At 42.9% G+C, this 144,179-nt stretch overlaps 2 protein-coding genes and 1 pseudogene across 7 annotated transcripts; 2 read left to right on the forward strand and 1 right to left on the reverse strand.

Annotated features, from left to right (window-relative positions):
- The first annotated feature begins 20,607 nt into the window (after window positions 1–20,607).
- Window positions 20,608–101,229, forward strand: FAF2 (Fas associated factor family member 2). Of its 2 annotated transcripts, none has more exons than XM_049874373.1 (11): window positions 20,608–20,714; window positions 70,607–70,675; window positions 83,738–83,872; window positions 85,385–85,461; window positions 87,988–88,126; window positions 89,862–89,947; window positions 90,044–90,135; window positions 91,517–91,694; window positions 93,307–93,478; window positions 93,972–94,115; window positions 98,177–101,229. In XM_049874373.1, exons 1-11 carry the CDS (start codon window positions 20,652–20,654, stop codon window positions 98,357–98,359), a joined length of 1,338 nt encoding a protein of 445 aa, XP_049730330.1. In that variant the 5' UTR covers window positions 20,608–20,651; the 3' UTR covers window positions 98,360–101,229. The 2 variants fall into 2 exon arrangements, with proteins under 2 accessions (XP_049730330.1, XP_049730331.1); XM_049874374.1 differs by having other exon boundaries at window positions 20,622–21,461.
- Window positions 59,373–62,619, forward strand: LOC126070312 (ferritin heavy chain-like; annotated as a pseudogene).
- A 19,206-nt stretch (window positions 101,230–120,435) lies between the features above and the next one.
- RNF44 (ring finger protein 44) lies at window positions 120,436–137,721 on the reverse strand. 5 transcript variants are annotated; one of them, XM_049874378.1, is made up of 11 exons: window positions 137,253–137,721; window positions 125,659–125,809; window positions 125,290–125,479; window positions 124,720–124,887; window positions 124,246–124,419; window positions 123,984–124,145; window positions 123,763–123,887; window positions 123,479–123,566; window positions 123,277–123,398; window positions 123,070–123,169; window positions 120,436–122,846 (listed from the first exon to the last, which is right to left on the reverse strand). In XM_049874378.1, exons 2-11 carry the CDS (start codon window positions 125,763–125,765, stop codon window positions 122,784–122,786), a joined length of 1,299 nt encoding a protein of 432 aa, XP_049730335.1. In that variant the 5' UTR covers window positions 125,766–125,809; window positions 137,253–137,721; the 3' UTR covers window positions 120,436–122,783. The 5 variants fall into 5 exon arrangements, with proteins under 5 accessions (XP_049730335.1, XP_049730334.1, XP_049730333.1 ...); XM_049874377.1 differs by lacking the exon at window positions 137,253–137,721 and adding an exon at window positions 137,016–137,216; XM_049874376.1 differs by lacking the exon at window positions 137,253–137,721 and adding an exon at window positions 130,771–137,216.
- Window positions 137,722–144,179: the final 6,458 nt, after the last annotated feature.

The following is a 144,179-nucleotide window of genomic DNA, read 5'->3' on the forward strand; positions in this document are numbered from 1 at the left end:
TAACAAGAGAGGGGAGGGAAAGAGAGCAGAAATAACTACCTGGGTAGTAGACACAGTGTTAACTTTGGTGAAAGAAAGACAACACACAATATAGGGGAAGTCAGCCCAACATCTGCTGCAGAAGACCTCTTTAAAGTGATCAAAATCAAGGATGTCACTTTGAGTACTAAGGTGCTTCTTACCAAAGCCATGATATTTTCAATCACTTCATGTGCATGTGAAAGCTGGACAATGAATAGGGAAGACCGATGCCTTTGAATTATGGTGTTGGCAAATAATATTGAAGAAATTGAAGATTTTTATCAGCTTCTGCAGTCTGAAATTGATCGAACGTGCAATCAGGATGCATTGATAATTACTTGTGATTGGAATGCAAAAGCTGGAAACAAAGGATTGGTAGTTGGAAAATATGACCCTTGGTGATAGAAACAATGCCAGAGATCAAATGATAGAATTTTGCAAGACCAATGACTTCTTCATTGCAAGTACCTTTTCTCACCAACATAAACGGTGTCTATACACATGGACCTTGCCAGATGGAACACACAGGAATCAAATCGACTACATCTGTAGAAAGAGACGATGGAAAAGCTCAATATCATCAGTCAGAACAAGGCCAGGGCCCACTGTGGAACAGACCATCAATTGCTCATATGCAAGTTCAAGCTGAAACTGAAGAAAATCAGAGCAGTCCACGAGAGCCAAAATACGACCTTGAGTATATCCCACCTAAATTTAAAGACCATCTCGAGAATAGATTTCACATGTTGAACATTAATGACTGAAGACTAGAAGAGTTGTGGAACGACATCAAGGACATCAACCATGAAGAAAGCAAGAGGTCATTGAAAAGACAGGAAAGAAAGAAAAGACCAAGATGGATGTCAGAAGAGACTCTGAAATGCGCTTGCGGACATCAAGCAGCTAAAGCAAAAAGAAGAAATGATGAGTAAAAAAACTGAACAGAAGAGTTCAGGGGGCAGCTAGAGAAGACAAAGTAAAGTATTATAATGATGCGCAAAGAGCTGGAGATAGAAAACCAAAAGGGAAGAACACGCTCAGCGTTTCTCAAGCTGAAAGAACTATAGAAAAAATTCAAGTCTCGAGTTGCAACAGTGAAGGATTCTATGGGGAAAATATTAAACTACTCAGGAAGCATCAAAAGAAGATGGAAGGAATACCCAGAGTCATTATACCAAAAAGAATAGTCAATGCTCAAACATTTCAAGAGGTAGCATATGATCAGGAACTGATGCTACTGAAGGAAGAAGTCCAAGCTGCACTGAAGGCATTGGCAAAAAACAAGACTCCAGGAATTGACAGAATATCAACTGAGATGTTTCAATAAATGGATGCAGGGAGGCGGGGCCAAGATGGCTGACTAGGTAGAAGCTACCTCAGATCCCTCTTGCAACAAAGACTTGGAAAAACAAGTGAATCAATTACATACATGACAATCTACGAACCCTGACCATCAAACACAGATCTAAAGAATTGACCTGAGTGACAGAGACTGAGAAGGAGCAACCACGGGGAAGCAACAACTGTTTTTGGAGTCTGGAGCCAGCGTCCCAGTCAGAAAACCTTGGCACCGGACTTTGGACTGGATGCACGGGGGCTGAGCACGGCACCCTGAGACGGCGCAAACACGAGACGCAGCCCTAGCCCCCAGAAGTGACCTCAGGGGAAGCCCAGCCAGTGCACGCAGGCAGCACAGCGACCCTGCTGACAGGAGGAGAAGTCACCAGGAGGCAGCGACTGGTTTTGGAGCTTGGAGTGCGGCGTCCCAGCCGGGGAACCTTGGCGCTGGGCTTTGGACTGGGAGCGGAGGAACTGACCACCACTTCTGAGACAGCACAAGCACAGGATGCGGGCCTGACCCTCGGGGGCAATCTTGACCAAGCCAACGTACACAGGCTACACACCCCTTGGGAATCTCAGATAAAACAGTCATCTCCAAGCAAGATAAGTAACTTTGTCTATATTCCTGGGTGCTACTCTCTCCTATCTATCTGATCCCTCCCCTCCCTGCCCCAGGAGGCTTCATTAACACTGGAATTTCCTGAGCCAGAGAATGAAGTGCTCTGCAGTTTTTTTTTTTTTTTTGTCTTTTCCTAGCCCATTCCCCTGGCCTGAAAGAAGCAGCTACAAAAAACCCAGGGACCAAAAATCCTTCCCTGACTTCCCAAAATTGGACTAAAAGTACAGAACCAACTCCAGCCAAGCTTATGAGATCCACAGTCTTGGGCTTTCATCCCTATAGGAAACGAGGTGGCTATTATAATGCAAAGGCTATTCTGATAGGGATCTGACTGTAATTGTTTTAGTGGATTACTGGAAAGACAAGTTTCCCAGGTCTGATATCTCTGCGTATTAAACAGAGCCCTCACTGACCCACAACGGGGAACTGAGGGCTGAAGCTCCCCCCAGACCACCTGGCCTCCTGCATAGGGATCTGAGGATGTTGACATCAACCAATCTGTAGAGGTACATGCATTGGGTGCCTAAGGTACAGGTGCAGAGCCCACCCACCAAAGTGCTTTAGGAATAGAGACACACCTACCTCACTGGCACTTGGGGGAAGCCTGTCAGCATCCTGCCTGGAGTGTGACCCCTTGCTGCTACTAGAATCTGGTGCACACAACTATCACCACTACTCCTCTAGGTGGATAGGTGACAGTCTGCACCACACACTTCGTGACCCAAAATCAGATTCTACTCAAGAATAGTGAATGGACTCTTAGGCTTATATATCTGGTAACAGCCCAAACCAGCTGGTAATAGGACATAAGTGATTCAAGGGCTACAACAATAAAGACAGCACAATCTAGTAGCCCATCTACGTATATTGAAAGAAAACAAAACAAGATAAGACTCAGTGAGCAAATATAAAATAAATCATTACAATATCTTATAGATGGCTCGGAGACAGCAGTTGATATCAAACCACATAAAGAAGCAGACCATGACTGCTTCTACAAGTCCGCAAATTAAGGAATCAAAATCTTTCCCAAATGAAGACACAATCCTGGAATTGCCAGGTGCAGAATATAAAAAACCAATTTACAGAATGCTTCAAGACATCAGGGATGACCTCAAAAATGAAATAAGGCAATCTACAGAAAAAGCCAAGGAACACACTGATAAAGCAGTTGAAGAAATCAAAAAGATTATTCAAGAACATAGTGGAAAAATTAATAAGGTGCAAGAATCCATAAAGAGACAGCATTCAGAAATCCAAAAGATTAACAGTAAAATTACAGGATTAGACAACTCAATAGGAAGCCAGAGGAGCAGAATCGAGGAATTGGAATGCAGAGTGGGGGAGTTGGAGGATAAGGCAATTGACACCAATATAGTTGAAGAAAAATCAAATAAAAGAATTAAAAAAAATGAAGAAACCCTAAGAATCATGTGGGACTCTATCAAGAAGAATAATTTGCATTTGATTGGAGTTCTAGAACAGGGAGGGATAACATAAAATACAGAGAGAATAGTTGAAGATATGTTGGCAGAAAACTTCCCTGTCATCGTGAAAGGTGAAAGGATATTTTCCAAGATGCTCATCGAACCCCACATAAGATTGATCCGAAAAGAAAATCACCAAGACATATTATCATCAAACTTGCCAAAAACAAAGATAAAGAGAAATTTTGAAAGCAGCCAGGGATAAAAGAAAGGTCTCCTACAAAGGAGAATCAATAAGTTCAGACTATTCAGCAGAAACCATGCAGTCAAGAAGGCAATGGGATGACCTATATAGAGAACTGAAGGAGAAAAACTGCCAGCCAAGGATCATATATCCAGCAAAACCCTCTCTCAAATATGAAGGTGAAATTAAAACATTTACAGATAAACACAAGCTTAGAAAATTTGCAAAAACCAAACCAAAGCTACAAGCAATACTAAAGGAAATTGGTCAGAAAATCAATAATATCGGATACCAACACAACACAAGGTCACAGAACAGAACATCCTGATATCAACTCAAATAGGGAAATCACAAAAACAAATTAAGATTACTTTTAAAAAGAAAAAAATGCTCAAAACAGGGAATCATTGAAGTCAATATGTAAAAGATCACAATAATCAAAAAGAGGGACTAATTACAGGAGGCACGGAACTGCCATATGGAGAGGAAAACAAGGCTATATAGGACAATACAAGTTAGATTTTTAGTTAGAAAAACAGGGGTAGATATTAAGGTAACCACAAAGAGGTATAACAATTCCATAACTAAAAATAAAAACCAAGAAAAACATAACGACTCAGCAAACATAAATTCAACTACTATGAAAATGAGGAAGACACAATTTACAAAGAAAAACATCTCAGCACAAAAAAGGAAGTGGAAAAATGAAATTCTCAACAATACACACAAAAAGGCATCAAAATGACAGCACTAAACACATACTTATCTATAATTACGCTGAACGTAAATGGACTAAATGCACCAATAAAGAGACAGAGAGTCTCAGACTGGATAAAGAAACACGATCCGTCTATATGCTGCCTACAAGAGACACACCTTAGACTTAGAGACACAAACAAACTAAAACTCAAAGGATGGAAAAAAATATATCAAGCAAAAAGAGCAGGAGTAGCAATATTAATTTCTGACAAAATAGACTTTAAAGTTAAATCCACCACAAAGAATAAAGAAGGACACTACATGATGATTAAAGGGACAATTGACCAGGAAGATATAACCATAATAAATATTTATGCACCCAATGACAGGGCTGCAAGATACATAAAACCAACTTTAACAGAACTAAAAAGTGAGATAGACACCTCCACAATTATAGTAGGAGACTTCAACACACCAATTTTGGTGAAGGACAGGACTTCCAATAAGAAGCTCAATAGAGACACAGAAGACCTAATTGCTATAGTCAACCACCTTGACGTCATAGACCTATACAGAACACTCCACCCAACAGCTGCAAAGTATACTTTTTTTTCTAGCACACATGGAACATTCTCTAGAATAGACCACATATGGGGTCATAAAACAAACCTTTGCAGAATCCAAAACATCGAAATATTACAAAGCATCTTTTCAAACCACAAGGCCATAAAAGTGGAAATAAATAACAGAAAAATTAGGGAAAAGAAATCAAATACTTTGAAAGTGAACAATACCCTGCTGAAAAAAAACTGGGTTATAGAAGACATTAAGGACGGAATAAAGAAATTCATAGAATGCAACGAGAATGAAAACACTTCCTATCAAAACCTCTGGGACACAGCAAAAGCAGGGCTCAGAGGTCAATTTATATCGATAAATGCACACATACATAAAGAAGAAAGCCAAAATCAGAGAACAGTCCCTACAACTTGAACAAATAGAAAGTGAGCAACAAAAGAATCCATCAGGCACCAGAAGAAAACAAATAATAAAAATTAGAGCTGAACTAAATGAATTAGAGAACAGAAAAACAATTGAAAGAATTAACAAAGCCAAAAGCTGGTTCTCTGAAAAAATTAACAAAATTGATAAACCATTGGCCAGACTGACTAAAGAAATACAGGAAAGGAAACAAATAAACCGAATAAGAAACGAGATGGGCCACATCACAACAGACCCAACTGAAATTAAAAGAATCATATCAGATTATTACGAAAAATTGTACTCTAACAAATTTGCAAACCTAGAAGAAATGGATGAATTCCTAGAAAACCCCTACCTACCTAAACTAACACAATGAGAAGTAGAACAACTAAATAGACCCATAACAAAAAAAGAAATTGAAATGGTAATCAAAAAACTCCCAACAAAAAAAAGCCCTGGCCCGGATGGCTTCACTGCAGAGTTCTACCAAACTTTCAGAGAAGAGTTAACACCACTACTACTAAAGATATTTCAAAGCATAGAAAATGATGGAATACTACCTAACTCATTCTATGAAGCCACCATATCCCTGATACCAAAACCAGGTAAAGACACCACAAAAAAAGAAAATTACAGACCTATATCCCTCATGAACACAGACGGAAAAATCTTCAACAAAATTTTAGCCAATAGGATTCAACAACATATCAAAAAAATAATCCACCACGACCAAGTAGGATTTATACCAGGTATGTAAGGTTGGTTTAATACTAGAAAAACCATTAATGCAATCCACCATATAAATAAAACAAAAGACAAAAACCACATGATCTTATCAATTGATGCAGAAAAGGCATTTGACAAAGTCCAACACCCATTCATGATAAAAACTCTCAGCAAAATAGGAATTAAAGGAAAATTCCTCAACATAATAAAGGGCATCTATATATACAAAGCCAACAGCCAACATCACTCTAAGTGTAAAGGACCTGAAAGCATTTTTCTTGAGCACGGGAACTAGACAAGGATGCCCTTTATCACTGCTCTTATTCAACATTGTGCTAGAGGTCCTAGCCAGAGCAATTAGCCTAGACAAAGAAATAAAGGGCATTGGGATTGGCAAGGAGGAAGTAAAATTATCTCTATTTGCAGATGACATAATCTTATACACAGAAAACCCTCAGGAATCCTCCAGAAAACTACTGAAACTAATAGGAGAGTTTGGCAGAGTCTCAGGTTGTAAGATAAACATACAAAAATCACTTGGATTCCTCTACATCAACAAAAAGAACATCGAAGCGGAAATCACCAAATCAATACCATTCACAGTAGCCCCCAAGAAGATAAAATACTTAGGAATAAATCTTACCAAAGATGTAAAAGACCTATACAAAGAAAACTACAAAGTACTACTTCAAGAAACTAAAAAGGACCTACTTAAGTGGAAAAACATACCTTGCTCATGGATAGGAAGACTTAACATAGTAAAAATATCTATTCTACCAAAAGCCATCTATACATACAATGTACTTCCGATCCAAATTCCATTGACATTTTTTGATGTGATAGAGAAACAAATCACCAACTTCATATGGAAAGGAACAAAGCCCTGGATAAGTAAGGCATTACTGAAAAAGAAGAAGAAAGTGGGAGGCCTCACTCTACCTGATTTTAGAACCTATTATACAGCCACAGTAGTCAAAACAGCCTGGTATTGGTACAACAACAGGCACATAGACCAATGGAACAGAATTGAGAACCCAGATATAAATCCATCCACATATGAGCAGCTGATATTTGACAAAGGCCCAGTGTTAGTTAATTGGGGAAAAGATAGTCTTTTTAACAAATAGTGCTGGCATAACTGGATATCCATTTGCAAAAAAATGAAACAGGACCCATACCTCACACTATGCACAAAAACTAACTCCAAGTGGATCAAAGACCTAAACATAAAGACTAAAACAATAAAGACCATGGACGAAAAAATAGGGACAACGTTAGGAGCCCTAATTCAAGGCATAAACAGAATACAAAACATTACCAAAAATGACGAAGAGAAACCAGATAACTGGGAGCTCCTAAAAATCAAACACCTATGCTCATCTAAAGACTTCACCAAAAGAGTAAAAAGACCACCTACAGACTGGGAAAGAATTTTCAGCTATGACATCTCCGACCAGCGCCTGATCTCTAAAATCTACATGATTCTGTCAAAACTCAACCACAAAAAGACAAACAACCCAATCAAGAAGTGGGCAAAGGATACGAACACACATTTCACTAAAGAAGATATTCAGGCAGCCAACAGATACATGAGAAAATGCTCTGGATCATTAGCCATTAGAGAAATGCAAATTAAAACTACGATGAGATTCCATCTCACACCAACAAGGCTGGCATTAATCCAAAAAACACAAAATAATAAATGTTGGAGAGGCTGCGGAGAGATTGGAACTCTTATACACTGCTGGTGGGAATGTAAAATGGTACAACCACTTTGGAAATCTATCTGGCGTTATCTTAACCAGTTAGAAATAGAACTGCCGTACAACCCAGAAATCCCACTCCTCGGAATATACCCTAGAGATACAAGAGCCTTCACACAAACAGATATATGCACACCCATGTTTATTGCAGCTCTGTTTACAATAGCAAAAAGCTGGAAGCAACCAAGGTGTCCGTCAACAGATGAATGGGTAAATAAATTGTGGTATATTCACACAATGGAATACTATGCATCAATAAAGAACAGTGACGAATCTGTGAAACATTTCATTAACATGGAGGAACCTGGAAGGCATTATGCTGAGTGAAATTAGTCAGAGGCAAAAGGACAAATATTGTATAAGACCACTATTATAAGATCTTGAGAAATAGTAAAAAATGAGAAGAACACATACTTTTGTGGTTACGAAGGGGGGAGGGAGGAAGGGAGAGGGTTTTTTATTGATTAATCAGTAGATAAGAACTGCTTTGGGTGAAGGGAAAGACAACACTCAATACATGGAAGGTCAGCTCAATTGGACTGGACCAAAAGCAAAGAAGTTTCCAGGATAAAATGAATGCTTCAAAGGTCAGCGGAGCAGGGGCGGGGGTCTGGGGAACATGGTTTGAGGGGACTTCTAAGTCAATCGGCAAAATAATTCTATTATGAAAACATTCTGCATCCTACTTTGAAATGTGGCGTCTGGGGTCTTAAATGCTAACAAGCGGCCATCTAAGATGCATCAATTAGTCTCAACCCACCTGGAGCAAAGGAAAATGAAGAACACCAAGGTCACACGACAACTAAGAGCCCAAGAGACAGAAAGGGCCACATGAACCAGAGACCAACATCATCCTGAGACCAGAAGAACTAGTTGGTGCCCGGCCACAATCAATGACTGCCCTGACAGGGAGCACAACAGAGAACTCCTGAGGGAACAGGAGATCAGTGGGATGCAGACCCCAAATTCCCATAAAAAGACCATACGTGATGGTCTGACTGAGACTAGAGGAATCCCGGCGGCAATGCTCCCAGACCTTCTGTTGGCACAGGACAGGAACCATCCCCGAAGACAACTCATCAGACATGAAAGGGACTGGTCAGCGGGTGGGAGAGAGATGCTGATGAAGAGTGAGCTAATTAAATCAGGTGGACACTTGAGAGTGTGTTGGCAACTCTTGTCTGGAGGGGGGATGGGAGGATAGAGAGAGTTGGAAGCTGGCAAAATTGTCACGAAAGGAGAGACTGAAAGGGCTGACTCAATAGGGGGAGAGCAAGTGGGAGTAGGGAGTAAGACGTATGTAAACTTATATGTGACAGACTGATTGGATTTGTAAACGTTCACTTGAAGCTTAATAAAAGTGAGTTAAAAAAAAAAAAAAAGGCAAACAACCCAATCAAAAAGTGGGCAAAGGATATGAACACGCACTTCACTAAAGAAGATATTCAGGCAGCTAACAGATATGTGAGAAAATGCTCTCGATCATTACCCATTAGAGAAATGCAAATTAAAACTACGATGAGATTCCAACTCGCTGCAACAAGGCTGGCATTAATCCAAAAAACACAAAATAATAAATATCGGAGAGGCTGCGGAGAGATTGGAACTCTTATACACTGCTGGTGGGAATGTAAAATGATACAACCACTTTGGAAATCTATCTGGCGTTTTCTTAAAAAGTTAGAAATAGAACTACCATACAACCCAGAAATTCCACTCCTTGGAATATACCCGAGAGAAATAAGAGCCTTTACACGAACAGATATATGCACACCCATGTTTATTGCAGCTCTGTTTACAATAGCTAAAAGCTGGAAGCAACCAAGGTGTCCATCAACAGATGAATGGGTAAATAAATTATGGTATATTCACACAATGGAATACTACGCATGGATAAAGAACGGTGACGAAACTGTGAAACATTTCATAACATGGAGGAACCTGGAAGGCATTACACTGAGTGAAATCAGTCAGATAAAAAAGGACAAAAATTGTATAAGACCACTATTATAAGATCTTGAGAAATAGTAGAAACTGAGAAGAACACATTCTTTTGTGGTTACGAGCGGGGGAGGGAGGGTGGGAGAGGGTTATTTATTGATTAGTTAGTAGATAAGAACTACTTTAGGTGAAGGGAAGGACAATACTCAATACGTGGAAGGTCAGCTCAAATGGACTGGACCAAAAGCAAAGAAGTTTCCGGGATAAACTGAATGCTTCGAAGGTCAGCGGAGCAAGTGCGGGGGTTTGGGGACTGTGGCTTAAGGGGACTTCTAAGTCAATTGGCAAAATAATTCTATTATGAAAATATCCTGCATCCCACTTTGAGTGTGGCGTCTGGGGTCTTAAATGCTAACAAGCGGCCATCTAAGATGCATCAATTGGTCTCAACCCACCTGGATCAAAGGAGAATGAAGAACACCAAGGTCACACGATAACTAAGAGCCCAAGAGACAGAACGGGCCACATGAACCAGAGACTTACATCATCCTGAGACCAGAAGAACTAGGTGGTGCCCGTCCACAACCGATGAGTGCCCTGACAGGGCGCACAACAGAGAACCCCTGAGGGAGACGGGGACAGTGGGGTGCAGACCCCAGATTCTCATAAAAAGACCAGACTTAATGGTCTGACTGAGACTAGAAGAATCCCGGCGGTCATGGTCCCCAAACCTTCTGTTGGCCCAGGACAGGAACCATTCCCGATGTCAACTCATCAGACATGGAAGGGACTGGACAATGGGTTGGAGAAAGATGCTGATGAAGAGTGAGCTACTTGTATTAGGTGGACACTTGAGACTGCATTGGCATCTTCTCTCTGGAGGGGAGATCGGAGGGTAGAGAGGGTTAAAAAGAGAGGGTTAGAACCTGGCAAAATGGTCATGAAAGGAGAGACTGGAAGGAGGGAGCAGGCTGACTCATTAGGGGGAGAGTAAGTGGTAGTACGGAGTAAGGTGTATATAAGCTTATATGTGACAGACTGACTTGATTTGTAAACTTTCACTTAAAGCACAATAAAAATTATTAAAAAAAATAATAAACGGATGCAGTGCTGGAAGTGCTCACCCATCTATGCCAAGAAATACAGAAAACAGCTTTCTGGCCAACTGACTGGAAGAGATTCATATTGATGCCTATTCCCAAGAAAGGTGATCCAACCAGATGTTAAAATTATCAAACAATATCATTAATATCACATGCAAGCAAAATTCTGCTAAAGATCATTCAAAAATGGCTGCAGCAGTACATTGACAGGGAACTGCCAGAAATTCAGGCTGGTTTCAGAAAAGGACATGGAAACAGGGATATCATGGCTGATGTCAGATGGATCCTGGCTGAAAGCAGAGAATACCAGAAGGATGTTTACCTGTGTTTTATTGACTATGCAAAGGCATCCAACTGTGTGGATCATAACAAATGATGGATAACATTGCAAAGACTGGGAATTCCGGAACATATAATTGTGCTCATCCACCACCTGTACATAGATCAAGAGGCAGTTTTTCGGACCGAACAAGGGGATACTCAATGGTTTAAAGTCAGGAAAGGTATGCAGCAGGGTTGTATCCTTTCACCATACGTATTCAATTTGTATGCTGAGCAAATAATCTGAGAAGCTGGACTATATGGAGAATAACAGGGCACCAGGATTGGAGGAAGGCTCATTAACAACCTGCGTTATGCAGATGACACAATCTTGCTTGCTGAAAGTGAAGAGGACTTGAAGCACTTACTAATGAAGATGAAAGACTACAGCCTTCGGTATGGATTGCACCTCAACATAAAGAAAACAAAAATCCTCACAACTGGACCAATAAGCAACATCATGATAAATGGAGAAAAGATTGAAGTTGTTAAGGATTTCATTTTACTTGGATCCATGATCAACAGCCATGGAAGCAGCAGTCAAGAAATCAGAGGATGCAGAGGGCTGGGCCAAGATTGCAGAATAGTCAGATGCTTCCAGTGATCCCTCTTACAACAAAGACCCGTAAAAATAAGTGAAACGATTTTGTTTATGACAAGCTAGGAGCCCTGAATATCAAAGGCAAAGTTAGAAAATGAACTGAGTGGCGGGGCGGGGGCGGGGGGAGAGTTGGTTCCGAATCAGAGAGGAGTTACTGGACCTGAATCCCTGGGATCCCTCAGGCGGCATTCCCAGGAGCAGCTGTGGCAGGCTGGTAGTAGTGTTCAACAGCAGTTTCCTCAGGGAGAAGCAGCCAGCCACACAGCCTACTCACAGCTCCGGACCCAGAGAAGAACAGTGCTCTTGGGAAAAGCTAAGTACTTGCGTATATTTTACCCCACTCCCCGCCCCCAAGCTGGCTTCAGTGGCTGTTGATTTCCCTGGGCCTGAGATAGGCCGATTTGAGCACCCTAAGGAATGCTCCTGGACTTGGAGAAGGAATAAATTCACAACAGGGGAAAAAGATAATTTGCCAGTTCCACTAACCTGAGGAGCTCAGGGCAGAAGTAGCTCCTGTCCAGGCATAAACAGTCTGTGGACTTTGAATAACTTTCCCCCCGCATGGACCTGTCTGGGGCTATTTCAGGAGAATAGGCCCTTGCTGGCAGACTGAAACTGTTTGAGCTATGCGGTGGAGAGGTGGGTATTTGATATTTGACACCATTTTGCCTATTAAACAGGGTCCTCACCTACCCACATCAGGGGCCCAAGGACTGGCAGCTCCACTTAGGTCACACAGCCACCTGCGACAGTGTCCAAGTACGACTGGTACCTTTCAGTCCTTATAACCAAAAGCATTGGGTGCCCATGATCCATCTGCAGAACCCAACCACCTGTATGCTTTAGGGAACAAGGATGTGCTTTCCTTAGAGATACACGATGGTTCTTAGCCCCCTGCCTTGTTCAGAGCATGACCCCCTGCTGCAACCAGATACTGGTACCTGCACCAAACACCCCTGCCCCTCTAAGACTGTAGGAAAGAGCCTGTACCACACACTTGATGGCCAGCTACCTGGACATCTGAGCTGAATCCACACAAGAAAAGTGAATGGACTCATAACCTCATATACCTGATAACAGTTCTAGCCATCTGGAGACAGGACGTGAGAGCTCCAAAGGCAAAAATAATCAAGTTAGCTCACTCATGCAACCCATTTGGGCATATCAAAACAAAACAAAGCAAGAAGCTAGGATACAGTAAGCAAACATAAAATAAACTAATGCAATAACTTATAGATGGCTCAGAGACAACAGTCAATATCAAATCACATAAAGAAACAGACAATGATTGCATCAACAAGGTCTGAAAACAGAGAATAAAAGGATCTTCTGGATGAAGGTGCCCTCCTGGAATTACCAGATGCAGAAATCAAAAGATTAATATACAGAACTCTTCAAGACATCAGGAAGGAGATCACGCATATGCAGAACAAGCCAAGGAACACACAGATATAACAGTTGAAGAAATTAAAAAGGTTACTGAAGAACATAATGAAAAATTAATAAGCTGCAAGAATCCATAGAGAGACAGCAATCAGAAATTCAGAAGACTAACAATAAAATTACAGAATTAGACAACTCAATAGAAAGTCAGAAGAGCAGAACTGAGTAAGTGGAAGGCAGAATTGGCGGCTTTGAAGATAAAGCAGTTGGCACCAATATATTGGAAGAAAAATCAGATAAAAGAATTTTAAAAAATGAAGAAAATTTAAGAATCATGTCAGACTCTAGCAAGAGAAATAACCTACGAGTGACTGGAGTACCAGAACAGGGAGGGATAACAGAAAATACAGAGAGAATTGTTGGTAGAAAACTTCCCTGATATCATGACAGATGAGAAGATATCAATCCAAGATGCTCATCGAACTCCACATAAGGTAGATTTTAAAAGAAAGTCACCAAGATATATTATAATCAAACTTGCTAAAACCAAAGATAAAGAGAGAATTTTAAGAGCAGCTAGGGATAAACAAAAAGTCACCTAGAAAGGACAGTCAATAAGAATAAGCTTGGACTACGCAGCAGAAACCATGCAGGCAAGAAGGCAACTGGATGACTTATATAAAGCATTGAAGGAAAAAAATTGCCAGCCAAGAATCATATATCCAGCAAAACTGTCTCTCAAATATGAAGGCGAAATTAAGACATTTCCAGAGAAACAGAAGCTTAGGGATTTCATAGAAACCAAACCAAAACTACAAGAAATACTAAAGGGAGTTCTTTGGTTAGAAAATCAACAATATCAGGTATCAATCCAAGACTAGACCACTGGACAGAGGAATGAGATGTTAACTCAGACAGGGAAATTACAAAAATAAATCAAGATTAAAAAAATGCTCAAAACAGGGAAACAGTGATGTCATTATGTAAAAGAAGACAAGGTTATAATAATGAAGAAGGACTAAGAAATAAAGTCATAGATCTTTCATATGGAGAGGAACAAAAGGCAATATAAAAAAATAAAAGTTAGGTTTAAAAAAAAATTTTTTTTTTAAACTTAGAAAAATAGGAGTAAATATTAAGGTAACCACAAAGGAGACTAACTATGCTACTCATCAAAATAAAATGCAAGAAAAAAATAGAGACTCAGCAGAAACAAAATCAACAACAACGAATAAGATGAAAAGACAATAGTAAACTACTCAGCTCATAAAGTTAAGTGGGAAAAAGAAACTGTCAACAACACACAAAAAAAGACATCAAAACGACAGCACTAAACTCACAACTATCCAAAATTACGCTGAATGGTAATGGACTAAATGCACTGATAAAGAGACAGAGAGTGGCAGATGGATTAAAAAAAAAAACCATGATCCATCTATATGCTGCCTAGAAGAGACACACCTTAGACTTAGAAACACAAACAAACTAAAACTCAAAGGATAGGAAAAAAATATATCAAGCAAACAACAATCAAAAAATAGCAGGAGTGGCAATATTAATTTCTGACAAAATAGACTTTAAAGTTAAATCCACCAGAAAGGATAAGGAAGGACACTATATAATGATTAAAGGGACAATATTTATACCAGGAGGATATAACCATATTAAATATTTATGCTCCCAATGAAAGGCCTGTAAGATACATAAAACAAACTCTAACAACATTGAAAAGTGAGATAGACAGCTCCACAATTACAGAAGGAGACTTCAACACACCACTTTCAGTGAAGGACAGGACATCCAGAAAGAAGCTCAATAAAGACACAGAAGATCTAAATGCTGTAATCAACCAATTCAAACTTATCACATATACAGAACACTCCACCCAACAGCAGCCAAGTATACTTTCTTTTCTAGTGCACATGGAACATTCTCTAGAATAGACCACATATTAGGTCAAAAACAAGCGTTAGCAGAATCCAGAACATTGAAATATTACAAAGCAACTTCTCTGAACATAAGGCCATAAAAGTAGAAATCAATAACAGAAAAAGCAGGGAAAATAATTCAAACACTTGGAAACTGAATAACACCCTGCTCAAAAAACACTGGGTTATAGAAGACACTGAGGATGGAATAAAGAAATTTATAGCATCCACTGAGAATGAAAACACTTCCTATCAGCAACTTTGGGACACAGTGAAAGCAGTGCTCTGAGGTCAAATTATATCAATAAATGCCCACATGCAAAAAGAAAAAAGGGCCCAAATCAAAGAATTATCCCTACAACTTGAACAAATAGAGAACAACAAAAGAAAACTTCAGGCACTAGAAGAAAACAAATAATAAAACTTAGAGCAGAATTAAATGAAATAGAGGACAGAAAAACAATTTAAAGAGTTAACAGGACCAAAAGCTGGTTCTTTGAAAAAATAAACAAAATTGATAAACCATTGGCCAAAGTGACAAAAGAAAAACAGGAAAGGAAGCAAAGAACCCGAATAAGAAATGAGATGGGCGATATTACAACAGACCTAACTGAAATTAAACGAATCAGATTACTACGAAAAACTGTACTCTAACAAATTTCAAAATCTAGAAGAAATGGATGAATTCCTGGAAACACACTACCTACCTAAACTAACACAAACAGAGATAGAATAATTACTAGACCCATAACAAAAGAAGAGTTTGAAAAGGTAATCAAAAAACTCCCAACAAAAAAAAAAAAAAAAGCCCTGGCTCAGACGACTTAACTAGAGAGTTCTACCAAACTTTCAGAGAAGAATTAACACCGCTACTACTAAAGGTATTTCAGAACATAGAAAAGGACGGAATACTCCCAAACTCATTCTATGAACCCAGCATATCCCTGATACCAAAACCAGGTAAAGACACCACAAAAAGAGAAAATTACAGACCTATATCCCTCATGAACTTAGATGCAAATATCCTCACCAAAATTCTAGCCAATAGAATTCAACAACATATCACGAAAATAATTCACTATGACCAACAGAGATTCATACCAGGTATACAGGAATGGTTCAACATTAGAAAAACAATTAATGTAATCCATCATATAAATAAAAGACAAGAATCACATGATTTTGTCAACTGATACAGAAAAGGCATTTGACAAAGTTCAACACCCATTCATGATAAAAACTCTCAGCAAAATAGGAATAGAAGGAAAATTCCTCAACATAATAAAGGGCATCTATACAAAGCCAATAGCCAACATCATCCTAAATGGAGAGAGCCTGAAAGCATTCCCCTTGAGACTGGGAACGAGACAAGGATGCCCTTTATCACTGCTCTTATTCAACATTGTGCTGGAGGTCCTAGCCAGAGCAATTATGCTAGATAAAGAAATAAAGGGCATCCAGATTGGCAAGGAAGAAGTAAAAGTATCTCTATTTGCAGATGACATGATCTTATACACAGAAAACCCTAAGGAATCCTCAAGAAAACTACTGAAACTAAGAGAAGAGTTCAGCAGAGTATCAGGATACAAGATAAAAATACAAAAATCAGTTGGATTCCTCTACACCAACAAAAAGAACATTGAAGAGGAAATCACCAAATCAATACCATTTACAGTAGCCCCCAAGAAGATACTTAGGAATAAATCTTACCAAAGATGTAAAAGACCTATACATAGAAAAGTACAAGACACTACTGCAAGAAACCAAAAGAGAACTACATAAGTGGAAAAACATACCTTGCTCATGGATAGGAAGACTTAACACTGTAAAAACATCTATCCTACCAAAAGCAATCTATAGATTTAATGCAATTCCGACCCAAATTCCAACGACATTCTTCAATGAGATGGAGAAACAAATCACCAACTTCATAAGGAAGGGAAAGAGGCCCCGGATAAGTAAAGCCTTACTGAAAAAGAAGAACAAAGTGGGAGGCCTTACTTTACCTGGTTTTAGAACCTATTATACTGCCACAGTAGTCAAAACAGCCTGGTACTGGTACAACAACAGAAACACAGACCAATGGAACAGAATTGAGAATCTATCCACATATGAGCAGCTTGGCCCAAAGTCAGTTAAATGGGGAAAAGACAATTTTTTTAATGAATGGTGCTGGCCTAACTGGATATCCATCTGCAAAAAAAAAAAAAAAAGAAAGAAACAAGACCCATACCTCACACCATGCACAAAAACTAACTTCAAATGGATCAAAGACCTAAATATAAAATGTAAAACGATAAAGATCACAGGAAAAAAAATATGGACAATGCTAGGAGCCCTAATACATGGCATAATCAGTATACAAAACATTACTAACAATGCAGAAGAGAAACCAGATAACTGGGAGCTCTTAAAAATTAAACACCTATGCTCATCCAAAGACTTCACCAAAAAAGTAAAAAGATTACCTACAGGCTCGGAGAAAGTTTTTAGCTATGACATTTCCCATCAGTGTCTGATCTCTAAAATCTACATGATACTGCAAAAACTCAACTACAAAAAGACAAATAACAATTAAAAAGTGGGCAAAGGATAGGAACAGACACTTCACTAAAGAAGACATTCAGGTAGCTAACAAATACATGAGGAAATGCTCACAATCATTAGCCATTAGAGAAATGCAAATCAAAACTACAATGAGATTCCATCTCACTCCAACAATGCTGGCATTAATCCAAAAAACAGAAAATAATAAACATTGAAGAGGTTGTGGAGAGATTGGAACACCTCTACACTGCTGGTGGGAATGTAAAATGGTACAACCACTTTGGAAATCGATTTGGCACTTCCTTATAAAGCTAGAAATAGAACTACTATACGATCCAGCAATCCCACTCCTTGGAACATATCCTAGAGAAATAAGAACCTCTACACGGACAGATATGCACATCCATGTTCATTGCAGCACTGTTTACAATAGCAAAAAGATGGAAGCAACCAAGGTGCCCATCAATGGATGAAAAATGGGTAAATATATTAGAGTATATATTTACACAATGGAACATTATGCATCAGTAAAGAACAATGATGAATCTGTGAAATGTTTCATAACATGGAGGAATCTGGAAGTCATCATGCTGAGTGAAATTAGTCAGCTGCAAATAAACAAATATTGCATAAGACCACTATTATAAGATCTCAAGAAATAGTTTAAACAATGAAGAGAATACTCTTTGATGTACAGGAGTGGGGAGGGAGGGAGGGAGGCAGAGGGGTTTTCACTAATTAGATAGTAAACCCATTGCCGTCGAGTCAATTCCGACTCATAGCGACCCTATAGGACAGAGTAGAATAAGAACTATTTTCGGTGAAGGGAAAGACAACACACAATACAGGAGAGGTCAGGAGAACTGGACTAAACCAAAAGCAAAGAAGGTTCCTGAATAAACTGAATGCTTCAAAGGCCAGCGTAGCGGGGGTGGGTGGGGGTTTGGGGACCATGGTTTCAGGGGACATCTAAGTCAATTGGCATAATAAAATCTATTAAGAAAACATTCGGCACCCCACTTTCGAGAGTGGCATCTGGAGTCTTAAACTCTAGCAAGCTGCCACCTAAGATGCATCAATTGGTCTCAACCCACCTGGAGCAAAGGAGAATGAAGAACACCAAAGACACAAGGTAATTATGAGCCCAAGAGGCAGAAAGGGCCACATAAAACAGAGACTACATTAGCCTGAGACCAGAACTAGATGGTGCCTGACTACAACCGATGACTGTCCTGACAGGGAACACAACAGAGAACCCCTGAGGGAGCAGGAGAGCAGTGGGATGCAGTCCCCAAATTCTCGTCAAAAGACCAGACTTAATGGTCTGACTGAGACTAGAATGACCCTGGAGGTCATGGTCCCCAGACCTTCTCTTAGCTCAAGGCGGGAACCATTCCCAAAGCCAATTCTTTAGACAGGGATTAGACTGGGCTATGGGATAGACAATGATACTGGTGAACAGTGAGCTTTTTGGATCAAGTAGACAGATGCTACTATGTTGGCATCCCCTCTCTAAAGGGGAGATGAGAGCATAGAAGAGGTCAGAAGCTGGCTGAATGGACATGAAAACAGAGAGTGGAGGGAAGGTGTGTGCTGTCTCATTAGGCGGAGAGCAGTTAGGAGTATGTAGCAAGGTGTTTATAAATTTTTGTATGACTGCCCGACTTGATTTGTAAACTTTCACTTAAAGCACAAAAAAAATTAAAAAAAAAAAAAAGAATTCAAAAGATGCATTGCATTGGGAAAATCTGCTGTAAAGGACCTTTTTAAAGTGTTCAAAAGCAAAGATGTCACCTTGAAGACTAAGGTGCACCTAACCCACGCCATAGTATTTTCAATCGTATCATATGCATGTGAAAGCTGGACAATGAATAGGGAAGACCAAAGAAGAATTGATGCCTTTGAATTGTGGTGTTGGCAAAGAATATTGAATATACCATGGAGTGCCAGAAGAACGAACAAATCTGTCTTGGAAGAAGTACAACCAGAATGTTCCTTAGAAGTAAGGATGGTGAGACTGCTCTTAGATACTTTGGACATGTTGTCAGGAGAGATCAGTCCCCAGAGATGGACCTCATGCTTGGCAAAGTACAGGGTCAACGAGGTGGACTGACACAGTGGCTGCAACAACGGGATCAAACATAATGATTTTAAGGGTGGCGCAGGACCAGGCAGTGTTTCGTTCTGTTGTGCATAGGGTCGCTATGAGTCAGAACCCACTCAAGGACACCTAACAACTACAACATATTCAGTAGTATACTATATTCTGGCATAGTATATATGCCAGAAGAACAAACAAATGTGTCTTGAAAGAAATACAGCAAGACTGGTTCTTGGAAGCTAGGACGTCAAGACTCATATACTTTGGACATGTTATGAGGAAGGACCAGTCCCTGCAGAAAGACATCAGGCTCGGTAAGAGAGGGTCAGTGAAAAACAGGAAGACTCTCAACAAGAGGGCTACAACAGTGGGCTCGCACATAGCAACGACCTTGAGGATGGCGAAAAACTGGGCAGTGTTTCGTTCTGTTGTCTTTAGGGTCACTATGAGTTGGAACCGACTAGACCGCCCCACGATTTTCCCGAGTTCTTTATGATCTCGGGGATTACGGGAGAATGGGTAGGCCGCAGCTGAAACCGGCCGAGTCACATTCGGGAATTCCCGGAGCTCCTCGAGGCACATTCGGGGGTCTCTCGGCTCTTGCCGATCTATGCAGGAGTCTTAGGTCTTTGGCCCATCCTTTGGTCGCGTACGTCATAGGGACGATTTATAAAAGACGATCCCTCGGCAATTTCCGGAAGTGTTCGGAATCGGCCCGGGAGTGGAGCCCTCTGGCGGCGGGAACTGTCACTCACCACTTCCATCTGGGCTACGGAGAGTCTTCCAACACGCGCAGACGCAGTTGCACACCGGCGGCCGTTCAGACCGGATGTGGTTGCCACTGAGGTCAGTTCCGGCGGGTGACGGTGCGGACGGGTCAGAAGCGTACAGGCGGCGGCAAAATGGCGGCGCCTGAGGAGCGGGATCTAACCCAGGAGCAGACAGAGAAGCTGCTACAGTTTCAGGTAGCAGCGAGCACTCCGTGCGGCAGGTGCCGCCTCGAAATGGGGGGTGGGCCTCTAGAGGAACCCAGAATTCTCTTCAGATTGGGCCCGCCATCCTTCTCAGACCAGCGGGTGTCTCCCTCCCCCCAGACGCCAACTGCCCCGCTTCTCCGGCCCCCGAGCCTGTGTTTGTCGCCGGCCGTTCAGCCATCGCTGCGGCCAGATCCGCCTCTCTCCTGCCCTTTTATCCTCAAAGGATCAGCTTCCCTGATTTTCTTCAGCGGCGCCAGTTCTCAGCCATCCTTCCCAGCGCGGTTACCGGTCGGACCCTCTCAGCCCAACGATTCCTCTGTAGATCCGCCCGAGACGCTTGGTCTCCACCGCAGAGTTGGCTTCAGTTCTGGTCTTTGAAAGCGTCCTACCGGCAGCCCATGTCATTTCCACAAACATTTATCGAGGGGCTCTTGGGTGCCTGGTCCTATCTTGTGAGCTCTGGTGGGGGTGGGGACCCCTAAAGACAGGCCTGGCCCCCGCCCTAGATGTGTGGGAGGACACCACGTAAGGAGACAGTGTAACATTCTAAGTTATCATCAGTGGCTTCTGACTGAGTTCATTATGCGGGGCTTATTCCTGGACTACCTGTGTTCGACTGGGCTTGAGGAGGGTGGTAACTTGCAGGGGATCTACCTCATTGGAGTGGATGTTAAGAACATATGGCACTGGGCACTTACCTTAGAGCTGTGGAATCTGGTTGAAGGAGGTTACTAGGTGGGTAGCCTTTGCTGTTTGTTTTACTGATGGTTACCAGTCTCCTTACCTCTAAAATGCATATCTTAAAAATGTGTTTATCTCCTGAGGATATTGTGGAAATCAAATGAGTTATGGATGTCAGAGGGCTTTGTAAACTGAAAAATGCATGCAAACATTATTGCTACTGTTAATCATAGCATAGAATTAATTTCCTAATATAGTTCCTAATATAAAATGTGCTGAATATTCACTTATTGAGCAATATTTATCAAGAATCTTAGTGCTCAGGCACTGCTAGGTAGAATTCCATTTATTGAGTATTGACGATAACTATAAGTACTTAAACATTTTGCATACCTTAGCTCAGTAGGGCAGCTGTATGACGTTGGTACTGTTACAGTCTCTATTTTACCGAAAAGAGATCTCAGGCCTAGGAGGTAACATGCTTAGATACACGACTAGTAAATGGTGGTGCCAGATTCAGAGCCAGGTCCATCTTTGCAGAATCTTTCCTGGGCTCTTGACTTTGTACTGTAAAACCTATATAGGTATCACTCTACAGCAGAGAGAGTAGAATGCAAATGATATGATATTAAGTCTTTGTGCATGTGTGTGAGTGGGTGTGCAAGTTCTCACTTTTCTCCAGCGTCCCTGAGTAGATTTCATTATAATTAATTTTGAAGGTTTTTTTTTTCCTCTTAAATCTAGCAATGGGGTATAGAGAGAAAGATACTATCATAGAAGTTGTTGTTAGCAGCGTTCAAGTCGGTCCCTGACCCATGGTAACCCCATGTATAACAGAACAACATGATGCGTGGTCCTGCGCCATCCCCATGATTAGTTGGACATTGGACCCTTGGGATCCACAGGGTTTTCACTGGCTGATTTTTCAGAAGTAGATCACCAGGACTTTGTTCCTAGCACATTTTTAGTCTGGAAACTCTGCTGAAACATGTTCAGCATCATGCAAGCCTCCACTGACAGATGGGCGGTGACTGTGCTTGGGATGCATTGGCTGAGAATCAAACCCAAGTTTCCTGCATGGAAGGCAGGAATTCTACCACTGAACCACCACAGCACTGCCCCCACTGTCATAGAAGTAGTTAACATTTAATTGGAGTTTTGATAGAGAGGAGCCTTGGTGGTTCGGCTGTTAACCAGAAGGTTGGTGGTTTGAACCCACCAGCCGCTCCACGGAAGAAAGATGTGGCAGTCTGCTTCTGTAAAGATTTACAGCTTTGGAAATGCTATGGGACAGTAGTGCTATGCCCTATAGGGTCGCTATGAGTCAGAATGGACTCAATGGCAATGGATTTGGAAACAGTTTTTAAGTGGAGAAATTGATAGAGAAAATTAGAGTCAAAGAACGCATAAACATTGGACAATCAGCTTCCACTTCCTGGTAGATCACTAATACCAGTGTCCGTTTAGCTTTGGCAGACCATTATACCCCTTACAGCTCTTCATGCTAAGCCTCCATGTTATTTATTGTTTATGTGTAATGAGATGATGTGAGTTGTAAATCATGATGTGCTTTCTCGTGGATTGGAAGAACATGAGTATGTGGTCGCATTTCTGTGGTCGCATTTCTGAGGTATAGGAACCTCCATTTTGTCGTCAGTGGAAATCCAGATCAGTAAGAGAGGTGGGTAGCAGGTTAAAGTTGCATTGAGATTACTTTATGAACTGGATTTAATGAGCCAAATGCATTTCATATTTATGTATGTGTTCATTGGTGCAGTGGTTAAGCACTCAGCTGCTAACCAAAAGGTCAGCAGTTTGAATCCACTAGCTGCTCCTTGGGAACCTTTTGGGGCAATTCTGGTCTGTCCTGTAGGGTCGCTATGAGTTGGAATCAACTCAACAGCAACGAGTTTGGCTTTTTGGTTTGTGTTCTTTAAGCGATCTCCAAGTCAGATTCATCATCCAGATTACCATTAAACATTCTTTGAAATTTACTAGGTGTCAAGAATTACCAGATAGTTGATATACTTTGACTCTTTTAACTTAATAGCACTGTAAAAAGTTAACCCCTGCTAATTTTATTCATAAGGAAACTGAAGTTCTGAGAGGTGAAAAAATTTGCTCATGTAGCAAGTAGCAAAGATTTAGAAATCAGTATATACAAATAAGTATTCTGCGAGATATTAGTGCTCCTGGTGTCATATGGTATGAAAAAAGTGCTGTGAGAGTAATTACAGGAGGAGAGAAGAAGGATGGCTTAGTAGTTACCATTTATTATCTACTATGTTCTAGGCATGATGCTAGATAATTTATAACCATTGTGTTTAAATCCTCTCCATAGCCCTGTAAAGAACAGTAGGTTATATGCTTGGCTTCCAGGTGAGGAAACAGATCTATAGAAATATTTGCTGAAGGTCTTTAAGCTCTTAAGTAGTCAAGGTGGAATTAGAATTCTAGTGGGTCTGGATCTGGACTTCATAGCCAGACTCTTGTTACTTTAAAGAATGAGTGCAGTTTCAACAAGTGGTGGGCAGGAGGATGTCCAAAGCTGAGTAAACACACAAGGTATGGAGAGGGTAAAATGTGGAGTGTAAATGTTTTGATGGGTTTAGAGAATTGGGTGTGGAAAATAAGACTGAAAAGGTAAGTTAGAGCCAGATTTTAGAAGCCTTTCAAAGCTATGCACAATGGTTTAGATTTTAATCTGTAGGCGTGGAGAGCCATCTGAGGTTTTTTTCAGCTAGGTTGTGACATAACTCTAGGTTTCAGATTTGCTTCATTAACAATGTGGAGTATGGAGTATGTGTTTGGAATCTCCACAGAGGTCAGTACGGGAACAGGCTGACACTTGGCCAGGAGCTGGTTCTCAGTATGTTGCCTCATTTAATGTATTGTAATTAGTGAAAGTAAAATATTTTAAGATATCTCAGGTTTTCTCTGTTTTGCTTTTGTGTGTGTGAGTGTGCGTGTGAGACACAGGAGTTGATTGGACCTCCTTGGGACATATTTATTGTGCCTCCCAGTCCACTGATGTCTTCTAAGATTTTTCTCTAGTTATCCTTTTATGCTGTTTATTTTGGAACCAGTTGAGTATGAATAAGTAATGCAGCAAGAAGAGGAACATGGATTTTAAGAGCTACTGCGGGTATATGGAAGGTTACTTACTGATCCAGTTGGCTCCAGAATAAATTTGCCCATCCATTTTCCCAAATTTTACTATGTAACAGACTGACTTAACCATACCTGTTGCTGAGGAGTTGATTCTGACTCATAACGACCCTATAGGACAGAGTAGAACTACCTGTTGGGTTTACAAGGAGTAGCTGGTGGATTCGAACTGCCAACCTTTTGGTTATCAGCCAAACACTTAACCACTACACTACCAGGGCCCCTCACAGACTCTCTTAGTGCCCTGGTTTACTGCCTCTGGATTGCTGTTTGAGCACCTGAAGAAGGATGACCTGGGCAGAGAGAGAAGGGACTAAAGGAGCTTTGTGTGACTATTTGAAGAAAAAACAATCCCTTTTCTGCTTGTACAAGAGTAAGAACTTCTTTACTTTTCAGTGGATATCAGGGTATGAGCCTTGTTCTCTTAAATTATAGGAATTTAAGCCTGAACTCTGGGCTGTAGAATGAAGTTTACAACTAAGTTTGAAATTTTCCCTTTTGGCTCCATCTGACTTTTTATTACCTAAAAAGGTGGAGGGTGGCAGAGAGGGAATACATGGTGCTTTTTGTTCGTGTGTTTTTTAAAAACAAAATCAGAGTGTTCTGCAGTTTTTGCCAGGAAATTTGGTATTGCGGAGAAAACATGAGGTTTGAAACTCCAGGCAAACGTGAATTAGCCTTCTAACCTAAGTTCTGGTGAGTTATGAGTGAGACGTTAGGCACCTGCTCACTTTTTTGTGCTTCTTCCCTAATCTATAAAATCAGAGTTTAAAAAAAACCCGTTACCTTCGAGTCGATTCCAACTCATAGTAACCCTATAGGACAGGGTAGAAATGGCCCATAGAGTTTCCAAGGAGCGCTTGGTGGATTCAAACTGCCAGCCTTTTGGCCAGCAGCCGTAGCACTTAACCACTACACCACCAGGGTTTCATTATATAATCAGAGTATCATTATATAATTCACAGCATTCTTTTTTTTTCTGAGAAATCTACCAAGTAATGCATGCTACATGCAGTTCTATAAAAAAGTAGTTAAATCTTATTCCCCTCATCCTAATTCCAGGTTTGTTGTATATCCTTGTATGCTTCTTTCTTCTGCATATACAGACATACAAGCACTTAATGTAGATGTTCTCTTAACCTAACCTTCATTTAACTGAGTAGTTGGAAAAGATGCTGTCTGTTCCCCAAGGTCTACTCTGTAATGTCCCCAGATATTTCTGTTCCCACCAGTTGAGTCATACTCTTGATAAGAGTCGGTTGTGTTTGCTTTCAAACTGGTGTGTGTTGTTTATATTTTGTCATATAAATTTAATTAAATATTACGTAAATGAATAAAATACTAGTGCAAAAAGGTTTTATCTGAAAACTAAATGCTCTGGGAAGGTCCTGTAGGGGCAAGTTGCATTAAAAATTGCTATTCAGTTGCTGTGAGCAAGATAAGTATAAATGCCTTTGGGAAAAATTCAGATACAGAATTTTTGGTACTCGTTGTTTGGCAAGTATTTGGGGTTTTACTCAAAGAAATTGAATGAGTATCTTATGAACGTGGTTTATGGTAGAAGGATTTCAAGGAATGCCAGAATGCCAGTGGACCCATTCCCAAAAGAAAAGGCTAGGCTTTCATCAAAAGATTGTTGCACAAATGCGTATGTTTTATGTTGAAATGAAATGTAATGCATTTTCTTCTTTACTTTAAGTGACTTTTAAGTTAATTGATCAATTATGGGTCCCATTCTTATTGAATAAGAGGTCTTCTGCTGTCTTTGTCTTGTACAGATAGGATCATATTATACTTAAAGTCAACATAGTCTGACTGATTGGAATAAGGCTATCTGCATTTGAATCCTGGCTTTTCCAGTTACTGACTTTGTGACTTTAGGCAAATTACTTAAACCTCTCTGTGCCTTAGTTCCTTCATCTATAAAATGGGACTAATAATATTTTTTCACAGGGTTGTTTTGATGATTAAATATTAATATCTCTGTTTCATCAAAGAGGATATCCAGCAAGCACATGAAAAGATGCTGAATATTATTAGCCGTTAAACCCTTTTGCCGTTGAGTCGATTCCAACTCATAGTGACCATATAGGACAGAGTAGAACTGCCTCATTGGGTTTCTAAGACTGTAATCTTTATGGAAGCAGACTACCACATCTTTCTTCCGCAGAGCAGCTGGTAGAGTCGAACTGCCCACAGTTAGCAGCCAAGCTATTAAACACTGTGCCGCCAGGGTTTCCGTTAGCCATTCCAAAACCCAAACCCATTGCTGTCAAGTCAGTTCGAATTTAAAATCTTTATGGAAGCAGACTGCTGCATCCTTCTTCCTTGGAGCAGGTGGTGGGCTCAAACTGACTTTTTGGTTATCAGCTGAGCACTTTTAACCACTGTGCCACCCGGCTCCATTAGCCGTTAAACCAAAAAAAAAAAAAACATTGCCATCAAGTCAATTCCAACTCATAGCACCCCTATAGGACAGAGTAGCACTGCCCCATAGGGTTTCCAAGGAGCGGTTGGTAGACTTGGGCCACTGAGCTTTTGGTTAGCAGCTATAGCTCTTAACCACTGTGCCACCAGGGCTCCCCATTAGCCATGAGGGAGATGCAAATCAAAATCGCAACGCGATAACACCTCATCCCCTTTAGAATGACAGTGATCAAAAATAACAAAAAACAACAGGTGTTGGCGGGGTTGTGGACAAACTGCGACCCTCATCCGTTGTTGGTGGGAACATAAAAGGGTGCAGCCACTGTGAAGAACAATATGGCAGTTCTTCAAAGAGTAAAACATAAAACTACCATATGACCCAGCAGTCCCTAGGTATATATCCTGAGAAGTCAAAGCAGGAGTGCATACAGAAACCTGTACACCAATGTTCATTGCAGCAGTAGCCAAAAGGTAGAAACGACCTGAATGTCCATTAACAGATAAATGGATAAACAAAATTTGGTATGTACATACGCACATACTTAGCCATGAAGGCAGATGAAGTCCTAATGCACGCCACAACATGAATGAACCTAGAAAACACTGCTGAGCGACATTCATCAGTGGCAAAAGGACAAATGTTGTATGAGCTCACTTATATGAAATCAGCAAATATATAAAAATCAAAGATGATTAGTGGTTACCAGAGGTAGGAGGGAGGGGGAAAGGAGTTTTGCTTTGGAGGCATCGAGTTTATGTTAATGGTGGTGGAATGATTTGGAAACGGATAGTGATAAAGGTTGCACATCATGAAGAAAGTAATCAATGTCACCGAATCATACATGTGGAAGTTGTTGAATTGGTGAAGGTTTAGTTGTGTATATTTTTGCCACACACAAAAAAAAATGTTGCTATAGCTAAAGCACTGGCAAATATTAAGCACTTGAATGTTAAGCATTATTATTTCTAGTTTTTTAAATGATGATGGACAATCAGGTGGTTTTAAGTTTTTTGGTATTATTATACAAATAGTATTACAGGTAATATCCTTGTACATAAAGGTTTATTCCATTCTCAGTCAGCTCTTGTTTATTCAACACCTACTATGTGCTAGTTAAACTTCTAGGCCCAGGATACAGCAGTACATTAAACATAATTCTTACCCTTGTGAAGCTCACATTCTAGTGGAAGGAGACATGGGAGAGTCAAAATAAGTAAGTGAAATATATGGTAAATGTTGATAAATGCTATGGAGAAAAATAAATATGGAATGTGTGGAGGAAGAGGGATTCATTTTAAATAATATTAAATTAAATAGGATTATCAAGAGAAGGCCTCACTGAGAAAGTGTCATTTGGGTGAAAACCTATAGGAAATAAGGAAGCAAATCATGTGGCTATCTGGGGGAAGAGGCATGCAAAAGTCGAGGCATAGTTAAGTGTGACCTAGTCCAGGAATGGCAAGGAGACCAGTGTCCCTAGAATCAAGAGGAAAGAGGAAAGCAGTAGGAGATAGAAGTGAAGGTAGATAGAAGACCTGGTAGACCATTAAGGATTTTTATATATATATATACTTTAGTTGAAGGCTTACAGAGCAAATTCATTTCTCATTAAAGAATCCACATACTGTTTTGTGACATTGGTTGCCAGCCCCATGACATGTCGTCACTCTCGTCTTCTCTGACTTGGGTTCTCTTTTACCAGCTTTCCTGTCCCCTCCTGCCTTCTTGTCCTTGCCCCTGAGCTGGTGTGTCCCTTTAGTCTCATTTTGTTTTATGGGCCTGTCTGATCTTTGGCTGAAGGGTGAACCTCAGGAGTGACTTCAGTATTGGGTTAAAAGGGTGTCTGGGGACCATGCTCTTGGGGTTTCTCCAGTCTCTTGCAGACTAGTAAGTCTAGTCTTTTTTTGTGAGTTAGAATTTTGCTGTACATTTTCCTCCAGCTCTGTCTGGGGCCACCTTCTATTGTAATCCCTGTCAGAGCAGTCAGTGGTAGTAGCCGGGCACCATCTAGTTTTGCTGGACTCAGTCTGATGGAGGCTGTGGTAGTTGTGGTCCATTAGCCCTTTGGACTAATCTTTCCCTTATATCTTTGGTTTTCTTCATTCTTTCTTGCTCCAGACAGGGTGAGACCAGCAGAGTGTCTTAGATGACCACTCACAAGATATTAAGACCCCAGACGCTACTCACCAAAGTAGGATGTAGAACATTTTCTTTCTTTTTTTTTGAAGGATGATGCTTGTCTTTATTAAGAAGCAGGAAGAAATGACATTGGGAAGAGCACTCGGGTGGCAGAATCATCTGTGAAACAAAACACAGGATCTGAAACAAACATGCCCACTGCCCCCACCCCCAAGCTATGTGGAAGGTGGTCACAATTCTGTCAACAATCCTGGCCTGGCATGCTTCCCTTCCTTCCCTTGGCCTTCAGGGTACTAGGAGATCCCTGCCATCAATCTTCCTTACCACCCCAACCCTGGACGGCTCCTGTCTAGTCTTACTCCCCTCCCTCAGGACCGCCCCTTTCTCAGCCTGTGTGATTGTGCCCCAGGACTCCCCTTTTTCTCACTGGTCATATTTCCCTTAGAACATTTCTTTATAAACTGTTAAGTCAGTTGAGCTAGATGTCCCTCGAGAAGACCATTAAGGATTTTTGGTGTTAACTCTGAGGTAAGGAGGGTAGCCATGGGAGGATTTTGAGTACAGTAACGGCATGATTTGATTCATGATTTAATAGGACCACTCTGGCTGTTTTGAAGATAGCCTGAAAGGAGATAAAAGAGGAAGTAGGGAAATCAAGTCGGAGTCCCTGGGTGGGTTAAGCACACAACTCTTAACCAAAAGGCTGGCAGGTAAGATCTACCCAGAGGTGCCTTGGAAGAAAGGCTTGGTGTTTGTTTCTGAAAGAGCATAGCCATTGAAAAACCTAGAGTACAGCTCTACTCTGAAACATGTAGGGTTGCCTTGAGTCGGAATCAGCTCTGTGATAACTGGTTTCGTTTGATTTTGTTAGGGAAACCAGTTACAGTTTTTTTGGCTTTGTAAAGTTAATTTTTAATTTACATGCAAAGAAATGCACTCTTTCTGGTGCTTAGGTCTGTGGTTTCTGACAAACGGAAAGAGTCACGTAACCATCACTAGAAGCAGGGTACAGAGTAGTTCCACCCATGCCCCAAATTTCCTCCAGCTGCCTTTTGTGGTCCTGCCGCTCTGTTCTCTGTCTCTACACTTTGGCCTTTTCCCAGAATGTCAGAGAAATGAAACACTGCTGTGTGTTACCTTTTGAATCTGGCTTTTTTCACATAGTACAGTATGTTTGAGATCCATCTCTGCTGCTGCCTGTATCAATAGTCCATTCCGTTTGTTACTGAGTCGTATTCCGTTTTATGGATGCACCACAGCTTGCTTATCCCAGTGGAGGACATTTTGGTTGTTTTTAGGTTTTGGCAATTACAAATAAAGCTGTTGTAAACGTTCACGCACAGAGTTTTCTGTGGACATAGGTTTTCATTCTGTTGGACAAGTCCTAGGAGTAGCTTGTTGGATTGTATAGTAAGCATATGATTAACTTGATCAGGAACTGCCAAACTGTTCCCCAATGTGGTTGTCCTGTTTTGCATCCCTACCAACAATGCATGAGAGTTCTGCTTCTGTCTTCATGCCAGCACTTGATATTATCAATTTAAAAAAAATTTAGTCATTTTAATAAGTGTATACTGGTATCTCACTGTGGTTTTGATTGGCATTTTCTTTTAATTTTTTTTGTGTGTGCTTTAAGTGAAAGTTTACAAATCAAGTCAGTCTCACATACAAAAATTTATATACACCTTGCTATATACTCCTAGTTGCTCTGCCCCTAATGAGAGAGCACACTCAGGAGGTTTTTGCAGTGATTTAGGACCAGGCCGAAGGAGGTGGTAATAGTTGAATTTTAGCTATATTTTTAAGGTAAGGGGCCCTGGTGGTGCAGTGGTTAAGAGCTACAGCTACTAACCAAAAGGTTGGCAGTTTGAATCCATCAGCCACTCCTTGGAAACCCCATAGGGCAGTTCTACTCTGTCCTGTAGGGTTGTTATTAGTTAGAATCTACTTGAAGGCAACAGGTTTCAAGGTAAAGTGGTTGGATTTTCTGAGGGATTGTACGTAGGATGAGAGGGAAAGGGAGAGATTAAGGATATCTTTAAAATATTTGACCTAAGGACTGGTGGAAGAGTCATTAACTGAGAGGAGGAAAACTGGTAGGAGGAGCACTATTGAGTGTGTGGGTGAGATCAAGAGCTCGGTTTTGGTCATGTGAAGTTTGAGATTTCTATTAGGTATCCAGGTGAAGCTGTTAAGTAGGCAATTGGACATACGAGTCTAGAGTGTAGGAGAATACTATGACTCCAACTCATGACAACCCCATGTGTGTAGAGTAGAACTGTTCCATAAGGCTTTCAAGGCTGTGACCTGGCACCTCTGGGTCAGTTCGAACCAACAGCCTTTGGCTACTGTCAAGCACTTAGCCATTTACACTATTAGGAAGCAAGTATAGGTTTAAAAAAAAAGAATAAGATCAGAGGGCTAAGCCTTGGGCACTTCAGTGTTTAGCTTTCTGAGGATGTAATGAGGGGAGAAGAGTAGTAGGTGAGATAGGAAGAAGTGTCCTAGAAGCCAGTTGAGGTAACTTGAGGAATGAGAACAGACCTTTGGATTTGTGTTGTAGAGGTCATTGGTGACCTTAAATAGAAATTTCCTTGGAACGTTGGGAGTGAAATCTTGATTGGAATGAGTTTAAGAGGAAATGAGAGAAATTGGGGATCTCAGCAGGTTTTGCTATAAAAAGGAAGAAATTGGGCAGAAGCTGGACAGGGGATGAGGGTTTTTTTTTTTTTTTTTTGAAATCTCAACATGTTTGTATGCTGATGAGGAAGATACATTAGAGAGAAAACTTTATGCAGAGGAAGGAGAATTGCTATTTCGATATCCTTAAGTAGATGGGAGGAGATGGACCAAGCACACAAGAGGAGGAGTTGGCCTTTGCTGTCAGCACGGATACCTTTGTTCGTAGTAAAAGGAGGGAGTCCCTGGGTGGTGCACAGTATTTACACATTCAGCTGCTGACGGAAAAGTTAGAGGTTCAGAACCACCCAGACGCACCTCGAAAGACTGGCCTGGTGATCTACTGAAAAATCAATCACTGAAAACCTTATGGAGCACAGTTCTACTCTGGCACACACAGGGTTGCTGTGAGTCGGAGTCAGCTTGACAGCAACTGGAACTGGAATAAAAGAAAAGATAGACTATATGGGCACAAATGTAGGTAGGTAGGTTGATGCATTGGTTGGGGCGTGTAATTATTTTATTTTCTCTGTGGAATCCTTTGAAGCACGAAAGTTTTTAATTTTGAAGTCCGGTTTATCTTTTTTCTTTTGTTGCCCTATGCTTTGGGTGTCATATTTACAAAACCATGGCCTAATTCAAGGTAACAAAGATTTATGCCTATGTTTTTTGTTAAGAGTTTTATGATTTTAGCTCTTATTTAGGTTTGTGATGCATTTTTTTTTTTTTTTTAACTCCCCATCCACTAATCTTTTCTTGTCTCAATGAATTTGCCTATTTTGGATAATTCATATGAGTGGGATCATATAATATTTGTCTTTTTGTGTCTGGCTTATTTCACTTAATAATGTCTTCAAGATTTATCGACATGGTGGCATGTATTAGTACTTTATTTTTCTTTATAGTTGAATAATTGTATATATATGCCAGGTTCCTGGGTGGTGCAAATGGTTTGCTCTAGGCTACCAACTGAGAAGTTGGAGGTTTGAACCCACCCAGTGGTGCCACAGAAGGGAAGCCTGACCATCTGCTTCTGTAAAGATTACAGCCAAGAAAAGCCTATGGAGCTATTTTCTCTTCTAACATGTGGGATCACCATGAGTTGGAACTGACTTGATTGTGATGGGCTTGGGGTTTTTTTTGGTTTTGTTTTTGGTGTATATATATACCATATTTTGCTTATCCATCTATTGATGGACACTTGGGATAGTCACCTTTTTGCTATGTGAATGATGCTGCAGTGAACATTGGTGTTCATGTGTCTCTTTGAGTTCCTACTTTAGAGTCTCTTGGATATGTACTTAGGAGAGGAATTGCTGGGTCTTATGGAGCCCTGGTGGCACAGTGTTTAAAAGTGCTTGGCTGCTAACCGAAAGGTTAGTGGTTTGAACCCACCACCGGCTCCGTGGGAGAAAGATGTGGCAGTCTATTTCCACAAAGACTACACCCTTGAAAACCCTGTGGGGCAGTTCTGCTCTGTCCTATAGGGTCACTATGAGTTGGAATCGACCTGACAGCAGTGGTATGGTAGTTCTGTGTTGGCGAAGAATATTGAATATACCATGGACTGCCAGAAGAAAGAACAAATCTGTCTTGGAGGAAGTACAGCCAGAATGTTCCTTAGAAGCTGGAATGGCGAGATTTCATCTCGTTTACTTTGGACATGTTATCAGGAGGGAACAGTTCCTCCTGATAATGTGTCATGGCAGAGGGGCCAGTGAGAAAGAAGACGACTCTCAATAAGATGTATTGACACAGTGGCTACAGCAGTGGGATCAAATAGCAACGATTGTGAGGATGCCATAGGACTGGGCAACAGTTCGTTGTGTTACACGTAAGGTTACTGTGAGTCGGAACTGACTTGATGGCACCTAACAACAATATGTTTAACTTTTTGAAGAACCACCAAGCTGTTTTCCATAGCAGCTGCAGCATTTCACATGTGTACCAGCAGTGCTTGAGGGTCCCGGTTTCTCCACTTCCTTGCCAGTGCTTGTTATTTTTCGTTTTTTTTTTTTTTTTTTAGTAACAGCTGTCCTGGTGCGTGTGAATTAGTATCTCATTATGGTTTTGATTTGAGCATCTTGGCCATTTGTGTACCTTTGGAGAAATGTCTGTTGAAGTCCTTTGCCCATTTTTTAATTAGGTTGTCTTTTTGTTGTTAAGTTTTAAGGGCTCTTTATATATTCTGAATATTAAGTCTTGATATATGGCTTCCAAATGTTTTCTCCCATTTTGTAGGTTATCTTTTTACTTTCTTGATAATGTCCTATGATGCACGTTTTAAGTTTTGATGAAGTCTTGTTTATGTGTTTTTCCTCTTGCTGCTTGTACCTTTGGTGTCATAGCTAAGAATCCATTTCCTAAAAGAAAGTCCTGAAAACCACTGTTCTCTTCTAAGAGTTTTATGGTTTTATCTCTTATGTTTAGGTCACTAATCCATGTTGAGTTACTTTTTTGTAAATGTTGTGAGATATGGGTCCAGCTTCATTCTTTTGCGTGTGAAAATCCAGTTGTCACAGCGCCATATGTTGAAGAGATTATTCTTTTTCCATTGAGTGGTCTCAGAAAATTGACTTAAGGATTTCTGGATTCTCAATTCAGTTCCATTGATGTGTGTGTGTTTGTATGTATGCCAGTATCACACTGCTTTGATTTTTTTTTTTTTTGAACATTTTATTGTGGTTTGGCTGAAAACAATATTTTGATTATTACAGCTTATAATAAAATTTCAAATTAGGAATGTGAGTTCTCCAACTTTGTTATTCTTTTTCAAAACTGTTTTGTCTATTCTGGGTCTCTTGCATTTCTAAATGAATTTTAGGATCACCTTGTCAATTTCTGCAAAAAAAAAAAAAAGCATTCAGTTTTGTTTTTTTTTTTTTTTTGATAGGAATTGCTGCTGAATCTGTAGATCAGTTTGGGGAGTATTGCTATCTTAATATTAAGTCTTCCAGTCCATCAACTTGGGATGTCTTTCCATTTGTTTAGGTCTTCTTTAATTTCTTCCAGTGATGTTTTATAGTTTTCAGCATGTAAGTATTGTTAAATTTAGTCATAAACGTTTTGTTATTTTTAACTTTTAAAAAAATTTTTTTCTTGTTGAGAATATACACAGCGAAACATACACCAATTCAGCAGTTTCTACATGGTACCATTTAGTGACATTGATTATATTCTTTGAATTGCGCAATCATTCTCACCCTCTTTTTCTGAGTTGTTCCTCCCCCATTAATATAAACTCACTGCTCCCTAAGATTCCTTTCTAATCTTTGGAGTTGCTGTTGTCAATTTGATCCCGTATAGATAGTTCTTAAAAGAATATAATGCGCAAGGCAGACATTTTTTACTAGTTAAGCTAAACTATTGTTTGGTTTCAGAAGACTTCAGGGGATGTTTTTGGTTTAAGGTTTAAAGATTATCTCAGAGCGATAGTTTCAAGGGTTCATCCAGCCTCCACGGCTCCAGAAAGTGTAGAGTCCATGAGAATTTGGAGTTCTGTTCTACATTCCTCCCCCCCACCCCAGCCTTTTGATCAAGATTCTTTGGTAGAATCTTTGATCAAAATGCTTAGTAATGGTAGCCAGGCACCATCCAGTTTTTCTGGTCTCATGGCAAAGGAGACAGCTGTTCATGGAGGCTATTTTATTGTTTTTGATGTGTGTGAATTGAATTGTTTTCTTAATTTTATTTTTGGATTCTTGCTAGTGAATAAAATACGATTACATTTTGTATGTTCATCTTATATCTTGCAATCTTCCTGATCTTATTTATTCTAATCGTTTTTTGGTGGATTCTTTAGGACTTTCTGTATACAAGATCTTGTGTGCCTGCAAATACAGATAGTTTTACTTCTTCCTTTCAAATCTGGATGCCTTCTATTTCTTTTCCTACCTAATTGCTTTAGTACACTGTTGAATAGAAATGGCAAGAGCAGACATCCTTGTCTTGTTCCTAATCTTAGGGGGAAAGCATTTAGTCTTTCACCATTAAGTACGATGTTAGCTGTGGGTTTTTTTTTTTTTTAACTTTTATTGAGCTTCAAGTGAACGTTTACAAATCAAATCAAACTGTCACATATAAGTTTATATACACCTTACTCCGTACTCCCACTTGCTCTCCCCCTAATGAGTCAGCCCTTCCAGTCTCTCCTTTCGTGACAGTTTTGCCAGCTTCCAACTCTCTCTATCCTCCCATCCCCCCTCCAGACAGGAGATGCCAACACACTCTCAAGTGTCCACCTGATACAAATAGCTCACTCTTCATCAGGATCTCTCTCCTACTCACTGTCCAGTCCCTTTCATGTCTGATGAGTTGTCTTCAGAAATGGTTCCTGTCCTGTGCCAACAGAAGGTTTGGGGACCATGACTGCCGGGATTCCTCTAGTCACAGTCAGACCCTTAAGTATGGTCTTTTTATGAGAATTTGGGGTCTGCATCCCACTGATCTCCTGCTCCCTCAGGGGTTCTCTATTCTGCTCCCTGTCAGGGCAGTCATCGCTTGTGGCCGGGCACCAACTAGTTCTTCTGGTCTCAGGATGATGTAGGTCTCTGGTTCATGTGGCCCTTTCTGTCTCTTGGGCTCTTAGTTGTCGTGTGACCTTGGTGTTCTTCATTCTCCTTTGCTCCAGGTGGGTTGAGACCAATTGATGCATCTTAGATGGCCGCTTGTTAGCATTTAAGACCCCAGACGCCACACTTCAAAGTGGGATGCAGAATGTTTTCATAACAGAATTATTTTGCCAATTGACTTAGAAGTCCCCTTAAAGCATGGTTCCCAAACCCCCGCCCTTGCTCCGCTGACCTTTGAAGCATTCATTTTATCCTGGAAACTTCTTTGCTTTTGGTCCAGTCCAATTGAGCTGACCTTCCATGTATTGAGTGTTGTCCTTCCCTTCGCCTAAAGCAGTTCTTATCTACTAATTAATCAGTAAAAAACCCTCTCCCTCCCTCCCTCCCTCCCCCCCTCGTAACCACAAAAATATGTGTTCTTCTCAGTTTATACTATTTCTCAAGATCTTACAATAGTGGTCTTATACAATATTTGTCCTTTTGCCTCTGACTGATTTCGCTCAGCATAATGCCTTCCAGGTTCCTCCATGTTATGAAATGTTTCACAGATTCGTCACTGTTCTTTATCGATGCGTAGTATTCCATTGTGTGAATACACCACAATTTATTTACCCATTCATCCGTTGATGGACACCTTGGTTGCTTCCAGCTTTTAGCTATTGTAAACAGAGCTGCAATAAACATGGGTGTGCATATATCTGTTTGTGTGAAGGCTCTTGTTTCTCTAGGGTATATTCCGAGGAGTGGGATTTCTGGGTTGTATGGTAGTTCTATTTCTAACTGTTTAAGATAACGCCAGATAGATTTCCAAAGTGCTCGTACCATTTTACATTCCCACCAGCAGTGTATAAGAGTTCCAGTCTCTCCACAGCCTCTCCAACATTTATTATTTTGTGTTTCTTGGATGAATGCCAGCCTTGTTGGAGTGAGATGGAATCTCATCGTAGTTTTAATTTGCATTTCTCTAATGGCTAATGATCCAGAGCATTTTCTCATGTGTCTGTTAGCTGCCTGAATATCTTCTTTAGTGAAGTGTGTGTTCATATCCTTTGCCCACTTCTTGATTGGGTTGTTTGTCTTTTTGTGGTTGAGTTTTAACAGAATCATGTAGATTTTAGAGATCAGGCGCTGGTCGGAGATGTCATAGCTGAAAATTCTTTCCCAGTCTGTAGGTGGTCTTTTTATTCTTTTGGTGAAGTCTTTAGATGAGCATAGGTGCTTGATTTTTAGGAGCTCCCAGTTATCTGGTTTCTCTTCGTCATTTTTGGTAATGTTTTGTATTCTGTTTATGCCTTGTATTAGGGCTCCTAGGGTTGTCCCTATTTTTTCTTCGATGATCTTTATCATTTTAGTCTTTATGTTTAGGTCTTTGATCCACTTGGAGTTAGTTTTTGTGCATGGTGTGAGGTATGGGTCCTGTTTCATTTTTTTGCAAATGGATATCCAGTTGTGCCAGCACCATTTGTTAAAAAGACTTATCTTTTCCCCAATTAACTGACACTGGGCCTTTGTCAAATATCAGCTGCTCATATACGGTTGGATTTATATCTGGGTTCTCGATTCTGTTCCACTGGTCTATGTGCCTGTTGTTGTACCAATACCAGGCTGTTTTGACTACTGTGGCTGTATAATAGGTTCTGAAATCAGGTAGAGTGAGGCCTCCCACTTTCTTCTTCTTTTTCAGTAGTGCTTTGCATATCCGAGGCTTCTTTCCCTTCCATATGAAGGTGGTGATTTGTTTCTCTATCACCTTAAAAAATGACATTGGAATTTGGATCGGAAGTGCATTGTATGTATAGATGGCTTTTGGTAGAATAGACATTTTTACTATGTTAAGTCTTCCTATCCATGAGCAAGGTATGTTTTTCCACTTAAGTATGTCCTTTTGAATTTCTTGTAGTAGAGCTTTGTAGTTTTCTTTGTATAGGTCTTATACATCCTTGGTAAGATTTATTCCTAAGTATTTTATCTTCTTGGGGGCTACTGTGAATGGTATTGATTTGGTGATTTCCTCTTTGATGTTCTTATTTGTTGATGTAGAGGAGGCCAAGTGATTTTTGTATGTTTATCCTATAACCTGAGACTCTGCCAAACTCTTCTATTAGTTTCAGTAGTTTTCTGGAGGATTCCTTAGGATTTTCTGTGTATAAGATCATGTCATCTGCAAATAGAGATAATTTTACTTCCTGTTTGCCAATCCCGATGCCCTTTATTTCTTTGTCTAGCCTAATTGCCCTGGCTAGGACTTCCAGCACGATGTTGAATAAGAGCGGTGATAAAGGGCATCCTTGTCTGGTTCCCGTTCTCAAGGGAAATGCTTTCAGGTTCTCTCCATTTAGAGTGATGTTGACTGTTGGCTTTGCATAGATGCCCTTTATTATGTTGAGGAATTTTCCTTCAATTCCTATTTTGGTGAGAGTTTTTATCATAAAGGGCGTTGGACTTTGTCAAATGCCTTTTCTGCATCAATTGATAAGATCATGTGGTTTTTGTCTTTTGTTTCATTTATGTGATGGATTACATTAATGGTTTTTCTGATAGTAAACCAGCCTTGCATACCTGGTATAAATCCCACTTGATCGTGGTGAATTATTTTTTTGATATGTTGTTGAATTCTATTGGCTAGAATTTTGTTGAGGATTTTTGCATCAATGTTCATGAGGGATATCGGTCTGTAATTTTCTTTTTTTGTAATGTCTTTACCTGGTTTTGGTATCAGGGAGATGGTGGCTTCATAGAATGAGTTGGGTAGTATTCCGTCATTTTCTGTGCTTTGAAATACCTTTAGTAGTAGTGGTGTTAACTCTTCTCTGAAAGTTTGGTAGAACTCTGCAGTGAAGCCGTCCAGGCCAGGGCTTTTTTTTGTTGGAAGTTTTTTGATTACCGTTTCAATCTCTTTTTTTGTTATGGGTCTATTTAGTTGTTCTACTTCTGAATGTGTTAGTTTAGGTAGGTAGTGTTTTTCCAGGAATTCATCCATTTCTTCTAGGTTTGGAAATTTGTTAGAGTACAATTTTTCGTAATAATCTGATATGATTCTTTTAATTTCAGTTGGGTCTGTTGTGATGTGGCCCATCTCGTTTCTTATTCGGGTTATTTGTTTCCTTTCCTGTATTTCTTTAGTCAGTCTAGCCAATGGTTTATCAATTTTGTTAATTTTTTCAAAGAACGAGCTTTTGGCTTTGTTAATTCTTTCGATTGTTTTTCTGTTCTCTAATTCATTTACTTCAGCTCTAATTTTTATTATTTGTTTTCTTCTGGTGTCTGATGGATTCTTTTGTTGCTCAGTTTCTATTTGTTCAAGTTGTAGGGACAGTTCTCTGATTTTGGCTCTTTCTTCTTTTTGTATGTGTGCATTTATCGATATAAATTGGCCTCTGAGCCCTGCTTTTGCTGTGTCCCAGAGGTTTTGATAGGAAGTGTTTTCATTCTCGTTGCATTCTGTGAATTTCCTTATTCCCTCCTTGATGTCTTCTATCACCCAGTCTTTTTTCAGGAGGGTATTGTTCAGTTTCCAAGTATTTGATTTCTTTTCCCTAGTTTTTCTGTTATTTTTTTTTATTGCCTTGTGGTCTGAGAAGATGCTTTGTAATATTTCGATGTTTTGGATTCTGCAAAGGTTTGTTTTATGACCTAATATGTGGTCTATTCTAGAGAATGTTCCATGTGCGCTAGAAAAAAAAGTATACTTTGCAGCAGTTGGGTGAAGAGTTCTGTATAAGTCAATGAGATCAAGTTGGGTGATTGTTGTAATTAGGTCTTCCGTGTCTCTATTGAGCTTCTTACTGGATGTCCTGTCCTTCTCCGAAAGTGGTGTGTTGAAGTCTCCTACTATAATTGTGGAGGTGTCTATCTCACTTTTCAGTTCTGTTAAAATTTGATTTATGTATCTTGCAGCCCTGTCATTGGGTGCATATATATTTAATATGGTTATGTCTTCCTGATCAATTGTCCCTTTTATCATTATGTAGTGTCCTTCTTTATCCTTTGTGGTGGATTTAAGTCTAAAGTCTATTTTGTCGGAAATTAATATTGCTACTCCTTTTTTGCTTGTTGTTTGCTTGATACATTTTTTTCCATCCTTTGAGTTTTAGTTTGTTTGTGTCTCTAAGTCTGAGGTGTGTCTCTTGTAGGCAGCATATAGACGGATCGTGTTTCTTTATCCAGTCCGTGACTCTCTGTCTCTTTATTGGTGCATTTAGTCCATTTACATTCAGCGTAGTTATAGATAAATAAGTGTTCAGTGTTGTCATTTTGATGCCTTTTTATGTGTGTTGACAATTTCATTTTTCCACATACTTTTTTGTGCTGAGATGTTTTTCTTAGTAAATTGTGAGATCCTCATTTTCGTAGTGTTTGACTTTGTTTGTTGAGTTGTTACGTTTTTCATGGCTTTTATCTTGAGTTATGGAGTTGTTATACCTCTTTGTGGTTACCTTAATATTTACCCCTATTTTTCTAAGTAAAAACCTAACTTGTATTGTTCTATATCGCCTTGTATCACTCTCCATATGGCAGTTCTATGCCACCTGTATTTAGTCCCTCTTTTTGATTATTGTGATCTTTTACATACTGACTTCAGTGATTCCCTGTTATGAGCATTTTTTTTTTTTTTTTTTTAGTAATCTTAATTTGTTTTTCTGATTTCCCTATTTGAGTTGATATCAGGATGTTCTGTTTTGTGACCTTGTGTTGTGCTGGTATCTGATATTATTGGTTTTCTGACCAAACAATATCCTTTAGTATTTCTTGTAGCTTTGGTTTGGTTTTTGCAAATTCTCTAAAGTTGTGTTTATCTGTAAATATCTTAATTTCGCCTTCATATTTCAAAGAGAGTTTTGCTGGATATATGATCCTTGGCTGGCAGTTTTTCTCCTTCAGTGCTCTGTATGTGTCGTCCCATTGCCTTCTTGCCGGCATGGTTTCTGCTGAGTAGTCTGAACTTATTCTTGTTGATTCTCCCTTGAAGGTGACCTTTCTTTTCTCCCTGGCTGCTTTTAAAATTTTCTCTTTATCTTTGGTGTTGGCAAGTTTGATGATAATATGTCTTCGTGTATTTCTTTTTGGATCAATCTTAAATGGGGTTCGATGAGCATCTTGGATAGATATCCTTTCGTCTTTCGTGATGTCAGGGAAGTTTTCTGTTAGGAGATCTTCAACTATTTTCTCTGTGTTTTCTGTCCTCCCTCCCTGTTCTGGGACTCCAATCACCCGCAAGTTATCCTTCTTGATAGAGTCCCACATGATTCTTAGGGTTTCTTCATTTTTTTTAATTCTTTTATCTGTTTTTTTTCCAGCTATGTTGGTGTTAATTCCCTGGTCCTCCAGATGTCCCAGTCTGCATTCTAATTGCTCGAGTCTGCTCCTCTGACTTCCTATTGCGTTGTCTAATTCTGTAATTTTATTGTTAATCTTTTGGATGCTGTGGGTTTTTTGTAGATGCCCTTTATCAGGTTACGGAGGTTCCATTATATTTCTCGATTAAGTGTTTTTATCATGAAAGGGTGTTTGGGTTCCCAAAAAGTTTAGACAACACTTGTAAAGCACCTGATAAGTAGTAGAGCTGTATCTAAAATGAGGCAGTATTGGAGAATGTTCAGTTATACACACAGTGACGTTCTATTGTATTTGCCTTTATTTTGCCAAGGAACATTTATTAGAGACTACAATCGAAAGTTTGTACAAAAGTATTGTTGCCCTTTTTTTTCTGGGGGGATCTGGGAGTTAAGAAACACTAAGTAACCTGAAATTTACTTCAAGGAGTGGAAGTCCTTTTCAAAAAAGATATATAAAAGATTTTGCGTGTAAAAAACTAACTCAAAATGGATCAAAGACCTAAATATAAACTCTAAAATGATAAAGATCATGGAAGAAAAAATAGGGACAATGTTAAAAGCCCTAATACAGGGCATAAAAAGAATACAAACCATGACTAACAATGCCATAACTAACAACACCAGAAGACAAACTAAGTAAGTGGGAGCTCCTAAAAATCAAACATGTATGCTCATCAAAAGACTTCACCAAAAGAGTAAAAAGACAACCTACAGACTCAAAAAAGATTTTTGTAAGATTTCTGGCTGCACCAAATCCTGTCAGGGTCTAATCTCTAAAATCTATAAGATACTGCAAAACCTCAACAACAAAAAGACAAATAACCCAATTTAAAAAATGGGCAAAGGATATGAACAGACACTTCACCAAAGAAGACATTCAGGCAGCTAACAGATACATGAGGAAATGCTCTCGATCATTAACCATTAGAGAAATGCAAATCAGAACTACAGTGAGATGCCATCTCACCCCAACAAAGCTAGCATTCCTCCAAAAAACAAAATAATAAATGTTAGAGAGGTTGTGGAGAGACTGGACCACTTATACACTGCTGGTGGGAATGTAAAATGGTACAAACACTTTGGAAATCAACTTGGCGCTTTCTTAAAAAGCTAGAAATAGAACTACCATATGATCCAGCAATCCCACTCCTTTGAATATATCCTAGAGAAATATGAGCCATCACACAAACAGATACATGCACACCCATGTTCATTGCAGCACTGTTCACAATAGGAAAAAGATGGAAACAACCTAGGTGCCCATCAGCGGATGAATGGATAAAGAAATTACAGTATATTCACAATGCGATACTACGTGATGATACAGAACGATAATGCATCCACAAAGCATCTTCATAACGTGGATGAATCTGGAAGGCATTCTACTGAGTGAAATTAGTCAGTCACAAAAGGACAAATATTGTATGAGACCGCTATTATAAGAACTCAAGAAAATGGTTAAACACAGAAGAAGATGTTCTTTGATGGTTACGAGGGTGGGGAGGGTGGGAGAGGGATATTCACTAACCAGGTAATAGACAAGAATTATCTTAGGTGAAGGGAAGGGCAACACACAATACAGCGGAAGTCAGCACAACTGGACTAAACCAAAAAGGAAGAAGTTTCCTGAATACAACCAAATACTTTGAGAGACAGAGTAGCAGGGGTGGGGGTTTGGGGGCTATGTTTTCAGGGAACATCTAGGTCAATTGGCATAACAAAGTTTATTAAGAAAATGTTCTGCGTCCCACTTTGGTGAGTGGCATCTGGGGTCTTAAAAGCTAGTGAGTGGTCATCTAAGATGCATCAGTTGGTCCCAACTCAACTGGAGCAAAAGAGAATGAAGAACACTAAAGACACAAGGAAAATACGAACCCAAGAGACAAAAAGGGCCACAGAAACCAGAGACTCCATCAGCCTGAGACCAGAAGAACTAGATGGTGCCTGGCTACCACCAATGACCGCCCTGATGGAACACAACAGAGAGTCCCTGACGGAGCAGAAGAAAAATGGGGTGCAGAACTCATTCTAGTAAAAAGACCAGACTTATTGGTCTGACTGAGACTGGAGGGACCCTGGAAGACATGGCCCCTGGACTCTCTGTTATCTCAAAAGTAAAACCATTCCTGAAGCAAACTCTTGAGACAAAGATTAGACTGGACTATAAGACATAAAATAATACTCGTGAAGAATGTTCTTAGCTCAAGTAGAAGATACATGAGACTAAACGGGCAGCTCCAGTCCAGAGGCAAGATGAGAAGGCAGAAAGGGACAGGAGCTGGTTGAATGGAAACGGGAAATCCGGGGTGGAAAGGAGTGTGATGTCACATTATAGGAAGAGCAACTGGGGTCACATAACAAGGTGTGTATAAATTTTTGTTATGAGAAACTAACTTGAACTGTAAACTTGCACTTAAAACACAATTCTTTAAAAAAAGATTTTGCATGTAGAATACTTGTCTGATATTCATACATACCAAAATTAAACCTGTGATTTGAGAATTAAAAGTGTTGATTATAAACTTTGTGGAGTTTATCGTTTAAAAATTAAAATTTCCAACAAGCTTAAGTCAATACATTATGTTTTATTAGCTTTTATTTAGCCTTTTCACATCCATTATCTTCTTAGTGTCTTATAGGTAACTCTGAGGCTGTTTTGGCACCCCATTTATTAGGTGAGGAAACAGCTCTAGGATAGGTGTAATTGTGGGCAACAAGAGCATAAACTTTGGAGTCAAAGACCCCCAGGTTCAAATTCCTGGCTCTACAATTTGCCTTGCGTTTGGCAGTGGGGATGTTAGTTCGTTCTCTAAGCCTCAAATTTTTTTTCTATAAAAATGAAAATATATTACTTATATCAAAGGGCTATTAGAATTAGATAGCATATTTTAAACTGCTCTGCATAGTGCCTGGCGTATAATAATTACTCAGTAAATGTAAGTTACTGTTGGTGTAGAATCTAGATCTTCTTACTGTTGGTGTAGTTGTCTTCTGCCCCAAATATAACATGTTGTTGTTGTTGTTCGGTGCTGTCAAGTCGGTTCCAACTCATAGTGACCTTGTGTACAACAGAACGAAACACTGGTCCTTGTGCCATCCTCACAGTCGTCGTTTATGTTTGAGCCCATTGTTGTTGCCACCGTGTCAGCCATCTGGTCAAGGTTCTCCCTACTTTTTGCTAGCCCTGCACCTCATGATGTCATTCTCCAGGGCCTGATTGCTCCTGGTAACATGTCCAAAGTATGTGAGGCGTAGCCACACCATCCCTGATTCTGAGGAGTATTCTGGCTGCACTTCTTCCAAAACAGACTTGTTTGTTCTTTTGGCAGTCCATGGTATGTTCATTGTTCTTCACCAACTCCACAGTTCAAACACGTCAACTCTTCTTCGGTCTTTGTATTCATCGTCCAGCTTTCGCATGCCTATGAGGCGACTGAAAATACCATGGCTTGGGTCAGGCCCTCCTTTGTCTCCAAGGTGACATCTTTGCTTTTTGAACACTTTAAAGAGGTCTTTTACAGCAGGTTTGCCCAATGCAGTGTGTCTTTTGATTTCTTGACTGCTGCTTCCATGGGTGTTGATTGTGGATCCAAGTAAAATTAAATCCTTGACAGCTTCAATCTTTTCTCCATTTGTCATGATGTTCCTTATTGGTCCATTTGTGAGGATTTTTGTTTTCTTAATATTGAGGTGTAGGGGCGGAGCCAAGATGGCGGACTAGGCAGACGCTACCTCGGATCCCTCTTACAACAAAGACACGGAAAAACAAGTGAATCGATCACATACATAACAATCTACGAACCCTGAACAACTAACACAGACTTAGAGACGGAGAACGAACTAATACGGGGAAGCAGCGATTGTTTCCAGAGCCTGGAGCCAGCGTACCAGTCAGGTACGGCACAAGCACAGAGAGCTGCTCCACACCCCTGAACTAACCCCGGGAGGGGGACCAGCCGGTTCCGTGGGCGACGTGGGACGCAGCCGGTAGGAGAAGTCCTCGGGAGGCAGTGACTGGTCTTGGAGCAGGAAGAGCAGCGTCCCAGCCAGGGAACCGTCCCGCCGGGATATGGACTGGACGCAGCGGATTTTCTGGAAAAACTAGTTTCCCAGTGATGGCTCGGAGACAACAATCCATATCAAACCACTTAAAGAAGCAGACCATGACAGCTTCTCCAACCCCCCAAACAAAAGAATCAAAATCTTTCCCAAATGAAGATACAATCCTGGAATTATCAGATACAGAATATAAAAAACTAATTTACAGAATGCTTAAAGATATCACAAATGAAATTAGGATAACTGCAGAAAAAGCCAAGGAACACACTGATAAAACTGTTGAAGAACTCAAAAAGATTATTCAAGAACATAGTGGAAAAATTAATAAGTTGCAAGAATCCATAGAGAGACAACATGTAGAAATCCAAAAGATTAACAATAAAATTATAGAATTAGACAACGCAATAGGAAGTCAGAGGAGCAGACTCGAGCAATTAGAATGCAGACTGGGACATCTGGAGGACCAGGGAATCAACACCAACATAGCTGAAAAAAAATCAGATAAAAGAATTAAAAAAAATGAAGAAACCCTAAGAATTATGTGGGACTCTATCAAGAAGGATAACCTGCGGGTGATTGGAGTCCCAGAACAGGGAGGGGGGACAGAAAACGCAGAGAAAATAGTTGAAGAACTCCTGACAGAAAACTTCCCTGACATCATGAAAGACGAAAGGATATCTATCCAAGATGCTCATCGAACCCCATTTAAGATTGATCCAAAAAGAAAAACACCAAGACATATTGTCATCAAACTCACCAAAACCAAAGAGAAACAGAAAATTTTAAAAGCAGCCAGGGAGAAAAGAAAGGTTTCCTTCAAGGGAGAATCAATAAGAATAAGTTCAGACTACTCAGCAGAAACCATGCAGGCAAGAAGGGAATGGGACGACATATACAGAACACTGAAGGAGAAAAACTGCCAGCCAAGGATCATATATCCAGCAAAACTCTCTCTGAAATATGAAGGCGAAATTAAGATATTTACAGACAAACACAAGTTTAGAGAATTTGCAAAAACCAAACCAAAGCTACAAGAAATACTAAAGGATATTGTTTGGTCAGAGAACCCATAATATCAGATATCAGCACAACACAAGGTCACAAAACAGAACGTCCTGATATCAACTCAAACAGGGAAATCACAAAAACAAATTAAGATTAATTAAAAAAAAAAGTACACATAACAGGGAATCATGGAAGTCAATAGGTAAAAGATCACAATAATCAAAAAGAGGGATTAAATACAGGAGGCATAGAACTGCCATATGGAGAGTGATACAAGGCGATATAGAACAATACAAGTTAGGTTTTTACTTAGAAAAATAGGGGTAAATAATAAGGTAACCACAAAAAGGTATGAAAACTCTATAACTCAAGATAAAAGCCAAGAAAAACGTAACGATTCAACTAACATAAAGTCAAACACTATGAAAATGAGGATCTCACAATTCACTAAGAAAAACGCCTCAGCACAAAAAAGTATGTGGAAAAATGAAATTGTCAACAACACACATAAAAAGGCATCAAAATGACAGCACTAAAAACTTATTTATCTATAATTACCCTGAATGTAAATGGACTAAATGCACCAATAAAGAGACAGAGAGTCACAGACTGGATAAAGAAACACGATCCATCTATATGCTGCCTACAAGAGACACACCTTAGACTTAGAGACACAAACAAACTAAAACTCAAAGGATGGAAAAAAGTATATCAAGCAAACAATAAGCAAAAAAGAAGAGGAGTAGCAATATTAATTTCTGACAAAATAGACTTTAGACTTAAATCCACCACAAAGGATAAAGAAGGACACTACATAATGATAAAAGGGACAATTGATCAGGAAGACATAACCATATTAAATATATATGCACCCAATGACAGGGCTGCAAGATACATAAATCAAATTTTAACAGAATTGAAAAGTGAGATAGATACCTCCACAATTATAGTAGGAGACTTCAACACACCACTTTCAGAGAAGGACAGGACATCCAGTAAGAAGCTCAATAGAGACACGGAAGATCTAATTTCAACAATCAACCAACTTGACCTCATTGACTTATACAGAACTCTCCACCCAACTGCTGCAAAATATACTTTTTTTTCTAGCGCACATGGAACATTCTCTAGAATAGACCACATATTAGGTCATAAAACAAACCTTTGCAGAGTCCAAAACATCGAAATATTACAAAGCATCTTCTCAGACCACAAGGCAATAAAACTAGAGATCAATAACAGAAAAACTAGGGAAAAGAAATCAAATACTTGGAAACTGAACAATACCCTCCTGAAAAAAGACTGGGTGATAGAAGACATCAAGGAGGGGATAAGGAAATTCATAGAAAGCAACGAGAATGAAAACACTTCCTATCAAAACCTCTGGGACACAGCAAAAGCACTGCTCAGAGGCCAATTTATATCGATAAATGCACACATACAAAAAGAAGAAAGAGCCAAAATCAGAGAACTGTCCCAACAAGTTGAACAAATAGAAACTGAGCAACAAAAGAATCCATCAGGCTCCGGAAGAAAACAAATAATAAAAATTAGAGCTGAAGTAAATGAATTAGAGAACAGAAAAACAATTGAAAGAATTAACAAAGCCAAAAGCTGGTGTTTTGAAAAAATTAACAAAATTGATAAACCATTGGCTAGACTGACTAAAGAAATACAGGAAAGGAAACAAATAACCCGAATAAGAAACGAGAAGGACCACATCACAACAGAACCAAATGAAATTAAAAGAATCATTTCAGATTATTATGAAAAACTGTACTCTAACAAATTTCCAAACCTAGAAGAAATGGATGAATTCCTGGAAAAACACTACCTACCTAAACTAACACATTCAGAAGTAGAACAACTAAATAGACCCATAACAAAAAAAGATTGAAACGGTAATCAAAAAACTCCCAAAAAAAAAAAGCCCTGGCCCGGACAGCTTCACTGCAGAGTTCTACCAAACTTTCAGAGAAGAGTTAACACCACTACTTCTGAAGGTATTCCAAAGTATAGAAAATGACGGAATACTACCCAACTCATTCTATGAAGCCACCATCTCCCTGATACCAAAACCAGGTAAAGACATTACAAAAAAAGAAAATTATAGACCTATATCCCTCATGAACATTGATGCAAAAATCCTCAACAAAATTCTAGCCAATAGAATCCAACAACACATCAAAAAAATAATTCACCCTGATCAAGTGGGATTTATACCAGGTATGCAAGGCTGGTTTAATATCAGAAAAACCATTAATGTAATCCATCACATAAATAAAACAAAAGACAAAAACCACATGATCTTATCAATTGATGCAGAAAAGGCATTTGACAAAGTCCAACACCCATTTATGATAAAAACTCTTACCAAAATAGGAATTGAAGGAAAATTCCTCAACATAATAAAGGGCATCTATGCAAAGCCAACAGCCAGTATCACTCTAAATGGAGAGAACCTGAAAGCATTTCCCTTGAGAACGGGAACCAGACAAGGATGCCCGTTATCACCGCTCTTATTCAACATCGTGCTAGAAGTCCTAGCCAGGGGAATTAGGCTAGACAAAGAAATAAAAGGTATCCGGATTGGCAAGGAAGAAGTAAAGTTATCACTATTTGCAGATGACATGATTATATACACAGAAAACCCTAAGGAATCCTGCAGAAAACTACTGAAACTAATAGAAGAGTTTGGCAGAGTCTCAGGTTATAAAATATACATACAAAAATCACTTGGATTCCTCTACATCAACAAAAAGAACATCAAAGAGGAAATCACCAAATCAATACCATTCACAGTAGCCCCCAAGAAGATAAGATACTTAGGAATAAATCTTACCAAGGATGTAAAAGACCTATACAAAGAAAACTACAAAGCTCTACTACAAGAAATTCAAAAGGACATACTTAAGTGGAAAAACATACCCTGCTCATGGATAGGAAGACTTAACATAGTAAAAATGTCTATTCTACCAAAAGCCATCTGTACATACAATGCACTTCCGATCCAAATTCCAATGTCATATTTTAAGGGGATAGAGAAACAAATCACCAATTTCATATGGAAGGGAAAGAAGCCCCGGATAAGCAAAGCACTACTGAAAAAGAAGAAGAAAGTGGGAGGCCTCACTTGACCTGACTTCAGAACCTATTATACAGCCACAGTAGTCAAAACAGCCTGGTACTGGTACAACAACAGGCACATAGACCAATGGAACAGAATTGAGAACCCAGACATAGATCCATCCACGTATGAGCAGCTGATATTTGACAAAGGACCAGTGTCAATTAATTGGGGAAAAGATAGCCTTTTTAACAAATGGTGCTGGCATAACTGGATATCCATTTGCAAAAAAATGAAACAGGACCCATACCTCACACCATGCACAAAAACTACAAGTGGATCAAAGACCTAAACATAAAGACTAAAACGATAAAGATCGTGGAAGAAAAAATTGGGACAACCCTGGGAGCCCTAATACAAGGTATAAAGAGAATACAAAACATTATCAAAAATGATGAAGAGAAACCCAATAACTGGGAGCTCCTAAAAATCGAACACCTATGCTCATCTAAAGACTTCTTCAAAAGAGTAAAAAGACCACCTACAGATTGGGAAAGAATTTTCAGCTATGACATCTCCGACCAGCGCCTGATCTCTAAAATCTACATGATTCTGTCAAAACTCAACCACAAAAAGACAAACAACCCAATCAAGAAGTGGGCAAAGGATATGAACACACATTTCACTAAAGAAGATATTCAGGCAGCCAAGAAATACATGAGAAAATGCTCTCGATCATTAGCCATTAAAGAAATGCAAATTAAAACTACGATGAGATTCTATCTCACACCAGCAAGGCTGGCATTAATCCAAAAAACAGAAAATAATAAATGTTGGAGAGGCTGTGGAGAGATTGGAACTCTCATACACTGCTGGTGGGAATGTAAAATGGTACAACCACTTTGGAAATCTATCTGGCGTTATCTTAAACAGTTAGAAATAGAACTACCATACAACCCAGAAATCCCACTCCTGGGAATATACCCTAGAGATACAAGAGCCTTCATACAAACAGATATATGCACACCCATGTTTATTGCAGCTCTGTTTACAATAGCAAAAAGTTGGAAGCAACCAAGGTGTCCATCAACGGATGAATGGGTAAATTGTGGTATATTCACACAATGGAATACTATGCATCAATAAAGAACAGTGAGGAATCTCTGAAACATTTCATAACATGGAGGAACCTGGAAGGCATTATGCTGAGTGAAATTAGTCAGAGGCAAAAGGACAAATATTGTATAAGACCACTGTTATAAAATCTTGAGAAATAGTAAACCTGAGAAGAACACACACTTTTGTGATTACGAAGGGGGGAGGGAGGGAGGGTGGGAGAGGGTTTTTTAGTGATTAATCAGTAGATAAGAACTGCTTTAGGTGAAGGGAAAGACAACACTCAATACATGGAAGGTCAGCTCAATTGGACTGGACCAAAAGCAAAGAAGTTTCCGGGATAAAATGAATGCTTCAAAGGTCAGCGGAGCAAGCGCGGGGGTCTGGGGAATATGGTTTGCGGGGACTTCTAAGTCAATTGGCAAAATAATTCTATTATGAAATCATTCTACATCCCACTTTGAAATGTGGCGTCTGGGGTCTTAAATGCTAACAAGCGGCCATCTAAGATGCATCAATTGGTCTCAACCCACCTGGAGCAAAGGAAAATGAAGAACACCAAGGCCACACGACAACTAAGAGCCCAAGAGACAGAAAGGGCCCCATGAACCAGAGACCTACATCATCCTGAGACCATAAGAACTAGTTGGTGCCCGGCCACAATCGATGACTGCTCTGACAGGGAGCACAGCAGAGGACCCCTGAGGGAGCAGGAGATCAGTGGGATACAGACCCCAAATTCTCATAAAAAGACCAAACTTAATGGTCTGACTGAGACTAGAGGAATCCCGGCGGCCACGGTCCCCAGACCTTCTGTTGGCACAGGACAGGAACCATCCCCAAAGACAACTCATCAGACATGAAAGGGACTGGTCAGCGGGTGGGAGAGAGACGCTGATGAAGAGTGAGCTAATTATATCAGGTGGACACTTGAGATTGTGTTGGCAAGTCTTGTCTGGAGGGGGGATGGGAGGATAGAGAGAGAGGGAAGCCGGCAAAATTGTCAAGAAAGGAGAGACTGAAAGGGCTGACTCAAGAAGGGGAGAGCAGGTGGGAGTAGGGAGTGAGATGTATGTAAACTTATATGTGACAGACTGATTGGATTTGTAAACGTTCACTTGAAGCTTAATAAAAGTTATAAAAGAAAAAAAAATATTGAGGTGTAATCCATACTGAAGGCTGTGGTCTTCGATCTCTTCAATAAGAGTTCCAAGTCCTCTTCACTTCCAGCAAGCAAGGTTGTGTCATCTGCATATTGGAGATTGTTAATGAGTCTTCTTCCAATCCCAGTGCCCAATTCTTCTTCATATACTCCAGCTTCTCAGATGATACCGTCCGCATACAGATTGAGTAAGTATGGTGAGAGGATACAACCCTGACACACACCTTTCCTGACTTTAAACCATACAGCATCCCCTTGTTCTGTTTGAACGAGTGCCTCTTGATCTCTGTACAGGTTCCTCATGAGCACAATTAAGTGTTCTGGAATTTCTGTTCTTCACAGTGTTACCCATGATTTGTTATGATCCACACAGCCGAATGCCTTTGCATAGTCAGTAAAACACAGGTAAACATCTTTCTGGTATTCTCTGCTTTCAGTCAGGATCCATCTGACATCAGCAATGGTATCCCTGGTTCCGGCTTGAACTTCTGGCAGTTCCCTGCTGATATAATGCTACAGCGACTTCTGAATGATCTGCAGCAAAATTTTAGTTACGTGTGATATTATATTGTTCAATAATTTCTGCATTCGATTGGATCACCTTTCTTGGGAATAGGAATATATATGGATCTCTTTCAATCGGTTGGCCAGGTAGCGGTCTTCCAGCATTGCATCCATTTCTGAAACATCTCAATTGGTATTCTGACAGTTCCTGGAGCCTTGTTTTTCACCAGTACCTTCAGTGTAACTTGTACTTCTTCTTTCAATACCAGTGATTCCCTCTTATATGCTACCTCCTGAAATGGTTGAACGTCGACCAATTCTTTTTGGCATAGTGACTGTATTCTTTCCATCTTCTTTTACTTTTTCCTGTGTCGTTTAATATTTTTCCCATAAAATCCTTCAGTATTGCAACTCAAGGCTTGAATTTTTTTCAGTTCTTTCAGCTTGAGAAATGCCGAGCGTGTTCTTCCCTTTTGGTTTTCTACCTCCAGGTCTTTGCACACGTCATTATAATACTCTACCTTGTCTTTTCGAGCGGCCCTTTGAAATCTTCTATTCAGCTCGTTTACTTCATCATTTCTTCCTTTCACTTTAGCTACTTAGTGTTCAAGAGCAAGTTTCAGAGTCTCTTTGGGCATCCGTATTGGTCTTTTCTTTCTTCCCTATCTTTTTAACGACCTATTGCTTTCTTCACATATGATGTCATTCCACAGCTCGTCTGGTTGTCAGTCATTAGTGTTCAACGCGTCAAATCTATTCTTGAGATGGTCTCTGAATTCCAGTGGGATATGCTCAAGGTCGTACTTTGGCTGTCATGGACTTGTTCTAATTTTCTTCAGTTTCACCTTGAACTTGCACATGAACAATTGATGGTCTCTTCCGCAACCAGCCCCTGGCCTTCTTCTGACTGATGATATTGAGCTTTTCCTTCATCTCTTTCCACAAATGTAGTTGATTTGATTCCTGCGTATCCCATCTGGTGAGGTCCAGGCAATAGTCACTGTTTATATTGGTGAAAAAAGAAGTTGTCGGTCTTGCAAAATTCTGTCACGTCATTTCCCGCATCATTTTTATCACCAAGGCCATATTTTCCAACTACCAATCTTTCTTTGTCTCCAACTTTTGCGTTCCAATCATGAGTAATTATTAATGCATCCTGATTACATGTTTGATCAATTTCAGACTGTAGAAGTTGGTAAAAGTCTTCAGTTCTTCATCTTTGGCCTTAGTGGTTGGTATGTAAACTTGAATAATAGTCATATTAACTGGTCGTCCTTGTAGGCATATGGATATTATCCTATCACTGACAGCATTGTACTTCAGGATAGATCTTGAAATATTCTTCTTGACTATGAATGCAGCACCATTCCTCTTCAGTTTGTCATTCCTGGCCTAGCAGACCACATGATTATCTGATTGGAATTGGCCAGTACCAGTCCATTTCAGCTCTCTGATGCCTAGGATATCGATGTTTATGTGTTCCATTTCGTTTTTGACAATTTCCAATTACCCTAGATTCATACTTCGTACATTCCACATTCCAATTATTAATGGATGTTTACAGCTGCTGTTTCTCATTTTGAGTCATGCCATATCAGCAGTCAGAGGTCCTGAAAGCTTGACTCCACCTAGGTCATGAAGGTCGACTCTACTTTGAGGAGGCAGCTCTTCCCCATTTGTATTTTGAGTGCCTTCTAGCCTGAGTGGTTCATCTTCCGGCAGTATTATGAGACAGTGTTCTGCTGCTATTCATAAGGTTTTTACTCGCTAATTCTTTTCAGAAGTAGACCGCCGGGCCCTTCTTCTTAGTGTGTCTTAGTCGGGAAGCTCAGCTGAAACCTGACCATCATGGGTGACCCTGCTGGTATTTGAAAACCAGTGACATAGTGTCCAGCATCACAGGAACACACAAGCCCCCACAGTATGACAAACTGACAGGCGTGAGGGGAAATATGGTACCTCTAAAATCTGTACATTTTGAGCAGTGGTAATTGAGTGGATCCTTAAGCATTTCATTTGAAATAAAAAATTTTATTCGGTATTTCTTTATTGAAAGGTGCTGTTGAATTTTTTTTTTTTTTTAATCATTCTGTTTTTTGATTCGATGGTAAGCTCCATGAAGGCAGAAATTTTCTTATTCATTAAGAAACTCCGGCATCAGTCTTGGTGCCAATTACATAGCTCAGTAGATTTTTGTCGGATGAATAGATTGGCTTAATTTCTTAGAATAAGATTGTAAAGGAGGCACAGGGAAGTCAAATGTGTTTTAACATAGGAACAAATATAAAACAAACATGTTTTAATTGTGACTAAGGTTCTTACCCAGGGCATCATGCCCATCATAACATTTTAGTCAGCGTTAAATGATATGCTTATGCTCAGCCAGTATAATATTACATTTATTATTAGAGTCAAATACTACAATAATAGTGGATCACCTGAAATCTTAATATTTTATTTGGAAGTAATATCCAAGTAAAGTCCATAAATTGTACTCAGTTGTGACTCTTGAATCTTTTTTAATCCATTGCTTCCTTCTGACTTTCCCTCCTTGTAATTCATTTGTTGAAGAAATGGGTTATTTATGTTACAGTTGCCCACAGATAGGATTTCGCAGATTGCATCCTGAAGGTGATATGTACTGTGTTCCTCTGTCCCTTTATGTTTCCTGGTAAGTTGATAGTTAGACATACAGGATTGATCTGATTCCTTTTGTTGTTGTTGTTGGGGGATAGGGGGAGCAAGAATGCTTCATGTGTGGTGTTTTGTATTTCTTTCAGCCATTCAGTTGCCATGGATTCAGTTCTGACTTACAGCAACCCTGTATGTGTCAGAGTAGAACTGTATTTCACAGGGTTTCAATGGCCGATTTTTTAGAAGTAGATCACCAGGCCTTTCTTCTGAGGTGCCTATGGGTAGAGTTGAACCTCCAACCCTTTGGTTAGCAGCCAGATACGTTAACTGCATCACGCACGTACTCCTCAGCTTTATTAGGCATTGCAAAATGATGATGTTCTAATTCTGTCATTCTTTATATTCTTTCAGAAGTAGATGTCTGGGGTGGGTATTGATGAAGATGTGTTTAATTTTGAGGGCTAGATGAAGATCACTTCACGTACTTAAGAACTCTAGTTGCTATTTCTCCAATACTTTTGCTTACAGTCAGTATCAAAAAAAAGTAGTAAAGTAATACAATTCAAGATTTGATGTTAAATGCTTCAAGGTGTGCCTGTTTAAGCTACCATTTTAGAGAGTGCCACAAGTGATAAATAGCAGAAATCACTATGAGCCCTGAAGTGCCTGTTGGCTTTGAATTTCCCCACCAAGGAATTTTGAAATTTTTCTCACAGTCCTAGAATGTATTTAGAAGAGAAAAATCTTTCATGCTAAATTCCGGAGTTTTGTTTTGTTTTGTTTTTTTAACGTTTATAAGTTCACGTTGGGTTTAAAGAAATAAAAGCCAAAGAAAAATCCACTCCCCTGAATTAACCCCCTTCTCTATCTTCATTGTTACTACCCTAGTTTACACTTCACTTCTCCTTAGGATTCTCTCAATAGCCTTTAATACTGGTGCCCCTGATTTCAATAAAGCCTTACCACTTTTTCCAGAATAATTTTTCTAACAAATTTTCTAACAAAAATTTAATCATTGCTTACAGCAGCATGAAATCTTTGTTTGCCCTTCATAATCTGACCCCTACTTGACAGTCCAACCTCATAATTCTACCTTCTCAATTTCTAGTCCAGCGATGCTTTTTAGTTCCCTTAACACGCCATTCACTCTTAAGTTTCCATACATGCTTTTCCCTTTCCTTGAAATACCTGTGTCCACTAGTTTTCAGCTGAGAACCTTGATATCAGAACTTTGTTATCCTCCCTGAGTCTCCTGAAAGCCTTAAGGGTTTGTTTACTACTGGTATATGGAGCCCGTGTGGCACAGTGGTTAATATGGCAGCTAACCAAAAGGTCGGCAGTTCAAATCCACACAGCCGCTCCTTGGTAAACTTACGGGGCAGTTCTACTCAGTCCTGTAGGGTAGCTATGAGTTGGAATTGACTTGACAGCAATGAGTTTAGTTTTTGGTTTGATACATGGTTATTATATGGTTATTGTCATAATAATAATAGTCATTTATCAAAAACTTCTTGTTTTCTAACATGTATTAACCAACTAATAATGGAAAACATGGCAGCATAGGCAAGAACCTGGACTTTGAAGGGAGTCACTTCTAGGTTTCAGTCTCAGCTCCACCACTTATCATTTGGATATTCTTAGATAAGGTACATAAGGATCCTCTTGGATCCTTGGCTATCTCAGTGGTGAAAATAAAGGTTTTAGTACTTACATCATTTAAAAAAAAAAAATCAAAACCAAACCCATTGCCATAGAGTTGATCCCAACTCATAGTGACACTGTAGGACAGAGTAGAACTGTCCCATAGGGTTTCCAAGTCTGTAAATCTTTATGGAAGCAGACTGCCACATCGTTCTCCTGCAGAGTAGCTGGTGGTTCAAACTGCTGACTTTTCAGTTAGCAGCTGAGCACTTAACCACTGTGCTACCAGAGCTCACTTATAGTGCCAGGGCCCTGGCGGCACAGTGGTTAAGCATTTAACTACTAACCAAAAGGTTGGCAGTTCAGATCAACCAGCTGCTCCTTGGAAACCCTATGGAGCTGTTCTGCTGTCCTCTGTAGGGTCGCTATGAGCCAGAATTGACTTTGATGGCAAAAGGTTTCGTGTTTTTTTGTTTGTTTGTTATATAGTTAGTAAAGGGAGCTGCTGGTATTTAATTTTAGAGGCTAGTAATTAAATGTGAATAATAAAGATCAGTATAAGAGTTACAGTTACAGACCAGAGCCTAACAGTGCTCACTTAACTTACTAAAAGGACTCCAACTTCAATTTCTCTTGCCACTACCAGAGGGGGGCACAATGCCTTTTGCATAAAGCAAAGCCATCTCTGTGGTGAAAGGGGAGAACAAAGTTCCTCTGGTTTTTGTCAGGTTTCTGTCTGGGAATAACTGAAAATAAAACTTAAATATGCATCCTCAATTAATAAACTAGAGCCACCAAGCTAAGTAGACTGTAGAGAGTACTTAGACCTCAACTGAGATTTCATACCAACCCCCTGAAGTATTTTATTAATACAAATAGATGACCTATGGAAAGAGAAACACTTCTTAGGGAAACAAAATGATTACACCCAATTACCCAATCCTTAATCTGGTTAAATACTACACCAGCTATTGTTTGAATCATATTTAAGCAAGAAATAGACCAGTGATCACAATATTTTAGAAGTGGGGTGCCAAGTGGTTGACTTCCTCTTGTCTTCTGACTTGAGTGAGGAGGAAGTTAGACCAAGGCTGGAGTAGAAAAGGGGTACAGGGTAGTTCACACACTTTCCCCCCATCTTCCCTACCATTTTACTTCTTAGAGATTGACTGGGGTCCAGGGTATTTTTTACCCCAAAGGTAGATACTTTTCCCACTAATGTTGTCAGCCAGTCATACTCTGATTTAAATGGTTGTAACCAAATACCCATTACCCATTGCCTTCAACTCAATTCCAACCCCTAGCAACCCGATAGCGCAGTGTAGAATGCCCCATAGGGTTTTCAAGGCCATAATCTTTATGGAGCAGCTGGTTCAAACTCACAGTAGAAGGTCCCTGTTAGAGTTGGGGGGGGGGGGTTGGTGACGGGGAGGATGTACATCAGAAATTCAGAATCATACAAAAGACCGGAGTTATTGGTCTGAGAGAGACTGGAGGACCCCTGAGCCTGAGACTATGGCCCTTAGATACCCTTCAAACCTGGAACTGAAGCCATTCCTTGAGATCACATTTCAGCCAAATAATAGATCTATAAAATAGTTAACACCCATGAGGAAAGTTCTATTTAGAACAGTCATCTGTATGAGACCGAAAGGGCAACATCTGCCCAAAAGCAAAGATGAGAAGGCAAGATGGGGCAGGAAAACTGGACGAATGGAAAAGAAGAACCCAGAGTGGTAACAGAGAGAGTGCTAACACGTTGCAGGAATTGCAACAAATGACAATTGACCACATCAGTTTGTGTATAAACTATTGAATGGAAAACTAATTTGCTCTGTAAACCTTCATCTAAAGCACAGTTAAAAAAAAGTTAGAAACTGTTCAGTTCTAAAAATAATAATTTGGAAGGAGTTGAAACCTGTGACGGAGGTTATTAAGTCTAACATTCTGTCTACTTCTCTGTTTCGCCTCTCTTCCAGAAGTGCTGATAGCCAAACATTATGTTCTTGTCAGGGAAGAATTGGTAGCAAGGCTAATGGAGTGTCTCTAGCCAAAACTGCAATATTTCTTTCTGAACAAAGCTGGCATTGCAAAACTTATGTTGACACTGAAATAGGAATGAAAATTGACTTGAGACATACTTAGCTTTTGACTCACATTGAAACTAGCCCTATCCAGTGTACATCGGAATAGTCCTTTTGAAATATATTTTGGCAGTATGTATCAAGAACTTTAAAAATATGCATATTCCTTGACTTAGAATTCTAACTGGATCCTAAGGGGAAAATCCTAAATATAGGGAAAGCTTGTAAACAAAAATGTTCATCAAGCACTATTTTAAAAACAGTAGTGAAAAATTGGAAGGAATTATAACACACACACACACACACATACATATATATATATATATATAAATTGTTGTAGCCAATTGGAATATCATGTAACCATTAAGATGACTAATGTATAAGCGAATGCTTGATATAATCAGTAAGAGTGTTCAACTTTGTACACATCTAGGAGATAGAAGTCCTACGGAGAAGAGAAAATAGAGAATGTTCCCCAAATCTGCCTGTCTGCAGTAATGTGGGAAGGTGGGCTGGCAGTGGGAAGGGTGGGGTAGAGAGGGAGAGGTTGGTTCCCAAGCCAGGAGTGAAAATACCAGAAGAGTCCTACAAAGGTAAAAACAAAAACCACAGATGAATGGATTCTAGAAAGGAGAAGCAAAGCCTATTGACTAGTTTCTCCTATAATTAAAAAAAAAAAGCGGGGGCAGGGGGGTGTTGAATCAAAACCCTAAACCCTTTGCCTGGAAGGTGGGGAACTGGAAGGAAATATACTAATATGTCAAAGAGTTGTATTAATAGTGGTTGGGACCGTAAGGAACCCCCACATCCCCTGTCTTCCTCTAGCATTTAAATTTTCTTTAACATGCAATAGGTTTAAAAAAATACAAAACTGAGAGAAAACCTGGGTAGGCAACCCTGTCTGGGTTGTGGATGCAACTGTTTTCAGACAGTTGATGCCAAGTGAGTTCAGGGTCCTTGTTCATTTGACCTTTGGATAGATCACTAGAAGCCATTCTGCTGTCTAGCATTGAGGACAGGCAGTCCATTCCCACGCAATACATTTAGTATTGTGACATAATAAGGGTATTCATCTTTGCATTCATCTTTGTTTGGCAGTGTTTTTCCACTTTCCCCCGTTTTTAAGTATTTTCCTCTTAGTGTAAATAAATTTTTCTTAGAAAGATAAGCAAAATTTTTCCAGCAGCTTTCCTCATTCTTAATAAATGACACTGTTGTCGCATTTGCGCAAGCATATGAGTCCACCTGAATATTTCTTTTCCTCTCTCCCACGTACTTAATATATTCATCCAGTCCTTTTGGTTTTACCTTCAAAATATATCCCAAATTTGCCCACTTCTTTTCCTCTGCACTGCTACCATCCAGTTCTAAGCCACCATGCTCTTCCCCTTGAATTTTTATGTCTCCCAGAAGGGTCTTGCTGTCTTCTGTGCCCTATGCTCTTTACAATTAATGCTTCCCACAGCAGCCAGATGATTTTTATAAAAAATGCACATATGATCATGTCACTCCCCTCCTTAAAGCAAACTAAACCTGTCGCAATCAAGTCGATTCTGACTCATAGGGACCTATAGGACGGAGTAGAACTGCCCCATAGGGTTTCCAAGGAGCAGCTGGTGGATTCAAACTACACACTTTGGTTAGCAGCTGAACTCTTAACCACTGCGCCACCAGGGCTCCAAAAACAAACCACTGAATCTAGAATTAAGATTCTAGATTGATTCTCAAGTCTAGCCGCACATTAGAGTCACCTGGAAGCTTCTCCCCATCCCCAATAAATAAATAAATTTACTGACTAAATTGCACTGGGAGGGATCAGGGCATCTGTAGTTTTGTTGTTGTTGTTGTTGTTTGTCTTAAGCCCCCTCAAGTGCTTCGACTGTGCGGCAAAGGCTGAGAAACACTGCCCTAGCTGAGTGATTTTCCCATGCCTACATCTCTGACCTTATCTGCCAACTTGCCAAGCTTGTTCTCTCTTAGAGGCAGGGCTTCCAACTGGTTCAGTAATTGCCAGCATAATTGGCAGCCTATGCATTACATAGCAACTAAATCTGTTGTTCGTTGGATTTTGGCCCCAGTAGGAAACAAACAGCAGTACCCTGCTCAAAGATGGTGGCTGGCTGCACTGCTTTGAATGTGTGTGGCTCTTCACAATCCTGCCAGTAATCCAGTCTCCAGCATCAGCCTCCTGAAATTGTCAGGATCCATGCAGGAGACTGGATTTTTGGTTGGATTTTTAGCAGGACTGTGGAGAGCAACACACATTCAAAGTGGTACAGTCGGCCGCCATCTTTGAGCAGGGCACCAAACAACAAACCACTAAACCAAAAAAAAAAAACAAACCCACTCCCATCGAATCAATTTCGACTCATAGTGGCCCTATAGGACAGAGTAGAGCTGCCCATGGTGGGTTTGAACTGCCAGCCTTTTGCTTAGCAGCCATAGCACTTAACCAGTACACCACCAGAGTTTCCAACAAACTGCTACTGGGGTCAAAATCCAACGGGCAGAGACGTTCTTCGGAGAGTCACCGTGGTCTTCTGCTTCACTACCTGGCACTCACCAACCTTCCCCCAGCCAGCTGCTCCCAGCCAGCCTTCTGCCACCTCCTCACAGCAGCACCCTCCGACGCCCCACAGCCCCCTGCCACTGCTCCAGCACCACGCACCCACCACAGCCTTTCCTCAATGACCGCATCCCCCTTGCAGGTGCACCAGAACTACAGTCAGGACTCAGAGGCCGCCATCAACTGCCAGATCAGCGTGGAGCTCTAATACCTCCTACATCTACCTGTCCATGTCTTACTACTCTAAAAGCGATGATGTGGCTTTGAAGAATTTTGCCATATATTATCTTCACTAATCTCACGAGGAGAGGGAACATGCTGAGAAACTGATGAAGCTGCAGAACCAACGAGGTGGCCAAATCTTGCTTCAGGATATCTAAAAAACAGACTGTGATGACTGGGAGACCGTGATGACCGAAGGCAGTGGAGTGTGCATTGCACTTGGAAAAAAGCATGAATCAGTCACTACCGGAACTGCACAAACTGGCCACTGACAAGAAGAACCCCTATTTGTGTGACTTCATTGAAACTCATTACCTAAATGAGCAGGTGAAATCATCCCAAAGAGTCGGATGACTGCATAACCAACTTGGAAGCCCTAGAATCTGGCCTGGCAGAGTATCTGCTTAACAAGCACACCCTGGAAAGCAGTGATGCAGAGACCTGGGCTTGAGCCTGGCAGCCCTGTAGCCACAGGGTGACTTCTCTGGTCACCAGGACAACACATGCATGTTGGGTTTACCTTTCCCTTTCCTATAAATTGTACCAAAATAATCACTGAAGTTCTTTCATTTGTTCCGTTCCTTCAAATAAAGTAATTTGGTACCTGAGGGGAAAAAGATCCAACAGGCAACAGCTTTGATTGCTGTGCAGTGCATATGGTGCCTTTGCTTACATTGGCAATTATTAAACTGTTCCAAACCGGTTCGAAGCCCTGCTCAGAAGTTTCATCCCAAGTTGGTTAATTTTTTTTTTCCTTTTAATTTTAGAATAGATTTAGATTTACAGAAAACTTAAAAAAATAGTACAGAGAATTCCCATATACCCAGTACTCCGTGTAACATCTTGCATTATTAGTATGGTACATTTGTCACAATTAATGAACCAATATTGATATATTATTATTAAATAAAGTTTATGCATTATTCCGATTTCCTTAGTTTTTCAGGCTCTCATCCAGAGTATGACGTGACATTTAGTACTTGTGTCTTTTTAGACTTCCTTGACTATTTCTCAGAAAAACAAAGTTTTTGATGATCTTGGCAACTTTGTAGAGTACTGGTCAAATATTTGATAGAATGTCCCTCAACTGGGATTTATCTGATGTTTTTCTTATGATTATACTGGGGTTATGAGTTTTGGGAAGTAAGACCACAGAGGTAAATGTTACTCTTTTTCCCCTTCTCCATACTGTACTCTTGGGAAGGAAGTCACTGCTGCCCATACTCGCAGAGTGGAGAGTTATGCTCCACCTCCTTGATGAAGTATCTACGTGAATTATTTGGAGTACTTCTGCACGAGAGATTTGTCTGTCCTCCTCCTTTGATTGTTCAATTATGTGTTTTTTTATATTAGTATATTGGATTCATGGATATTTATTTTGTACTTAGGGTATAATCTATTACTGCTTTTTTTTTTTTTAACTGTACTTCAGGTGAAGGTTTACAGAGCAAACAATTTTCCCATTAAACAATTAGTGCACATATTGTTTTGCGACATTGGTTGCCAACCCCATGACAGGCCAACCCTCTCCCCTTCTCAACCAGGGGTTTCCAGTTACCAACTTTCCTGTCTGTTCCTTGCCCCTGAGCTGGTGTGCCCATTTAGTCTCATTTTGTTTTTTAGGCCTGTCTAATCTTTGGCTGAAGGGTGAACCTCAGGAGTGACTTCATTACTGAGCTTTAAGGGTGTCTGGGGGCTATACTCTTGGAGTTTCTCTAGTCTCTGTCAGACCAGTAAGTCTGGTCTTTTATTTTTTGGTAAGTTAGAATTTTGTTCTACATTTTTCTCCAGCTGTGTCCAGGACCCTCTATATATTGTGATCCCTACCAGGGCAGTCTGTAGTGGTAGCTGGGCACCATTGAGTTGTGTTGGACTCAGTCTGGTGGAGGGTGTGGTAGTTATGGTCCGTTAGTCCTTTAGACTAATCTATCCATTGTGTCTATAGTTTTCTTCTTCCTCCCTTGTTCCATACAGGGTGAGACCAGTGGAGTATCTTAGATGGCCACTCACAAGCTATTAAGACCCCAGACGCTACTCACCAAAGTAGAATGTAGAACGTTTTCTTTACGAACTACATTATGCCAGTTGAGCTAGGTGTTCCCTGAGACCATGGTCCCCAGAGCCCTCAGCCCAGTAATTTGGTCCCTCAGGGAGTTTGGATGTGTCTATCAAGCTACCATGACCTTGCCTTGGACAAGTCGTTTTGGCTTCCCCAGTAGCGTGTACTGTCTTACCCTTCACCAAAGTTACCGCTTATGTGGTACATTACTACTTTATTTTGTTGCTCAGATTGTTCCAGATTTGGTCACTGGGAGTTCTTTTCAGTTCGTTCCTGCTGTGTCCCTTTGACATACCCCCATCATTATAAGGATTTTTGTTTTGTTTTGAGCACTTCTTTACTTTTTGACACTACAAGATGCTCTGAGCTCTTCTTGTATATTTTCTGCCCTGGTACTAGAACCAGCCATTTCTCCAAGGAGTCCTGGTTTCTTTATTGGAGAATGGCATTAGAAACCAAGATGGACACTAGATATGCTTGCTACTGAGATGTTGTTGCTTCTAGGCCTTCTCAGCTGACAGCAAGGATTCATATGTATGTGTACTAACCTAAATACTTCTATATATAACCATCCATATCTTTATTAAATGAAACACGAGTTGATACTGATGTCTCCCAACTCTAGTCCATTACTACACGGATCATTCTAACCTCCGTGGTTATCTTTAACCTTCCACTCCAACAGTGAGAAACCTGGCTCACACCATCCTCCTTCCATGCTAATTGTTCATTTCCAGTATACTTGTATAGTGGTTTCAGAACTGTTAACAGGTACTCCAGTGGAAAACAGCTTTATTAACTAGAGGACAGTACTTACGTGCAGTTCTTTTTGCCTTTAGTCTTACAGACTCCACTCATTTCCAAAATTTCTTAGGTCAGCACCTTCTCCCCCACTCCCTCCAGTGAGGTTGTTTCATTCATTTGTGATACAATTAGTCTGTGTTCCATCCTAGGATCTTCTGACCTCCTAAATGATTTTTTAAATTTACATACATAAGGTTCACTCTGCTCTAAAGTGCTTGGGTTTTGACAAATGCTTAGTGTCACATCTCCATCATCTCAGTTTTTGCATTTGTTGTCCTGCTTGGAATACCCTTCCCACAGATTTTCTCATGGCTGGCCCTCATCTTTCTTTCATTCAGATCTCTGCTGAAGATCCTTAGAGAGGTCTTCCTTGAACACTCAGTGTAATGGAATCCTCACACCTAAAATTGTGTTCATTTGTTTACTTCACTGGGGAGGGTATTATTTTGGTCAGTCTCCCTATACTAGGATACAGACTTAATGAGAGCAACAGGGACTATATCTGTGTCCTGGATACCTAGAATACCAGGTCAGTGAATGTATACAAATAATCCTGTTCTAGCATTGCTTACTCCTAGCTCATGGCTTTAATGTCAATTAAAGTGTTTAAAAGCAGGCTTATCCAGTTGGGCTTTCAGTTTACACTACTTGACTATTAACAAAACAGTTTTGCTTGCAGAAAGGAACCTTGACGATAGAGTCGTTAAAGTGCTTGGGTGCCAGCCAAAAAGCAGGCGATTCGAACTCACACGCCGCTCCGTGGAGGAAAGATGTAGCAGTCTGCTTCCGTAAAGATTTAAGCCTAGGAAACCCTATGGGGCTGTTCTTCTCTGAACTACAGGGTCACCATGAGTCAAAATCAACTTGAAGGCAGTCGGTTTGCTTGCAAATTAAGTATTTCAGTATATCAAAGATGCGCAATTACTCTGTTTTCTTCTACAATGTTATGACCCTTTTTATTTTATTTTATTTTATTGTACTTCAGATGAACGTTTACAGAACAAACTAGTTTTCTCGTTAAACAGTACACATATTGTTTTATGACCTTGGTTAACAACCCCTCAACATGTTAACACTGCCCCTTCTCATCCTTGGGTTCCCTATTACCAGCTTTCCTGTTCTCTCCTGCCTTCTGTTTCTTGCCCCTGGACTGCTGTGCCCCTTTAGTCTTATTTTGTTTTATGGACCTGTCCAATCTTTGGCTGAGGGGTGAATCTCAGGAGTGACTTTGTTACTGAGCTGAAAGGGTGTCTGGGGGCCATACTCCCAGGGTTTCTCTAGTCTCTGTCAGGCTGACAAGTCTGGTCTTTCTTTTTGAGTATGACGCTTTTTAAAAGGTTATTTTTAATAGACTTACAGTATCTGTTCCTACTTATTATACATTAATACTATGGACCTCCCAACCTGGCTGTACGTTAGAATCAGCTGAGGAGCTTTAAAAAAAAATACTGATTCCTGGGTTCAATCCCTGACTTACTATTCTCCAGGGATATTCTACAAATTTGCTTTTTTAGCAGCCAGCCTGGCATCTAATCAGAAAACAAAACAAAACCCATTGCCGTCGAGTAGATTCCAACAGAATCCAGCAGAATCTATAGAGTAGAACTGCCCCATTGAGCTTCCAGGGAGTGCCTGGTGGATTCGAACTGCGAACCTTTTGGTTAGCAGCCATAGCACTTAACCACTACACCACCAGGTTTCCAGGGCATCTTGTGAGAACTTTTGGAATTTAAAAACTTCATTAATGTATGATGAGATTTTGTGTTAATGTCTAGACGATTTCTGCTTATAGCTCTGATTCGTAACACACAAAAATACCCACTGCTGTCGAGTCGATTCTGACTCATAGCGACCCAGTAGGACAGAGGAGAACTGCCCCATAGGGTTAATTGCCCCATAGGGTTTCCAAGGAGTGCCTGGTGCCACTACACCACCAGGGTTTCCCTGATTAGTAAAGATGATACACAAAGATCTTTTTAACTTGGACTAAATTTTTCTACAAATATTTAAACCCTTACTATGTGCTAGATGATCATAGACGCTTCTCTCAAGGAGCGTATAGCCTTTGAGTGGGCAGTAAAATGAATATAAACAATCATAATAGAAAGTAGGAAATAAAAGCGTATGTTGTCTTATGCCATTGAGTCGATTCTGATTCATAGAGACCCTGTAGGATAGAGTACAACTGCCCCATAGAGTTTTCTAGGCTTAAATCTTTATGGGAGCAGATCGGCAGGCTTTTTCTTCCACAGAGCTACTGGTGAGTTTGAAATGCCAACCTTTCGGTTAGCAACCGAGTATTTAACTGCTGCACCACCAGGGCTCCTTATTGACTCACATAGTGGAAAGATAGTCCCTCTTCACTATTCTTCACCCTTTGCAATTGTCTCTTTAAGGGTTGACAAACTACAGCCGATGGGCCAAATCCAGTAGATTTTTTTGGCACTGGGGGTAGGCTTGTCTTGGTTTCCTAGGGGTGCCATAACAAAAATACCACAAAGTGCGTGGCTTTTAAGAACGAGAAATTTTTTTTTTTTTTCCTCACAAAGGAAGTCCAAATTCAGTGTGTCTCGGCTCTAGAGGAAGAGCCTTCCCTTGTCTCTCAGCTTTAAGACAAAAGAAGCATAGCAGTTTGTTAGCACGTGAAAATCATATAAAATTCAAATTTCAGCATCTCTAAATAAATTGTGTTGGAACACAGCCACAGTTACTCATTTATGTATTGCCTGTGGTTGTTTTGCACTACAGTTACAGTTGTAATAGTTGTAAGAGATTATATCATCTTTAAAGCCTAAAATATTTACTACTTACGGGGAAACTTTTTAATTGTGCTTTAAGTGCAAGTTTACAAATCAAGTCAGCCTCTCATACAAAAATTTATACAGACCTTGCTATAAACTCCTAGTTGCTCTCCCCCTAATGAGACAGCACACTCCTTCTCTCCACCCTGTATTCCTCGGGTGCGTTCTACCAGCTCCTGTCCCCCCTACCTTCTCATCTCGCCTCCAGACAGGACTTGCCCACATAGTCTCATGTGTCTACTTGAGCCAAGAAGCTCACTCCTTGCCAGTATCATTTTCTATCTTATAGTCCAGTCCAATCCCTCTCTGAAGAGTTGGCTTCAGGAATGTTTCCAGTCTTGAGCTAACGAAGGGTCCAGGACCATGACCTCTGGGGTCCCTCTAGTCTCAGTCGGACCGTTAAGTCTGGTCTTTCTCTGAGAATTTGAGATCTGCATCCCACTGTCCTCCTGCCCCATCGAGAATTCTCTGTTGTGTTCCTTATCAGGGCACTCATCAGTTGTAGCCAGGTGCCATCTAGTTCTCCTAGTCTCAAGGCTGATGTAGTTTCTGGTTTTTGTGGCCCTTTCTGTCTCTTGGGCTCACCTTTACCATGTCTTTGGTGTTCTTCATTCTCCTTTGCTCTGGGTAGGTTGAGACCAATTAATGCATTTTTGGATGGCTGCTTGCTAACATTTAAGACCCCAGACATACAGGGGGAAAATTGGTTATACCCGAGTATTGGGTGAGATGGAAAATTACTGAAATGGGATATTGCATATCATTGACTGAAAACTAGAGATTGTAGAATAGTATTACAGGGTAATCTCATTTTAGTCTTAAAAAGCATGCACATGCATGTACATAGAAATAGCCAGAAGGATATGTACTAAGGGTTTACAGGGGTAATCTGGGTGGTAGACTGTGAAATTTTTAATTCTTGCTTGTCTGTATATCCTAATTTTCAATAATTCTCATGTACTACTTCTGTAATAAAAGTTTGTTATTTTTTAAATAACTCAGTGTGACTATAATGGATAGCTCAAAGGAGCTTTTTGGAGGGTAATAGAACTGTTTTGTGTTTTATGTGGTAGTGATTACATGCCCCTGTTCATATGTTAGAATCCATAGAACTATATACCCAAAAAAGTCAATTTTACTCTCTCATAATCTTTAAAATTAAAAACAAAAAGCAGCAACACGAAAAATAGTGGGGTTGCCTATAAAGAGTAGATGGGAGGGTAAGAGAAACTGTAATTTGAGTCTATATATGTATATACATATATAACCCACTGCCATATATATATATATATATATTCACACATATATATATTATTGTTTAAAATTTTTACAATATTTTAAATATTAAAAAAAAATTTGTCAGTGAAGTTTATATACTACTTGTGTAATTTAAAAATTAGCAGTTATATACCTAAAAACTTCAGTTTTTATTTTTTAAGCTCTGGAAAGGATTTTTTTTTAAAGACTGATCCAAATAAACTCCTTTATGTTATACGTAAAGGAAACAAAATTCAAGAGTTACATGCCTGGTTCATAGTCACAGGATGCAGAATCAAGGCACAAACCTCAGCCTTCTGACTCATCGGTGAAGTGCTACTACATTCTTATTGACTCCTGATGCTGGTTATTGAGAGGACTTCCTTGTGGGTAGAGACTATATCTTATTAATCTTTATCTCCCTTGGATATAGTGAGTGATGCATAGAATTAATGTGTGGTAGACATTTGTTGAAGCAAAGGAAGGAATGGTCAAATAAATGGATGAATTTGGCCTTTGCATTAGACCTTGAAGGAAGGCTGGGATTTAACTTTGTAGAGATTCTGGGCATGAGAGGTACACATGAACAGTTACATTTGTTGAGTATTGGGCACCTGAAGGGAAATTGTGAGAAAATAATGTTAGAAAGTTAGTTTGGGGCTACATTATGGAAACACTTGCATGCCAGGCTAAGGATTTTGGAATTTGTTATCCAGTCAGCTGAAAGGCCTTGTGAGTAACACACACAAAATGAAATAAATGGGAAGAAGGGTCAGAAGGAGGGAGACAAAGTATTTTGACAATTCACTTGAAGAGTTTTGAAAGCTTGAATGAAGATACAGTTGTAGAAATGGAAATGCAGTTACCGATCTAAGATAGAAAATGAATTGGAACTTGATTGCTAATGAAATGGGGAGTTCAAGGGATAGACTACTCAGAGATGAGGCTGAAGTTTCAAATGTCATCTTTGCCTGAATGTTTTGGAGAATGGTGGCGGTGTTCACTAGATACAGTGATTTTAAATGATGAATTTGAGATACTGGTGGCACTAGTGGCTATGAGTCAGAATCAGCTCAGTGGCAGTGGGTTTGGGTTTTTTTGAATCAGTGGCACATCTAAAGTATTGAATGAGCTACTTAAAAATGTGTTGGCTAAACTTCTGAAGAGATACAGGCTCCACGGATTAAATTAGGAGTTATCTTTTCAGAAAGGGAGGTCGAAGACCAAGGAGTAAATGTGATTGCCAAGGAGGGAGTTGGAGAGAGACAAAACCAAACCCACACCCTAGGGAAATACCTAATTTAGAGGGATGGAAGAAGGGAGCCAGGGAAGCAGCTTTGGTCAGCGACAAAGGGAAACCAAGAACAACTGAAGGAGAAGGAAGTGGGGAAAATACTTAGGGAACTGTCTGAATTGCAGGCTCTTTTTAATGAAAAGTTTTACACAGTTCGTGTTACAAGTTAAGTTATATACCAATAGGTAAAATGTCATTAGTTAATGAAAGACATTATATTTTGCAGGAAATCTGTATTACATTGTTATGTATTACAAACAGAAGAGTTCTTTAGCATTAAAGAATATTTTGCTGAGCCTAGAAGTTGACACATGCTAAAGAAATCTTTGATTTTTTTAACTGGGATTTGAGGGAACATTGATTTTAATCAGTAGTTGTCTTAACTGAAAGCCTTGAAGTTTTAAAAGAAAAGGGATTTGTTATTCTATATGAATTATGTCTGTACAGCTGACTAGGTAAATTCTGAATCAGTGAAGTTTTACTACACTAACATCTACCTTCAACACTTAACTATTTATAAGTATTCTGTTAGGGTGAAAATGCCCACAAATGTACTTTTGGTTTTTCCCTGAGTAATTCTTTGTTTTCTTTTCTTTTTCTCAGGATCTGACTGGCATAGAATCTATGGATCAATGTCGCCATACCTTGGAACAGCATAACTGGAACATAGAGGTATATGACAGAATTCATTCTGAGCTTATTTCTTTTTCCCTGGTCTGGTGAAGAAGCAAAGACATACATTTTTTCATAGCAGGAATCTTTTTCTTCAATAGATTTTTTTCTCTCAAAATTACAACTCTTTTGTTTTTATAAAATGTATGGGAAAGGTGGAGAATGTGATCAAAAGTTATAAAATCATAGAAAAGATTAAGGCGACCAAATCTCTCCAGATAGCTGTTTTCTCTTCCCCCTTGTTGTTTCTTAATAACTCTTTGGAAAAACTATGGGGTTTGTATATTTAGTTTGTAAGCAGATGTCTTAATGTGAGCCTCCTTATTACATATTTTATAGCCTGTTCTATTAGGCTTTTAGGTAGTCATGTCTTCTTCAGATCATGATTTTTTTTTCAATGTGTATATCTTTCGTTTCTTTTACTTGACCATTGATTGGCTAGAACTTCAGAACAATGTCTAATAGTAATAATAAACATATTGTCCTCACTTTAATGCCTCTGGTATTTTATCATCAAGTGGGATGTTGGCTGTTGCTTTAAGATGGATCCACTAAAATGTAAACTCCATGAGAGGAGAGACTCTTTTTTTTGGTTTTGTTAACTGCTATATTGCCAGTATGTAAAAAAAAAAAAAATTTTTTTTTTTTTAGCTCTCAGTAAATATCTGTTAACTGTTCTTCTATTTTTGGTTTACTAATGGTTTATATGAGGAGTCCCTGGGTGATACAAAATTAAGCGCTCGACTGCTAGCCAAAAGGTTGGTGGTTCAAACCCACCCAGAAGTGCCTCGGAAGACAGGCCTGGTAATCTGCCTCCAAAAGATCACAGCCTTGAAAACCTTATGGAGCATTTCTACTCTGTATACACAGGGTCACCATAAATCAGAATCAACTTGATGGCAACTAACAACATAACAGTAGTTTATATGAAGAATAGATGTTGAATTTTATCAAATCCCCTTTTGACTTCTGTTTTTATATATTTACCTATATTAATGAGTTTTGTAATACTGACTCTGTTGGATTCTGAAAATAAACTTTTTACTTAATTATGGCATGTTATTTGAATGTCGTTGTTAGTTGCTGTTGATCCAATTCCTACTCGTGGCAACCCCATTTATACAGAGTAGAACTATTCCATTGGGTTTTAAAAGCAGATTACCAGGCCTGTCTTCCAAGGAGCCTCTTGGGGGGGGTTCAAACCACCAGTCTTTTAGCTCATAGTTGATTGCTTAACTGCGTGCGCCACTCAGGGACTCCTGGATTTCTGAAATATATTCACAAGTGATTTTTTTTTTAGTTATTCATATATTTTTGAGCAATTAATTCTAGGCTCTGGCATTATTACACCAGTGAACAAGACAAAGTCCCATCTCTGGTGGAACTTAACTCTAGTTTAGGAAAGACAAAACAAATAAGCAAGCAAACAAACCGATAATTTTACTTTGTAATAAATGCTATGAAAAAGGTGAATATAGGAGATGTAACAGAGAGGGTTGGGGGAGCTGTTTCAAATAGGATAGTCAGGTAAGGTGAGGTGCAGTGCAGTGAATTACTTAACATGGCCCTCTTAGCCATGCTTGGTCTTCGTGACTCCCACAAAATGATTGGGTGAGACTATGCAAATTAGGTGCTATGGCCTCCCAAGGGAATTGAACAGCCAGCTAATAACGGAAACAATGTCCATGGGTCCCTTGTGAGGATAAAAAAAAAAAAAATTTTTTTTTTTTTTTTGTGAGGATAGGGCCTTGCAAATACTACTGAAGGACTAATTGTCAGTGACTGTTTTGGATTGTTCACATGATTGGAAGGCGGAAGTTAGCCTCCAAATATGAAAGAACCATGGCCAGAAGAACCAGGAGTGCCCTGCAGTGCAGTGAATTACTTAGTGTGGCCTTTTTAGCCAGGCGTGGTCTTTGTGAGACCCACAAAATGAGAGTGGGGCTATGTAAATAATGTGCTTGTGCTCCACCAAGGGTAGGTATGTGGAACCCTAATGAGGTAATTGGTAAATTTTGCCATCCCGCCAAGCTTGAAAAGAGAGCCGTTCCCAGAGCAGACAGGGGGCCTGACTATCACTAAGAAAGAGCCAGGAGTGGAGCACATCCTTTGGACCCAGGGTCCCTGCACTGAGAACCTCCTAGACCTAGGAGACAGAGAAAGCTGTAACACCAGAGATGGCATGAGACAGTGAGAAGCAGTGTCAGAGAAACAGAGGTTAGGGATGAGAGAGAAAGATAGAAGGGGCTGGTTGGTCAGAAGTACAGGGAAGTGTGTGGACTCCTGAGCCTATACCTGATACCTGTTGACCTAGCCCTGGGAGCTAGGGGTGCGCTGACCATACCCTACCAAATGAAGAGAGAGAGAAACAGATGATTGACCCTGTGAGCTGGTGTAGATTGCTGCAGTTTGATGACTTGCTCTGGAGTGGACTTTGCGTATGAATGCAGATGCTCAAAGTTCTAACTGGAACAGAAGATTCTTCAGAATTTCTCAGAATACTGGTTTGATAGGAATGGAAATTTAGAAATTGGCTATCTAAAATGGAGGGAGATAAAGGCATGAAGTGGCTGGCTTAAATGCATTCATGGGTGTGCTTACACTCAAAATGAAAGGGACAACTAAGGGAGGATCCCCACTGAATAGATTTCTCTTTTCCTGATGGGTCTGGGGAAGAGAGGGTAGGGGAAGATGCTGATAGGATTATGTGATTCATTTGTGAATGTTGATTGTTAACAGGATTACTCGTGATTAGAAAAACTGTAAACGTAGAAGCCATAACTGTGAAAAAGTGGACTAATGGGGAGGCACTGCTGGACTGGAGTACAGCGGCTGAACCTAAAGCCCCTTAAAGGTTTTGCTATACTGATACCTTGCGAGGCTCAGAGGAAGGGAATAATCTCTCAGATTTTATCAGAGGCCAGAAAGGGCAAAGATGAGATGACTTTTGGAGAACATTATCAGATCAGATGGATACCTGCAGCAAACCTGAGTGGCTGGCACCTGAGTAACCTCAGCCTGGGAACTTTGTGCCCTACTGAAGGACTAATTGTCAATGATTGTTTTGGGCTGTTAACATGATTGGAAGGGGGAAGTTAGCCTCCAGATATGAAAGAACCATGGCTGAAAGAACCAGGGGTGGCCTACAGTGCAGTGAATTACTTAATGTGGGCTTTTTAGCCAGGCATGGTCTTTGTGAGACCCACAAAATGAGGGTGGGGCTATGTAAATAAGGTGCTTGTGCTCCACCAAGGAGATGGATGCACAATATGCAAATAAGGTGTATGGGACCCTTCTGGGGGTGGGACCATGCAGATAGATATGTGGAACCATAATGAGAGGATTGGTAAATGTTGCCATCCTGCTAGGCTTAAAAAGAGAGCTGTAACACCAGAGAGATGGCGCAAGACTGTGAGAAGCAGCAGCAGAGAAATGGCAGCAGCAGAACCAGGAGATCCGCGCAAGACAGAACTGTGGGCTTCCCGGCCCACAGAGCAAGGCAGCTATGGTGGGCATGCCAGCCCATAGAGTGAGAGAGCTGAGAGACCCTTTGGGCAGGAGGCTTCCTGGCAGAGTGAGGTGCCTCAGGGCACTTATCCAAGGAGCTAAAGAACTTTGTAACACTTGCCCGAGAAGGGCAGAGGCCAGCCCCGAGTGGGGCCAAGGGTCAAGGGCCAAGAGAGGATGCCTGTTCTGAGCGGGCCAAGAGAGGAGGCCTGTCCTAGAGGCAACAAATCCTTTTAGAGGAGGCCCGTCCTAAGGGGGCAGAGAAGAGCTCTGCATGGTTGAGAGAGCTGTCCTGCACTAAAGAAGGCAGACTTTGCCTATGCTTCCTGATGGTGATCCTGAGTTGTAGCCTGTTGATCCTGATCCCAAGTTTTAACCTGTTACTTCCCTAATAGGCCCCATAACCATGAGTATAGTCTGAGTTCTGTGTGGCCACTGCAACAAATTAACAAACCCAGCAGAGAACTATAGGCCAGGGGCCATACGCTTGGGGTTTCTCCAGTCTTTGTCAGACCAGCAAGCCTGGTCTTTGTGTGTGTGTGTGAATTTGAATTTTGTTCTACATTTTTCTCCCAATATGTCTGGTATCCTCCATTGTGATCCCTGCCAGAGCATTCGGTGGTGGTAATGGGGCACTATCTAGTTGTTCTGGGCTCAGTCTGGTGGAGGTTGTGCTAGTTGTAGTCCATTAGTAAAAAGTGGTTTCTTGAGATGGAATCTCCTCATGATGAAGATGCTGTGAACGTGTTTGAAATGACAACAAAGGATTTAGAATATTACATAAACTTAGTTGATAAAGCAGTGGTAAGGTCTGAGAGAACTGACTCTAATTTTGAAAGAAGTTCTATGCATAAAATGCAGTCAAATAACATTGTATGCTACAGAGAAATCTTTCATGAAAGGAAGAGTCAAATGATGCAACAAACTTCATTGTCTTATTTTAAGACATTGCCATAGCCATCCCAGCCTTCGGCAACCACCACCCTGATCGGTCAGCAACTATCAACGTCGAAGCAAGACCCTCCACCAGCAAAAAGATTAAGGCTCAGATAATGGTTAGGATTTTTTAGCAATAAAGTATTTTTTATTTAAGTTATGTACATTGTTTTTTCAGACATAATGCTTGCACACTTAATAGACTGCAGTATAGTGTAAACATAACTATTACATGCACTGGGAAACTGTCATGAATTGAATTGTATCCCCAAAAAAGATGTGTATCAATTTGGCTAGTCCATGATCCCCAGTATTGTGTGATTGTCCACCATTTTGTCATCTGATGTGATTTCCCTGTGTGTTATAAATCCTACCTCTGTGGTGTTGATGAGATGGGATTAGCAGCAGTTATGTTAATGAGGCAGGACTCAACCTACAAGATTGGATTGTGTCCTGAGCCAATCTCTTTTGAGATAGAAAAGAGAGAAGGAAGCAAAGAAACGTGGGACCTCATACCATCAAGAAACAAGAGCCAGGAGAATAGTGAGTCCTTTGAACCCGGGGTCCCTGCGCTGAGAATCTCCTCGACTAGGGAAGATTGACAACAAGGACCTTCCTCCAGAGCCAACAGAGAGAGAAGCCTTCACCTGGAGCTGATGCCCTGAATTTGGACTTCTAGCCTTCCAGACTGTGAAATAATAAATCTCTCTTTGTTAAAGCTATCCACTTGTGGTATTTCTGTTATAGCAGCCCTAGATGACTAAGACAGAAACTAAAAAATTCATGTGAATTGCTTTATTGTGGTGTTCTAGAACCAAACCCGCAATATCTCCAAGGTATGCCTACAGAGTGCTGTGGGAGGAACAACTGGTGTCAGAACTGGTAAAAAGGTTGGAGGGTGTAGGTATGTGTAACCTCCGCTTCATAGGAATTAGCCTTGGGCTGATGTTGATCTTGATTCTCCTTCCCCTTGTGAATTTTGAGGAAGGAGTCTGACCTGCTGCTGCCATGCCATTTTTTTACATAAGGCCTCTGAGTAGGTTACGTTTGCACTAACACCTGAATGATGAAAAGGACTGGTGAATGTGAAAAATATGGGGGAAAATGCATTTTAGGCAGCAGGAATGTATGATACTTTTGTGCTAATCTTGTTAGATTTTTATTTCAAGGGTATATTGGTTTTCTAAAATGACTGGCTTGGTAAAATGAGAAGCACTGTGCCACCGGGGTTCCTAAATAGCATAAAGCAAAAAAACCAAACCAGTTGCCATCAAGTCGATTCTGACCCATAACAACTCTGTAGGACAGAGTAGATCTGCCCCATAGGGTTAAGGAACACCTGGTGCATTCGAACTGCCGACCTTTTGATTAGCAGCCAAGTAGCTCTTAACCACTATACTACCAGGGTTTCCCCTGATTAGCATAGGAATGATCTATTCTTAAAAATTTGAAAGAAAACATGTTTTCTGTTAACTTTTTCAGGCTTCCCCCCCCAACATTTATAATCTATTTAAGTTTTCTACATCTTGATATACTGTCCTTTAAAAAATGCTTTTTTCTTAGAGATCTTCCAGTTTTTTAGCATAGAGTTATACAAAGTACCCATATGTTTTATTCTTTGTGTCTGCTCTGTTGTCATCCCATTTTCTCATTCCTTTTATTATGTTTGTTTTCCCTTTTAAAAAATGAGACTTCTAGAAACTGATTTATTGTTTATTTGTTCTGTTTAATAAAAAGCTCTTATATTCTTTTTTTTCTGTTTTCTTGTTTATTAAGAAAATATCTATCTTTGATACATTTCACACTTTTTTAAGCTTATGGTTTTTTATTAGCTTTTTATATTTTTACACCTTAATTTGTATTCTTTCTTACACTTAAGGCTATGAATTTTCTTCTTAAAATACACTTTTAAAGTTTGGATTTTTTTTCTTTGGCCCAGGAGTTTGGATTTTCTTCTTTGGTCCAAGATTTCTTTAGGAAAATTTCTGAAATTCCTAGTAGTTTGTTTTTGTTTATCCTTTTCATATTATTCTTTAGTTTTATTTGGGTATCTATTGAGGTATCTTTTGTGATTTAATGTTCTATTAACATTGTGAAATATTTATATGTATATTTTTTAATCATATATTTCAGATTTACAGAAAAATATAGAGATAGCAAAGAGAACAAGCATGTACCTACTGTCTAGCTCCTTAAAGCCAAATATTTTGCAATCTTTGCTTCAGGTTCCTTCTAAACAAATACTGATGGATAAAATTAAGCCCCATGTAAGTCAATTGCTGGTCTACCACTTCCCCTTTCTCTTTCCTCTTTCCCAGAAGCAATTGCTGTTCACAGTTAGGTGTTTATCACGGAATATGTTTTTTGTGGGATGAAGGTTTGATGTCTGTACTCAGTCGTTTGTTAATATATAATTAAATTAGAATCTGCTACATTTTTTTTCTGTTAACTTGACGAGACTACTCAACATGATGACTTGAATGTGCTTTTATAGATTTATTTCCCAATAGTGATGTCTTTGTTTTTTCTGATTACAAAAAAAATCTGTAAAAAATTTAAAACGCAGTAATTTATAAAGTTGAAAGTGAAAGTTCTTTGTAATCATGCTTTCTTCAGATAACCACATTTGATATTTTAGTATATTATACATACTTCCAGATATATAACTTAGATTAAACCAAAACCAAACCCGTGGCCATTTAGTCGATTCCGACTCATAGCGATCCTATAGGACAGAGTAGAACTGCCCCATAGGGTTTCCAAGGAGCGCCCAGTGGATTCGAACTGCTAACCTTTTGGATAGCAGCCATAGCTCTTAACTACTACGCCGCCAGGGTTTTCATAATTTAATGTGCCAATAATATGTGTATATCTTTCAGATATTAATAACAAATACCTCCAAGAGAATGCTTACTTTTTGTGCGTGCTGTGGAAAGGCATTACATGGTGTAAATAAATGACATTAATACATTTTTTTTGAAACACTATTACTAACTTTTATTTTACCTAAGTAGATATTTTATTTGACACATGAAGATACATAGCTGTTAAAACTTCCTTGTAATAATACCTGTTGTTAATATCAGATAATGCTTTGTGCTTTGATTTCTAGTTTGATTTAATATTGCCATTCCTGCTATATTTATTTATTTTTATTTGCAATTATCTGGTATTATGTTACCATCCCTTTATATGAAATAACTTACAGAGCTTGTTGCAAAAATGCCCATGCACATGTGTGTACCCGTACACACAAAGAATTTCAAAAAGCATAAAACAACCATAATGATCACCCTTAATCCCTCTACTTCATGGATGTTCTTATTGTGTGCCATCGAGTTGATCCTGACTCATTGTGACCCTGTAGAACAGAGTAGAACTGCTCCATAGCATTTCCTAGCCTGTTATCTTTACGGGAGCAGATTGTTGTTGTTTTGTTAGGTGCCGTTGTGTTGGTTCTGACTCATAGTGACCCTGTGTACAACAGAATGAAACACTGCCCAGCTCTGTGCCATCTTCACAAACATTGTTATGCTTGAGCCCATTGTCGAAGCCACTGTGTCAGGCCACCTCGTTGAGAGTCTTCCTCTTTTTCGCTTGCCCTGTACTTTACCAAGCATGATGTCCTTCTTTAGGGATTGATTCCTCCTGATAACATGTCCAAAGTTTGTGAGATACAGTCTCACCATCCTTGATTCTAAGGAGCATTCTGGCTGTACTTCTTCCAAGACAGATTTGTTCCTTCTTTTGGCAATCTACAGTATATTCAGTATTCCTTGCCGGCAATTCAAGGGCATCGATTTTTCTTCTGTCTTCTTTATTCATTGTCCAGCTTTCACATGCTTATGAGGCTTGGGTCAGGCACACCTTAGTCTTCAAGGAGACATCTTTGCATTTTAACACTTGAAAGAGGTCTTTTGCAGCAGATTTTCCTAATGCAATGCATTACTTGATTTCTTGACTGCTGCTTCCATGAGTGTTGATTGTGGATCCAAGTAATATGAAATTTCTTGACCACTTCAGTCTTTTCTCTGGTTATGATGATGTTTCTTATTGGTCCAGTTGTGAGGATTTTTGTTTTCTTTATGTTGAGGTGTAATCCATACAAAGGCTGTGGTCTTTGATCTTCCTCAGTAAGTGCTTCGAGTCCTCTTCACTTTCAGCAAGGAAGGTTGTGTCATCTGCATGTTGCAGGTTGTTAATGAGTCTTCCACCAATCCTGATGCCATATTCTTCTTCATATAGTGCAACTTCTTGGATTATTTGCTCAGCATACAGACTGAATAGGTATGGTGAAAGGATACAACCCTTACATACACCTTTCCTGATTTTAAACCACGCAGTATCGCCTTGTCCTGTTAGAATGACTGACTGCTTCTTGGTCTATGTGCAGGTTCCTCGTGAGCGTAATCAAGTGTTCTGGAATTCCCATTCTTCACAATGTTATCCATCATTTGTTATGATCCACACAGTCGAATGCCTTTGCAAGGTCAAAAAAACACGGGTAACCATCTTATGGAAACCCTGGTGGAACAGTGGTTAAGTGCTACGGCTGCTAACCAAAGGGTCTGCAGTTCGAATCTGCCAGGCGCTCCTTAGAAGCTCTATGGGGCAGTTCTACTCTGCCCTATAGGGTCACTACGAGCCGGATTTGACTCGACGGCACTGGGTTTGGTTTTGTGTTTTTAGCCATCTTATTTCATGGATAGTTAGTGTTCAGTTTTTTATAGATTTTTTTTCTGTTCATTTATATGAATATATAAATATTCATCTCCATATAATTTTCTTATACAAATAGAATTATACTGTATTTACAGCTTTTTTCACTTTGGTCTATTTTAGTAACTCGTAAAAATGATGCATTTTTTTTTTAAGTTCAAATTCTAAAATGAAATATGAAAAATACCCCCAAACCACATCTCTACCACTACTTCCCAGTCCTTTATTCCTCAAAGTGGCCACCATTAACAGTTTCTTTTGAAATTTTCTAGATATCTTTTTTGCTTCTCTAGAAATGTGTATGTGTGTGTGTGTGTATATATATATATATTTCCCCCCCATATAAGTGGAACTATCCTATACGCTCACATATAATAGGCCAGGGGTTCTCAAGCCCTTAGGACTACTTTACACTCTTGAGAAACATTGAGAACCTCCAAAGAACTTGTTTATATGGGTGCGGTGCAGTGAATTACTTAATATGGCCCTTCTAGCCATAGTCTTTCTAACTTCCACCAAATGACTGGGTTGGACTATGCAAATGAGGTGTATGGAACCCTAATAAAGGGATTGGTCAGTTTTGCCATGCCACTAGGCTTAAAGGGAAACACAGAAGGAGAGAGAGAGAGATTAGGAGATGTAACACTGGAGATGGCAAGCAGCAGTGGCAGAGAAATGACAGCAGTTGAACCAGCAGTCTGAAGGAGACTTAGCAGTGGGCTTCTCAGCCTTTGATGTGAGAAAGCTGAGCACCTTTGGGTAGGAGGCTTGTTGGTGGAGTAAGGTGCCACTGTGCACTTGGTGGAGCTAAGTTTGCCTTTACCGACCCACAGAGCTAGAGCTGAGCGCCTTCGGGCTGAGGCTTACTGGCGAAGTGGGGTGCCTCTGGACACTTATTGGCAGAGCTAAAAGAGCTTTGTAACGCTTGCCTGAGCAGGGCAGAGGCCAGGCAGAGGGGCTGAGGGCCAGAAAGAGACCTGCTTACGGGCACTGCTGAGAAGAGGCTGTCCTGATAGAACTGTATCCTGAGCGTTCTTGAACCTGAACCTGAATTGTGATGTTACTTCCCTAATAAACTCCATAATCGTGAGTATTGTCTGTGAGGTCTGTGTCGCCATTGCAAAAAATTTTCAAACTCAGCAGAGTAGAGGGTGCTGTGGGAGGGACAAATGGTGTCAGAATTGGTAAAAAGTCTGGCAAGAGGAGGTATGTCTGACCTCCACCTCATAGGAATCAGCCTTGGGCTGTTGAACTTGATTCTCCTTCCCCCTTGTGAAGTTAGAGGAGGTCAGACGCCTCTGCCATGCCATTTTTACAGTGGGTGATATCTATCAGTATTTATTACAATGTTAGAAATTAAATCTGAGAAAATGTTTTAAAGTTCTTTATTCATTTTTAAAAATACTCATTACATGTTAACATTTTTATGAAAAATAACTTTTTGCAAATCTGTCTAATAATCTAGCTTAATAGAAAACAACTGGATTTTCATATCTGCTTCTATAATTCAGCCTGTTATGATACGTAGTTTTGTTGAAATATGTGAAGGAACCCTGACTTCACAAAGATATAGTTGGAAATGGTAGGAGTATTTCAAAAGCCTTTTTAGATAAATGTATATTCTTCTTTGAGACCGCACTGAAAGTGGACAAATGTTAGTTTCTTTTTAGTGTGCTTTAGGTGGAAGTTTTCAGAGCAAATTAATTTCTCATTCTAAAATTTATAAACAGATTGTTTTGTGACATTGGTTGCAATCTCTGCAGTGTTTCAGCACCCTCCCTCTTTCTGCCGCCCACCCCCTTTTTCCATCCATCCAGAATTGTTAGTTTCTTAAAGGTTAGCAGTAATGTGAAATTTGAAACTGTATCATTGAACTTTTCATGTCTTGTTACATTAAAATTTATTGGTCTGCCTTGTACTTTGAAAGGATTTTTACAAATACATAACTTTGTAACGTCATGCATTGGTTCTTTGGAAAATATTGGTTCACTTAATGGATGCAGTTCTTCCAAATGTTCACACATTTTATTATAGAATATTCACTAGCAGCACCGCCAGTCTCATCAGAAAAGTACTGGGCAACTCTCAAGCTTATGGTGGCAGAAACAAGTTTTTGCAACCTTGCATCTCTGCACTGAATTGTCAGATTGTCTCAAGATGCAGTTATCCAGATTGTCCATGTCCTCCCCGCCCCCTGCACCTCCTCACTATCCTACCTCACCCACCCCTGCCCACTTGAACCCATTTAGGTGATTGGTTAATAAACATTGCTGCTGAGAACAAACTTCATATATCTCTGGGTACTTGTTTTTTTTTTACTTGCGGGTGTTTCTGAAGAATAATTCCTAGAAGTGGAATTGCTGGTTGAAAGGTGTTAAGAGAACTTATCTTGACATAAGATATGTTAATTTAAAATTTGGGTAGATTTTGCCAAACTCTCTTCCCAAAAGGCTGCCCAGATTAAACTACCAACAATGGTACATGAGAATGTCTAATTTTCTACACCCTTACCAGCACTGGACATTATCCAACTTTCTTGTTTTTCTAGTCAGAGAGATAATTACAGGCTGGCTGTTTCACCAGAAGGTGAAATATCATCACTGGCTGTTCTTACATGCAAAATGATGCATGAGATTGTTTATTGCGGCATTTTGCTTTTTAATAACAAAAGATTGGAAATAACTTAAGTGGTCACCAAAAGGGGAACAATTTGTAGAGTATACACAAAACCAGACTTTTCATCGAGTCAGTTCCTGTATATGACCACCCGATGTGTTACATAGTTGAACTGCACCATAGGGTTTTCTTGGCTGTAATCTTTACAGAAGCAGATCGCTGGGCCTTTCTTCCACATTGCCACTGGGTAGGTTTGAACCACCAACCTTTAGGTTTATAGTCAAGTGCATATCGTTCGTACACCATACAAGTATGTGGGAAGAAGGGAGGTGATGATAATATAGATATGCTTGTGAATGTATGTGCTGACTCTAGAAGGCAGTACAATAAACTTTGCTTTACAGAGGAAGAACTGGGTAGCTAATGTGGTGAGGGCAGGAGGAAGACTTTTACTGCATACCTATTTGTACTGTATGAATGTATTCTCTTTTTAAAAATAAGATTTAAGAAATAGCATGGACCTGGTATTATTCTCTAGCTACTGGGGAGGCACTGTAAAACCCATCTGAGTGGAGTGTCATGAGAGATGTATTTCAGAAAGATTAATTCCCCACAACTTCTAGATTTATAAGTTAATCTTCTGTTCATGGCCTCTTCTCTTTTCCTCCTATTTTTCCTTTTTAATAGTGGTAAGCCCAGGGTACATGAGCACTTACGTTTTCCCACCGTCTTATGAGAGACCTTCCCAAGAAGACAGACCAGCACGTACATAGTGTGAATGTGGTGGAAATTGAGACTCATAAGCCAAAAGACTTTTCTGAGTAATGAAGCTGGGATTCATATCTAAGTTTCTCTATTCCAAAGCCCTCCATCAAACACTGCACCATCAGGACTGCTCCCTTGCACAAATCCAGGGGCACCACCCACATTGTAGCCTAGGTAGATGTCTCTCGGGGGCCTGTACCACCGTACCTTGTACCAGCTACCCTAAATCGCACATGCCATTTACTCAAAGCATTGTGCTTGCCGCATAAATGCAGCTTCCAGGCAGTTCCTTCGTTCCTTGCTATGCATGAATTCTGGAGCAGTCACTGCCCAGTGCCTCCCACTCCAGCAGATGTGCTTACTGAAGTTGTGTTGATTAAAATGTCCCTGAAGGTACATTCCTCAGGTGACCTTGTGGTGTGTCAATGTTCATCCTATTTTGAAACACCAAGTGATAGTTTGTCCCTTCTGGGTTGATTTGAGCATCACTGAAACTACTTTTTTCCCCCCCCATCTCAGGCTGCTGTACAGGACAGATTGAATGAGCAAGAGGGTGTACCAAGTGTTTTCAACCCGCCTCCTTCCCGACCCCTGCAGGTTAATACAGCAGACCACAGGATCTACAGCTATGTTGTCTCAAGACCACAACCAAGGGCAAGTTATTTTACTGCTGAAATTCTCCCCCGTTTTGGTTTTGTAGGTTTATTAATTTATGTTATACTATACGATAGTAGTGAAAAAATACTCAAAATGTAAACCTGATAGCTAAACCAGACTCCTTGGTAAAGTTAGTGGGTATGTCATGTGTGCTTGATTCCTTAATGAATTAATACAGAAACCATCAGTTTTTTTCTATCCTTTTAGCCAGTTACTTGGGGAGTATTTTCTGTGCCTTGTTTTACATACACAGTAGATTTATTTACATGTCTGAAAATGTTTGCTACGTGTTTAATCAATCTCCCACTTTTAAGTTAGTACCAGTTTATTGATTTCTTTGTTGCTTCAATTTACTTAATTTTAAGCTACTTCTGAGTAAGTACGTGGAGTCTTTGTGGGAACCTCAGCCACAACTTTGAAATTAGTCTTAGGGCTAGTAGCAAAGAGGTGGTTCAGTTAAATTCAACTAAGAATGTACCTGCTGTTTTGTTGCTGGGGATACAGAGATGAATTGGGAGCCAGTCTTCCCCTCAAATTGCTGATCATCTACTTGGGAAGTCAGATGTGTGTACAGAACTCTAAAGAACTCCTTGGAGTTTCTCATTCTTACCCAGGGCTGCACTCACCTACAATATTTGCGTTTGGAATAGCAAGAAAGTACCGTGTTTGACTTGGCAAGAGTTAGAATTTACCCGGTCACCATACCTTTTTCTGGAATACTTGCCGACATTTAGAAAATGGAGTTTCTAAGTGGTCGTTTTGGGTATTTGGAGCAGAAGAACACAAGTTCCTAGAGAATTATATGACTCAAGGATAGTTCTATGTCTGATGTTTCCTCAGCTTGTTTGGGTTTTGATTTGGCGTTTAGGACCCTAATGTCACAGAAAGAGTCCTGGGTTAACACAATATTATGTATAAGAAAGTACTTTGTAAAATATAGAGCCCTATATATATATATTTTTATATATGGTAGTTTATAATTAATAGCAGTAGTAATAACATTGCCAACATTTTTAAAGAAAATTATAATTTATAATTAGCGTTATTACTAAGGATAGCAGCTATATGGAGATTTATAATTATTGTTAATATAATTATTTATCACTTATGTATACATGTCCAACGTAGTAACAGCACTTATCTTTCTTGCTATTTCTGTATACCATATTTTGATGTATAAATCTTAAAAGGAAATAATGAATAATTATTTGGGGGGGTAAACTTGCAATTGCATTTGACAACTAATATAACTAACTGCAGAAAAAGTAGTAAAGCAGATTTAATACAAAAATAAAATATGTGAAAAAATAAAAATATGATAGTATTAGATAAAATGAGATCAAGGGCAGTTGGTCTGTAAGACAGTTGAGTTGGTCAGGAAGGAGGGAACCATATTGCACAGGGAGAAATAATGTGAAAGGACTACAGAGTGTACAAGTCTGAACTAGCCACTTTGTCAAGTATTAGGGATTGAGAGAAGGGTATCTAACTTTGTTTTTGGAATTTCAGGGGCTGCTTGGATGGGGTTATTACTTGATAATGCTTCCATTCCGGTTTACCTATTACACGATACTTGATATATTTAGGTACGTACCTTTAAATTTATGTGTGGGTAGCAACAGAGTAGCCTTTGGAACTTGAACTCAGATCAGAATAAGGTTTATGTTCTATCAATTTGGACTTGCCAGTTTATCATCAGATTGAATGCCCTTCCTGAGCAGTCTTTTAATATAGTGCGAAAATATTTGAAATTGTTCAAAGTAATGACAGGTGTTGTGAAATGGAATTTTTTAAAATTAGTCTTGCCTGTGGTTTTTAAGAATCAGTCTACCTACATTTATTGCCCTCCCCCACCATGTTTGTTACCTCTGTATTCCCTAGTTAATCTTTACATCTTTTCCTACCTAACCATTATTATCTCCTAGCTTCACACTCCCTATAACTTTTACCCTAAACCACTTCTACTCCATCTGACTTCTCATAATCCCAGCAAATTCTCTTGCTCTGAAATTATCCACTACTCCCTAGATTCTTCCCATACCAGTTTCACCTCTGTAGACACCTGTTTGGTACATTTCACTCGGCCCTGGCAACAGTAGGTTGCTGACACTGAAACCCTTCATATATATACCCACTTGCTTCATACCTTCATATTTCTTCTGCCTTCTTTCATGTGCTGTTGGAAGCTAGAAAATATTGAGTTGGGCCCGACTAGCTGCCGTATCAGGCTTAGAGTATCTGGTCTAGGGCTGAGTAATAGTTGAACCCATGCCTAGGCTTTAACAGGAATGAAAATGTTTATGGGGCATCCATGCCAACAAAGCTGGAATATGTGGTCTGGGCCTTGCATTCAGGCAACCTCTTCCTCCCTCCAAATATGAGGGAGAAGAGGCTGGAAGTGAGGGCCCGGCAGCCACTAAAGTACAAGGGCCGGATCAGAAACTTTTACCTTGACCCTTAGTGTTTTATGAGGCTGCCTGTGTCATGGCTTTCTTGCTTTAGCATAGTTTTTAATGGTCACCAATTAGCTGATTAGTACCCTGTCCATCCCTGTTTATTCAAGCATGGGCACTTGATCCTTTTAAATCATAAAGAAGACTGAGTTGACATCTCCATTTTTTAGAAAAACTGATTGTCCTAAAGTATCTAGGCCATGGGAATATACTGTATTGAGAAACAAAAAGTTAAAATCCTTCATCCATTTATCAAGATTTGAAGACTTAAAGAATAAGGTGATAATCCTAAAATACTTAATTTCAGGGGAATTAATCAGAACCTGCTGACGCAATCAAAATAGCAATCTTCTAAAGGATTTCTAACCTCTCCCTCACAAACACAGCTTCTTATATTGTGTGGCTTTAATTTGCTCTGGAATGCTTATGTCAATAAACTTGATTTGATTACTCAGGAGAAATTCCAAGTGGAATTATATACATATGGGGAATTTGTTGAGGGAATAAGGAATTGGCTCCAGCTTGGTAAGGAAAGTATCATCAGTAACAGTTAATTGCTAATGATACTTCAGCCACCTTTTCTGTGCTGAAAATTCCTCAAATGAATGAATATTGTTTGCTTTACTTGGGAAAATGTGCATGGCATGTGTTACTAATTTTAATGCAGCTGTGTCATCCAAGCAACTTGTTTAATGTTATGTAGCACATCGACTCATCAGGCCTCTGCCACATTCCCTCCTTTGGAAACCCAAAGGATAAAAAGTGGGACTACATGAATAGGATGAGATGAGCTCTTTAGAAAAAGATGGGTGATACCATCAGGTATGCACATCCTTAACCTTACAATAGCTGCAAGTACTCCAAATCTGCGCGACATACTCTCTATCAGTTTTATACCTTCCTGCATGGATGCGGTGAACCATAAATCATCGAGCAGAATTTACTTGCCCCTGTGAAAAGCAAGTGAATTGTGGACTACAAGTTCAGATTTGAAGTTCCTATTCATAATTTGAGTAGCTTGGGAATATAGACTAAAAATTCAAAGTCCCAGGAGTACAGAAAGGGAGAGGCAAAGGCAAGTAGGACAACCAGGAAGAGACAGGTCTCTGTTCTGGAGCAGTGCTGTCCAGTGGAGCTTTTTGAGATGAAGGGAATGTTCCATATCTGTAACTGTCCATTATGGAAGCCACTAATCATATGTAGTAGCTATTGAGCACTTAAAATGTGGTTAGTGTGACTGAGCACTGAATTTTTAATTGTATTTAATTTTAATTAATTTAAATTAGATAACCACATGTGGCTAGTGGCCATCATATTAGTGCCATTTTAGAGAGTCTGGAGGTACAGCCTGGCCCAAGATATTTTTGGGTACTGTCTTCCTTTTCTAGTTCTTCTAGCACTAAATTTTTCCACAAAAAGCACTCAGAATTTGTTTAGGCCAATGTTGGCATTTGTAATCCTAGTAGTTTCTTGAATAGGCAATGGAATGACACTTGCTGTTCTGCAGCTTTTGAGGCAGGTTTGTGGTCCACTCACAGACCGTTCGCCTCCTATTGCTGCCATGCCTCTGGCCCTGTTATAGGAATCTCTACAAACTGGCCTGCTCCATACGTACTACAGTAAACCGAATTCATGTGATATTTATTCCTTCCTCCCCAGGTTTGCTCTTCGTTTTATACGGCCTGACCCTCGCAGCCGGGTCACGGACCCTGTTGGGGACATTGTTTCATTTATGCACTCTTTTGAAGAGAAATATGGGAGGGCACACCCTGTCTTCTACCAGGGAACGTACAGCCAGGTCAGTGCCACAAACCGTATAGATGCCAATTTATTGATAAGATGCCACCCTCAGAGGACAGCACAGCCCAGCATTCTTTTACTCAGAAATCTTAAGTAGCTATTCACTTCTAATAGAAAAAAAGACCAGACTTTTTAGCTGGGCCCTCCTTGATCAAATCCCAACCTTCTTTGGATGCCTTTTCTTACATAAGTTTTCTCCGATACCCTAGGTTCCAGCTAAACCATTCCCTGGCATGCTCTGTATCTTCCCACTTCTGTGCCTTTGCTTTTGCTGTTCCCTCCACCTGGAATGCCTTCCTCGCATTTTTGCGAATTGGACTCTTGCCCATTCTTCAGCCAGCTCATGTCATCCCCCTCCTACAGCCTTTTCTGATTGTTATGTCCTACGCTACCTTGCAATCTTAACACAGTAATCTTACCTTTTGTTCTTCCATAGTTTTTTTTTTTTTTTTAACTTATAACAATTTCACATTCTTCTTATAGTTACTTGTGTTTATGTCTTATCTCCTTTACCAGACTGTAAGCCCTTGATGGCAAGGCGAATGTCTTTTATCCCTTACAGAATTGAATGAGGACATAGATCATAGAACAGGGTGTCACATTTCATTCAACCTAAAACCACAGAGACCTTTGATTCTACTGTTACTTCTTGGGGGAAAAATTAGAGCCCCATAGTATTAGGCTTACCTCTAATTTGCCAGAGAAAATTGTAGAAATACCTCTGTGGGCAGAGGCAAAGTGCGGTACCATTCTGTAGCCTCTAGAGTTTCTGGATCTCTCTGGAGAAAGAGAGCAGTGTTTACCCTTCCTTCCTGCTTTGATTCTCCCATACCTTTTTCTCAGTCTCTCACTGCCTGCTCCCACCCCACTCAACAAACATTAAGCACCTACTATATGCCAGGCAGAGCCCAGTGGCACAGTGGTTAAGAGCTACAGCTAGCTACGGCTACTAACCAAAAGGCTGGCAGTTCGAATCTCCCAGCCGCTCCTTGGAAACCTGATGGGCCAGTTCTGTTCTGTACTGTAGGGTCACTATGAGTCGGAATCGACTCAGCAGCAAAGATTATATGGCAGGCACTGTGTTCAGTGCTAGAAATAACGGAGATAAATAGGTGGGGAGCTCTTGTGCACCCTCTTGGCTGTGATCCTGAGGGTAGACCACCGTTGGTCATTCCAGAAATCTTCATTGAAGGGTACACAGGACTCTTGGACACCAGCCTTGTCTTTGCAGAACTGTTAAAACCTGTGCTCTTTAGAATGACTTTGGGCACTACAGTCCCTCATCCTCACTTGGTATGTTGCCTGGCATTAGGCTCCCCTTCCCAGTTATTTTGTATTCACAAGGAGCTGTATCTGTGAAGTGGCGAAGTTCTCACCTCCCTTTTCATGTGGTCAGTGTCGTGTTTTTTTCTCCCTTTAGACTGGGAATAACTGACTCTTCTGTGGTTTGTTAGGGGCCTGTGTTTTGTCAGCCTCTCTACTCTCATGTGGCTGATGCGATTTAGATCCTAACAACACTAAAATGTTTTCATTATAGCTTGTTAGCGCAGACTTTCTATAGGGAGAAAAATGCCAGGGGTGTGACATTAGGAGCCCAGGAATATTCTGATTTCTTACTCGCCTTTTTTCCTTTTTGTTCCTAAACACATAGCTGTATCCATTAGGACCTTCACCCTAATTAAAAGCTCAAGGCACAGACATCACAATAATTAATTGTCTTCTGTTTCTCACAGGCACTTAATGATGCCAAGCGGGAGCTTCGCTTTCTTTTAGTTTATCTTCATGGTGATGATCACCAGGACTCTGATGAGTTCTGCCGGTAAGTGGAATGATCTTTTTCTTCCTCTTTTCAGATCTTATCTGCTGGTAGTTTGTTGTCAGTAAGTTCTCATGTGCTTTCCATCCCTCTCCGCAGCAACACACTCTGTGCCCCTGAAGTTATTTCACTCATTAACACTAGGATGCTCTTCTGGGCGTGTTCCACAAATAAACCTGAGGGATACAGGGGTAAGTTGTGGGTTTTTTTGCCTCACTGAGGTTGTTGGGTATCTTTGGAATGGTCTGGAAAGACATGCCACTTATTGCATGTCTGTTTAGTCGTAGATGCAATGCTAGTTGCTATTTATACGTTATCTCATTTAATCTTCATCGATCCTAAGGGATGGAGGTTGTTGTATTACCTCCACTTGATGGTTTAGGAAGCAGGCTCAGAGCGTTTAAGCCGTTGACCCAAGATCACAGCAAGTTTTGAAGCAAGTGCAGGTGTGTCTGACTCCAAAGCCCATTCTTTACAGTTAACCATTGCCAGAGTCTGTTTTGTTTTTAAAAACACCTAGTCCTGGCCAGCAGCTTACCTTTCATCTTAATGGGCTTTTTACTGAAGAGTTTATTCTCTTCCTCAGCAATTCTAACAGAGCTTAGCACACAATGAGTTCGTTGTTTGAGTACCTTGAGAGCTGATATGGATTGAGAAAGTTCAGATCTTAGCTGACAATGAACTCTTAACCAGAGATAGGTATTTTTAGAAGTCAATATAAGATATAAAGGCATCCAGTGAAGACACGGAGTCATTCTGCAGCTGCCGTTCATCAGGCTTTGAGTGTACCCTAGCGTGCCAAGCGCTCTGCCAGGCCCTGCGGATCCAAGGTGAGCAGATGTTCTTCCTGTATCCTCTCATGTGAGTCTTTAGTCTGGATTTTTTTTAACATCTGATTACTTCCTGCAGCATGTGTTTTGCCACTCCAGTATGGCTTTGGATGGGAGCAGAGAGAAGGAAACCAAGGATGTTTTTCATAGGAGCTTTTGAATCAAATTTCTTTTAAACCATAAGAAAAACAGATAAAACTACATTATAATAAAATCTTGGTTATTTTGAGACCAACTTTGTAGATTCCTTTGGAGCAGGAAAACTAACAGTTTTGCGGGGTGGGGGGGAAGACATACGAGTAAAGGGTTAAGGGAAGGGATCAGCCAAGAAGAAGAAAAGAGAGGAAGGATGGGAGAGATCCACACCAGTAGCATCAGCTAAGACTTTCCCACACAGAGAAAAAGCATGCTAAGTAGTGTCAGATTCTTTTATAGATCTTTTTCCTACCATCAAGTAGACATTATCCCAGAATTTTGCAGCTCTCCCCAGCGTCATCATTGCAGCCCCTACCAGGAAAGCCCATCCTATTCCAATCAATCACCTGGGGATAGAGACACAAATATATAACAAAAATGTTGAAGAAACTAGGAGGAAAAAAAGATAGGCAGGGGATAAATGGCACCTCCATCTTTCCCAGCTGAGATTAAAGCAGTTCTCCCTTGCTCACTGTGGAGAGGTTAAGGGTTAATCTGATTTATCCTCAAATCCTGTCCTTGATCTGTTGGGTCTTCTTTCTGTCAGTATCCCAGGCTTTGCGAGAGAACACATATCCATTCCTGGCCATGATTATGCTAAAGGATCGGAGAATGACTGTGGTGGGACGGTTAGAAGGCCTCATTCAACCTGATGACCTCATTAACCAACTGACATTTATCATGGATGCGAACCAGACTTACCTGGTGTCAGAACGCCTGGAAAGGTACAAGTTAGTTCCTTTTTGGAACTGAGAGACCAGCTGTAGAGTTGGGTAGCAGACATGTGCTCCACAAATACTGACTTTTTTCCTGTCTTAGGCAACTTTAAAAGCCTTGCCCATTTAGTATTGAAATAGTGATATAAATAGTTATACTTCAGATAATCTGTTCTTGGAGGTAGGATTCAAAGTAGAGATGGTAAAGAACTTAAATGTAAAAAACTTGAATGTAAAAAATTTGGAGTGATAATAAGTCCCCCCACCGTTACATAAATAATGTCCATGAATTATAGAAAAAGCACAAAGAAGAAATTAAAAATCATCTGTAATCCTAACCACAACTTTTTCTCTGTTATTATTTTCTTTTAATTTTAGTATTTTATAGGCACACGCACCATGTGCACCCCTATATGCATGTATATTTTTTGGCAAAATTGGAATTTTAAGCCTTTTTCATACAATAATAATGATAAAACATTTTCTCTCGTTATTAAATATTGTCCTGCCATGTTGTTTTTAATTGTTGCATAGCATTCCATTATCTAAATACACTATCATTTAACCAGGCTGCTCATATTGGACTTCTAGATTATTTTTAGTTTTTTACTGCATCAACGGAAATAATCTTTTACAATTTGTAATGATTTCCTTAGATTTAAATTTAAATTCCTAGAAGTGTAGTTTCTGGCCAGGCAGCATAAATGTATTTAAGGCTTTTTGATAAATAATGCTAAAATGTCCTCAAGAAAGTTATACAAACTTAAATTTTATGCTAAGTTTTTAATAACGGGGGATAATGCTTGTTATATGTTACAAAAATGCAGGATATAAACTCTCTAAATACAGTATGGTTTTAACATAAAAAATGTGTAGGAGAGGAAACTTTTTGGGATGATGGAAATGTTCTGTCTTGATTAGAGTGGTGGTTGCGTGTATCAGTTCACTGAATCAAATAAATTTTTAAAAATTCATTGAACTGTGATTTAAGATCTGTGCATTTCACTGCATGTAAATTTTACTTAATTTTAAAAAGAAAAATATACTACGGAATGTCTATCTATTGAAGCAATCTGATTGGCTAGGGTGTTGTTCCTGCTAAAAGAAAAAGAACTGTAGGAGAGAAAATAGTAAATACACCAAAATGTTACAAAGTTTTATCTTTGATTAGTGGAACTCTGAATAGCAAATGTGTCTGTATTTTTCGGGTCTTCTACAGTATGTGTATGTGATTTTTGTAGTTGAATGAAAACACAGTACCAAAATGCAGTAACTCAAAAGGGTATTTACCTGTAAAGTATAATCTTTCTAATCCTTTCATAGCAATAATACTGTGTTAACTTGTGTTATAATTGGGAGAAAAAGAGATAAATTTTTATTTTAAAAGTTAAAAAAAGAAGGGGAAAGTTTGCCATTTCTTTTTCTACTAAATTAAACTGAGAAACAAGATGACTCATTTAGATTCTGCCCTACTCTGCTTTTGGAATCCCTTATGGTAGTGTGAAATAGTCACCTGCCAAGATTATTATTTTTACCGCCTCTCAAAAATTTTTTCAATATTAGAAAACACAGAGCTTTGTAAGATGACTGCTTTCCTTCTATGCTTTTGATGTGCCCACAGAGAAGAAAGAAACCAGACCCAGGTGCTGAGACAGCAGCAGGATGAGGCATACCTGGCCTCTCTCAGGGCTGACCAGGAGAAAGAAAGAAAGAAACGGGAGGAGCGGGAACGCAAGCGGCGGAAGGAAGAGGAGGTGCAGCAGCAAAAGTTAGCAGAGGAGAGACGGCGACGGGTAACGGACCTTGTCTTAACACCTTGTGATCCCCAACCCGCAGGAATTTTGCCATCTTGGTCTTCAGTGTGAAAGGAAAAAAGGAAAAAAAAAGGGTCGTTTAAAATGTCTTTACCATTTTTATATTTTCACAAAAAGAAAAAATTGTTTAGAAAAAAAATAAAACTGAGTAAAAGACAGGACGACTCTGTTCCGTGAAAAGTAAGTATAGTAAATAATAATCAGTTGAAAATGCTGTTAATTCACAGCAGTAGTTTTAGAATATTCATTCTTAGTACCAGCGTGGGCTAATTTGGCATTTCACTAATGATCTTATTTTATTACATAATGCTGCTTGATGATAGCAAGTGTCTTTTAGCCATTCCCTTGTTTCTCAAATAGTAAAATACCTAAACATAGCCAATTAGTAATACGTATGATGCAATAATACTTTTAACCAGGTTGTGTTTCCCTGTTGGAGACGTAGCCTCACCTTTGCTTTGTGTCTCTACAGAATTTACAGGAGGAAAAGGAAAAGAAGTTGGAGTGCCTGCCCCCTGAGCCTTCCCCTGACGACCCTGAAAGTGTCAAGATCATTTTCAAATTACCCAATGATTCTCGAGTAGAGAGACGATTCCACTTTTCACAGTCTCTAACAGTAAGGGCCACCTAAGTTGAGTGAACTGTATGTAGAGTCTGGGCTGTGGATTTGGAGACTTACAGACTCTTGGGAGTGTTGTTGGTATTTCTGCTACCCCAATGAACAGGGAAGGAACAGAAAGACAGACAGACAAACAGATGGATATGATGTCAGTGGACACGGGAGAAACGTAGTGAACTATTGTAGCTTTCTTCAGTTGTAGCTGCCAAGTTGAAGCAATTATTAAGGTTTTCTTTCATCCATCATAATGCTTGGACTCTGCACAAGACTTGTGCATTTGAGGGTGTGAGAGTCTACCATGCCGCTCTTCTTGCACTGGTTTCAGAATCCTACCAGAACCCCTTGCTCTGTAAACTCTGCCTCTAGAGACCTAGAATAGAAGCACCTGAATTACACACCTGTATATAAGGGTACATGCTGTTTCGACGCAGTTGCAGTTGTCACTCTCCCTTTCTACCCGTGATCACTTCCTGAGGCTACTGTACATATTTGGTGCCCATTAAAAAAACCAAACTAGTGGTTGTTGAGTTAATTCTGACTCGTGGCGACCCAGTGTGTTGCAGAGTAGAACTGCACTGTGACCTTTTGTAAGCAGATCACCAGACCTTTCTTCCGAGGCCCTGTAGGTGGGTTCAGACCACCAACTTTTTGGTTAGTTGTTGAGCACTTAACCATTTGCACCACCTGGGGACTCATTGCTGTCCATAGGTAAACAGTATTTGTCTTCCATGGTCTTCTCCTTTCCCTTGAAAGGAATGGGAAGTAGTCAAAAGCAAAGACTGAGTCCTCACAGAATGGCAATCAAATTCTAATTCTTCCAGGGCTACCAGATATGTTTTCTTGGTCAGTTTACTTAATCCATTAACCTCAATTTCATCATAACCAAGAGAAAGTTTCTGTTTATATGGCGAGTTGTTATGCTACCTTCCCAAATTTATAGCTGTAGTAGATTCTGCCATTTCCCCAATCGCTCGAGATAATCAAGAGTAAATTGCATAATAGAAATGCAGATGCACTGTAGTCATGTGAAGCTGGGTAGCACATTCTTTGCTTCTCCTTATTTAACTGGAGAACATTAAACAAGTTCAAAAATCTTTTACACGGCCTCAGATTTCTCTTCTGTAAAATGAACAGAGTCTGCTCTCCAGTAATTTTAAACTGAAGATAAGTGTCTGTGAGGCACTGTGCTAGGCACAGTAGGAGTTATACAAATGAGTAAGACATAGTTCTGGCCAGTGGGGAATGTAAGACTCAAAGATCTAATACAAAGTAAAAGGTTATGCAGCATCCTGGTGACAGAAAAGCAGATAGCCTTCTCATTTCATTTGTTTATCTCTCATTTATGCATTTATTTATATTGGGGAGGTACTCACGTCTCTAACTTTGTTTTTTTTTTTTTAATTGAGATAACAAGAATGTGCCTCACAAAGCACCTAGCATGTAGTACGTGGTCATTAAATGTTAATCCCTTTCCACAGAATTCACGTGGAAACCAGTGGTTAGAAAAGTCAGCTGTGACCACTGGTTTGCATATGGATTCTAGCTTGCAGCCATGTTTATTAGCAATTTCAGTGTCCCTGCTTTGAGGTATAGCGCATGTATCTGAACTTTATGGAGCTTCTACCTCCAAAGCTCCCATAGGTAAAAATGTACGTGAAAATTTACTCTCCTGAGTGGTTTTGAGGAGAAATCTAATAGAATTGTGGAACAGGATGAGTGTGGTTAAAAGAAGCCATTCATTAACTGTTTAATCACTGAAGGTTTTTAAGTAGGTTCCTCACAAAAAAAAAAAAGACCCAAGACTGAGAGAAATGTTTGGTGGTAAATAACAGCAGGCTCAGAGGTGGGAAAAAAGTGTGAAGGAGGGGTGTGTGGTGGCAGGGGTGCCATGTGGCAGGGGTGCCTTTACTGCTCATAACGTGCAATTCTTCAGCACTGTTGCAGACGTTGTGCACCGCCGTAAATTATCTCGAGGGGTGAATGGGCAATGAAACGTTCAATTTGCAGATGCTAGTCCTCTCTTGATACTGGTGAGATGCTAAAACAAAAAAAAGGATAAACTGTAGGAAAATGTCCAGGTTTTATGAGTGGGCAGGAACGTGGCAGCTGACTTTCTTTTGAATGAATGCATATGAGAGAGGATCCAAATTATATTCATTTTTCTGTCCATTACAAACCAAAGGAAGCTCTGGTGGTGATGTAATCTGTTAGTCTGAGATATCAACCCCTTGTCAGTGGCAAACAAGAAACACCAGCTTTGAATGTTGGTTATTCTCCAGCAGTAGTTGAAAAGGAAATAGAAAATATTGTTTCATCCTTATATAAAATTCCATGTTAGGTTCATGCCAGAAGTACTTTGTGCAAGTGAAATTGATGCATCTGAAGAAAAGTAAACATCATGGAAATTGCAAAGAGTCAGAGAAAATGATTGGGGCGTATAGGAGACTGAGATAGAAGTTTATAAAATCTTGGATTAGATAAAAAGAACATGGATTTACTCCCTAAGTTCTGGAGTTGTAGGCCTTTAAAATCTCTAAAGAGGTAAGTTTAAGACAAATGAAGGAAGGGCAGCTTCACACAGAGGGAAATAAACTTAGAGAACCCATAATTCTGAAAGATGGACCAAAAGAAAATAAAAATAGTTTCCCATGAAAGAAAAGGTTAAAAACTTGCATCATGTTTCCAAATCTTGGGGTTGACCAGAAAGAGGCGAGCAGTGCCCTTCGCAACACATCCCTTAGAGTCTTTGTCAGAAGCAGAATGCTTGATGGAGAGGCCATAGAACAGATCTGGTGCCCTGCTCTTTGTGTGTGGCACAGGGCAGAGGCAGGGAGATGTGGGCTGGCCTATCCACAGATATCTCACTCACATTTTAAGCATTAGCAGTGTGAGTTCTCTGTACCTTGTCAGAGGCAGGGCGTGGTGGGGAGGACATGCCCACCAAGGGGCGGTCTGTGTGAAGGGTGTCAAATCTCAGTAAGGTTAAGGAGGGTTTCGATTTGTGGGGGCAGCCCACTGCAGGGAAGCCATCATCTAAGAGGCTCAATGTCACTTGGTGTCAAAGCCAGAGCAGAGTGAGGAGGTTATATATAGGAAGGTGGAGTCTGTATGGGGAGGGAGATGAACTCATGGTTTTCAATATAGATACATGTGGATATTTAGATGTGTGTTATGTGTATGTTTGTATACAAGTGCACTCACACACACATATATGTACAAGTACACATATTCTCTATCTATTCACAGAGTGCCTGGGAGCAGCAAAACCCCAATAGCAATGAGCATACTTAGCACCTAGATCTTTGGCTTCTAAATTCCGTTGTCCACTAAGAAGACCCCAGGGGGCCTCTGGGAGAAATGGCAGGTGCAGGGCTGGGGCAGGGAAAATATGAGTCTGTAGCATCTTGTGCTGGAAAGCAAGGAAGTGCTCAAAGAATGATGGGGACATGTCAGACACAGAAGTCAGCTTGAATGGGCTCCATTTGGACCTATTTGAACATTAAAGTAAATAATGATTCTAACATCATAACCCATCAAGTAAAATATAAGTAAATGAATAAATTGACTTGGAGGAACAAAATATTTCCTTAGTGTCGAAGTACTTCTCCATAAAATATTAATTACAAAGGGGAAAAAAAGTAGCTTACAGTGGAGAAGCCTGGCAGATACCACCATAGTCAGGTGATCAAAGTAAACATCATAGGTAATGGGACAAGTTGAAATTGTGCTCCACCTGAATAGGGTGCAGTGGGTAGAATACAGCATTAGTTCTGTGAGATTCTTGCCAAAAATGCCTACCCCAAATCTACAAACTGCAGGATATTCTACAAAATAAAAGCGTCAAGGTCATGAAAGCCAAGGGAAGGTAAAATCTGTTTAAAAGGGCTGCTCCATGTCTTTGCTTGCTGTGTGAAATGGGAATACCCAGAAGTAGAATTCCATTGTAATGTAATGTCAGAGTCATCCCTGAGGAGAGCTGGGGGCCTTTTGACTTCTTAGTCATGCGTGTCTATGTATCTTTTTCTCACTGCCCTTCTTTTTTTACATGACCTTTGCAGGTAATCCACGACTTCTTATTCTCCTTGAAGGAAAGCCCTGAAAAGTTTCAGATTGAAGCCAACTTCCCCCGACGGGTGCTGCCCTGTGTCCCCTCAGAGGAATGGCCCAACCCCCCTACACTGCAGGAGGCCGGACTCAGCCACACAGAAGTTCTCTTCGTTCAGGACCTAACAGATGAATGACACTTTTTCTTCCTCTCCCCTCCCATTCCAATCCCTAAAAGAAATGGAAAAAAAAAAAAAAAAGAGAGAGAGAGAAATTCATATTATTATTATTATAATACAATATTTTTTTTAAAAGACTGCTGCATCCTAAGGAAGGATCAGAAACCATGCTGCCTGCAAGAGTCACAGCCTGTGTGTGTGTGAGAGAGGTTAGCAACGAACGGACCAGCTCGGCAAGCCCCCTTCCCTCCTGTCTGCATCACGCACCTGCCACCAAAAGGAGACTCTTCACTGGCCACCCACCCATTGTCAGGACTGGGGAAGGGGACATTCCCACCAATTTTCATTCATTCTTGTGTTTATGGAAAATAAAAATGAAAAACCTCCATGAACCAGCTACTACAGCAACTCCTGAGGACTTGCTTCTCCTGCTTCTGGGGAAGAAAGGAAGAGAAGGGACAAAACAAAGGTGTTCCTTGAACTTCCCACAATTTATGAGTAACTTTCAATTTTTTTGTGTTGCTTTATAATGACCAAAGGAATGAGGCTGACATAGGTTTTTTGTTTTGGGGGGTTTTTTTCCCTTAATTTTATTTGATAAATAGTTAATTCCTAAACCCACGAGTTCATGCCCCTGGCTCCTTGGCCTCCAGGAATGTAATAAAGGTGCCTGGGCTGGTTTGTGTTTATTTCTGCCATTGTCCCTCTGAAGTTCCCAGAGAGGCCATTCTTTTTGGTCCAAGTCTTGCTGTCCTTGCTTGCCACCTATGTAACCAACTTGGGCAGTGGGAGGAAATGTGGTCCTGTAGCCCCACAAAGGCTACATCTGTACAGACAGACCCATCTGCGTGGTGTGAGCTCATTGTATACTCACCTAGACACAAAACCACAGCTTTTCCTTGGGATCTGTACCAGGTGGTTATTATGGAGTCTGAACCAAGGATAGCAGTTCTCCATTCACCCCCTGACATGTGCGTGCTGCTCCTCCCAGCCATCAGCTCTCCTGAATTGCCAAGCTGGGTGCCTTCCCAAGGACCAGCAGGGCCTGTGGTGGAGCCAGCAGAGCCACAGGAGAGTGCCCTGCCTGTGTCAGTGGAAGAGTGTATGTGTGCGTGTGTGCGTGTTTTGTTTTTTATTTTCTTTTCCCTTATAAGGATAGAAAGAACCAGCGGCCTTGAAGGGAGCTGCTACAGGGCTCTCAGCCTGTGTAAACTATTGGAAGGCATGTTTCAGTTTCTGATGTAGCCACCTGCTGGAGGCAGTTTTTATCCTCTCCCTCTATTGCTGTGTTGAAGTAATAGGGCTTTTTAACCTCTGAATGTCTCATCTGTGGTTGAGTTTATGGTAATGGGTACATGGGTCAGGCCATGTATTAACAGATGCCAATGTGAGCTGACAGGTATTCCAAAGTGTTCTCTAGCTAGACTGGTGCAGACCTGTGGTGACACTGCAACCTACAAACGTTACTGTAGTTCCTAGCGCGCCATGAGACCAAGGTGTACAGATTGAGGTAAGCATAACTTGTTAGATTTGCAGTCTCCAAGGAGACTCTTTCTCTCTTGTGTAACTGAAACCTTAGAACAGCTCTTTTAAAAGTAGCAGTCGTGTGGCTAATGTTCTCTGCAGTCCGTGGTGGTTGGGGCAAATACCATGGGCCAGGGTGAAGAGTTTCAGGGCATCACCTGGAGAGCTGGAGAATTCCCCAGTGGCCTTGGCACAGGTGTCCAGCACACCATCTCTAGGGAAATTCAAAATTCTGCTCTTCGCTGCCTATTCTTCCTCTCTGCTTCCTGCTGTCCCTAGGCCAGAAGAATGGGAAGTTGCTGTCTGACTGTTGTTATAAGATGTATCTGGAGTGACTAACAGGATAAACTGTTCTCCACTCAACCCTCTGTGAAATCTGCTTCCCGCTGACAACCATGCAAAGAGGAATTTTTCCACTCAACTCGGAGCCTGCCTCCCTGTCGGGAGTTCCCAACTGTTTCCCTGGTAGTGCACAGGAGGAATAAGGACCCGCATTCTTGTTTTCTTCAAAGGCTGGGTGTTCTCTATCAGCATCTTGCCCACACATCTTTGAGGAAGTTGAGTTTTTTTCCCACTTAATCTATCCATCTTATTTTACAATGTGCACTTTATGCCTCTTGCCGTTTGATAACAGTTGTTCAGTGAAGGAGGTCAGATGTCAGAGTATTAAGAAAAGTCTCTCCTTATGTCAGTACGGCTCTGAGGACGGCCAACCCACTTTAGGTCTCAAAAGGCTTCACCTGAAGCTCATGCTCCTTCCCAGCCCATGTGCAACAGTCTTGCTTTACCTGGACCCCACTCCTGCCTTCTTGCTGACCCTAGTGCTGCTGCCTAGGTGCTACCTCCTTTCCTCCCAAGGGAAAGATGGGCTGCACGTTTGTCGCTTAATGCCAATACAATCTATGTTACTCCCAGGTCTCTCTCAGAGCACGAGGGGACCTGCGTGGGAGGAAACACTGAGGAGCTGGTGGTCTGTGCACGTTTGCTCTTGTTTCCAAATTGCCTCTGGTATATTTCAGCTGTTGCCCGTTTTGTTCTGCACTCCCAAGACTGAAGTAGATTCCACTGTACAACCAGGGAAAATGACCAAGCAAGAATGCCCTGTTGGAGTCAGGTGAATTTTTGCAGCCTCAGTGGGGCTCTTCTGGTATTTTCTACAGAATTTCATGCAGCAAATACTTCTTTCTCCTTGCTGCCTCTGCTATATTTGGATAAGGGAGGACCAGAGGGGATATGTATCTCCTTAAACTAAAAACAACCTGGGATCTCAACTGAGTGGTCATTATAAAATTGCTGATGGTGCCAAGGCCAAGGAAAGAATTTCAGAAAATGACTTTAAGAAGGAGTGATGACGATCCACCCCCATGTAGAATCAGGGGAGAATTATCTGGCATTTGAACAAGAAGCTCCACTTTACAACTGGTTTTTTAGGACTCGCGAGGAATGCGGCAACAGGAAAGCCATCCACGAGGGACACAGTGACCAACTCATACTGCACCTGAATAGTTCTGTGATCATTTACGGAAGAAATCTAGTGTACTTAAAATTTTTTCATAAAAGTTTACATTGTATTGTAGGTTAACATTAAATGTTTTATAACAAAAAAGCTGTGGGTCTTTTCTGTGTAGGAGAGATGTAGATATTTTTCTTTGTGTGAAGGAAAAGGTGGAAAACAATGCGGGGAGAGAACAAGGAATTGCATAGCCAAGAAGCAAGGGAGAATCACGAGATCAATTAACCGGTTGCTGTCAAGCCAATTCATGGCAACCCCATGTGTGTCAGAGCTCCGTAGTGGCTGATTTTGGGGGGAAGTGGATCATCGGGCCTTAGGTGTGAAGCACCTCTGGGTAGGTTTGAACCTCTAGCCTTTCAGTTAGAAGCCGGATGCGTTAACCATTTGTTCCACCCAGGGACTTCAAATCAAGAGAAGCAAAGGTGTTAAAGTGTGTTCCTGTGGAAAATGTCAACTTAGTGTGATATAACAGAACTAACAGGTCTGGGTTCAAATTTGGGCTTTAGTCATTTTTCAGCTTTGTGACATCAGGCAAGTTTTGTAGCTTCTCTGAGCTTTAGTTTCCCCAGCTGTAAATGAAGGTAACGCCATCTGCCTCATACTAGCTTTGTGGATTAAAATAACTGTGTATGAAGCATCTGACACATATCATTAAGTGTTTATGCCCTTCCCTCCAGGGGAGTGTATTTTGAAGGAAAATTTTCTTGCGGTAATAACTCTCAAAATCTTAAGGGATTTGTCCCTTCTGCTGGAACAGACCTCTGTAAAGGAGTGACTGGAGGAGAATCACTTATGATCTAACAGATCTGGACTATTGAAATTCCCCTTGTAGAGTATTAGCTCATGTTTTCATTTCTGAAAGGAAATTTAAGCCACAGTTCTCTGCCTGCCTTTCTCTTTCCCACTCTGTTCTTGTTCACAGAACTCATCCTTTGAGTTAGTCTTGTCACCCTCAGAGTCTGTCCTGTTGCTTATTCAAAGAATATGTAAGGCCTTCCTTTATGTACATTTTAAGTCTAGTACAGTCAAACCTGTGAGAGTGGGAACTCAATGGGACTGGCTTGTTTTTTGGGGGGTCTTGGAAGTTTTCTGCCTTTGACAGGGTGCAGTTTTAACATTTTTCTATCACTGTCAGTGGAAAATATTTGAATTTTCCTTCTCTGACAAGTTTCTGCCTTAAACAGGTTCCAGCTTTGACATGTTTTCTGTAAAAGGAGCCCTGGTGGTGCAACAGTTAAGTGCTCAGCTGCTAAACAAATGGTTAGCAGTTCAAACCCACCCAGCAGCTCCCTGGGAGAAAGACCTGGCAGCCTGCATCCATAAAGTTTACAGCCTAGAAAAGTCTGTGGGGCAGTTCTGCTTTATCACATGGGGTCACTATGAGTTGAAATCTACAGCACCTAACAAGTCTAGTTACTCTGTCTGCAAAGAAGAGTGTGCTCACCACCAAGCCACCAGAGCACCTCACTTTAGGACAGAATCCACTAAAAATGAACATTCCACAATTGACTTTGAAGCCTACGTATAAAATATTTGCCATCAATTAACTAGGTCCAGGAAGATGAAAATCCCTACGCCAGACTCGCTTGGTTTCAAATTGTGGCTGTAGCCATGGTTTTGACTTAGTGACATCAACTCTGAGCTTCAGTTGCATCCACTGTGAGATGGGGCTGGTGGTAGCATTGCTGTGAAGATTAAATGAATTGCTGTTGCACAGTGCCCGGCACAAAGTAGCTGTTCAGTAAATAATAGCTTCTGTTACTGTTTTCAAAACACAGTTTCTGGATTACCTGGCTGCTAAAGGTTTACCCTAGATGTGGATAGGGAGTGAAAAAAAAAAAAAAAAAAAAAGGCTAGGTTTAGGCAATGCCCACTGGCAGGTGGTGCCTGACATCTCTTGAGTCCCAACTCTCTAGTTGCAGTTGGAACTCCATATGTACTTTCACTCCAATGAAGCCCTAGTCCCTTTCTCACTCCCCAAGGTGCTGAGCCTCTCCTGCCTTTCACAGCCCTGCCGCTCCCCTCTCCTGTCTGCTAACTTCCCAAATAAACAAAAAAACTCCTTTGAACTCTGCATTTTCCCAGAAGATACCCTCCACTTAAATTGAAACCTGGTTTCCCCTTCAAGTCACCACTTAACTTCAAAAACCACTAAAGCTGTGGTCGGATCATTTTCCCACAAATCATGGCACCAGGAAGTAGGAGCTCCGTCTTCTGCCGCTTTCATTCTGTCTTGCAGCACATGCCATCTGCTTGGACTACACTATCCCATTGCCTAGGGCATCTCTTCAGACGCTGGCAACTGAGCATTATCATCTCCACCAGCAATCTAGATGACTCCTACATCTACGGACGTGGATTCCCAAAAACGATGGTCTCTGGGTGGCACAGGTGGTTAAGCACTACACTACTAACTGGAAAGTTGGCATCTTGGACCCACCTAGAGGTGCTTTGGAAGAAAGTCCTGGTGATCTGCTTCCAAAAGATCACAGCCGTGAAACCCCTGTGGAGTGCAGTTACACTCTGCACCACAGGGGGTTGCCATGAGTCAGAATCAACTGGACTGCAACTGATCTGGTTGGTTTTTTGGTTCATGATTTGACTCAGGTGGCAGCTGAGTATGGTAGGAAGAGTCTTTGGAATCAAATCTACATTTAAAAGCGCTCTGCCTCTTGCTAACTATGTTAGGGCAAATGACTAACCTTCTCTGAACCTGCTTCCTCATTTCTAAACAGCACAGGAGCACATCCTTGCAAGGCTGCGGTGGGGAGTCAGTGAGCAGAGGGCTCTGACTCTGCCCCAGCAGCGGCCTTCGCTTGGAACTGCTTTACCCTCGAGGCCTCAGACACCCATTCCTTCGCTGACCACGGCTTTTCTCCTGCTGTCACTGCCTCCATCCTGTCCCCAAAGCCTTTCTCCCCTCCTCAGATCTCCCTACCAGAACTTGCCCTGCTTCATCGCCTCTCCAATACAAGCCGGTACTGACTGCCACAGTTTCCAAAGTAAACACCACCGTTTGGTTTCTCTCTTGCTCCATAAGCTGCAGAATCCTAGCGCATATCACAGTAAACCGATGGGCCCTGGGTGGTGGCGCCCACTCCATTCGTCCTGCTTTAGGAAACGCCCCATGCGTTTCTACCCCACACGGACTGGTCTAAGGTTTCCCCCTTTCTCAAATCCCAGTCCACCTGCGTCCTCCTCACTCTAACCCCCTTAGGACAACAACCTCTACCTCCTAAGAAAATTGAGGTCTTGTCACAGAACTTTGTCATCATCCTTTTTTACCTCAAAATCGCTCAGTGATGTCACATTTGCCTTCTGTCTTGGGAGTATATTTTCTCTTAATCAAAATATAACTTACAGTAAAATGTCATATCTTAAATGCACAGCTTGATGAATTTAACCTGGTGGTGCACCGGTTAAGAGCTTAGCTGCTAACCAAGCGGTAAGCAGTTTGAATCCACCAGCCGCTCCTTGGAAACCCTGTAGGGCAGCTCTACTCTGTCTTATGGGGTCACTATGAGTGGGAATTAACTTGACAGCAGAAGGTTTGGATTTTGGTTTTATACTCCATATAACCACCATCAACATCAGAAAGTGGCCATCACCCCAGAAGGTTCCCTTGTGCATCTTCTCAGTCCATATTCCCTCAGAGGTAACTACCATTCTGATTTCTATCACAGTGGAAGTTGTTCTTTCTGTTCTTATACTTCATATGAGTGGATTCACAGTGTGCGTGTGCGTGCTTTTATAAACTTCCTGATTTAAGTAATTCCTATTCATGGTAGGAAAATATAGGAAGTGCAGAGAAGCAAAAAAAGAGAAATCCATAATACCCAGAGATGTTCCTTGTTAATATTTTGATGTTTACCTTCCTGGACCTCTCCCTGCATATAAAAAAAATTTTTTTTCTACACAAATGGGATAAGATTGGGAGTGCTGCAGTAGTTTCGTACATTCTTCCACATCCTTTTTAATGGCTGCACAGCATTTCACTGGATAGGTTGTACTATTAACTTATCAAACTCCTTTTGTGACATTTAAATTAATTTTTTTAAAATAAAAACATTGATAAAGGTCCTTGTAGCTAAATGTGCACATCAATGCTTGTTTTCTCAGGAAAAAAAAAAAATCCTACAAAGAGAAATTGAGTCAAAAAAGAATGGAAATTATATGTGTGTATGTGTGTTTAAATATACTTATGTATTTATGTATATGGTGCCCTGGTGACTCAGTGGTTAAGAGCTATGGCGAGCTACAGCTCTAACCAAAAGGTCGGCAGTTCGAATCCACGAGCCGCTCTTTGGAAACCCTATGGGGCAGTTCTTCTCTGTCCTATAGGGTTGCTATGAGTTGGAATTGACTCAATGGCAACAGGTCTTTTATATATATATATACACACACATATATACTGTTATCTCCAAATTGCAGTCCAGAAAAGCTATTTCTATTCCTACCAGCAGTGTATGAGGCTACAATGTCTCCCATCTTATGTCACCATCTCCAGAACAGTTACCAACAACTATCCCATTTTGAATCTCTTGAATCTGTTTATCGTCCATCTAAAAATACCTGCCATCACCTCCCTTACAAAAACCTTAATCTTGCCCTACCCACAAATCACCACCTTGTCTTCCCTTCGTGACTACACTGTCTGCCAAGATAGTTTGCACAAACAGCTTCTACTTCCCTCTTAACTTTCTGAAATTGAACTTTTGGTCTCCACTGGCCATCCTTTCTTACCATCTCCTGGGACCCCCTAACTACCATTTTCATTGGCCTCTTACAAGATCTTTCTGTTGTAAAAGTTCCTAGCTGGTGCCTGACACATAGTAGGCAATCTCTCTGTGCCCCCTGTGTCTGTTCCCACAGGTTGGGGTCAGATTATGTGACCTAGGTTAAGGAATTTCCACTTTGTCTGAGGGCAATGGGGGGGCCACTGAATGGCTTCAAGCAAGAGAATAACAGGTTAGAGTTTTAGAAAGGTGATTCTGTGACAGTGGGGAGACTGGATGGGGCCAGACAGTCAAGAGATGAGAGATTACAGAGTCTAGGGGAGGGTCTTGGAGATGGAAAGAAGTTGCTGTGGATGTGACAACTATTTAGAAGGCGCATGACCAGACTTGGAGGCTGTAGAAGGGAAAGTGAGGAATTGAGGATGATATCCTGGTTTCTCACTGGAACCACCAGATTTAGGAACAAAGCAGGCCTTGACAGGTGCTATTTCAGTGTAGTAGGGAGTCAGAGGACAGAAGGAATGAAAGGCAGGTGAGGAAGTGGAAAGATTGAATATAGACAACTCTCAAGAAATTTGTTAGCAAGGGAAGGGGAAATGGGACAAGCCAGAGAGGAATCAGGGTTGAGGAAGGTGTGCTTATTTATTTTGCTTATTTATTTTAAGATCCCATTGCCGTCCAGTTGAGTTCTGACTCATGGCAACCCTATAGGACAGAGTAGAACTGCCCCATAGGGTTTCCATGGCTGTAATCTTTATTTAGACTGACACATCTTTCTCCTGCAGAATGGCTAGTGGGTTCGAACTGCCAGCCTTTCAATTAGCAGCCGAAAGCTTAACTGCTGCTCGACCAGGGCTTCTTATTTTCAGATAGGAGAGACTTTATCACGTGTAAGTGCTGAAAGCAAGAAGATTTTAGAGGAAGAGGTTAACGACACACAGAGGAAAGAAAGTAGAGAAATATGTCACTGGGCCGTTGGGAGGGGGTTGGCCTCAGGAGGAAGAATGGAGAAATGGATAGGAGCAGGAGTGGGTGCATTTGTAGGTTAGAAGGCAGAAGTTGAGGGTGTTCCCATGTGATGGTGTTTGTTTTCTCTGTCAGCGTTGGGGGAGATAATGGGGTCAGAGGTCTAAGAAGAGTGGGGAAGATTTGAGAGTAAGAGAGTGCAGGAAGGCTTGGAAGGCTTTCTGGGCAGTAGTGAGTACACAGGTGAGACTGGGATCGTGAAAACATAGATGGGAGTGGGCACAAAATCAGGCCGTGGGATTGGCGCAAGACCAGGCTTTGCCAAGCAGCTGTACCAGAAGACTGCTGCAAGAAAGTTAACGTTCTTGAGATGAATCATGGAGTCTTCCCCTGAACTGTTTTCACAGCCTCCTAACTTGTCACCAGTCTACCTCCTCACTGTCAATGATTTGTTTCTGAAACCAGAGGCCACGTGTGGTTGTTCAGAGCTCTCAGCATCAACTCCTGCCTTTGCCCAAGGTGAAAACCCAAACCCCCAGCCTAGAAGTCGGGGGCCCTTGCTGAACCCCACAGCCTCATTTTCCTCTGTCCTTCCATGTGGTCACGCTAAGTTGCCACACTGATTGTCCCCTAGACCATGCACTTTCCTGCCTAAAGCTAGAAGGAGACAACTAATAACCATGGCTTAAAGGATATGCTGATAATTTCTCAGACTTCTCTGAGCTGTAGTCCTTGCTTAAAACAGATGCCAGCACAACAGGTACCTGGGCCATATGGCTCTGGTCTTCCCAGAATGCATTTACAAGCCTCAAGCTTAACTCTGGGTTCAGTCCAATCCAGGTACATACTGGCAAGGAGAATAGATATAAATCATAATTGGCCTGGTAAACCAATTCAGACACACAGAAAGAAACTGCACACACCTGGATGGCCCCTCACATACACGGTGTTACTTTTCTGTGCTGTATCAGAAGTCTTAGTTGCAAGCAACAAATGGGAAGCCCACTCTGACTAACCTAAGGCAGAGGTAGAAGACTATGGGTAGGTCCCAGAACCAAAACCCAGACATCGGAAATGGTGGGACCAGGGTGCTATGGGGAGGGGTTATCAGGGCTAGAATACAGGCTTTTCTGGGTCCCCACCTCTGGGATGGACAACTGTCATCCACAGACTGGGGCTGCTATGCAGGGTGGCATTCCATACACCAAGGCAGAGCCTTAACAAAATTTTTTAAAAGTATAAAGAAGAAAATAAACATTATTCACATTCCCACCACCAAAAACGACTAACATTAATATTTTGGTATATTTGCTTCTAGCTTTTTCTCTGTGAATATACTTTGGTTAAAATCACAGAAAATTTTTCTACATGTGCTAAAATAAATCCATTTGTGCTCCACAGATGTGCTTAATTCCTGGTTGAGCAAGGTTCCTGTGTGGGCCCCTCGGGCAGACATGCCATCGTGTTTAACACTGAGCAGTAGTGAGTCCTCCATTGTTATGAGGGTCCTTCCCAGAATGCACTTCTCTGTCAGGGACTTTTCTCTGAGGTAGAAATTACAGTACAGGATGATGGGTTTGTCCCCAGCTTGTCAGAATCGTGAGAGTGGGGTGTGAGGAGACATCGTCGTGAACAAAAATAATTGGAAATGGAACAGAGTGGTCATTTGCTATGCTGAAACCACTGGAGAGAGAGGACAAGGTCTGTATGAGATCACCCAGGCCCTGGGACTGGGGTCCACTCCCCACAAGCTTCCCCCCGCCAGCAGCTCACACATTTGTTACTCCATTTAATCACAAACTCAGAAAATACTCACTGATGCCCACTGTGTCCTTGCCCTTTTTCTAGGCTTGGGAAGATGGTGTCCGTGATGACCCTCAGCCTAGTGAAGCAGCGATGTGGCAACCAGCAGGATTAATGGTAACAGGGGAAATGCCTGCACCAAGGGCCATGGAAACCCAGCTAGAAGTGGGGCCCCTGTCAGTTTGAAGGAAGGGTGGAGGGAAGCTAACTTGAGGAGCGGGCATTGGAGCTGGGTTTTGGAAAAGGGGCATGACTTACCCAAAGGAGGAGAGACATTAAAGCATTTGAGGCAGTGTAGTGCGATTATGCCCCACACATCATTGGTGTCATACCAGTTTGTTGTACTGTGGTGGCTTGTGTATTGCTATGATGCTGGAAGCTATGCCACTAGCAGTGAAACCCATGGTGGACAGGTTTCAGCAGAGCTTCCAGACTAAGACTAGGAAGAAAGGCCTGGCTATCTACTTCAGAAACCAGCCAATGAAAACTCTATGGATCACAACAGGATATTGTCTGATAGAGTGCTGGAAGATGAGCCCCCTAGGCTGGAAGGCACTCAAAATACACAGCGGCTAAAAAAATGGACTCAAGCATCCAATAATCATGAAGATGGTGCAGGACTGAGCAATGTCTTGTTCTGTTGTCCATGGTGTTACTCGAGTTGGAGCCGACTCGATGGCAACTAGCAACAACAGCAAGTGCGATTGTGATTCAAGGGTAAAGGGTACAGAAAGCAGACAGACCTGGGTCTGATCTCTGCTGCTTGTTGGCCCTGGGATCTTGGGCAAGTCACCTTCCCTCTCCGAGCCTCAGTTTTCTCAGTGGGAGCTACAAAGAAAGTAGTAGTTTTTCTTTTTTATTGAACTTTAGATGAAGGTTTACAGAACAAACTAGTTTCTCATAAAAACAGTACACACACTGTTGTATGACACTGGTTAACAACCCCATGACGTTAACACTCTCCCTTCTCAGCCCTGGGTTCCCTATTACCAGCTGTCCTGTTTCCTCCTACCTTCCAGTCCCTGCCCCAGGGCTCGTGCGCCCCTTTAGTCTTGTTTTGTTCCAAGAGACTGTTCAATCTTTGGCTGAAGGGTGAACTTCAGAAGTGGCCTCATTACTGAGCTGAAAGGGTGTCTGGGGGCCATACTGTCAGCATCTCTCTGTCAGGCCAGCAAGTCTGATCTTTCTTTTGAGCTGGAATTTTGTTCTACATTTTTTTCCAGCTCTGTCTAGCACCCTCTATTGTGGTCCTTATCAGAGCAGTCAGTGGTGGTAGCCGGGCACCATCTAGTTGTGCTGGACTCAGTCTGGTAGAGGCTGTGGTAGATGTGGTCCATTAGTCCTTTGGACTAATCTTTCCCTTGTATCTTTAGTTTTCTTCATTCTTCCTTGCCCCCAAAGGGGTGAGACCAGTCTGACTTCAATCTCCCATTCAAAAGAAGGAAAAGAAAAACCAAATGAACTCCTCTTGTTGCCACCTCTGCCCCCAAGGACCGACTCAAGGGACAGAGGACTTTGTACCTCCTGTTGCATCAGGGAAGGTGTAGGTGAGGGGAAGGTGTAGGTGAGGGAGCGAGAAGGAGCACCTGGATCCTGGAGGAGGCTGGAAGAGCGACACGAGGGAGGCTGCAGAGGCTCAGAGGCCAACTTTCCCCAAGAGTCCCCATTCGGCTTTTCGGAAGCGGGTCCTCTGACTTGGAGGTGCAGGAGCGAGGACTACAAGTCTGTCCTGATTCTGCCATTTTCCAGCTGTGAAACCTGGGTGTCTCTGAGCCTCAGTTCCTCCAAATGGAAACTGAAGATAAGAAATACCATGGCTTAGGAGGCCCCATGTGGCCTTGCCTCTGCCTTCCTCTCCAACTGCACCTCGCACCAAGCTCGTTCTTTCTGTTCATCTCTCAGGAATGCTTTGCTCCTGACTGGCTCCTCCTCTCTCAGGTCTCACTAATCTCAATGTCACCTCCTCTGGGAAGCCTTCCCTGACCACCTTATGTCGGGTTGCTTATACCTGTATTTTTCTTCATGGTTTTGATCCTTGTGATAATTTGGAACTATATACCGTAGTCCCTGATTTACAATGGGGTTCCATTCCAACGACTCCATTGTAAGTTCTGACGTAAGTGGAAAACCTCTTTTTTTGTGTTTTTAGTTTTCATTATTATTCCTTTATTACCAGTACCTTTATAAATCTGATCTTTATTTGTCTTTAGAGGTGGCAAACATTACATATAAACATCTGCAAGTGAACATCTGAGAATGATAACATCAGCAAATTAATTAGGTGCCGCAACATTGTATGTAGTACATATTACTAGCAATGTTGTTGTTGTCATTAGGTGCTGTTGAGTCAGCTCATAGCAACCCCATGTACAAGAGAATGAAACACTGCCTGGTCCTGCACCATCTTCACAACCATTGCTATATTGGAGCCCATTGTTGCAGCCAGTGTTTCTATCCATCTCATTGAAGGTCTTCCTCTTTTTTGCTGACCCTCTGCTTTACCAAGCATGATGTCATTCTCCAGGGACTGGTCCCTCCTAATAACATGTCTGAAATACGTGAGATGAAGTCTCACCATCCTCTCTTTTAAGGAGCATTTTTCCTCGCTTTTAAGGTGTCCTTCTTCCAAGACAAATTTGTTTTGTTCTTCTGGCAGTCCACAGTATATTCAATATTCTTCACCAACACCATAATTCAAATGTATCAATTCTTCTTTGATCTTCATTATTCATTGTCCAGCTTTCGCATGCAAATGAGACGATTGAAAATACCATGGCTTGAGTGAGGCAGACCTTATTTCTTAAGGTGACATCTTTGCTTTTGAACACTTTAAAGAGGTCTTTTGCAGCAGATTTGCCCAATGCAATATGTCATTTGATTCTTGACTGCTAGGCATTGATTGTGGATCCAAGTAAAATGAAATCCTTGACAACGTCAATCTTTTCTCTGTTTATTATGATGTTGCTTATTGGTCTAGTCGTGAGGATCCTTGTTTTCTTTACGTTGAGGTGTAATCCATACTGAAGGCTGAAGTCTTTGATCTTCCTCAGTAAGTGCTTCAAGTCCTCTTTACTTTCAGCAAGCAAGGTTGTGTCATCTGCATAGTGCAGGTTCTTAATGAGTCGCCCCTCCAACCCGAATGCCGTGTGCTTCTTCATATAGTCCATCTTCTCGGATTATTTGCTCAGCATGCAGATTGAATAAGTATGGTGAAAGAATACAACCCTGACGCACACCTTTCCTGATTTTAAACCACGTGGTATCCCCTTGTTCTGGTCAAAGGACTACCTCTTGGTCTATGTACAGGTTCCTCATGAGCACAATTAAGTGTTCTGGAATTGCCATTCTTCCCAAAGTTATCCAAAATCTGCTATGATCCACACAGTCCAATGCCTTTGCACTGTCAGTAAAACACAGGTAAACATCCTTCTGGTATTCTCTGCTTTCAGCCAAGATCCATCTGACATCAGCAATGATATCCCTGGTTCCACGTCCTCTTCTGAATTCAGCTTGAATTTCTGGCAGTTCCCTGTCGATACACTGCTGTGACCATTTTGAATTATCTTCAGCATAATTTCACCTGCATGTGATATTGTTTGATCATTTCCACACTCCATTGGATTGCCTTTCTTTGGAATAGGCACAAATATGGATAACTTCCGGTTGGTCAGGTAGCTATCTTCCAAATTTCTTAGCATAAATGAGTGAGTGCTTCCAGTGTTGCACATGTTTGCTGAAACTTCTCAATTGATATTCCGTCAATTCTTGGAGACTTGTTTTTCCACAATGTCTTCAGTGCAGTTTGGACTTCTTCCTTTGATACCATGGGTTCTTCATCATAAGAACCTCCTGAAATGATTGAATGCTAACCAATTCTTTTTTGGCACAGTGACTCTAAATATAAGATGTACAAAAAAAAAAAAAAAAAACCGTCGTAAGTACAGTTCATCATCAACTCAAATACATCGTAAATTGGGGATTACCTGTACTTCTACATTGTCTCTCTCTCCCTCTGGAATGCCAGCTTCCTGGAGGCAGAAACATTGTCCCTTTCACTAGAGTATCCCAAAGGCCTGGAACAGCACCCAGCTCTGGCCAGAAGCACTTGGCCAGCTTTGCTGAACAAATGTATTTAGCATATAACACGTCCCTGGGACTCCTAGGGATTAGCCATTAAACTCTCCGCGTGGAGTGTCAGGGCCCTTATGCACTCTTTGTGCCCAGAGAAGCACTCTGAATATTCTGACTGTCAAGATATAGGCCAAACTCAAAGGGCATTTGGGCCGAAAGTGGTGACAGAGCATCCAGTCCCGGAGTTCCACCCTCCTCCTTCGGAGGACAATGCCTGGAATTTGTACCTTGGAAAGTAGTTCCAATTTGTGCCAACTGTTTTTAAAATAAAGACACACTTGACTGCCAATTCGTTCATTTATTCAGTCCCTCATTCATTCATTCATTTGAAAAATGTGTACCACAAGCCAGGTACTGTTGTAGTTGCTCCAAACAGAGCTTGTGATAGGAAGGCAGGAGGTCACCAGAATGACCTCTACCCCCACCACTGCCACTCCTTAACATAACAGGATTTCAGCCCAAAGACAAGAGGATTTTCATTAGATAGGTAATGTCAGGCCTTTGTACAATTCCCCACAGGCTTTTTTTCTTTTTTAACTTTTCATTTTGAAATGATATAAAGTCATAGGAAGTTGCAAAAATAGTACAGAAAGATCCTATGTACCCTGAGTTTAACTCAACAGTAACATGTCGTATAAAACTAGTATTCTGACATTGGTACAACCCACTGATTGCACCAGTTATACGTACACTGCTGTGTATGCATGTGTGTGCATGTACATGTATGTAGTTCTATGCAATTTTATCATATATGTAGATTCATGTAACCACCATCAAAATCAAGTACAGAACTGTTCCATCACACAAAGACCTTCCTTGTCTATCCATTTACAGTCACACTGCTCCCCTCCCACCTCCATCCCTAACCCCTGGCAACTGCTTTCCATCCCTCTAATTCTGTCATTTCAATAACGCTATATAAATGGAATTATGCCTTTATGATTGGCTTTTTTCACTCAGCATAATTCCCTTGAGATCCATCCAAGGTGTTGCCTTTATCAGTAGATCCTTTTTATTGCTGAGTTGTTTGCCATGTAACACTGTGTTTTTAGCAATTCACCTATGAAGGACGTTTGGGTTGCTTCCAGTTTGTGACTATTACGAATAAAGCTACGATGAACATTCATGTACATGTTTTTGTGTGGACATAAGTTTTCATTTCTCTGGAATAAATGCCCAGGAGTGCGATAGCTAGGTCATACGGTAAGTATGTGTTTAGTTTTATAAAAAACTGCCAAACTATATTCCAGAGTGGCTATATCATCTTACAGTCTCACCAGCAACGCATGAGAGTTCCTGTTCCTCCACATCCTCACCAACATTTGCTGTTGTCACAATTTTTTATTTTAAGTGTTGTAATAGGTATGTCCATTACCGATCTGTCAGTTTGTCATACTCTGGTGGTTTGCATGTTTCTGTGATGCTTGAAGCTATGCCACCAGTATTTCATATACCAGCAGGGTCACCCATGGTGAACAGGTTTCAGCAGAGCTTCCAGACTAAGACAGACTAGGAAGAAAGACCTGGTGATCTGCCCTCAAAAATCAGCCAATGAAGACCCTATAGACCACAACAGAATATTGTCCATTATAGTGTTGGACGATGAGTCCCCTAGGTTGGAAGGCCCTACATAATGACTGCAGCAATGGGCTCAAACATGCCAACAATCATGAAGATGGTGCAGGACCAGGCAACTTTTCATTCTGTTGTACATGGGATCGCCATGAGTCAGAGCCGACTCCATAGCAACTAACAACAATAGGTGTGTAGTGATATCTCACTGTGGTGTTAATTTGCATTTCCCTAATGGCTAGTGGTGTTGAAAGTCTGTTCATGTACTTGATCACATCTGTATGCTTCTTCAGTGAAATGTTGTTGATGGTTGATGTCTTTTGCTCATATTCTAATTAGATTGTTTATTTTTATTGAGTTTTAAGTTCTTTATATGTTCTAGATAGGAGTTCTTTGCCAGCTATGTGGTTTGCAAAAATTTTCTCCCAGTTTATAGCTTATTATTTCATTAACAAGGTCTTTCGCAGAGCAAGTTTTTCATTTTGATGAAGTCCATTTTATCAATTTTTTCTTTTTTGGGTCTTGCTTTTGGTGTCATATCTAAGAACTCTTCACCTAGCACTAGGTCCCGAAGATTTCCTCCTGTTTTCTTCTAAAAGGTTTATAGTTTTATTTTTTATTGTGGTGTTAATTTGCACTTCTTTTTTTTAATGGCTAGAGTTTAGGACCCTATACTCTACATCTTATAGAAAAAGTAACTCAAAATGGATCACAGATTTAAAGATAAAAAAACTGTGAAGCTTTTAGAAGGAAACAGGAACAAATCTTCAGGACCTAGTGCTAGGTGAAGAGTTCTTAGATATGACACCAAAAGTAAGACCCACAAAAGAAAAAAACAAGGAAACCCTGGTGATGTAGTGGTTAAGTGCTACAGCTGCTTAAGCGAAAGGCCGGCAGTTCAAATCCACCAGGTGCTCCTTGGAAACCCTGTGGGGCAGTTCTACTCTGTCCTATAGGGTCGCTATGAGTCGGAATTGATTCAATGGCAGTGGGTTTGGTTTTTGGTTTATATATAACATTTACCATTTTAACCATTTTTAAGCGCACAATTCAGTGACATTACATTCACCATGTTGTGCAATCATTACCACTATTTCCATAAGTTTTTCATCACCCTAAACAGAAACTCAGTGCCCCTTCAGCAATTAATTCCCATTTCCTCCTCCCCAGCCCATGGTAACCACTAATAAACTTCTGTCTCTATGCATTTGCCGAGTCTAGCTATTTCATATAAACGAGATCATACAATATTTGTCCTTTTGCAACTTATTTCACTCAGCATAATGTTTTCAAGTTTCATCCGTGTCGTAGCATATATTAGGACTTTCTCTTTATGGCTGAATATTACTTTGTATTTATGTTTTGCTTTTGCCGATAGATGTCTAATTACTTCTGTATTATCTGTTGAAAAGACCATCCTTCCTCCATCAAATTACTTTTGCACCTTTGTCAGAAAGCGGTCTGTGTTCTTATGTGGGTCTATTTCTGGGCTCTCTCTTCTGTCCCATTGATCTATGTTTCTCTCTGTAAAAACGGCATGGGGCAGTGTCTGACCTCCTCTAACTTCACAAGGGGGAAGAATCATCATCAGCGTCAACAGCCCAAGGCTGATTGCTATGAGGTAGAGGTCAGACATGCCTCCGCCCTCCAACCTTTTTACCAATTTGGCTTTTAGCAAGCCGTTCCCTCCCATGGCACTCTCTACTTCTCCGCTGTGCTCGGTAATTCATTGCAATGGCCACACAATTCACGGGATACTTATGATTATGGAGTTTATTAAGGAAGTGATCATTCGGGATCTGAAATGACTCAGAATACAATTCTTTGATCAGGACAGCATCTTCTCAGCCATGCCTGCAGCCTGGCCTCTGCCCTGCTTGCGCAATGTTACAAAGCTCTTTTAGCTCTAACAATAAGAGCCCAGAGGCACCCCCATTCTGCCAGCAAGCCTCCAGCCGGATGGCGCTCAGTTCTCCTGCTCAGAGGCCTGGGATGCTCACCACACTGTCTCCTCTGCTCCCCTTCCTCTGCTGCTGCTGTTTCTCTGCCGCTCTTCTCACCATCTTGCTGTCTCACCCTCTCTAGTGTATAGTTCTGTCTCCTGGGTCTAGGAGGGTCTCAGTGCAGTGACCCCGGGTCCAAAAGACACGCTCTGCTCCTGTCTTTTCTTCTCAGTGGTAGTCAGGTTCCCCTCTGCTCTGGATTGGCTCTCTTTTAAGCCTAGCGGAATGGCAAAACTGACCAATCCCCTTGTTAGGGTTCCATACAACTTATTTGCATGGTCCCACTCCCACAAGGGTGCCAGGCATCTTATTTACATTATTAGCGAGGTATCCAATCCCCTTGGTGGGCCACAAGCACCTCATTTGCATAGTCCCACCCAGTCATTTGGTGGGAGTTACAAAGACTATATGGCTAAAAAAAAAGAGAAGGCCATATTAAGTAATTCACAGCACTGCACTATTCTTCTGCCAATCCCACATTGTCTTGATTAATATAGCTATATCGTAAGTCTTAAAATTGGGTAGAGTGATTCTTCCCACTTTATTCGTGTTTTTCAATTATTTTAGTTATTTTAGTTCCTTTGCCTTTCAATATAAGTTTTAGAATAAGCCCATCTGTATCTATAAAAAAGTTTTGCTGGGATTTTGATAGGAGCTCCAGTAAAGTTACAAATCAGTTTGGGAAGAATTGACACCTTTATTATGATGAGCCTTCCAAACCGAGAACACAGAACATTTCTCCATTTATTTATGTCTTTGATTTCTTTCATCAGTGTTTTGTTAGTTTTAAGCATGCAAGTCCTGTAAGTGTTTTGTTAGACTCATACCTATTTCTTTTTTGAGTAACTGTAAATGGTATTGTTAATTTTGGTTTCCATGTGTTTGTCGCTGGTATATAGAAATACAATTAATTTTTGTGTGTTGATTTTGTATCTTACCATTTGCCAAACTCATTTAGTTCTAGGCGTTTTTGCAGATTCCTTGAGATATTTTCTATAGATTATCATGTCATCTGCAGAGAGGACGTTTTGATTTTCCCAATCTGTATGTCTTTTATTTCCTGTTCTTGCCTCACTGTGTTTGGCTAGGACTTCCAGTATGACGTTGAACAGGAGTGCTGAGAGTGGATGCCCTTGCTTGTCCTAATCTTAGGGGATAGCATCCAGTCTATCAGCATTAAGTATGATGTTAACTTCAGGTTTTTTTGTGGGTGCTCTTTATCAAGTTAAAGTTCTCCTCTATTCCTAGCTTGCTGAGAGTTTTCATCATGTTTAAGTGTTGAATTTTGCCAAATGGGGTTTTTTTTTTTTTTTTTTTAATAATTTTTATCGTGCTTTAAGTGAAAGTTTACAAATCAAGTCAGTCTCTCACATAAAAACTTATACACCTTGCTACACACTCCCAATTACTCTCCCCCTAATTAGACGGCCTGCTCTCTCCCTCCACTCTCTCTTTTTGTGTCCATTTCGCCAGCTTCTAACCCCCTCTACTCTCTCATCTCCCCTCCAGGCAGGAGATGCCAACATAGTCTCAAGTGTCCACCTGATCCAAGAAGCTCACTCCTCACCAGCATCCCTCTCCAACCCATGTCTTAAGAGTTGGGTTCAGGAATGGTTCCTGTCCTGGGCCAACAGAAGGCCTGGGGGCCATGACCACTGGGGTCCTTCCAGTCTCAGTAAGACCATTAAGTCTGGTCTTTTTATGAGAATTTGCAGTCTGCATCCCACTGCTCTCCTGCTCCGTCAGGGGTTCTCTGCTGTGTTTCCTGTCAGGGCAGTCATTGGTTGTGGTCGGGCACTAGATGGTTCTTCTGATCTCAAGCTGATGTAGTCTCTGGTTCATGTGGCCCTTTCTGTCTCTTGGGCTCATAATTACCTTGTGTCCTTGGTTTTCTTCATTCTCCTTTGATCCAGGTGGGTTGAGACCAATCGATGCCTCTTAGATGGCTGCTTGCTAGCGTTGAAGACCCCAGACGCCACTCTTCAAAGTGGGATGCAGAATGTTTTCTTAATAGATTTTATTATGCCAATTGACGTAGATATTCCCTGAAATCATGGTCCCCAAACCCCTGCTCCTGCTACAGCGGACTTCGAAGCATTCAGTTTATTCAGGAAAATTCTTTGCTTTTGGTTTAGTCCAGTTGTGCTGACCTCCCCTGTATTACACACGTAAGATTTTAAAGACCAAAAAAAAAAAAATTGCATGTTGAAGTAACGTTTGCATATATTGGGTTAAATAAACTATATTATTAAAATTAATTTCACTGGTTTCCTTTTACTGTTTGATGTGGCTACTAGAAAGTTTGCAATGATGCGTGGCTCATAGCCAAACGGTTTTTTGATGTCGATTGATACGTACATATGATTTTTCTTTCCCATAGGCTTTTTGAAATACTGAAAAGAGCTCTACAACTACCATACCTTACATTTTTCTCAGACCTCTAGGGCTCCAGGAATTCAGTTATTGCCACTAGTCTAGTCCCTGTGTGCCCAGGAATGGAACTAGAGCCCCCAGGTGGCCACACAAGCCAAATGCAGGCAATGCTTCCCTCAATAGCCACTCTGGGGAAGTTTACAATGCACATCAGCACAGTCAAGGCTCTAGGAAAAGGCCTGCAATATAAGCCCCTGGGTACTTTCAACATGAGTTGTCAAACTTACCTGACCACAGCGCCTCTTCGGCACAGAACCCATTTTGCTTCCACAGGACTTTCTCTGAAGCACACTTAAGGAACCAGTTGACTAATCCTGTTCCCTATCTTGCAGATGACCCAAAGGCTGACAGAGAAGTGCCTTGCCCAAGGCTAGCTAGTGGCACCACAGACCCAAGGTCCCAGGCATCTTGACCCACGCCCGCTGCTCCTGCTGCAGATGTTGCTTTATGACACACTAGCAAACCAGCTGATGTTCCTGCAGCACCAAACACCCTCGTGACTAAGACGAATGCAGCTACATCACCAGTCTGGCCCTGTTGGTGGCCCTTGGGCCCTTCATCCTCACTAAGCCTGAGATGAGGGGCGCAAGTTCGTGCAGCGTCAGGGGGCTGTGGGTGGGTATGTAACGTAGGCCTGGCCAGTGATGGCATCTATCCTCCTAAGGGTAGTCATGCAGGGGTGGACAAATTGGTCTACCAAGACTCAATCCCAGAAACTCTGTTAGAATTCCTGAGGGGGAAATAGTTTTCCCCTGAAGATAATGCTACTTTAGAGGAAACTGAGCTAGAGTTACCAAGGGCTGCCACACAGCCAGCTGCCTAAAAACAAAGTTCTATCATGAAGGTTCCTCCTCAGGCTTGAAGCAGAGCCTAACTCTAGAAGAAACTGCAGGAGACCAGTGACTTCTGCCTCAAGAAACAGAAATGGCATCCTACCACTCACCAACAGAATGAAACACTGCCTGGTCCCGCACTACCCCCATGATAGGCTGCAGATTGGACTGCTGTGATCCATAGGGTTTTCACTGGCTGATTTTCAAAAGTAGGTTGCCAGGCCTTTCTTCCTAGTCCATCTTACTCTGGAAGCTCCATTGAAACCTGTTCAGCATCATAGCAATATGCAAGCCTCCACTGAAGTTAGGTGGTGACTACACATGAGGTGCATTGGCCAAGAATCAAACCTGGGTCTCCTGCGTGGAAGGTGAGAACAGAATCTTGCCCCAATTCCTGTGTGAAGCAGATGGCCTGGAAAAAACAATCACTGAACTGGCCAAACAGACCCCTTTTGAACAAGGGGCACTGATTCCCCTAAGCCTCTACAGTCAAGGTCAATCCTTCCTGCCTACCTCATCCCCACCCCTCCCTGAACTTCCCACGAAAAGAACACAGGCCAGCCAAAGACAGTGTGGGCAGTACTCGGTATACATCATACATTTATTAGTGAATATCCCTCTGAAATCAGCAACAATATTAAAAAAAATAATGATTGCACTACTTGGTCAAGCAGAACTAGCAACTTTCATTTTAAAAAAAGTACAAATCTGTTAAAAATTTCAATCAGTATACACATATATATAATACAACATACTAGTTATGTTAAATGCTACAAACCAATGTGAATCCAATGGAATGAAAAAAACACACATTTAAGCTTTAAGAACCTTTTTTTTCTCTATATATTAGCATTTTCTCAAATACATACATGGGAAAAATGAGGTAACTGTAAAATGTGCAAGGAACAGGGCCCCCCAAATTACATATATATATATATATACACACACATATATATATACACACATATGTAATTATCCATCTATATCTCTACAGATATAGATATAAAACCTTTCTAACACAGACACAGGCGCTGGACCCAGCCAGGGCTGGGGGATGGTGCCCATGGTCATGCCTAGGCCAGAAGTTGGTAAATCAAAGAGTAAACAATGACAAGCCCCCACCACAGGAAATCATTGGTAACATGGCATCTATAGCAAGGTCGGCAAATCACAAACATCCTAGATAATTGTTTTATAAATCTTTTTTTTTAATGATTTTTTTTTAAATGTTGTGTCCCCCCCCCCCAATAGCTGCTCGTTGGCATCATGGCTGCAGCCGACACACTCCGTGAGCCTGTTTCCGCCTGCCCCAGGAACTGTAAGGGTTCTGCAAACCTTTTGTCAGGGTAGGGAAGGGACGGGGGTTAGGGCGGGTGGTTCTGTGTAAAACATGTGGGTTTTCAACACTGCTATAAATATAGAAATGTCACCTGGAGTTATATACAGTAAGACTTTGGGTTCTCCTTGGGGGTGGGGCCAGGCTGATGGTGCCCCATGGCAGGCTGGGTGGGGGCAAGGGGCCAGGGCAGCTGCGGGGAGAACGAGGGTGGTTGGAGCATCCCTGAGGCAGCAGGCGCCAGGGGCTGCCTGCTAGGATGTGCCGGCCCCACACGCGGTTCGTTCAGGGCAGCAACCCCAGCTGGGGTTAGAGAATCGGGACCGGGGAGTAGGGGAGCTCAGCCAGACCCTACATGGGTCCCCTCCAGGCCTTGCAGGGCAAGGCCCTGGCTGGAAAGGGCACTCTGGAGAGGGGGCCACACCCTCCCAAGTCTCTGCCCTCGGGGGACATCCCTGGAGGAGACTCACCCAGGCAGGAGGGAGGTGGGCCCTGGCTGGAGGGGAAAATGCCCTGAAAAGCGAACTGTCCCGGTCGGCTCTGGGGACGTGTGCAGTACAGTGCATGGCAGTTATCAGCTGAGCACAGGCCCCCACCCGCCCCGTCCAGCCCCAGCCGCTCGCATGCACGCAGGCCAGGTGGAGCCAGCGGGCATCCCTGCCCGGGGGGCACTCGGTCCTGGATGGTTCCTATACCTCCCCATTAAGCCAAAAGAAAAAAAAATTGTTTTTAAAATCCACACCCCCAAATCCTACACGCGATTTTGGGCCAAATGAATAAACGAGAAAACTGCTGCTCCTCACGTTCATGCAAAACGACAGAGGGAGAGGATTGGGCAGGGGTCAGGCCCAGACACTGGTGCAGAGGGCAGCCACCAGAAGCAGAGGGATCACTCTCTGGCGTGGCCTTGACCCCTCTTCAGGATGCCCACTGCCTGCTCAGGGCCTGTCTCCTATCTCCTGGTTAGGCGAGCTCTGTGCCCTCCAGCCTGGGGGTGGGTGCTGGCATGTTGTGACCAGGGTGAGGGTTCCCTCAGAGCCAGACCCACCCTGAACAGCAGCTTGGGCAGGCTGGCTGCCTGAGTCTATCTGAGAACAAGGTGGGAGGACCCAGCCTGGAGCTCAGAAAATGGTCTCATGCCCCACCTGCCCGAGCACCTGCAAGTGCCACCTGGGCAGAGGGCATGCCACTTCAGTGCAAGAGACCAGGTGACCCAGGAGGGAGCCCCTTTGCCCATACTGGGACCCAAGGTCTCCACTAGCTGCACTGGGGGAAGGGACACTGGCTCCCAGTGCCAACAAGGAAGAGACAGGCCCGAGGCAAACAGGATGGACGCTGAGTTAGGGCACTCAGACAGCTCCGTGGCGGGCAGGCAGGCAGGCAGGCAGGCCAGGGAACGAGTCTTTGGAGCTTGGCAAATTGCAGGGGCTTATTGCAGGGGCATCTTGCAGAGGGGCTGACCCTGGCACCAGCTCTGGACAGGCAGGCGGAGACGGCGGGGCAGGCTCGGGAACTCCCTCCCATCCTCCTGGGGTCCTGCCCCCCGAGTTTCCAGAGCTTTGGGCAGGGCTCTCCCGGACAGCTATGGGGCCTCACTCAGCCTCCCTGGGCACCTCGGAGGCATCAGCCCGGCAAATGGGGCACGTCCGGTTGGCCTGGGGGCAGGGGGAGGGGAGCAGCCGCATATCAGGCTCCATCCTTATCTGCCCTCTGCACCCCTCCCCCGTTTCGGTTCACACCTGCCAGACTGAGAGGAACCTGGGACCCCTGAATGGAGCCAGAACTTTTAGATGATAAAGATGAGGCAGAAGACCCTTAAGGCCCGCCCTCCTCCCCCACCACTCAAGAGCCCCTGGGAGCAGGTTGCAGCTGCGTTACCTTCAACCACTTGTCGACACACTTGGTGTGGAACTCATGGTTGCAAGGGAGAACCCGGAGCAGCTGCCGTGCCTCGAAGTCACTGAAGCAGACGACACACCTGGGGGAGGCCCAGAGGCGTCCAGGTCCACCCGTATTCGCATCCCACGCCAGGGCATCCCCTCGCCCTCCCACCGTTCCGGAGCAGGGAGACAGGGCGGCACTCACAGTGTCTGCTCTGACTGATGGCTGTCGGGGTTGAAGCGGTAGGACGGGAGCTGCTCGATGTCGGCTTTGGTGAGGCCACGGGGCTTGGCATCGCCCAGCCGCTCTGCCAGGTTCAGGAGGGCCTGCGTGGGTGGGGAGGGGAGGGTCAGCAGCTCTGGGGCTAAAGCTCTCCCAGACCCCCCCAGGGTGGGCTCCACCAGACCTCATAGTTCTCCATCTCCACATCATCCACATCGAGATCCAGGCTGATGGTGGGCCCCACTGCAGTGGGAGACATTGGCAGCATCGAGCTAGAGGGAGACACGCACGGGGGCTCAGGGCCAAGGCTGGGGCCAGGGAGCACAGAGCCGTTCCCTCCACACAGACAAAGCCTGGAGCTCTGCCTGATCCACATGCGGAGCCCGTGGGGTTCGTCTGGGTCCAGTCCCGAAAGCCCCAGGAGAACAAAGAACAGCAGGGCTCTGGGGCAGAGCTGTTGGTACTTACAGGAAGTAGGGCAAGAAACTGGGGTAATAAGGTGGTGGGGGCGGTGGTGGGGGCGGCGGCGGCAGCGGCTGTTGCAGACGGTATCTCTGAGTGTTCAGTCTTCGTGGCATCATGTGGGAATATGGCTGCGAAAGGTGGGCCAGGGGCAGGTCAGCCCAGTGGCCCATCCCTGCCCTGCCCTAGATTGTCCTGGCTGCCTGAGGTAGGGGGCCAGCACTTACCATGCCAAAGGGCAGCTCCTGGGGCAGCGGCTCGTGTGGCAGGTAGTGCAGGGGCACAGATGGGGAGAGACTGGGGCCGGGGGCCGAGGCGGAGTAGGTGAAGCTCCCCAGGGGGTGCTGGTCCCCTCGCAGGTCCACATCACTGTCAAGCCGTTGCAAGGGCTGGGGGAGGCGGGCTTGGGTTAGCAGCAGGCAGGCCAAGGGAAATCCCACCATACTCTACCCCACCCCCGATCTAGCTTCAGACCAACTCCAGACTCACCATTCTCGGGTGCTGGGTCTGCAGTGACACGAACTGCCCAAGGGGCGCCATGTGGGCGGGCTGGGGGGGTGGGGCCGGCGGCGGGGGGTGCAGGATATAGTGGTCGCTGGAGATGAGATGGGGGTAGGCCTGGTAGGGCACTGGGAGCTGCTGCATGGTGCATGCCTGGATCAGCTGCAGGAGAGTGTAGGGCTGGACAGTGCTCCCCTGTGCTCAGGCTGGGGTCCACTCCATCTTCATGAGGTGCCCCCTGCACACACCCCTGGCAGCTCCACCCCCTGGGCTGTCCCACCTCTGGGGAGGGCCTTGGCCTAGAGGCTGGGCACTGCTTGGCCAGCTTGGATGAGGCCAGGAGCTCGGCTGGGCCACCTGGCCCTCAGCCAGCTGAGTTGTCCAGCTGGAACAGAGAGCTGCCAGCCTGAGCCTGGGGGCTTCTGTTGGTACTGGGGTGAGGAGCGGAGGCGGCACACTCACCGGGGGTGGGAGGCAGCAGAGGGGGTAGTGCTGTCCGCTGAACATCACGGAGCATGCTGGGAGCTGCTGGGCACTGCAGCCAGGGATGTGCTGGCCCGCAGGCAAGGGGAAGCCTTGGGTCGTCACGGTGGTGACTGTGTAGGACAGAGGGACGGGTCCCTGGTGCACCTGTGGGTAAACAGAGGCCCAGGGAACTGTAAGGACGTCTGGCCACGAGGGTCACCCAGAAGAAAGTCCTGCCAGGCCCAGCTCTAGCTCCCTTCCCTTCTCCCCCTGGGTGTCTACCTAGGTGCAGACCTGGCTACCCCCTGCACCAAGCCCCCTAGGGAAGAGAGAACCCTCTGAGAATCTAAGAGGGGCTTCCAGCTTTGATAGTCATCCACTGTGTGGCCCCAGGAAAGGCTCTTCCCTTCTCTAGGGCTCAGTTTATCTACCTGTAAAACAGAGCTAACAATGCCTCCCTTAAGCATACACTGAGTGAAAACGCAGTGAATAAAATAGATTTTGGTACCCCTGCTTCTAGACAGGCTTGAGGCTGAGGCAGGTTGCGGGGGGGTACGTCCTGCCTACCTGGTCGTGGAGATCAACCATGAACGGGCTCTGCTGGGTGACTGGGTGCAGCATTCGGGGGCTCCCGCCGGCAGGAGCCGAAGCTCGGCGCTCCTCTATGGAGAGGTGAGCTGGTCGGGGTGGCAGCTGCTGGGAGGGTAAGCGCTCATCCTGGGCAGGTAGGCTGGCCAGGGGGCCCTCACGGCCGGGGCTGCACCACAGAGAGGAGGCCCCGGTAGGCCTGATGGGGGCCGCTCATTCACAGAGTAGGCAGAGCAGCTGGGGTCCCGCCCCACTGGGAAGGAAGGGGGCTCATCCCTGTCCCCCACAACTACACCCAATCTGGCAGCCCCAGCACTGGGGCTCCCGGGCAGAGAGGCTCCTTCCTACCTGTGCCGTAGCTGGCCTGAAGTGCTGCTGGGCCCTGCGGAGAATCGTCGCTGACCCACAGGTACAGAGGGGGGCCACCTAGTCACTGTCACTGCCCATGGTCGCATCAGGGGTGGCAGGGGGTGGAGGGACAGGGCTGGGGCTCACACCCCTAGGAAGCAATAGATGAAGAAACTGAGGTACAGAAAGGCCCAGTTGCTAGACCTGTATGGAGTCGGGAGAGACTCAAACCTCTGCAGTCTGATTCCAGGGGCCACGATTACTCCCATGTCCCCGCGCTCCCCATGGATTCAAGCCTGGCCCCTTCTGGACACTGGGGCAACTCGGTGCAGTCACATTAGGGGCAGGCTTGTCGGCAGGAGCGCTTGGCCAGGATAGTGGAGATCCCAGGCCTCAGCTTTCTTCTATGTGAACCGGGACCAAGTCCTCCCTTCAGTTGTGAGTTCAGAGGGCTGGGCCGCACACAGCCAGACCAGCAGGCTCCGGGGGGGCCTCCTTCAGGTTGGACTCCAGGGCAGCCTGTCCTTGTAGGGGGTGACCTCCAGGAAGGTGGAGGTTCTGGGGGACTCTGGTTTCCTCTCTTCCACTGGTTGACTCAGGAGAGATTCCAGACCTGCATCTACCCAGCTGGTTCTAGCCCCCAGAGTCCCAGTCCAAGACAGGACCGTATTCTTCCTTTCCTTAACTGATCCCAAAACAGCTACCCAACTACGACTCTATCTATCCTTCGGGGAAGGTATTGCTGGCTCCATTTTACAGCGGGGAAAACTGAAGCTCAGAGAAAGGAAGGGACTTGTCCAGGGCCCCATAATAAGTATCGATGCCAGGAAGGGAGTGTATACCAAGGCCCTCCCCACGCCCTGTTGCAGGTGGTGGCGGTGGTGGTGGGGATGGCCTGAGGGCTTCGTGGTGGGGGTGACCAAGGAAGCTGGTACTGGTAGATTGGTGGGTCTGGCATACAGCCAATCCCTTGCTCTGGAGGCCTCAACACAGTCCCCAAAGTGGGAGGTGGGGCTTGCTGAGAAAAAACAGTAAGAACCTAAGTTAGGAAGCTGAGGGGGGATGGGGGGGCAGGGTCTCTTCCCTGGGTTGGAGCTGGGGGTTTGTGGGGGAAGTTGGAGGCCCTGGTTCAATCTGACACTTCTGAGGATTGCTGAGGCTGCGATGAGGCACTGGCAGGGGAAGGATCTGGAACCTGTAAGGCCTTGCACAAAGTTGAAGGGTGCCTCAAACAGACCAGCCACTGCTGCCTCAGGGTGGCCCCTCTACCCCTTCCCCAGCTAACCAAACTCCTAAGCCATCTTTATTACTGTCCCCTCAGTACCTCGTTCCTCCTGCTGACAGCAGTGAGGACTGTCTCCTCTGTGCCAAGTATTACAAACAAGAGCCCTAACTCTTAGAATAAGGCTGCAAGGCCTCTCTTCTCCACTTTGGGGGGCTCAAGCCCAGGCAGAGGTGCAGCAGGGCCCAGTAAGCTGCCTGGGGTGAGCCAGATGCAGGCGCCATGCACTGAGAGGAACTGAACACAAAGAGCCCCAACCTGGCGGTGATGAAGTTAGTGCCAACGATCAAATCTTGGGAGATGACATAAAAGTCTGGCCTCTCACGGAAGAAAGAAAAGCAGAAAATCTCGCCCCACTGAGCCTTCATTTCTGCTCAGCCCCTTCAGCTACCCCCTTCAGGCCATGAGGATTCTTTCCTGGCCACCCAGGCCAAAACAGACCATTCCCTGCCTGCCCACCATAGGTTTGTGACCCCTGGCATGGGCCAAGTGCACACACACCTGGACCCAGCCAAGCAAACAAAGTCAAAGGGAAACCAGAGGAAACTCATAAATAGCAGAAAAAAACATTCCCAGGCCCTACCCTAGACCTTCAGGATCAGAATCTTTGGATGGATGGGGAACAAGGGCCTCTAGATGTGAAGCAAATGCCCTGGCAAATTCTCCAGCACGGCCATGTTTGGGACCCTCTGCTCTAGCTGACCCCAAAGATCCAAGGGTCCCTCCCCATTCTGCCAACGAGGACTATTAACAAAAACAACTACAATTCCCATGTGCCATGTGCTTTACACATGCCATCTCCACAAGTCCTCACAGCAACCCTCGGAAGGAGGGAAACTGAGGCTCAGTGGGGTGAGGTCCCAGGCCAGTCAGCTAGGGTTTTGAGTGAGCTGGGGATGTGACCCAGGCAGTCTGACTGCGGCCCTTGTGATTAACCAAGCTGGGGGCCTCTACTGCCCCTCTTGTACTGGGCTTTGTTGCTGACAGCTGGCAGTGCCAAGGCTCAGGTGTGTGGAGCCCTCAGAGACCCAGGCCTGTGGGATTCTCCTCTGTGGCCAGCCCCCTTCCAAGGCACCCACTCCTCAGGGAGGGGAAGATGGCAAGGAGCTCAGAATCCAAACTAGCATACAGAAAGGACCTCTAGCTATAGATGACAGTGCCAAAGGTGACAATGCCAACCCTCTTGTTCTCACACGTGACACCGCCTGACTTTTGGGCAGAGTCTTGGCTGAAGGCTTTGGGCACATTGCTTCCCCTCTCTAAGCCTAGGCTTCTTCATGTGTGAAATGGGAATAGCCCAATAACCACCTCCCAGTGCAGTAACAAGGACTGTGGAAGGCAATGACAGTAATAATTTGTAAAGTTTGAACTCAGTTTGGGTGAGAATGATCATTATTATAAAATAAGACAACTTAGGCCCCCACTCCCCAAGCACAAATAGGCGCCACCATCTAAGCTCTGCAGGAGGCAGCAGGGAAACAGGCTGCTCTAGGGGAATACCCAGGCAGGGAGGGGAGAGATCCTGGGTGCTTTAAGCCCTACCACGAACACAGTGGCAAAAAGGGGACATGCCCACTTCACAGTTCAACAAACTGAGGCCCTGAGAAAGGAAGTAACTTATTCTAGGCCACAAAGCCAGAGAGGAACAGAACCAGGCAAGGAGCATAGGTATCCTGGCCACCCAGGGCCAGATTCTCCCAACCCGCTACTCTTACTGGCATCCATCGCCCAAGGAAAGAACTTCCTTGTCACAATTCTCTATTCCAGATCATAAAGGAGGTCAACAGAGCATTCTTCTTCAGTACCTGTGATAAGTCCCACCGTGGAAGCAAGCAAGCGAGACCGGATGGGAACTAGTAACTTGCTCAAGGTCAAACAGCAAGGGTGGCCAAATGGCCACCCCCTAACTGCTCTGCCTTTCCAAACACCTCTGTGCTGTGCTCTTGATGAGGTCTGTGCAAATGTGGTCTCACAGGCTCTAAGCTCTCTGTCCAATCTCCTGGACGCAGTCACTGCACCTTGCATCCCCAGCCCCTAGGCTGCCAACTCCCACTTCTGCTGCAAACAGCTATTCCCACCCCGGTTTTGGGAACCCCTGGCCATGTCATTTAAGCCTGGGGGCTGTCTGCAGGAACAGGTACCCCCTTTTGCGGGTGTGCAAAGTCAGACCCTGGAAGCTTGAGAAGACTGGCCGGATGAGAACTCCCTTGAGACCCAGGAGGAAGGCTCAGTGCAGCTTTGCCGGGTGGGTTAGCAGAGTTCCCCAATGTGTGGTGCCTGGAGGCAGCCGAGGGCCGGACCACCAGGCTCGGAGCTAGGAGTCCTTGGCCAACCCTGACTCCCTGGGTGACCTTGGGCAAGGAAATCCCTTGCTTCTGTGAACCTCAGGTACCACAACTGTAAAATGGGGGTGGAAATCTGTCTTCCCCAAAGAGCCCAAATAAAGCCAGAAGAGACAAACATGGAAGAACCAGGTGGTTATATTACTCGTGGAGAAAACCAGTGTCCCTGCGGGCCAAGCCCCTCCCAACACGGGCCAGACGTTGGTTGTGGGGTCCCGGGGAGCTTCCCCAGTCCACCCTGCCCACAGAGATGGGGCTGGGGGCCCGAGAGGTGCCTCCTCGCCCCCTCAACTCCTTTGTGCCATGCTCGGAGGGACACAGCGGGGCGGGGAGCCAGGCTGCGGCGCCGGGCCGGAGCGCTGTGTCTTTAAGAGCCGAGGATCCCGGACCATGTGCTCGGCGTGAGACAAAAGCAACAACAAAGGAAGTGGCGGCAGCAGGGGGAGGGGGCGGCTCCTTGCCTCCAACCGCAGCGCTCGGCCTCCAGACAGGGGAGATCCAGCCGGGCCTTGGGGGGCGCTGAGGGGTCCCTGATCCCGGGGGTCGCGCCATCCTAGCCTAAGCCCCAGTGATTAACCCCTCCGAAGCCAGCTAGATCACGGCCCCCAGTCCCAGGCGAGGGGGACAGGAGCCCCAGGGGTGCGGGAATCGGCCCTGGACCCAACTCACCTTCGGCCGCCCGGCCACACGTTGACTCCTTTGTTCCCGTTCTAGGACGGCCAAGCTGGGCAGGGGGGCGGGGGGGGGGCTGCCTGGACCCTTTAAGAGCCCCCGCCCTGCGGAACAATGTGCTCCCCTCCCCACCCCCCGGTCCGGGGGCAGCCCGGCTCCTTCCGGGGCCCTCTGTCTTTGTTGTCCGCCCGGCCGCGTCTGCTTCGCGAGGCCCACGCGCGGTCCGCCTCTCTCGGCCCAGGCTCTCGGGAAGCGGGAGGGGGAGACGCAGCAGGACGCGGCCGTGTTTTCGCGGCTGCCGGCGGCTGGCCCTTTAAGAACTGTCCGCCGCGATAGCGGAATGTAACAAACCTCACATTTGATTCACAACATTCGAAGCGGCGGGGTCGCGCGCCGGGTGGGAGGGGGGGCTCGCGGGAGCGCGCCGGGAGGCTCCGGCAAACAGTAGCGGGCTGCGAGCCCGCGGCGACCCCGCCCCGCGCCAAGAGCTCCGCCCCGCAAGGGCTCCGAGAGCCAATCACTCGCCGCTACCAGGCACATGACTAACGGGCCGCCATCTTGAAAGGCAGATTTTTTTTTTTTTTTTAAATCTCCTTCACGCCCCCACCTTCGCACTTAAAGTTACCGCAGCGATAGTTAGAAGCAAGGTGCGGGGCCACATGGCCTGGCCTAAAGATGGGGAAACCCCGATGTGGGCAAAAGCGATCGGCTCCAACTCGAACATGCTATGCAAACTCGCGAACCACTTCGCTTCTGAGTCTCAGTTTCCCTGCCTGAGAAATGGGTCCTGCCCGGAGATCCGCAGTCCAGACTTACTGCGTCATGGTCCTCTCCTCGGGGACGGAGCGCCGCCTGGGCCACTGAAGTGCAAAGGCACCACCGACGGGGCAGGGGCGGCTTCTGAAGCCGGCCGAGTTCTTAGGATGTCCCTAACAGCGCTGGGCCGGCCACCTTCCCGGAGATGACGTCAGCCCCAAGAGCTGCTGTGCTGCGATGACATCATGGCCCGGCCACCCAGCATCTCCTTGTTTATAGTACGCGGCGGCTTTAAAAGGCTGGGCCAGCCCGGATTGCCCAACGGACCAATGGCGGGCGACGGATACAAACCGGCAAACGTTTGCTGGGCAGGGGGATTGGTCCTGCGCGCGCTGACGTCACAGAGACATTTAACCGCCCCGCCCCTGGTGTGGTCGGGGAAAGGGGAGGGGAACGGTTTGTAGCTGGAGGGTGAGCTGCAGTCGCAGGGCGCTCTAGTTCAAGGCTGGCGTCCCCGCTGAGGGCCCCTGCCCCGGGGATTCGGGAACTACGCCCAATGAAGCCTTTACACATCTTTCGTTTTCGACTATACTGTTCCCAGCAGCTGTGAGAAGGAGGGATTACTACAGCCCGCCCAGTTTCCAGATGGGGAACGTGAACACCTAGAGAGGCGTCATTCGTCCCAGGTCACAAGGCTATTAAGTGGGGCCAAGGAGGAATTTGAACCCAAACCAAAGCCAAGCCTAGTTCCCCTGTGCATCGATGATTCCCCGGGCAGACATTATATAAACTGCTGTATTACCGCTACATTGATCATATAAGCAAAAAATCAGTAATATCCTAAATATCCAGGAGCTGGGGGCAGACTAGTAAAGAGTGATGCACTCATATGATTAATAACGGGCTATCTCTGCAGCCACCACAAAGAGGCAGCTGGAGCGGCATGACATACGGCTACCTCCAAGGCCCACCACAACATATTAACATTTGTTAAACCTCCGTGGTGGGCTACTGGGGTGGGGGGTGTCATTGTCTATAAAACCCAAAAACTCGTTCCCATCAAGTCGATTCCGACTTACAGCGACCCTATACGACAGAACTGCTTCATAGGGTTCCCAGGGAGCCGGCTGGTAGATTTGGAACTGCTGACCTTTTGGTTAGCGGCCCGAGCTCTTAACCACTGCACCACCAACACTTGTCATTTTCTATATACTTTGATATATTTCATAACCCCAAACTTAAAAGTAAAAATTGAATACAAGATGCTGAACAGGGTGTAACAGTATGTATCAAAAAAAAATTTTTTTAAATCGGATATATACAACATGGACAGAGTATTTCTGGAAGGGTATACAGGATACTTGTTAACAGGTGTCCCCAGGGAGAACTGGAAGGGAAAACTGGGTTAGAACGATAGATTTTTTTATTGTATATGCTTTTATACATTTGTTCTTTTTTTTTTTTAAACAACCCTGTACAGTATAACCTACCGAAATTTTTAGTTGAAAACTACCTCTAGGAAAGCTGTCCAATAGAAACAATCCAGAAGGAACTTTAGGGAACAGACATGCTTATCACAGTGTCGTTTAGACTGGCAACAATCAGTATCACTGTGGATGTACCACCAGCAACAGTCACTGAAGATGGTATCTAATGGGCTGTTTGCAGATCTCTAAGCAACATGGGATCCAGTGCCACAGATGCTACCTGGGATGAATGCCAAACTGTATCCATCACAGTTAAAACTCTGTGTGAATGAGGACAAAGGGTGTATAGGGGGAAGCCCTCCTCTGTCTCCTTATCATCAATTTTCCCTTCACTTCCTATGTCCTTTCCAACCTTTTATTTAACCCCACCAGGTAAAAACAATTAAACCAAGGCTTCCAACTGATTCTTCCTGGTTCAGTCATGGCCAAGGAATAGACTTGAATTTTTCCAATTTGGGTGAACTGCAACAGTAACCGGAATGGGAATAATTACACGTCGAAGCCTTCCTACAAACCTAATCTCCCTCTTAGAAAATAAGGGCAGCGTACTCATTGCATAGCAGCCAAATCTCTTGCCCTTGGGATTTTAAGCACAATTGGTACAGCGGTGCCGTGCTCAAAGATGGCAGCTGACAGCGCTGCTTTGAATGTGTGTCGCTCTCCACAGTCCTGCCAACAATTCAGTCTTATGCACCAGGCTCCTGAAAGGACTCACTGTGCCTCTCCTGAGTCTCTCATTCCAGGGTTTCGACCTGTAATTTTCCCCATTTCAGATCACCCAAACTGTAAAAATTCCGGCCTGTTCTGGTTGTCAGCCATGACTGAACCATTTCGAAGCCCTGAATTAATCACTCTTCCCACATTCCGAAGGTACCTACATTTGTAGGCCCAACTCTTGCCTGCCTGTTTAGGAGTAGAGCCTGCCTTTGGGGCTGCACTTCACAAACACCCGCCCACACACACACAACCTTTCAGGCTTCCCTCCCCTTCTCCCTCTCCCCCAGCCATGGTGGTGTTCCTTTGGGGCTTCCCTGCCTGCCTGGGATACCTGCTCGCTTCCTTTCTACCAATCCATTCCTCTTCTCTACCCTTTGAGGGTCTGCTCCCATTTCACCTCTTATAGGAAGCTGTGCACGATGTCTCCAACTTGCACTGAACTCCCCTATCTCTGAGTTCAGGGCTAGATGCCCTGACCTTTACCCCAGGTCACTGAATTTGCACACAGCCCTGTCATAATCACTGTGTCTCACTCAAGAATCCCCTCCTGGCCTGAGGGGCCTTGGCAGTTTTAAGTGCACCATTACTGGGAGGTAGGCACCATAGGGGTTACCCACAGTCACTGAGTCAATTCTGACTCATGGTGACCTTATAGGGCAGAGTACAACTACCTCATAAGGTTTCTAACGCTGTAATCTCTATGGAAGCTGACTGCCCCATCTTTCTCCCACGGAGCAGCTGGTGGGCTCGAAGAGCAGACCTTTTGGTTAGCAGTTGAGCACTTAACCACTGTGCCACCAGGGCTCCTTACCATAGGGGTTACCCAGTCTCATTTTATATATGAGGATCTGAGGCCTGAAGTGGCTTGCCCAAGTAAGAATACCTTACCAATCCCCCTCACCTCCATCCCCTGCAACTCTTCAGCCACAATACCGTCATGCCTTTTTATGTCTCCAAGCCTCTGACTGCGTTATTCTCTCTGCGCTAAAACGTCCTCAACACTCCCTTCTCACCTGTGGCAAAATCCTTTCAACCTTTGGGGCTCAACTCAAAGGCCACCCTCTCTGAGCCTTCCTTGACCTGTCCTTTGGTAGTCAGCCTGCTCTGGGCTGCCTCCATACACTGCTGGACAATATCACATTGCCTCAGCAACAACAGAAAGCTAGTGACTGCTCCCCTTAGCCCTGTGGTGCCCTCAAAGTCCGATCCAGAGCCTGGTTCGGACTGGGTGGTAAATGCCCAAGGAAGGGGCTGAGGGTGTGTCTCTTGCCCCATGCTGCCTGCCTTCTTTCAAGGATGACCCTCTCACTCACTTGTCTGCAGCCATGACCTCTGAGAGGCCCCAATCAATCCCCACAGTCCTTCAGGACTCCCCCAGTGCCAGAGCCCAAGAGCCCATCTCCCCTACCTGAAAAGCCTTCCTGGGCACATATAAAATCACTCCCCTGCTGGCCACTGTGACAAGTGGGAGGGGCCAAGTTTTACAAAACTTTGTAAATTCTCAAGAGAAGCCAGAAATCTGGAGTTTTCTGTGAAATTCCCCTTCAGGTTCATCACGGAGTCTTATGCTTTGGAGCTCAAATGTGGGACCATGGCCTGCACACCTACTGTGTGCCCAGTTCCATTTCCTGTCTCCTCCTTAAAGGCAGGTCCTGTTTACCCTCATTTGACAGATGAGGAAAGCAGCTCAAGAAGTTCCTTCTCACACCTCAGAACGAGGAAGTGTGGCCCAGTTTGGGGGGGGTGGGGGCTTGCCCTGGCATCTGCCATGAGGGTAGTGGAGAAGTGGGGGTGCTAGGATACCCAGCAAGGCCGGGCAAGTCTCCTCCTGATCTATCCCTCCCTCGTCGTTGCAGTGGCCTAAGAGCTAGGGAGCAGTGTTTGTTTGCCTCATTGTACACAGGAGGAAACCCTGCTGAGAGGATATGACTCACTCTGTCTCATGAAGCCATCAAAGGCAAACCTAGGATCACACTCTAATCTCAAATTAAGCTGAGTTCATGCAATGTCAACACAGGGTCCCCATGGGTTGCTCAATAATCAAAAGCACAAATGTCCCCAGGGCAAGAGACCACTGAGGCTCAGGGATTAATGGGTAGCTCAAGATCACCCAGGCTGGATAAGCAGCAGAGGGGCACTGGAGACCTGGTTCCTCCCAGAGCAAAGCACTTGATGCTACTACATTCCAGCTTTCTCCCTCAGGCTTCTCTTGCTGATGGGAGAGAGCTAGCTCCAGCAGGCTTGGGCAGGAAGAGGAGGGCGGGGCCGTCATTTCCTGCTTGGGCCCTGCCCTGCCAGTTTCCCACCTGTCCAAGAGCCTTAGACAACTAGCAGGCTGCCTCCCTCCCTTAGAGTCAGAAAGTACCCTGCTCCTTTCTTCCCAGGCTCCTCAAACCCTTCTCCAAAGAGGCAGGGCCCAGTAGCCTTCCCAGGGCAGAACTGGTGGAACAGAGACGTTGAGGTACCACCCAGTGACACCCAACACAGCCTGGTAGAGCTGGATCAGGCATCAGATCTCCCAGATACCACAGAGCATCAGACTCTGAACCTGAGCCTCACACATCAGGGTGGGGATTCCCAGGACCTTGCCAAATCTTCTCTGCTCAGGGCAGGCCTGAACAATCTGCCCTCACACCTGAGACCCAAGGTTTGCCTCCCCTAAGGAGAAGTGACTGTTTGTGCAGGTGGGGGAGGGGAGGGTATTGGTAGAGGTCTGAGCTCAGGTCCACAGCTCTCTAGCTCTAGCCTTGAGACTTTGGGTAAGTTACATGGCTTCTTTTTCATCTGTAAAAGTGGCACAATGCTAACACTAGTGACAGATGACTTACTGAGCACTTAGTATATGCCCTGGAGTCCTGGTGGCACAGTGGTTAAGAGCTCGGCTGCTAATCAAAAGTTCAGCAGTTCGAATTCACCAGCGGCTCCTTGGAAACCCTATGGGGCAGTTCTACTGTCCTATAGGGTTGTTATGAATCGGAATAGACTGGATGGCGATGGGTTAGTATGTGCCCAGCACATAATCCCATAGGGCAGCAGGAGAACATTCATGGTTAAATATGGACCCTCTGAAGCCAGCCTGCCTGGGCTTGAACCCTGGCTCTGCCTCATTAGCTCTGTGACCTTGAAGAAGTCCCTCTGTGAACCTCAGTTTATTCTGGTGTAAATTGGGGATAAAGACACCACCTACCTCAATCAATAGTGGCTCTCTCACTGTGTATGCACCTCCTGCCCTGTACCTTCCCAAATTCCTAGGACTGGGTCTGCACTTGGATGTGTGAGCTTTATGGGTGTGACGTTGGGGGGGGGACCTTTCTGACCCCACCCCCGCCCCTTGCAGCTATCATCACTGGTACCCCCACCATCTGCGGAGGAAGCAAGAACCGTCACCCCATTGTCCAGAGACGAAAACCGGAGGCTGAAGGAGTGCGCTGCCTGCCCGACTCAGGAAGATGAATGCCACTGGATTCCCCACTTTCCCTCCTTCTTATGTGCCTCCTCCGCTCTACGGTCAGCCTCCTACCCGCTCCCCACTCGCCCCCCGCACCACCTCGACGGCCCTCAGGCAGCGGAGGCTGTGTGACTTTGGACAAGTCACAGACCCTCTTTGGACCCCCCGGCGTCCCGACATCCTGAATGCAATACCGACGGAGGTGGGATGCAGTGGTCTGTCACCTGGGCCCTCAGCCTGTCAGGCCAGGGTCCGGGCCGCTCTGCCCTCCGGGGGACATCGGTAAAACGTTTGGGATGGACACGACGAGGTCAAAGCAGCACCTCTCCAGCTGTGACCCGGACACCTGTGTTCCAGATGGAGCCGGGACCTGCCGGGGGCGGGGACTAGAGCATGCGCGGGGCGCGGGGCACGCTGGGACCTGTAGTTCCCTAGGGCTCCCCAAACTGGGGTACTTGGACCTAGCGGGCGGGCCGAAGAGCAGCCAAGCTCAGGCTCTCGCACGGGGACAGCGAGCTCTGGCCCTGCGGGAGTAGGCGGAAGCCTTGCTGGAACCTCCAGCGCTACTCTGCCGGCCCGCGGCCGCCCCCTATCGCTCCATCCTCACCGGCCCCGCCTGGGGCGCACGGCGCAGGGTCCGGGCCGGGCGTTACCTGGGGCCGCGGCGGGGCTCCACCCCCACCCGGCAGCCGCCGCGTCGCTCCCTGCCGCAGCCGGGGGTCCCGGTCCCGCTGCAGCCCGCGCGCCGCCTGCCGCGGCCCCCCCCTCTGGCCCAGCGCAGTGGAACCGTCCGCGGCCCTCACCACCCGGGCGCGCGCGCGCGCGGGACCCACGCCGGCTGCGCAGTTTCGCGGTCTCCCTCCCCCACTCCAGCCCGCCAGTGGAACTACCTGGATTGCACCATGAGCGCGGGAGCGGGTAGGCAGGGGGCGGGGTGTCTCCCGGCCACGCCCAGCTCAGCTTCTGGATGGCCACGCCCATTAGGCGTCAGGCAGCAAAGGGCGCGCAAGGGCAAAGCGCGGAGAGGTAGCCGCCCACTTTACTCCCTGTGTGACCTTATATCAGTGGCTGACTCCGTTTCCTCGTCTGTGAAAAAGGGAAAATAATAAGACTCAGGGGCCGTTCATAGAATCTTCGCTTCTCGAAGAGTTCGTTCCCCTGCCCCAGACTCGGATTCGGTGCGGGGGGCGGGGTCGATGTACAAAGAACGAAGGCTCTGGGGTCAGCAGATCTTTGTTCCTGTGATCTTTGGGTCAAGTCTCTGAGCCTTAGTTTCCTTGTCTGCGAAATAGAAGTGATGATACCTCCTTCAGGAGGAGGTTGGACGAGTTCAATGACAAGAGGGCGTGGCAAACGACAGAGACGTCGGGAGAGATTATTATGCTTCCTTCCCCGAATTCCTAGCGCTAGAGCCAGCCTGGACCAGAGCATGTACGATGTCTGTTGGAGAAGGGTATCCACAGCCCCAGGGAGGCTCTCCCCGTTCCGCGTCCCTGGGCTCATTAGGCCGGCGAGGACTACAACTCCCAGCGTGCCCCGCTGTAGCGGGGTGTGCCGGTACTTGTAGTCTCTGCAGGCCACGCCTCTCAGAGGCCGTACCGCGTAGCAGCCTTGGCTTTGTTAACGATTTGGCACCTCTTGGGAATTTTTTCTTAAGCTTCCATTTGTTGAACTCTTATTAACTCACTTATTCGTTAAAGTCTAACCACCCAGTGAGGGAAAATTCTTAATATCTCTGTTTTATATATTTAGAAACTGAGGCATAGTGAGGTAAAAGGGTTTACCTGGAGCCACACTGCTCAGAATGACGGAACCCAGCGTTGCTCCTCAGGTCTGATACCCAGAGGCCGTTCATTTTACATCACATTTTTTCCTTCTTTTCATCAGAACTATATTGTTGTTCTTGTTAGGTGCCCTCGAGTTGGCTCCAACCCATAGCGACCCTACACAACAGAACAAAACACTGCCCGGTCCTGCACCATCTTTGCAATAATTATTATGTTTGAGCTCATTGTTGCAGCCACTGTGTCAATCCACACCCTTGAGGGTCTTCCTTTTTCCGCTAACCCTGTGCTTTGCCAAGCATATTGTCCTTCTCCAGGGACTGATCCCTCCAGACAACATGTCCAAAGTATGTAAGATGCAGTCTCGCCATCCTTGCTTCTAAAGGAGCATTCTGGTTGTACTTCTAAGACAGATTTGTTCCTTCTTTTGGCGTTCCATGGTACATTCAATATTCTTTGCCAACACCACAACTCAAAGGCGTCAGTTGTTCTCCAGTCTTCCTTATTCATTGTCCAGCTTTCACACGCATATGATGTGATTGAAAATACCATGGCCTGGGTCCGGCGCACCTTAGTCTTCAAGCTGATACCTTTGCTCTTCAACACTTCAAAGAGGCCCTTTGCAGCAGATTTACCCAATGCAATGCGTCTCCTGATTTCTTGGCTGCTGCTTCCATGGGTGTTGATTTTGAATCCAAGTAAAATGAAATCCTTGACAACTTCAGTCTTTTCTCCGTTTATCATGATGTTGCTCATTGGTCCAGTTGTGAGGATATTTGTTTTCTTTATGTTGAGGTGTAATCCATACTGAACGCTGTGGTCTTTGATCTTCATTAGTAAGTGCTTCAAGTTCTCTTCACTTTCAGCAAGCAAAGTTGTGTCATCTGCATAACGCAGGTTGTTAATGAGCCTTCCTCCAATCCTGATGCTCCATTCTTCATATAGTCCAGCTTCTCGGATTATTTGCTCAGCATACAGATTGAATAGGTATGGTGAAAGAATACAACCCTGACACACACTTTTCCTGACTTTAAACCAATCAGTATCCCCTTGTTCTATCTGAACAACTGCCTCTTGATCTATGTAAAGGGTCCTCATGAGCACAATTAAGTGTTCTGGAATTCCCATTCTTCACAATGTTATCCACAATTTGTTATGATCCACACAGTCGAATGCCTTTGCATAGTCAATAAAACACAGGTAAACATCCTCCTGGTATTCTCTGCTTTCAGCCAGGATCCATCTGACATCAGCAATGATATCCCTGGTTCCACGTCCTCTTCTGAAACCGACCTGAAGTTCTGGCAGTTCCCTGTCGATATACTGCTGCAGCTGTTTTTGAATGATCTTCAGCAAAATTTTGCTCGCGTGTGATATTAACGATATTGTTCTATAATTTCCACATTCGGTTGGATCACCTTTCTTGGGAATAGGCATAAATATGGATCTCTTCCAGTCAGTTGGCCAGGAAGCTGTCTTCCATATTTCTTGGCATAGATGAGTGAGCACCTCCAGCACTGCATCCATTTGTTGAAAGATCTCACTTGATATCCCATCAATTCCCAGAGCCTTGTTTTTCGCCAAGGCCTTCAGTGCAGCTTGGACTTCTTCCTTCAGTACCATTCGTTCCTGATTATATGCTACCTCTTGAAATGGTTGAACATCAACTAATTCTTTTTGGTATAATGACTCTGTGTATTCCTTCCATCTTCTTTTAATGCTTCCTGCATTGTTTAATATTTTCCCCATAGAATCCTTCACTTTTGCTTGAATTTTTTCTTCAGTTCTTTCAGCTTGAGAAACACTTAGCGTGTTCTTCCCTTTTGGTTTTCTATCTCCAGCTTTTTGCACATGTCATTATAGTACTTCATTTTGTCTTCTTGAGACGCCCTTTGAAATCTTCAGTTCTTTTATTTCATGAATTCTTCCTTTTGCTTTAGCTGCTCGACATTCAAGAGCAAGTTTCAGAGACTCCTCTGACATCTTGGTCTTTTCTTTCTTTCCCGCCTTTTCAATGACATCTTGCTTTCTTCATGTTTGATGTCCTTACCTTGCCTGGCCTTCGGTCACTAGTGTTCAATGCGTCAAATCTATTCTAGAGATGGTCTCTAAATTCAGGTGGGATATACTCAAGGTCATATTTTGGCTCTAGTGGACTTGCTCTGATTTTCTTTAGTTTCAGCTTGAACTTGCATGTGAGCAATTGGTGGTCTGTTCCACAGATGGCCGCTGGCCTTGTTCTGACTGATGAAAAGAGACTTTTCCATCGTCTCTTTCCACAGATGTAGTCAATTTGATTTCTGTGCGTTCCATCTGGCGAGGTCCATGTGTATAGTTGCTGTTTATGTTGGTGAAAGAAGGTATTTGCAACGAAGAAGTCGTTGGTCTTGCAAAATTCTATCATTTGATCTCCAGCATTGTTTCTATCACCAAGGCCATATTTTCCAACTACTGATCCTTCTTCTTTGTTTCCAACTTTTGCATTCCAATCGCCAGTAACTATCAATGCATCTTGATTGCATGTTCGATCAATTTCAGACTGCAGCAGCTGATAAAAATCTTCTATTTCTTCATCTTTGGCCCTAGTGGTTGGTGCGTAAATTTGAATAATAGTTGCACTAACTGGTCTTCCTTGTAGGCGTATGGATATTATCTTATCACTGACAGCATTGTACTTCAGGATAGATCTCGAAATATTCTTTTTGACTATGAATGCAACATCATTCCACTTCGAGTTGTCATTCCTGGCATAGTAGATTATATGAGTGTCCAGTTCAAAATGGCCAATTTTCCTGTCTTTCCTTTCCAGTCCATTTCAGTTCACTAATGCCTAGGATATGGATGTTTATGCGTTCCATTTCATTTTTGATGATTTCCAATTTTCCTAGATTCATACTTCCTACATTCCAGGTTCTGATTATTAATGGATGTTTGCAGCTGTTTCTTCTCATTTTGAGTCATGCCACATCAGCAAATGAAGGTCCCGAAAGCTTTACTCCATCCACGTCATTAAGGTCAACTCTACTTTGAGGAGGCAGCTCTCCCGCAGTCATCTTTTGAGTGCCTTCCAACCTGGGGGGCTCATCTTCCAGCACTATATCAGACAATGTTGCGCTGCTATTCATAAGGTTTTCACTGGCTAATGCTTTTCAGAAGTAGACTGTTGGGTCCTTCTTCCTAGTCTGTCTTAGTCTGGAAGCTCAGATGAAACCTGTCCTCCATGGGTGACCCTGCTGGTATCTGAATACCGGTGGCATAGCTTCCAGCATCACAGCAACACACAAGCCCCCACAGGACGACAAACTGACAGACGTGGAGGATCAGAACTATATTAGGGTCCAATTGACAGTAAAATGCACGCATTTTATGCTTACAGCTCAGTGAAATTTTTTAAAAAATACGTACTTCCATGTAACTAAAACACTGATCAAGATTTAGAACATTCGCATCACTCCAGAAAGTTCTCTCGTGTCCCTTTCCAGTCAGTCCATTCCAGACATAATTATTGACCTGGTTTCTGTCACTTCAGGTTAGTTTTACCTTTTTAGAACTTTGTGTAAATGGAATCACACTGTATGCATCCTTTTGGGTCTTGCTTCTTTTGCTCATCATCAGGTTTCTGAGACCCAAGCATACTGCCCTGGTGGCGAAGTCGTTAAGAGCTTGGCTGCTAACCAAAAAGTTGGCAGTTCGAAACCACCAGCCACACCTTGGAAACCCTATGGGACAGTTCTACTCTGGGTGGCTATGAGTCAAAAATAAAGGGCAATGGGTATGGGTGTTTCTGTGCGTATTAGTCATCTGTGCTTATGTGTAGCCACCACCCATCTGGAGGCTTGTGTATTGCTGTGATGCTGAACAGGTTTCAGAGGAGCTTTCAGACTAAGACACACTAGGAAGAAAAGCTTGGTAATCTACTTGTGAAAATCAGTCAATGAAAACTCTTTAGCTCACAATGGTCCCATCCATAACCAATCATGAGGATGGCACAGGACCAGGCAGCGTTTCATTGTGTTGTGCTTGGAGTCACCATAAGCTGGGGGGGCAGCTCGCACCTAACAAGTATTTCATTGTGTGAATGTGCAATAGTCTTTAAAATCCAGTCTCTTGAACAAATGGCCTCTGAGTTCCAGCTACCTTGGTCTTTCAGTTACCCCAAGGGCCAAGCCCATTTGGACTTCGTACACACTGTTCCCTCTGCTCAGGCTTCATTTTTCTTTCTCTTTCCTGGCCTGGCCTGATTTCATACAGATTCCTCCCTCTGCAGGGGTAGGGATGCCCACCTCATTACCCAGTGCCCAGCACACATCTGCTGACTGAATGAGCACAGAAGTGGTGGGCAGTACCCAAGGGGGCCAAGTGGCACCAGACGGACTCACACTCAGAGGGCTCAGAGGCATTATGTTCCATCTCAGGGATCTGCTGACTGGACTGAAAGAAAAGTCACTTTATTATTTTATTTCCCCCTATTTTCCTGGTGTGGCAACTGAGGCCCAGAGAGGGAGAGAGGCTTGCCCTAGGTCACACAGCCAGGAAAGGATAGACTAGGAAGGTGAGCCCAGGTCAGCCTGCCTGTGGTGGTGGTGGTGGAGAGTGATTAGAGGAGCCTGGAGGAAAGGCTGTCCCAGAGCAGAGAGAGGAAGTGGAGTCTGGTGCTTTCATAGGGCATTCCCAGGTGGAAGTAACAGAAGCAGCTCTCAACTCAACAAAGCATGTATAATTGGGGCCATGGAGTGGAGGCCATGTGAGGGGATAAGCTCCCCATTACTGTTGGTATGCAAACCATGGCATACCACCCATCAGGAAAGGAAATTTGTGACCTGGAAGGGGGTTCAGGGGTCTTGGAGGATGGGGAGGACATGATCTCATGGGTCCCAAGTTCTTTCTAGGGTGGAGGCTGTGAGACTCTTGACACCAAGGGGCTGTTCATAGGCTGGACCCTCGGCTGTAAAACAGAGCAGTGAAAAGACTTTGCACCCTGCAGTACTGGGGGATGACTGGGAAGTTGAGGAGGGATTGAACACATTCACATCAAAGAGCCAGTCTCAGCCCAGGCTCTCCAGGTCGTCTCTGAAGCTGTACATTAGGGTGGAGGTGTCCCTGTGTTGCAGGTGAAGAAAAGGAGGCTCAATGTCACACAGCCCACGGGGGGCAAGTTAGGACTTGATTTCAACCTGAACAATTTCTAAACACACAGTGGGTACACATAGTGGGTTACCAGTAAACACAGGCAGCGAGGGGTTTTCTTGGTCCAAAAATTTAAAAACCACACAGCTAGGAAAGTGCCTATGAAGGAACCCAAATTCATACCTCATGTACATGTGAACGTGGCTCAGTGGCTTGCCCAGTGCTACGTGCTTTCCATGCATCACCTAATTAATCCCCATAGCAAGGCTAGGAGTTGTATTCTGCCATCGTGCCCATTTTACAGATGAGTACTATCTTAGTTACCTAGTGCTGCTGTAACACAAATACCACAAGTGGGTGGCTTTAAAGAGCAGAAATTTATTTTCTCACAGTTCAGGAGGCTACTCAGGGCATGACTGTAGGGGGAGGTCCTTCTTTATCAATTTCATCTTCTAGTAGCCATCAATCCTTAGAGTTCCCGGGCCTGTAAATCTGCCTTCCTGATAATCAGATTATCTTTCCCCGTATGTGCTGGATTGTCTCTGTGTCTGTGCTGCTCCTTATAACTCAGAAGTGATTAGGTTTAGGACATACCCTACACTGATATGGCCTCATTAACGTAACAAAGAAAACCCTGTTCCCAAATGGGATTTCATCTACAGGTATAGGGGTTAAGACAGCAACCCATATTTTGGGGGAACACAGTTCAATCCATTACAAGGACATTGAGGCTCAAGGAGATAAAATCCCTTGCCAAGGCCCCCAGGTGTTAGGTGGTGGGGAGGGGATTTAGGACCCAGATCATCCAAGTTCACATCCTGTGCTCTTAGCCCCACTTTCTGCTTGGTCATTGCTCTCTCCTTGAAGTTGACCCTGACCCTGGTCCTGTTACTCAGACCGGGATTA

The sequence above is a fragment of the Elephas maximus genome, chromosome 2 (genome assembly GCF_024166365.1).
Source record: "Elephas maximus indicus isolate mEleMax1 chromosome 2, mEleMax1 primary haplotype, whole genome shotgun sequence".
NCBI lineage: Eukaryota > Metazoa > Chordata > Mammalia > Proboscidea > Elephantidae > Elephas > Elephas maximus.

Excerpts from the sequence above, each read along its gene's own strand:
- FAF2 (XM_049874373.1), top strand. The coding sequence starts at position 20,652 with ATGGCGGCGCCTGAGGAGCGGGATCTAACCCAGGAGCAGACAGAGAAG. Across the intron at positions 89,948-90,043 it reads GACTCTGATGAGTTCTGCCG|CAACACACTCTGTGCCCCTG; the intron begins GTAAGTGGAATG and ends CCCTCTCCGCAG. Across the intron at positions 91,695-93,306 it reads GTGTCAGAACGCCTGGAAAG|AGAAGAAAGAAACCAGACCC; the intron begins GTACAAGTTAGT and ends ATGTGCCCACAG.
- RNF44 (XM_049874378.1), bottom strand. The coding sequence starts at position 125,765 with ATGCGACCATGGGCAGTGACAGTGACTAGGTGGCCCCCCTCTGTACCT. Across the intron at positions 125,480-125,658 it reads TCAGGCCAGCTACGGCACAG|CCCCGGCCGTGAGGGCCCCC; the intron begins GTAGGAAGGAGC and ends TCTGTGGTGCAG. Across the intron at positions 122,847-123,069 it reads GTGTCGACAAGTGGTTGAAG|GCCAACCGGACGTGCCCCAT; the intron begins GTAACGCAGCTG and ends CCCTGCCCCCAG.